General features: G+C 45.8%; 1 protein-coding gene across 1 annotated transcript; it reads left to right on the top strand.

Moving 5' to 3' along the window:
* Positions 1 to 37,837: 37,837 nt before the first annotated feature.
* On the top strand, positions 37,838 to 119,899 carry PFN2 (profilin 2). Its single transcript, XM_069727535.1, has 3 exons — positions 37,838 to 38,595; positions 109,378 to 109,570; positions 116,953 to 119,899. Exons 1-3 carry the CDS (start codon positions 38,464 to 38,466, stop codon positions 117,048 to 117,050), a joined length of 423 nt encoding a protein of 140 aa, XP_069583636.1. The 5' UTR covers positions 37,838 to 38,463; the 3' UTR covers positions 117,051 to 119,899.
* Positions 119,900 to 144,179: the final 24,280 nt, after the last annotated feature.

The following is a 144,179-nucleotide window of genomic DNA, read 5'->3' as shown; positions in this document are numbered from 1 at the left end:
GTAATATGCTGGACACACTGGGGCAGACTGCTGGACACACTGGGGAAAGGCTGGACACTGGGGCAGATTGCTGGACACACTGAGGGCAGATTGCTGGACACACTGGGGGTAATATGCTGGACATACTGGGGCAGATTGCTGGACACACTGGGGGTAATATGCTGGACACACTGGGGCAGATTGCTGGACAACATGGGGGTAATATGCTGGACACACTGGGGCAGATTGCTGGACAACATGGGGGTAATATGCTGGACACACTGGGGGCAGGACTTGAGGCATGGGCAGAATGTAGATACGGGGCATGATTGGAGACACGGGGCAGGATTGGATCATGGGGCAGGACGGATACGATGGAGGCTGGTGGGGCAGGATGGGGAGATCATATGGGGTAGAATGGATACTCATGAGGGCAGGATACGACAACATATGGCTGGAGCCAGGAATGAGATAAACGGGGCCAGGGTGGGGAATATTATTACCATAGGGGATAATTAAGGGATATTGTTACTGCAGTGATGTATTTATTTTATTTTTTGAGTATACTGTTTTAAATGGGGGGGCGGTCCTGTTACTGTGCAGAGTGACACTATATCACCTTTTTTTCTTCATGTGGTGTAATGTAGAAGTTGTGAAAAATTAAGTAATGTGTTCTGCAAGCGGAGCTCGAGATAACTGTGTTATTTCCTGCAGAAACGAGTCCTGGCTGGAAGGAATGATGGCGGTCTGTGCTGGATGAAAGATGAAGGACTTCACCTAGAGACGTCACTGGTGAGTCAGTGTTACCTATACACTGACACTATACACTGTATACTATATAGAGGTCCTGTGTATAATGTCACCAGTGATCTCTGTATTACCTCTACACAGACACTGCATACTAAGTACAGATCTCCTGTGAATACTGGCACTTATGGTGATAGTATTGTGGTTTTTTTTTTTATTACTGATCAGTATTGTAGTATTCAGTCACTATGTGGTGGTAATATGTGGTCTGGAAATGGTGCGGTGGTATTTGTCCCTTGTATGTAGTATTATTCGGTCACTATGTGGCCTGGTCATGGTGTGGTGGTATTAAGTCACAGGTGTGGCATGTGGGGGTGACACCATTAGGCCCAGTTTAAGTTCTACAAAACAGGAAAACCATTTTTGGTAACCTTTGTGTGTATTGAGCTGGGGGGGGGGGATGGGGGGGGGGGGGTGGCGCCAAACTCGGGATCAGCCCCGGGCGGCAAAAGCTCTAGCTACGCCTCTGCTGCACTATATATTTCCCTGGATCTTCTGTATAGCAGACACTTGGTGTGCAGTGATGCCTGGTCCTATAGGGCTGCACTTTATATTTCCCTGGATCTCCTGTATAGTAGACACTTGGTGTGCAGTGATGCCTGGTCGATAGGGCTGCACTGTATAATTCCCTGGATCCCCTGTATAGCAGACACTTGGTATGCAGTGATGCCTGGTCGATAGGGCTGCACTGTATAATTCCCTGGATCCCCTGTATAGCAGACACTTGGTGTGCAGTGATGCCTGGTCGATAGGGCTGCACTGTATAATTCCCTGGATCCCCTGTATAGCAGACACTTGGTATGCAGTGATGCCTGGTCGATAAGGCTGCACTGTATAATTCCCTGGATCCCCTGTATAGCAGACACTTGGTGTGCAGTGATGCCTGGTCGATAGGGCTGCACTGTATAATTCCCTGGATCCCCTGTATAGCAGACACTTGGTGTGCAGTGATGCCTGGTCCAATAGGGCTGCACTGTATAATTCCCTGGATCCCCTGTATAGCAGACACTTGGTGTGCAGTGATGCCTGGTCCTATAGGGCTGCACTGTATAATTCCCTGGATCCCCTGTATAGCAGATACTTGGTGTGCAGTGATGCCTGGTCCTATAGGGCTGCACTGTATAATTCCCTGGATCCCCTGTATAGCAGACACTTGGTGTGCAGTGATGCCTGGTCCTATAGGGCTGCACTGTACAGTTCCCTGGATCTTCTTTATAGCAGACATTTGGTGTGCAGTGATGCCTGGTCCTATAGGGCTGCACTGTATAATTCCCTGGATCTCCTGTATAGCAGACACTTGGTGTGCAGTGATGCCTGGTCCTATAGGGCTGCACTGTATAATTCCCTGGATCCCCTGTATAGCAGACACTTGGTGTGCAGTGATGCCTGGTCCTATAGGGCTGCACTGTATATTTCCCTGGATCCCCTGTATAGCAGACACTTGGTGTGCAGTGATGCCTGGTCCTATAGGGCTGCACTGTATAATTCCCTGGATCTCCTGTATAGCAGACACTTGGTCCATGTGCAGTGATGCCTGGTCCTATAGGGCTGCACTGTATCATTCCCTGGATCCCCTGTATAGCAGACACTTGGTGTGCAGTGATGCCTGGTCCTATAGGGCTGCACTGTATAATTCCCTGGATCCCCTGTATAGCAGACACTTGGTGTGCAGTGATGCCTGGTCCTATAGGGCTGCACTGTATAGTTCCCTGGATCTTCTTTATAGCAGACATTTGGTGTGCAGTGATGCCTGGTCCTATAGGGCTGCACTGTATAATTCCCTGGATCTCCTGTATAGCAGACACTTGGTGTGCAGTGATGCCTGGTCCTATAGGGCTGCACTGTATAATTCCCTGGATCCCCTGTATAGCAGACACTTGGTGTGCAGTGATGCCTGGTCCTATAGGGCTGCACTGTATATTTCCCTGGATCCCCTGTATAGCAGACACTTGGTGTGCAGTGATGCCTGGTCCTATAGGGCTGCACTGTATAATTCCCTGGATCTCCTGTATAGCAGACACTTGGTCCATGTGCAGTGATGCCTGGTCCTATAGGGCTGCACTGTATAATTCCCTGGATCCCCTGTATAGCAGACACTTGGTGTGCAGTGATGCCTGGTCCTATAGGGCTGTACTGTATAATTCCCTGGATCCCCTGTATAGCAGACACTTGGTGTGCAGTGATGCCTGGTCCTATAGGGCTGCACTGTATAATTCCCTGGATCTCCTGTATAGCAGGCACTTGGTGTGCAGTGATGCCTGGTCCTAGAGGGCTGCACTGTATAATTCCCTGGATCTCCTGTATAGCAGACACCTGGTGTGCAGTGATGCCTGGTCCTAGAGGGTTGCACTGTATAATTCCCTGGATCTTCTGTATAGCAGACACTTGGTGTGCAGTGATGCCTGGTCCTAGAGGGCTGCACTGTATAATTCCCTGGATCTTCTGTATAGCAGACACTTGGTGTGCAGTGATGCCTGGTCCTAGAGGGCTGCACTGTATAATTCCCTGGATCTTCTGTATAGCAGACACTTGGTGTGCAGTGATGCCTGGTCCTATAGGGCTGCACTGTATAATTCCCTGGATCCCCTGTATAGCAGACAGTTGGTGTGCAGTGATGCCTGGTCCTAGAGGGCTGCACTGTATAATTCCCTGGATCCCCTGTATAGCAGACACTTGGTGTGCAGTGATGCCTGGTCCTATAGGGCTGCACTGTATAATTTCCTGGATCCCCTGTATAGCAGACACTTGGTGTGCAGTGATGCCTGGTCCTATAGGGCTGCACTGTATAATTCCCTGGATCCCCTGTATAGCAGACACTTGGTGTGCAGTGATGCCTGGTCCTATAGGGCTGCACTGTATAATTTTCTGGATCCCCTGTATAGCAGACACGTGGTGTGCAGTGATGCCTGGTCCTATAGGGCTGCACTGTATAATTCCCTGGATCCCCTGTATAGCAGACACTTGGTGTGCAGTGATGCCTGGTCCTATAGGGCTGCACTGTATAATTCCCTGGATCCCCTGTATAGCAGACAAATGGTGTGCAGTGATGCCTGGTCCTAAAGGGCTGCACCGTATAATTCCCTGGATCTCCTGTATAGCAGACACTTGGTGTGCAGTGATGCCTGGTCCTATAGGGCTGCACTGTATAATTCCCTGGATCCCCTGTATAGCAGACACTTGGTGTGCAGTGATGCCTGGTCCTATAGGGCTGCACTGTATAATTCCCGGGATCCCCTGTATAGCAGACACTTGGTGTGCAGTGATGCCTGGTCCTATAGGGCTGCACTGTATAACTCCCTGGATCCCCTGTATAGCAGACACTTGGTGTGCAGTGATGCCTGGTCCTATAGGACTGCACTGTATAATTTCCTGGATCCCCTGTATAGCAGACACTTGGTGTGCAGTGATGCCTGGTCCTATAGGGCTGCACTGTATAATTCCCAGGATCCCCTGTATAGCAGACACTTGGTGTGCAGTGATGCCTGGTCCTATAGGGCTGCACTGTATAATTCCCTGGATCTTCTGTATAGCAGACACTTGGTGTGCAGTGATGCCTGGTCCTATAGGGCTGCACTGTATAATTCCCTGGATCTCCTGTATAGCAGACACTTGGTGTGCAGTGATGTCTGGTCCTATAGGGCTGCACTGTATAACTCCCTGGATCCCCTGTATAGCAGACACTTGGTGTGCAGTGATACCTGGTCCTATAGGGCTGCACTGTATATTTCCCTGGATCTTCTGTATAGCAGACACTTGGTGTGCAGTGATGCCTGGTCCTATAGGGCTGCACTGTATATTTCCCTGGATCTTCTGTATAGCAGACACTTGGTGTGCAGTGATGCCTGGTCTTATAGGGCTGCACTGTATAATTCCCTGCATCTTCTGTATAGCAGACACTTGGTGTGCAGTGATGCCTGGTGCTATAGGGCTGCACTGTATAACTCCCTGGATCCCCTGTATACCAGACACTTGGTGTGCAGTGATGCCTGGTGCTATAGGGCTGCACTGTATAACTCCCTGGATCCCCTGTATAGCAGACACTTGGTGTGCAGTGATACCTGGTCCTATAGGGCTGCACTGTATATTTCCCTGGATCTTCTGTATAGCAGACACTTGGTGTGCAGTGATGTCTGGTCCTATAGGGCTGCACTTTATATTTCCCTGGATCTCCGGTATAGCACACACTTGGTGTGCAGTGATGCCTGGTCCTATAGGGCTGCACTGTATAATTCCCTGGATCTCCTGTATAGCAGACACTTGGTGTGCAGTGATGCCTGGTCCTATAGGGCTGCACTTTATATTTCCCTGGATCTCCGGTATAGCAGACACTTGGTGTGCAGTGATGCCTGGTCCTATAGGGCTGCACTGTATAATTCCCTGGATCCCCTGTATAGCAGACACTTGGTATGCAGTGATGCCTGGTCCTATAGGGCTGCACTTTATATTTCCCTGGATCTCCTGTATAGCAGACACTTGGTGTGCAGTGATGCCTGGTCCTATAGGGCTGCACTGTATAATTCCCTGGATCCCCTGTATAGCAGACACTTGGTGTGCAGTGATGCCTGGTCCTATAGGGCTGCACTGTATAATTCCCTGGATCTCCTGTATAGCAGACACTTGGTGTGCAGTGATGCCTGGTCCTATAGGGCTGCACTGTATAATTCCCTGGATCCCCTGTATAGCAGACACTTGGTGTGCAGTGATGCCTGGTCCTATAGGGCTGCACTGTATAATTCCCGGGATCCCCTGTATAGCAGACACTTGGTGTGCAGTGATGCCTGGTCCTATAGGGCTGCACTGTATAACTCCCTGGATCCCCTGTATAGCAGACACTTGGTGTGCAGTGATGCCTGGTCCTATAGGACTGCACTGTATAATTTCCTGGATCCCCTGTATAGCAGACACTTGGTGTGCAGTGATGCCTGGTCCTATAGGGCTGCACTGTATAATTCCCAGGATCCCCTGTATAGCAGACACTTGGTGTGCAGTGATGCCTGATCCTATAGGGCTGCACTGTATAATTCCCTGGATCTTCTGTATAGCAGACACTTGGTGTGCAGTGATGCCTGGTCCTATAGGGCTGCACTGTATAATTCCCTGGATCTCCTGTATAGCAGACACTTGGTGTGCAGTGATGCCAGGTCCTATAGGGCTGCACTGTATAACCCCCTGGATCCCCTGTATAGCAGACACTTGGTGTGCAGTGATGCCTGGTCCTATAGGGCTGCACTGTATAATTTCCTGGATCCCCTGTATAGCAGACACTTGGTGTGCAGTGATGCCTGGTCCTATAGGGCTGCACTGTATAGTTCCCGGGATCCCCTGTATAGCAGACACTTGGTGTGCAGTGATGCCTGGTCCTATAGGGCTGCACTGTATAATTCCCTGGATCTTCTGTATAGCAGACACTTGGTGTGCAGTGGTGCCTGGTCCTATAGGGCTGCACTGTATAATTCCCTGGATCCCCTGTATAGCAGACACTTGGTGTGCAGTGATGCCTGGTTCTATAGGGCTGCACTGTATAATTCCCTGGATCCCCTGTATAGCAGACACTTGGTGTGCAGTGATGCCTGGTCCTATAGGGCTGCACTGTATAATTCCCTGGATCTCCTGTATAGCAGACACTTGGTGTGCAGTGATGCCTGGTCCTATAGGGCTGCACTGTATAATTCCCTGGATCCCCTGTATAGCAGACACTTGGTGTGCAGTGATGCCTGGTCCTATAGGGCTGCACTGTATAACTCCCTGGATCCCCTGTATAGCAGACACTTGGTGTGCAGTGATGCCTGGTCCTATAGGACTGCACTGTATAATTTCCTGGATCCCCTGTATAGCAGACACTTGGTGTGCAGTGATGCCTGGTCCTATAGGGCTGCACTGTATAATTCCCAGGATCCCCTGTATAGCAGACACTTGGTGTGCAGTGATGCCTGGTCCTATAGGGCTGAACTGTATAATTCCCTGGATCTTCTGTATAGCAGACACTTGGTGTGCAGTGATGCCTGGTCCTATAGGGCTGCACTGTATAATTCCCTGGATCTCCTGTATAGCAGACACTTGGTGTGCAGTGATGTCTGGTCCTATAGGGCTGCACTGTATAACTCCCTGGATCCCCTGTATAGCAGACACTTGGTGTGCAGTGATACCTGGTCCTATAGGGCTGCACTGTATATTTCCCTGGATCTTCTGTATAGCAGACACTTGGTGTGCAGTGATGCCTGGTCCTATAGGGCTGCACTGTATATTTCCCTGGATCTTCTGTATAGCAGACACTTGGTGTGCAGTGATGCCTGGTCTTATAGGGCTGCACTGTATAATTCCCTGCATCTTCTGTATAGCAGACACTTGGTGTGCAGTGATGCCTGGTGCAATAGGGCTGCACTGTATAACTCCCTGGATCCCCTGTATACCAGACACTTGGTGTGCAGTGATGCCTGGTGCTATAGGGCTGCACTGTATAACTCCCTGGATCCCCTGTATAGCAGACACTTGGTGTGCAGTGATACCTGGTCCTATAGGGCTGCACTGTATATTTCCCTGGATCTTCTGTATAGCAGACACTTGGTGTGCAGTGATGTCTGGTCCTATAGGGCTGCACTTTATATTTCCCTGGATCCCCTGTATAGCAGACACTTGGTGTGCAGTGATGCCTGGTCCTATAGGGCTGCACTGTATATTTCCCTGGATCCCCTGTATAGCAGACACTTGGTGTGCAGTGATGCCTGGTCCTATAGGGCTGCACTGTATAATTCCCTGGATCTCCTGTATAGCAGACACTTGGTCCATGTGCAGTGATGCCTGGTCCTATAGGGCTGCACTGTATAATTCCCTGGATCCCCTGTATAGCAGACACTTGGTGTGCAGTGATGCCTGGTCCTATAGGGCTGCACTGTATAATTCCCTGGATCCCCTGTATAGCAGACACTTGGTGTGCAGTGATGCCTGGTCCTATAGGGCTGCACTGTATAATTCCCTGGATCTCCTGTATAGCAGGCACTTGGTGTGCAGTGATGCCTGGTCCTAGAGGGCTGCACTGTATAATTCCCTGGATCTCCTGTATAGCAGACACCTGGTGTGCAGTGATGCCTGGTCCTAGAGGGCTGCACTGTATAATTCCCTGGATCTTCTGTATAGCAGACACTTGGTGTGCAGTGATGCCTGGTCCTAGAGGGCTGCACTGTATAATTCCCTGGATCTTCTGTATAGCAGACACTTGGTGTGCAGTGATGCCTGGTCCTATAGGGCTGCACTGTATAATACCCTGGATCCCCTGTATAGCAGACAGTTGGTGTGCAGTGATGCCTGGTCCTAGAGGGCTGCACTGTATAATTCCCTGGATCCCCTGTATAGCAGACACTTGGTGTGCAGTGATGCCTGGTCCTATAGGGCTGCACTGTATAATTTCCTGGATCCCCTGTATAGCAGACACTTGGTTTGCAGTGATGCCTGGTCCTATAGGGCTGCACTGTATAATTCCCTGGATCCCCTGTATAGCAGACACTTGGTGTGCAGTGATGCCTGGTCCTATAGGGCTGCACTGTATAATTTTCTGGATCCCCTGTATAGCAGACACGTGGTGTGCAGTGATGCCTGGTCCTATAGGGCTGCACTGTATAATTCCCTGGATCCCCTGTATAGCAGACACTTGGTGTGCAGTGATGCCTGGTCCTATAGGGCTGCACTGTATAATTCCCTGGATCCCCTGTATAGCAGACAAATGGTGTGCAGTGATGCCTGGTCCTAAAGGGCTGCACCGTATAATTCCCTGGATCTCCTGTATAGCAGACACTTGGTGTGCAGTGATGCCTGGTCCTATAGGGCTGCACTGTATAATTCCCTGGATCCCCTGTATAGCAGACACTTGGTGTGCAGTGATGCCTGGTCCTATAGGGCTGCACTGTATAATTCCCGGGATCCCCTGTATAGCAGACACTTGGTGTGCAGTGATGCCTGGTCCTATAGGGCTGCACTGTATAACTCCCTGGATCCCCTGTATAGCAGACACTTGGTGTGCAGTGATGCCTGGTCCTATAGGACTGCACTGTATAATTTCCTGGATCCCCTGTATAGCAGACACTTGGTGTGCAGTGATGCCTGGTCCTATAGGGCTGCACTGTATAATTCCCAGGATCCCCTGTATAGCAGACACTTGGTGTGCAGTGATGCCTGGTCCTATAGGGCTGCACTGTATAATTCCCTGGATCTTCTGTATAGCAGACACTTGGTGTGCAGTGATGCCTGGTCCTATAGGGCTGCACTGTATAATTCCCTGGATCTCCTGTATAGCAGACACTTGGTGTGCAGTGATGTCTGGTCCTATAGGGCTGCACTGTATAACTCCCTGGATCCCCTGTATAGCAGACACTTGGTGTGCAGTGATACCTGGTCCTATAGGGCTGCACTGTATATTTCCCTGGATCTTCTGTATAGCAGACACTTGGTGTGCAGTGATGCCTGGTCCTATAGGGCTGCACTGTATATTTCCCTGGATCTTCTGTATAGCAGACACTTGGTGTGCAGTGATGCCTGGTCTTATAGGGCTGCACTGTATAATTCCCTGCATCTTCTGTATAGCAGACACTTGGTGTGCAGTGATGCCTGGTGCTATAGGGCTGCACTGTATAACTCCCTGGATCCCCTGTATACCAGACACTTGGTGTGCAGTGATGCCTGGTGCTATAGGGCTGCACTGTATAACTCCCTGGATCCCCTGTATAGCAGACACTTGGTGTGCAGTGATACCTGGTCCTATAGGGCTGCACTGTATATTTCCCTGGATCTTCTGTATAGCAGACACTTGGTGTGCAGTGATGTCTGGTCCTATAGGGCTGCACTTTATATTTCCCTGGATCTCCGGTATAGCACACACTTGGTGTGCAGTGATGCCTGGTCCTATAGGGCTGCACTGTATAATTCCCTGGATCTCCTGTATAGCAGACACTTGGTGTGCAGTGATGCCTGGTCCTATAGGGCTGCACTTTATATTTCCCTGGATCTCCGGTATAGCACACACTTGGTGTGCATTGATGCCTGGTCCTATAGGGCTGCACTGTATAATTCCCTGGATCCCCTGTATAGCAGACACTTGGTATGCAGTGATGCCTGGTCCTATAGGGCTGCACTTTATATTTCCCTGGATCTCCTGTATAGCAGACACTTGGTGTGCAGTGATGCCTGGTCCTATAGGGCTGCACTGTATAATTCCCTGGATCCCCTGTATAGCAGACACTTGGTGTGCAGTGATGCCTGGTCCTATAGGGCTGCACTGTATAATTCCCTGGATCTCCTGTATAGCAGACACTTGGTGTGCAGTGATGCCTGGTCCTATAGGGCTGCACTGTATAATTCCCTGGATCCCCTGTATAGCAGACACTTGGTGTGCAGTGATGCCTGGTCCTATAGGGCTGCACTGTATAATTCCCGGGATCCCCTGTATAGCAGACACTTGGTGTGCAGTGATGCCTGGTCCTATAGGGCTGCACTGTATAACTCCCTGGATCCCCTGTATAGCAGACACTTGGTGCGCAGTGATGCCTGGTCCTATGGGACTGCACTGTATAATTTCCTGGATCCCCTGTATAGCAGACACTTGGTGTGCAGTGATGCCTGATCCTATAGGGCTGCACTGTATAATTCCCAGGATCTTCTGTATAGCAGACACTTGGTGTGCAGTGATGCCTGGTCCTATAGGGCTGCACTGTATAATTCCCTGGATCTCCTGTATAGCAGACACTTGGTGTGCAGTGATGCCAGGTCCTATAGGGCTGCACTGTATAACCCCCTGGATCCCCTGTATAGCAGACACTTGGTGTGCAGTGATGCCTGGTCCTATAGGGCTGCACTGTATAATTTCCTGGATCCCCTGTATAGCAGACACTTGGTGTGCAGTGATGCCTGGTCCTATAGGGCTGCACTGTATAGTTCCCGGGATCCCCTGTATAGCAGACACTTGGTGTGCAGTGATGCCTGGTCCTATAGGGCTGCACTGTATAATTCCCTGGATCTTCTGTATAGCAGACACTTGGTGTGCAGTGGTGCCTGGTCCTATAGGGCTGCACTGTATAATTCCCTGGATCCCCTGTATAGCAGACACTTGGTGTGCAGTGATGCCTGGTTCTATAGGGCTGCACTGTATAATTCCCTGGATCCCCTGTATAGCAGACACTTGGTGTGCAGTGATGCCTGGTCCTATAGGGCTGCACTGTGTAATTCCCTGGATCTCCTGTATAGCAGACACTTGGTGTGCAGTGATGCCTGGTCCTATAGGGCTGCACTGTATAATTCCCTGGATCTCCTGTATAGCAGACACTTGGTGTGCAGTGATGCCTGGTCCTATAGGGCTGCACAGTATAATTCCCTGGATCCCCTGTATAGCAGACACTTGGTGTGCAGTGATGCCTGGTCCTATAGGGCTGCACTGTATAACTCCCTGGATCTCCTGTGTAGCAGACACTTGGTGTGCAGTGATGCCTGATCCTATAGGGCTGCACTGTATAATTATCTGTATAGCAGACACTTGGTGTGCAGTGATGCCTGGTCCTATAGGGCTGCACTGTATAACTCCCTGGATCCCCTGTATAGCAGACACTTGGTGTGCAGTGATACCTGGTCCTATAGGGCTGCACTGTATAATTCCCTGTATAGCAGACACTTGGTGTGCAGTGATGCCTGGTCCCATAGGGCTGCACTGTATAAGTCCCTGGATCTCCTGTATAGCAGACACTTGGTGTGCAGTGATGCCTGGTCCTATAGGGCTGCACTGTATAACTCCCTGGATCCCCTGTATAGCAGATACTTGGTGTGCAGTGATACCTGGTACTATAAGGCTGCACTGTATAATTCCCTGTATAGCAGACACTTGGTGTGCAGTGATGCCTGGTCCTATAGGGCTGCACTGTATAAGTCCCTGGATCTCCTGTATAGCAGACACTTGGTGTGCAGTGATGTCTGATCCTATAGGGCTGCACTGTATAAGTTCCTGGATCTCCTGTATAGCAGACACTTGGTGTGCAGTGATGTCTGGTCCTATAGGGCTGCACTGTATAAGTCCCTGGATCCCTTGTATAGCAGACACTTGGTGTGTAGTGATGCCTGGTCCTATAGGGCTGCACTGTATAAGTCCCTGGATCCCCTGTATAGCAGACACTTGGTGTGCAGTGATGCCTGGTCCTATAGGGCTGCACTGTATAATTCCCTGGATCCCCTGTATAGCAGACACTTGGTGTGCAGTGATGCCTGGTTCTATAGGGCTGCACGGTATAATTCCCTGGATCCCCTGTATAGCAGACACTTGGTGTGCAGTGATGCCTGGTCCTATAGGGCAGCACTGCATAACTCCCTGGATCTCCTGTATAGCAGGCACTTGGTGTGCAGTGATGCCTGGTCCTATAGGGCTGCACTGTATAACTCCCTGGATCTCCTGTATAGCAGACACTTGGTGTGCAGTGATGCCTGGTCCTATAGGGCTGCACTGTATAATTCCCTGGATCCCCTGTATAGCAGACACTTGTTGTGCAGTGATGCCTGGTCCTGTAGGGCTGCACTGTATATTTCCTTGGATCTTCAGTATAGCAGACACTTGGTGTGCAGTGATGCCTGGTCCTATAGGGCTGCACTGTATAACTCCCTGGATCTCCTGTATAGCAGACACTTGGTGTGCAGTGATGTCTGATCCTATAGGGCTGCACTGTATAAGTCCCTGGATCCCTTGTATAGCAGACACTTGGTGTGTAGTGATGCCTGGTCCTATAGGGCTGCACTGTATAAGTCCCTGGATCCCCTGTATAGCAGACACTTGGTGTGCAGTGATGCCTGGTCCTATAGGGCTGCACTGTATAATTCCCTGGATCCCCTGTATAGCAGACACTTGGTGTGTAGTGATGCCTGGTCCTATAGGGCTGCACTGTATAAGTCCCTGGATCCCCTGTATAGCAGACACTTGGTGTGCAGTGATGCCTGGTCCTATAGGGCTGCACTGTATAATTCCCTGGATCCCCTGTATAGCAGACACTTGGTGTGTAGTGATGCCTGGTCCTATAGGGCTGCACTGTATAATTCCCTGGATCCCCTGTATAGCAGACACTTGGTGTGCAGTGATGCCTGGTCCTATAGGGCAGCACTGCATAACTCCCTGGATCTCCTGTATAGCAGACACTTGGTGTGCAGTGATGCCTGGTCCTATAGGGCTGCACTGTATAATTCCCTGGATCCCCTGTATAGCAGACACTTGGTGTGCAGTGATGCCTGGTTCTATAGGGCTGCACTGTATAATTCTCTGGATCCCCTGTATAGCAGACACTTTGTGTGTAGTGATGCCTGGTCCTATAGGGCTGCACTGTATAAGTCCCTGGATCCCCTGTATAGCAGACACTTGGTGTGCAGTGATGCCTGGTTCTATAGGGCTGCACGGTATAATTCCCTGGATCCCCTGTATAGCAGACACTTGGTGTGCAGTGATGCCTGGTCCTATAGGGCAGCACTGCATAACTCCCTGGATCTCCTGTATAGCAGACACTTGGTGTGCAGTGATGCCTGGTCCTATAGGGCTGCACTGTATAACTCCCTGGATCTCCTGTATAGCAGACACTTGGTGTGCAGTGATGCCTGGTCCTATAGGGCTGCACTGTATAATTCCCTGGATCCCCTGTATAGCAGACACTTGGTGTGCAGTGATGCCTGGTCCTGTAGGGCTGCACTGTATATTTCCCTGGATCTTCTGTATAGCAGACACTTGGTGTGCAGTGATGCCTGGTCCTATAGGGCTGCACTGTATAACTCCCTGGATCTCCTGTATAGCAGACACTTGGTGTGCAGTGATGTCTGATCCTATAGGGCTGCACTGTATAAGTTCCTGGATCTCCTGTATAGCAGACACTTGGTGTGCAGTGATGCCTGGTCCTATAGGGCTGCACTGTATAAGTCCCTGGATCCCTTGTATAGCAGACACTTGGTGTGTAGTGATGCCTGGTCCTATAGGGCTGCACTGTATAAGTCCCTGGATCCCCTGTATAGCAGACACTTGGTGTGCAGTGATGCCTGGTCCTATAGGGCTGCACTGTATAATTCCCTGGATCCCCTGTATAGCAGACACTTGGTGTGCAGTGATGCCTGGTTCTATAGGGCTGCACGGTATAATTCCCTGGATCCCCTGTATAGCAGACACTTGGTGTGCAGTGATGCCTGGTCCTATAGGGCAGCAGTGCATAACTCCCTGGATCTCCTGTATAGCAGACACTTGGTGTGCAGTGATGCCTGGTCCTATAGGGCTGCACTGTATAATTCCCTGGATCCCCTGTATAGCAGACACTTGGTGTGCAGTGATGCCTGGTTCTATAGGGCTGCACTGTATAATTCTCTGGATCCCCTGTATAGCAGACACTTGGTGTGCAGTGATGCCTGGTCCTATAGGTTAGCACTGTATAACTTCCTTGATCTCCTGTATAGCAGACACTTGGTGTGCAGTGATGCCTGGTCCTATAGGGCTGCACTGTATAACTCCCTGGATCCCCTGTATAGCAGACACTTGGTGCGCAGTGATGCCTGGTCCTATAGGGCTGCACTGTATAACTCCCTGTATCCCCTGTATAGCAGACACTTGGTGTGCAGTGATGCCTGGTCCTATAGGGCTGCACTGTATAATTCCCTGGATCTCCTGTATAGCAGACACTTGGTGTGCAGTGATGCCTGATCCTATAGGGCTGCACTGTATAATTCCCTGTATAGCAGACACTTGGTGTGCAGTGATGCCTGGTCCTATAGGGCTGCACTGTATAACTCCCTGGATCTCCTGTATAGCAGACACTTGGTGTGCAGTGATGCCTGGTCCTATAGGGCTGCACTGTATAATTCCCTGGATCCCCTGTATAGGAGACACTTGGTGTGCAGTGATGCCTGGTCCTGTAGGGCTGCACTGTATATTTCCCTGGATCTCCTGTATAGCAGACACTTGGTGTGCAGTGATGCCTGGTCCTATAGGGCTGCACTGTATAATTCCCTGGATCTCCTGTATAGCAGACACTTGGTGTGCAGTGATGCCTGATCCTATAGGGCTGCACTGTATAATTACCTGTATAGCAGACACTTGGTGTGCATTGATGCCTGGTCCTATAGGGCTGCACTGTATAACTCCCTGGATCTCCTGTATAGCAGACACTTGGTGTGCAGTGATGCCTGGTCCTATAGGGCTGCACTGTATAACTCCCTGGATATCCTGTATAGCAGACACTTGGTGTGCAGTGATGCCTGGTCCTATAGGGCTGCACTGTATAATTCCCTGGATCCCCTGTATAGCAGACACTTGGTGTGCAGTGATGCCTGGTCCTATAGGGCTGCACTGTATATTTCCCTGGATCTCCTGTATAGCAGACACTTGGTGTGCAGTGATGCCTGGTATTATAGGGCTGCACTGTATAATTCCCTGGATCTTCTGTATAGCAGACACTTGGTGTGCAGTGATGCCTGGTCCTATAGTGCTGCACTGTATAACTCCCTGGATCCCCTGTATAGCAGACAATTGGTGTGCAGTGATACCTGGTCCTATAGGGCTGCACTGTATATTTCCCTGGATCTTCTGTATAGCAGACACTTGGCGTGCAGTGATGCCTGGTCCTATATGGCTGCACTGTATATTTCCCTGGATCTTCTGTATAGCAGACACTTGGTGTGCAGTGATGCCTGGTCCTATAGGGCTGCACTGTATAATTCCCTGGATCCCCTGTATAGCAGACACTTGGTGTGCAGTGATGCCTGGTCCTATAGGGCTGCACTGTATAATTTTCTGGATCCCCTGTATAGCAGACACGTGGTGTGCAGTGATGCCTGGTCCTATAGGGCTGCACTGTATAATTCCCTGGATCCCCTGTATAGCAGACACTTGGTGTGCAGTGATGCCTGGTCCTAAAGGGCTGCACCGTATAATTCCCTGGATCTCCTGTATAGCAGACACTTGGTGTGCAGTGATGCCTGGTCCTATAGGGCTGCACTGTATAATTCCCTGGATCCCCTGTATAGCAGACACTTGTTGTGCAGTGATGCCTGGTCCTATAGGGCTGCACTGTATAATTCCCGGGATCCCCTGTATAGCAGACACTTGGTGTGCAGTGATGCCTGGTCCTATAGGACTGCACTGTATAATTTCCTGGATCCCCTGTATAGCAGACACTTGGTGTGCAGTGATGCCTGGTCCTATAGGGCTGCACTGTATAATTCCCAGGATCCCCTGTATAGCAGACACTTGGTGTGCAGTGATGCCTGGTCCTATAGGCTGCACTGTATAATTCCCTGGATCTTCTGTATAGCAGACACTTGGTGTGCAGTGATGCCTGGTCCTATAGGGCTGCACTGTATAATTCCCTGGATCTCCTGTATAGCAGACACTTGGTGTGCAGTGATGTCTGGTCCTATAGGGCTGCACTGTATAACTCCCTGGATCCCCTGTATAGCAGACACTTGGTGTGCAGTGATACCTGGTCCTATAGGGCTGCACTGTATATTTCCCTGGATCTTCTGTATAGCAGACACTTGGTGTGCAGTGATGCCTGGTCCTATAGGGCTGCACTGTATATTTCCCTGGATCTTCTGTATAGCAGACACTTGGTGTGCAGTGATGCCTGGTCTTATAGGGCTGCACTGTATAATTCCCTGCATCTTCTGTATAGCAGACACTTGGTGTGCAGTGATGCCTGGTGCTATAGGGCTGCACTGTATAACTCCCTGGATCCCCTGTATACCAGACACTTGGTGTGCAGTGATGCCTGGTGCTATAGGGCTGCACTGTATAACTCCCTGGATCCCCTGTATAGCAGACACTTGGTGTGCAGTGATACCTGGTCCTATAGGGCTGCACTGTATATTTCCCTGGATCTTCTGTATAGCAGACACTTGGTGTGCAGTGATGTCTGGTCCTATAGGGCTGCACTTTATATTTCCCTGGATCTCCGGTATAGCACACACTTGGTGTGCAGTGATGCCTGGTCCTATAGGGCTGCACTGTATAATTCCCTGGATCTCCTGTATAGCAGACACTTGGTGTGCAGTGATGCCTGGTCCTATAGGGCTGCACTTTATATTTCCCTGGATCTCCGGTATAGCACACACTTGGTGTGCAGTGATGCCTGGTCCTATAGGGCTGCACTGTATAATTCCCTGGATCCCCAGTATAGCAGACACTTGGTATGCAGTGATGCCTGGTCCTATAGGGCTGCACTTTATATTTCCCTGGATCTCCTGTATAGCAGACACTTGGTGTGCAGTGATGCCTGGTCCTATAGGGCTGCACTGTATAATTCCCTGGATCCCCTGTATAGCAGACACTTGGTGTGCAGTGATGCCTGGTCCTATAGGGCTGCACTGTATAATTCCCTGGATCTCCTGTATAGCAGACACTTGGTGTGCAGTGATGCCTGGTCCTATAGGGCTGCACTGTATAATTCCCTGGATCCCCTGTATAGCAGACACTTGGTGTGCAGTGATGCCTGGTCCTATAGGGCTGCACTGTATAATTCCCGGGATACCCTGTATAGCAGACACTTAGTGTGCAGTGATGCCTGGTCCTATAGGGCTGCACTGTATAACTCCCTGGATCCCCTGTATAGCAGACACTTGGTGTGCAGTGATGCCTGGTCCTATAGGACTGCACTGTATAATTTCCTGGATCCCCTGTATAGCAGACACTTGGTGTGCAGTGATGCCTGGTCCTATAGGGCTGCACTGTATAATTCCCAGGATCCCCTGTATAGCAGACACTTGGTGTGCAGTGATGCCTGATCCTATAGGGCTGCACTGTATAATTCCCTGGATCTTCTGTATAGCAGACACTTGGTGTGCAGTGATGCCTGGTCCTATAGGGCTGCACTGTATAATTCCCTGGATCTCCTGTATAGCAGACACTTGGTGTGCAGTGATGCCAGGTCCTATAGGGCTGCACTGTATAACCCCCTGGATCCCCTGTATAGCAGACACTTGGTGTGCAGTGATGCCTGGTCCTATAGGGCTGCACTGTATAATTTCCTGGATCCCCTGTATAGCAGACACTTGGTGTGCAGTGATGCCTGGTCCTATAGGGCTGCACTGTATAGTTCCCGGGATCCCCTGTATAGCAGACACTTGGTGTGCAGTGATGCCTGGTCCTATAGGGCTGCACTGTATAATTCCCTGGATCTTCTGTATAGCAGACACTTGGTGTGCAGTGGTGTCTGGTCCTATAGGGCTGCACTGTATAATTCCCTGGATCCCCTGTATAGCAGACACTTGGTGTGCAGTGATGCCTGGTTCTATAGGGCTGCACTGTATAATTCCCTGGATCCCCTGTATAGCAGACACTTGGTGTGCAGTGATGCCTGGTCCTATAGGGCTGCACTGTATAATTCCCTGGATCTCCTGTATAGCAGACACTTGGTGTGCAGTGATGCCTGGTCCTATAGGGCTGCACTGTATAATTCCCTGGATCCCCTGTATAGCAGACACTTGGTGTGCAGTGATGCCTGGTCCTATAGGGCTGCACTGTATAACTCGCTGGATCCCCTGTATAGCAGACACTTGGTGTGCAGTGATGCCTGGTCCTATAGGACTGCACTGTATAATTTCCTGGATCCCCTGTATAGCAGACACTTGGTGTGCAGTGATGCCTGGTCCTATAGGGCTGCACTGTATAATTCCCAGGATCCCCTGTATAGCAGACACTTGGTGTGCAGTGATGCCTGGTCCTATAGGGCTGCACTGTATAATTCCCTGGATCTTCTGTATAGCAGACACTTGGTGTGCAGTGATGCCTGGTCCTATAGGGCTGCACTGTATAATTCCCTGGATCTCCTGTATAGCAGACACTTGGTGTGCAGTGATGTCTGGTCCTATAGGGCTGCACTGTATAACTCCCTGGATCCCCTGTATAGCAGACACTTGGTGTGCAGTGATACCTGGTCCTATAGGGCTGCACTGTATATTTCCCTGGATCTTCTGTATAGCAGACACTTGGTGTGCAGTGATGCCTGGTCCTATAGGGCTGCACTGTATATTTCCCTGGATCTTCTGTATAGCAGACACTTGGTGTGCAGTGATGCCTGGTCTTATAGGGCTGCACTGTATAATTCCCTGCATCTTCTGTATAGCAGACACTTGGTGTGCAGTGATGCCTGGTCCTATAGGGCTGCACTGTATAACTCCCTGGATCCCCTGTATAGCAGACACTTGGTGTGCAGTGATACCTGGTCCTATAGGGCTGCACTGTATATTTCCCTGGATCTGCTGTATAGCAGACACTTGGTGTGCAGTGATGTCTGGTCCTATAGGGCTGCACTTTATATTTCCCTGGATCTCCGGTATAGCACACACTTGGTGTGCAGTGATGCCTGGTCCTATAGGGCTGCACTGTATAATTCCCTGGATCTCCTGTATAGCAGACACTTGGTGTGCAGTGATGCCTGGTCCTATAGGGCTGCACTTTATATTTCCCTGGATCTCCGGTATAGCACACACTTGGTGTGCAGTGATGCCTGGTCCTATAGGGCTGCACTGTATAATTCCCTGGATCCCCTGTATAGCAGACACTTGGTATGCAGTGATGCCTGGTCCTATAGGGCTGCACTTTATATTTCCCTGGATCTCCTGTATAGCAGACACTTGGTGTGCAGTGATGCCTGGTCCTATAGGGCTGCACTGTATAATTCCCTGGATCCCCTGTATAGCAGACACTTGGTGTGCAGTGATGCCTGGTCCTATAGGGCTGCACTGTATAATTCCCTGGATCTCCTGTATAGCAGACACTTGGTGTGCAGTGATGCCTGGTCCTATAGGGCTGCACTGTATAATTCCCTGGATCCCCTGTATAGCAGACACTTGGTGTGCAGTGATGCCTGGTCCTATAGGGCTGCACTGTATAATTCCCGGGATCCCCTGTATAGCAGACACTTGGTGTGCAGTGATGCCTGGTCCTATAGGGCTGCACTGTATAACTCCCTGGATCCCCTGTATAGCAGACACTTGGTGTGCAGTGATACCTGGTCCTATAGGGCTGCACTGTATATTTCCCTGGATCTTCTGTATAGCAGACACTTGGTGTGCAGTGATGCCTGGTCCTATAGGGCTGCACTGTATATTTCCCTGGATCTTCTGTATAGCAGACACTTGGTGTGCAGTGATGCCTGGTCTTATAGGGCTGCACTGTATAATTCCCTGCATCTTCTGTATAGCAGACACTTGGTGTGCAGTGATGCCTGGTCCTATAGGGCTGCACTGTATAACTCCCTGGATCCCCTGTATAGCAGACACTTGGTGTGCAGTGATACCTGGTCCTATAGGGCTGCACTGTATATTTCCCTGGATCTGCTGTATAGCAGACACTTGGTGTGCAGTGATGTCTGGTCCTATAGGGCTGCACTTTATATTTCCCTGGATCTCCGGTATAGCACACACTTGGTGTGCAGTGATGCCTGGTCCTATAGGGCTGCACTGTATAATTCCCTGGATCTCCTGTATAGCAGACACTTGGTGTGCAGTGATGCCTGGTCCTATAGGGCTGCACTTTATATTTCCCTGGATCTCCGGTATAGCACACACTTGGTGTGCAGTGATGCCTGGTCCTATAGGGCTGCACTGTATAATTCCCTGGATCCCCTGTATAGCAGACACTTGGTATGCAGTGATGCCTGGTCCTATAGGGCTGCACTTTATATTTCCCTGGATCTCCTGTATAGCAGACACTTGGTGTGCAGTGATGCCTGGTCCTATAGGGCTGCACTGTATAATTCCCTGGATCCCCTGTATAGCAGACACTTGGTGTGCAGTGATGCCTGGTCCTATAGGGCTGCACTGTATAATTCCCTGGATCTCCTGTATAGCAGACACTTGGTGTGCAGTGATGCCTGGTCCTATAGGGCTGCACTGTATAATTCCCTGGATCCCCTGTATAGCAGACACTTGGTGTGCAGTGATGCCTGGTCCTATAGGGCTGCACTGTATAATTCCCGGGATCCCCTGTATAGCAGACACTTGGTGTGCAGTGATGCCTGGTCCTATAGGGCTGCACTGTATAACTCCCTGGATCCCCTGTATAGCAGACACTTGGTGTGCAGTGATGCCTGGTCCTATAGGACTGCACTGTATAATTTCCTGGATCCCCTGTATAGCAGACACTTGGTGTGCAGTGATGCCTGGTCCTATAGGGCTGCACTGTATAATTCCCAGGATCCCCTGTATAGCAGACACTTGGTGTGCAGTGATGCCTGATCCTATAGGGCTGCACTGTATAATTCCCTGGATCTTCTGTATAGCAGACACTTGGTGTGCAGTGATGCCTGGTCCTATAGGGCTGCACTGTATAATTCCCTGGATCTCCTGTATAGCAGACACTTGGTGTGCAGTGATGCCAGGTCCTATAGGGCTGCATTGTATAACCCCCTGGATCCCCTGTATAGCAGACACTTGGTGTGCAGTGATGCCTGGTCCTATAGGGCTGCACTGTATAATTTCCTGGATCCCCTGTATAGCAGACACTTGGTGTGCAGTGATGCCTGGTCCTATAGGGCTGCACTGTATAGTTCCCGGGATCCCCTGTATAGCAGACACTTGGTGTGCAGTGATGCCTGGTCCTATAGGGCTGCACTGTATAATTCCCTGGATCTTCTGTATAGCAGAGACTTGGTGTGCAGTGGTGCCTGGTCCTATAGGGCTGCACTGTATAATTCCCTGGATCCCCTGTATAGCAGACACTTGGTGTGCAGTGATGCCTGGTTCTATAGGGCTGCACTGTATAATTCCCTGGATCCCCTGTATAGCAGACACTTGGTGTGCAGTGATGCCTGGTCCTATAGGGCTGCACTGTATAATTCCCTGGATCTCCTGTATAGCAGACACTTGGTGTGCAGTGATGCCTGGTCCTATAGGGCTGCACTGTATAATTCCCTGGATCCCCTGTATAGCAGACACTTGGTGTGCAGTGATGCCTGGTCCTATAGGGCTGCACTGTATAACTCCCTGGATCCCCTGTATAGCAGACACTTGGTGTGCAGTGATGCCTGGTCCTATAGGACTGCACTGTATAATTTCCTGGATCCCCTGTATAGCAGACACTTGGTGTGCAGTGATGCCTGGTCCTATAGGGCTGCACTGTATAATTCCCGGGGTCCCCTGTATAGCGGACACTTGGTGTGCAGTGATGCCTGGTCCTATAGGGCTGCACTGTATAATTCCCAGGATCCCCTGTATAGCAGACACTTGGTGTGCAGTGATGCCTGATCCTATAGGGCTGCACTGTATAATTCCCTGGATCTTCTGTATAGCAGACACTTGGTGTGCAGTGATGCCTGGTCCTATAGGGCTGCACTGTATAATTCCCTGGATCTCCTGTATAGCAGACACTTGGTGTGCAGTGATGCCAGGTCCTATAGGGCTGCATTGTATAACCCCCTGGATCCCCTGTATAGCAGACACTTGGTGTGCAGTGATGCCTGGTCCTATAGGGCTGCACTGTATAATTTCCTGGATCCCCTGTATAGCAGACACTTGGTGTGCAGTGATGCCTGGTCCTATAGGGCTGCACTGTATAGTTCCCGGGATCCCCTGTATAGCAGACACTTGGTGTGCAGTGATGCCTGGTCCTATAGGGCTGCACTGTATAATTCCCTGGATCTTCTGTATAGCAGAGACTTGGTGTGCAGTGGTGCCTGGTCCTATAGGGCTGCACTGTATAATTCCCTGGATCCCCTGTATAGCAGACACTTGGTGTGCAGTGATGCCTGGTCCTATAGGGCTGCACTGTATAATTTCCTGGATCCCCTGTATAGCAGACACTTGGTGTGCAGTGATGCCTGGTCCTATAGGGCTGCACTGTATAATTCCCGGGATCCCCTGTATAGCAGACACTTGGTGTGCAGTGATGCCTGGTCCTATAGGGCTGCACTGTATAATTCCCTGGATCCCCTGTATAGCAGACACTTGGTGTGCAGTGATGCCTGGTCCTATAGGGCTGCACTGTATAATTCCCGGGATCCCCTGTATAGCAGACACTTGGTGTGCAGTGATGCCTGGTCCTATAGGGCTGCACTGTATAATTCCCTGGATCTTCTGTATAGCAGACACTTGGTATGGAGTGATGCCTGGTCCTAGAGGGCTGCACTGTATAATTCCCTGGATCTTCTGTATAGCAGACACTTGGTGTGCAGTGATGCCTGGTCCTAGAGGGCTGCACTGTATAATTCCCTGGATCTTCTGTATAGCAGGCACTTGGTGTGCAGTGATGCCTGGTCCTATAGGGCTGCACTGTATAATTCCCTGGATCCCCTGTATAGCAGACATTTGGTGTGCAGTGATGCCTGGTCCTAGAGGGCTGCACTGTATAATTCCCTGGATCCCCTGTATAGCAGACACTTGGTGTGCAGTGATGCCTGGTCCTATAGGGCTGCACTGTATAATTCCCTGGATCCCCTGTATAGCAGACACTTGGTGTGCAGTGATGCCTGGTCCTATAGGGCTGCACTGTATAATTTCCTGGATCCCCTGTATAGCAGACACTTGGTGTGCAGTGATGCCTGGTCCTATAGGGCTGCACTGTATAATTCCCTGGATCCCCTGTATAGCAGACACTTGGTGTGCAGTGATGCCTGTTTCTATAGGGCTGCACTGTATAATTCCCTGGATCCCCTGTATAGCAGACAGTTGGTGTGCAGTGATGCCTGGTCCTATAGGGCTGCACTGTATAGTTCCCTGGATCTCCTGTATAGCAGACACTTGGTGTGCAGTGATGCCTGGTCCTATAGGGCTGCACTGTATAATTCCCTGGATCCCCTGTATAGCAGACACTTGGTGTGCAGTGATGCCTGGTCCTATAGGGCTGCACTGTATAATTCCCGGGATCCCCTGTATAGCAGACACTTGGTGTGCAGTGATGCCTGGTCCTATAGGGCTGCACTGTATAACTCCCTGGATCCCCTGTATAGCAGACACTTGGTGTGCAGTGATGTCTGGTCCTATAGGACTGCAGTGTATAATTTCCTGGATCCCCTGTATAGCAGACACTTGGTGTGCAGTGATGCCTGGTCCTAAAGGGCTGCACTGTATAATTCCCGGGATCCCCTGTATAGCGGACACTTGGTGTGCAGTGATGCCTGGTCCTTTAGGGCTGCACTGTATAATTCCCTGGATCTTCTGTATAGCAGACACTTGGTGTGCAGTGATGCCTGGTCCTATAGGGCTGCACTGTATAATTCCCTGGATCTCCTGTATAGCAGACACTTGGTGTGCAGTGATGCCTGGTCCTATAGGGCTGCACTGTATAACTCCCTGGATCCCCTGTATAGCAGACACTTGGTGTGCAGTGATGCCTGGTCCTTTAGGGCTGCACTGTATAATTTCCTGGATCCCCTGTATAGCAGACACTTGGTGTGCAGTGATGCCTGGTCCTATAGGGCTGCACTGTATAATTCCCGGGATCCCCTGTATAGCAGACACTTGGTGTGCAGTGATGCCTGGTCCTATAGGGCTGCACTGTATAATTCCCTGGATCTTCTGTATAGCAGACACTTGGTGTGCAGTGGTGCCTGGTCCTATAGGGCTGCACTGTATAACTCCCTGGATTCCCTGTATAGCAGACACTTGGTGTGCAGTGATGCCTGGTCCTATAGGGCTGCACTGTATAACTCCCTGGATCTCCTGTATAGCAGACACTTGGTGTGCAGTGATGCCTGGTCCTACAGGGCTGCACTGTATAATTCCCTGGATCCCCTGTATAGCAGACACTTGGTGTGCAGTGATGTCTGGTCCTATAGGGCTGCACTGTATAACTCCCTGGATCCCCTGTATAGCAGACACTTGGTGTGCAGTGATGTCTGGTCCTATAGGGCTGCACTGTATAACTCCCTGGATCCCCTGTATAGCAGACACTTGGTGTGCAGTGATGTCTGGTCCTATAGGGCTGCACTGTATAACTCCCTGGATCCCCTGTATAGCAGACACTTGGTGTGCAGTGATGCCTGGTCCTATAGGGCTGCACTGTATAACTCCCTGGATCCCCTGTATAGCAGACACTTGGTGTGCAGTGATGCCTGGTCCTATAGGGCTGCACTGTATAACTCCCTGGATCTCCTGTATAGCAGACACTTGGTGTGCAGTGATGCCTGGTCCTATAGGGCTGCACTGTATAATTCCCTGGATCCCCTGTATAGCAGACACTTGGTGTGCAGTGATGTCTGGTCCTATAGGGCTGCACTGTATAACTCCCTGGATCCCCTGTATAGCAGACACTTGGTGTGCAGTGATGCCTGGTCCTATAGGGCTGCACTGTATAATTCCCTGGATCTCCTGTATAGCAGACACTTGGTGTGCAGTGATGCCTGGTCCTATAGGGCTGCACTGTATCATTCCCTGGATCTCCTGTATAGCAGACACTTGGTGTGCAGTGATGCCTGGTCCTATAGGGCTGCACTGTATAACTCCCTGGATCCCCTGTATAGCAGACACTTGGTGTGCAGTGATGTCTGGTCCTATAGGGCTGCACTGTATAATTCCCTGGATCTCCTGTATAGCAGACACTTGGTGTGCAGTGATGCCTGGTCCTATAGGGCTGCACTGTATCATTCCCTGGATCTCCTGTATAGCAGACACTTGGTGTGCAGTGATGCCTGGTCCTATAGGGCTGCACTGTATAACTCCCTGGATCCCCTGTATAGCAGACACTTGGTATGCAGTGATGTCTGGTCCTATAGGGCTGAACTGTATAATTCCCTGGATCTCCTGTATAGCAGACACTTGGTGTGCAGTGATGCCTGGTCCTATAGGGCTGCACTGTATAATTCCCTGGATCTCTTGTATAGCAGACACTTGGTGTGCAGTGATGCCTGGTGCTATAGGGCTGCACTGTATAATTCCCTGGATCTCTTGTATAGCAGACACTTGGCGTGCAGTGATGCCTGGTCCTATAGGGCTGCACTGTATAACTCCCTGGATCCCCTGTATAGCAGACACTTGGTGTGCAGTGATGCTTGGTCCTATAGGGCTGCACTGTATAATTCCCTTGACCTCCTGTATAGCAGACACTTGGTGTGCAGTGATGCCTGGTCCTATACGGCTGCACTGTATAATTCCCTTGACCTCCTGTATAGCAGACACTTGGTGTGCAGTGATGCCTGGTCCTATAGGGCTGCACTATATCATTCTCTGGATCTCCTGTATAGCAGACACTTGGTGTGCAGTGATGCCTGGTCCTATAGGGCTGCACTGTATCATTCTCTGGATCTCCTGTATAGCAGACACTTGGTGTGCAGTGATGCCTGGTCCTATAGGGCTGCATTGTATAACCCCCTGGATCCCCTGTATAGCAGACACTTGGTGTGCAGTGATGCCTGGTCCTATAGGGCTGCACTGTATAATTTCCTGGATCCCCTGTATAGCAGACACTTGGTGTGCAGTGATGCCTGGTCCTATAGGGCTGCACTGTATAGTTCCCGGGATCCCCTGTATAGCAGACACTTGGTGTGCAGTGATGCCTGGTCCTATAGGGCTGCACTGTATAATTCCCTGGATCTTCTGTATAGCAGAGACTTGGTGTGCAGTGGTGCCTGGTCCTATAGGGCTGCACTGTATAATTCCCTGGATCCCCTGTATAGCAGACACTTGGTGTGCAGTGATGCCTGGTTCTATAGGGCTGCACTGTATAATTCCCTGGATCCCCTGTATAGCAGACACTTGGTGTGCAGTGATGCCTGGTCCTATAGGGCTGCACTGTATAATTCCCTGGATCTCCTGTATAGCAGACACTTGGTGTGCAGTGATGCCTGGTCCTATAGGGCTGCACTGTATAATTCCCTGGATCCCCTGTATAGCAGACACTTGGTGTGCAGTGATGCCTGGTCCTATAGGGCTGCACTGTATAGTTCCCGGGATCCCCTGTTTAGCAGACACTTGGTGTGCAGTGATGCCTGGTCCTATAGGGCTGCACTGTATAACTCCCTGGATCCCCTGTATAGCAGACACTTGGTGTGCAGTGATGCCTGGTCCTATAGGACTGCACTGTATAATTTCCTGGATCCCCTGTATAGCAGACACTTGGTGTGCAGTGATGCCTGGTCCTATAGGGCTGCACTGTATAATTCCCGGGGTCCCCTGTATAGCGGACACTTGGTGTGCAGTGATGCCTGGTCCTATAGGGCTGCACTGTATAATTCCCAGGATCCCCTGTATAGCAGACACTTGGTGTGCAGTGATGCCTGATCCTATAGGGCTGCACTGTATAATTCCCTGGATCTTCTGTATAGCAGACACTTGGTGTGCAGTGATGCCTGGTCCTATAGGGCTGCACTGTATAATTCCCTGGATCTCCTGTATAGCAGACACTTGGTGTGCAGTGATGCCAGGTCCTATAGGGCTGCATTGTATAACCCCCTGGATCCCCTGTATAGCAGACACTTGGTGTGCAGTGATGCCTGGTCCTATAGGGCTGCACTGTATAATTTCCTGGATCCCCTGTATAGCAGACACTTGGTGTGCAGTGATGCCTGGTCCTATAGGGCTGCACTGTATAGTTCCCGGGATCCCCTGTATAGCAGACACTTGGTGTGCAGTGATGCCTGGTCCTATAGGGCTGCACTGTATAATTCCCTGGATCTTCTGTATAGCAGAGACTTGGTGTGCAGTGGTGCCTGGTCCTATAGGGCTGCACTGTATAATTCCCTGGATCCCCTGTATAGCAGACACTTGGTGTGCAGTGATGCCTGGTCCTATAGGGCTGCACTGTATAATTTCCTGGATCCCCTGTATAGCAGACACTTGGTGTGCAGTGATGCCTGGTCCTATAGGGCTGCACTGTATAATTCCCGGGATCCCCTGTATAGCAGACACTTGGTGTGCAGTGATGCCTGGTCCTATAGGGCTGCACTGTATAATTCCCTGGATCCCCTGTATAGCAGACACTTGGTGTGCAGTGATGCCTGGTCCTATAGGGCTGCACTGTATAATTCCCGGGATCCCCTGTATAGCAGACACTTGGTGTGCAGTGATGCCTGGTCCTATAGGGCTGCACTGTATAATTCCCTGGATCTTCTGTATAGCAGACACTTGGTATGGAGTGATGCCTGGTCCTAGAGGGCTGCACTGTATAATTCCCTGGATCTTCTGTATAGCAGACACTTGGTGTGCAGTGATGCCTGGTCCTAGAGGGCTGCACTGTATAATTCCCTGGATCTTCTGTATAGCAGGCACTTGGTGTGCAGTGATGCCTGGTCCTATAGGGCTGCACTGTATAATTCCCTGGATCCCCTGTATAGCAGACATTTGGTGTGCAGTGATGCCTGGTCCTAGAGGGCTGCACTGTATAATTCCCTGGATCCCCTGTATAGCAGACACTTGGTGTGCAGTGATGCCTGGTCCTATAGGGCTGCACTGTATAATTCCCTGGATCCCCTGTATAGCAGACACTTGGTGTGCAGTGATGCCTGGTCCTATAGGGCTGCACTGTATAATTTCCTGGATCCCCTGTATAGCAGACACTTGGTGTGCAGTGATGCCTGGTCCTATAGGGCTGCACTGTATAATTCCCTGGATCCCCTGTATAGCAGACACTTGGTGTGCAGTGATGCCTGTTTCTATAGGGCTGCACTGTATAATTCCCTGGATCCCCTGTATAGCAGACAGTTGGTGTGCAGTGATGCCTGGTCCTATAGGGCTGCACTGTATAGTTCCCTGGATCTCCTGTATAGCAGACACTTGGTGTGCAGTGATGCCTGGTCCTATAGGGCTGCACTGTATAATTCCCTGGATCCCCTGTATAGCAGACACTTGGTGTGCAGTGATGCCTGGTCCTATAGGGCTGCACTGTATAATTCCCGGGATCCCCTGTATAGCAGACACTTGGTGTGCAGTGATGCCTGGTCCTATAGGGCTGCACTGTATAACTCCCTGGATCCCCTGTATAGCAGACACTTGGTGTGCAGTGATGTCTGGTCCTATAGGACTGCAGTGTATAATTTCCTGGATCCCCTGTATAGCAGACACTTGGTGTGCAGTGATGCCTGGTCCTAAAGGGCTGCACTGTATAATTCCCGGGATCCCCTGTATAGCGGACACTTGGTGTGCAGTGATGCCTGGTCCTTTAGGGCTGCACTGTATAATTCCCTGGATCTTCTGTATAGCAGACACTTGGTGTGCAGTGATGCCTGGTCCTATAGGGCTGCACTGTATAATTCCCTGGATCTCCTGTATAGCAGACACTTGGTGTGCAGTGATGCCTGGTCCTATAGGGCTGCACTGTATAACTCCCTGGATCCCCTGTATAGCAGACACTTGGTGTGCAGTGATGCCTGGTCCTTTAGGGCTGCACTGTATAATTTCCTGGATCCCCTGTATAGCAGACACTTGGTGTGCAGTGATGCCTGGTCCTATAGGGCTGCACTGTATAATTCCCGGGATCCCCTGTATAGCAGACACTTGGTGTGCAGTGATGCCTGGTCCTATAGGGCTGCACTGTATAATTCCCTGGATCTTCTGTATAGCAGACACTTGGTGTGCAGTGGTGCCTGGTCCTATAGGGCTGCACTGTATAACTCCCTGGATTCCCTGTATAGCAGACACTTGGTGTGCAGTGATGCCTGGTCCTATAGGGCTGCACTGTATAACTCCCTGGATCTCCTGTATAGCAGACACTTGGTGTGCAGTGATGCCTGGTCCTACAGGGCTGCACTGTATAATTCCCTGGATCCCCTGTATAGCAGACACTTGGTGTGCAGTGATGTCTGGTCCTATAGGGCTGCACTGTATAACTCCCTGGATCCCCTGTATAGCAGACACTTGGTGTGCAGTGATGTCTGGTCCTATAGGGCTGCACTGTATAACTCCCTGGATCCCCTGTATAGCAGACACTTGGTGTGCAGTGATGTCTGGTCCTATAGGGCTGCACTGTATAACTCCCTGGATCCCCTGTATAGCAGACACTTGGTGTGCAGTGATGCCTGGTCCTATAGGGCTGCACTGTATAACTCCCTGGATCCCCTGTATAGCAGACACTTGGTGTGCAGTGATGCCTGGTCCTATAGGGCTGCACTGTATAACTCCCTGGATCTCCTGTATAGCAGACACTTGGTGTGCAGTGATGCCTGGTCCTATAGGGCTGCACTGTATAATTCCCTGGATCCCCTGTATAGCAGACACTTGGTGTGCAGTGATGTCTGGTCCTATAGGGCTGCACTGTATAACTCCCTGGATCCCCTGTATAGCAGACACTTGGTGTGCAGTGATGCCTGGTCCTATAGGGCTGCACTGTATAATTCCCTGGATCTCCTGTATAGCAGACACTTGGTGTGCAGTGATGCCTGGTCCTATAGGGCTGCACTGTATCATTCCCTGGATCTCCTGTATAGCAGACACTTGGTGTGCAGTGATGCCTGGTCCTATAGGGCTGCACTGTATAACTCCCTGGATCCCCTGTATAGCAGACACTTGGTGTGCAGTGATGTCTGGTCCTATAGGGCTGCACTGTATAATTCCCTGGATCTCCTGTATAGCAGACACTTGGTGTGCAGTGATGCCTGGTCCTATAGGGCTGCACTGTATCATTCCCTGGATCTCCTGTATAGCAGACACTTGGTGTGCAGTGATGCCTGGTCCTATAGGGCTGCACTGTATAACTCCCTGGATCCCCTGTATAGCAGACACTTGGTATGCAGTGATGTCTGGTCCTATAGGGCTGAACTGTATAATTCCCTGGATCTCCTGTATAGCAGACACTTGGTGTGCAGTGATGCCTGGTCCTATAGGGCTGCACTGTATAATTCCCTGGATCTCTTGTATAGCAGACACTTGGTGTGCAGTGATGCCTGGTGCTATAGGGCTGCACTGTATAATTCCCTGGATCTCTTGTATAGCAGACACTTGGCGTGCAGTGATGCCTGGTCCTATAGGGCTGCACTGTATAACTCCCTGGATCCCCTGTATAGCAGACACTTGGTGTGCAGTGATGCTTGGTCCTATAGGGCTGCACTGTATAATTCCCTTGACCTCCTGTATAGCAGACACTTGGTGTGCAGTGATGCCTGGTCCTATACGGCTGCACTGTATAATTCCCTTGACCTCCTGTATAGCAGACACTTGGTGTGCAGTGATGCCTGGTCCTATAGGGCTGCACTATATCATTCTCTGGATCTCCTGTATAGCAGACACTTGGTGTGCAGTGATGCCTGGTCCTATAGGGCTGCACTGTATCATTCTCTGGATCTCCTGTATAGCAGACACTTGGTGTGCAGTGATGCCTGGTCCTATAGGGCTGCACTGTATAATTCCCTGGATCTCCTGTATAGCAGACACTTGGTGTGCAGTGATGCCTGGTCCTAGAGGGCTGCACTGTATCATTCCCTGGATCTCCTGTATAGCAGACACTTGGTGTGCAGTGATGCCTGGTCCTATAGGGCTGCACTGTATCATTCTCTGGATCTCCTGTATAGCAGACACTTGGTGTGCAGTGATGCCTGGTCCTATAGGGCTGCACTGTATAATTCCCTGGATCTCCTGTATAGCAGACACTTGGTGTGCAGTGATGCCTGGTCCTATAGGGCTGCACTGTATAATTCCCTGGATCCCCTGTATAGCAGACACTTGGTGTGCAGTGATGCCTGGTCCTATAGGGCTGCACTGTATAATTCCCTGGATCTCCTGTATAGCAGACACTTGGTGTGCAGTGATGCCTGGTCCTATAGGGCTGCACTGTATAATTCCCTGGATCTCCTGTATAGCAGACACTTGGTGTGCAGTGATGCCTGGTCCTATAGGGCTGCACTGTATAATTCCCTGGATCTCCTGTATAGCAGACACTTGGTGTGCAGTGATGCCTGGTCCTAGAGGGCTGCACTGTATCATTCCCTGGATCTCCTGTATAGCAGACACTTGGTGTGCAGTGATGCCTGGTCCTATAGGGCTGCACTGTATCATTCTCTGGATCTCCTGTATAGCAGACACTTGGTGTGCAGTGATGCCTGGTCCTATAGGGCTGCACTGTATAATTCCCTGGATCTCCTGTATAGCAGACACTTGGTGTGCAGTGATGCCTGGTCCTATAGGGCTGCACTGTATAATTCCCTGGATCCCCTGTATAGCAGACACTTGGTGTGCAGTGATGCCTGGTCCTATAGGGCTGCACTGTATAATTCCCTGGATCTCCTGTATAGCAGACACTTGGTGTGCAGTGATGCCTGGTCCTATAGGGCTGCACTGTATAATTCCCTGGATCCCCTGTATAGCAGACACTTGGTGTGCAGTGATGCCTGGTCCTATAGGGCTGCACTGTATAATTCCCTGGATCTCCTGTATAGCAGACACTTGGTGTGCAGTGATGCCTGGTCCTATACGGCTGCACTGTATAATTCCCTGGATCCCCTGTATAGCAGACACTTGGTGTGCAGTGATGCCTGGTCCTATAGGGCTGCACTGTATAATTCCCTGGATCTCCTGTATAGCAGACACTTGGTGTGCAGTGATGCCTGGTCCTATAGGGCTGCACTGTATAATTCCCTGGATCCCCTGTATAGCAGACACTTGGTGTGCAGTGATGCCTGGTCCTATAGGGCTGCACTGTATAACTCCCTGTATAGCAGACACTTGGTGTGCAGTGAAGCCTGATCCTATAGGGCTGCACTGTATAATTCCCTGGATCCCCTGTATAGCAGACACTTGGTGTGCAGTGATGTCTGGTCCTATAGGGCTGCACTGTATAATTCCCTGGATCCCCTGTATAGCAGACACTTGGTGTGCAGTGATGCCTGGTCCTATAGGGCTGCACTGTATAATTCCCTGGATCTCCTGTATAGCAGACACTTGGTGTGCAGTGATGCCTGATCCTATAGGGCTGCACTGTATAATTCCCTGGATCTCCTGTATAGCAGACACTTGGTGTGCAGTGATGCCTGGTCCTATAGGGCTGCACTGTATAATTCCCTGGATCTCCTGTATAGCAGACACTTGGTGTGCAGTGATGCCTGGTCCTAGAGGGCTGCACTGTATAATTCCCTGGATCTCCTGTATAGCAGACACTTGGTGTGCAGTGATGCCTGATCCTATAGGGCTGCACTGTATAATTCCCTGGATCTCCTGTATAGCAGACACTTGGTGTGCAGTGATGCCTGATCCTATAGGGCTGCACTGTATAATTCCCTGGATCTCCTGTATAGCAGACACTTGGTGTGCAGTGATGCCTGGTCCTATAGGGCTGCACTGTATAATTCCCTGGATCTCCTGTATAGCAGACACTTGGTGTGCAGTGATGCCTGGTCCTAGAGGGCTGCACTGTATCATTCCCTGGATCTCCTGTATAGCAGACACTTGGTGTGCAGTGATGCCTGGTCCTAGAGGGCTGCACTGTATCATTCCCTGGATCTCCTGTATAGCAGACACTTGGTGTGCAGTGATGCCTGGTCCTATAGGGCTGCACTGTATCATTCTCTGGATCTCCTGTATAGCAGACACTTGGTGTGCAGTGATGCCTGGTCCTATAGGGCTGCACTGTATAATTCCCTGGATCTCCTGTATAGCAGACACTTGGTGTGCAGTGATGCCTGGTCCTATAGGGCTGCACTGTGTAATTCCCTGGATCCCCTGTATAGCAGACACTTGGTGTGCAGTGATGCCTGGTCCTATAGGGCTGCACTGTATAATTCCCTGGATCTCCTGTATAGCAGACACTTGGTGTGCAGTGATGCCTGGTCCTATAGGGCTGCACTGTATAATTCCCTGGATCCCCTGTATAGCAGACACTTGGTGTGCAGTGATGCCTGGTCCTATAGGGCTGCACTGTATAATTCCCTGGATCTCCTGTATAGCAGACACTTGGTGTGCAGTGATGCCTGGTCCTATACGGCTGCACTGTATAATTCCCTGGATCCCCTGTATAGCAGACACTTGGTGTGCAGTGATGCCTGGTCCTATAGGGCTGCACTGTATAATTCCCTGGATCCCCTGTATAGCAGACACTTGGTGTGCAGTGATGCCTGGTCCTATAGGGCTGCACTGTATAATTCCCTGGATCTCCTGTATAGCAGACACTTGGTGTGCAGTGATGCCTGGTCCTATAGGGCTGCACTGTATAATTCCCTGGATCCCCTGTATAGCAGACACTTGGTGTGCAGTGATGCCTGGTCCTATAGGGCTGCACTGTATAATTCCCTGGATCTCCTGTATAGCAGACACTTGGTGTGCAGTGATGCCTGATCCTATAGGGCTGCACTGTATAATTCCCTGGATCCCCTGTATAGCAGACACTTGGTGTGCAGTGATGTCTGGTCCTATAGGGCTGCACTGTATAATTCCCTGGATCCCCTGTATAGCAGACACTTGGTGTGCAGTGATGCCTGGTCCTATAGGGCTGCACTGTATAATTCCCTGGATCTCCTGTATAGCAGACACTTGGTGTGCAGTGATGCCTGATCCTATAGGGCTGCACTGTATAATTCCCTGGATCTCCTGTATAGCAGACACTTGGTGTGCAGTGATGCCTGATCCTATAGGGCTGCACTGTATAATTCCCTGGATCCCCTGTATAGCAGACACTTGGTGTGCAGTGATGCCTGGTCCTATAGGGCTGCACTGTATAATTCCCTGGATCTCCTGTATAGCAGACACTTGGTGTGCAGTGATGCCTGGTCCTATAGGGCTGCACTGTATAACTCCCTGGATCTCCTGTATAGCAGACACTTGGTGTGCAGTGATGCCTGGTCCTATAGGGCTGCACTGTATAACTCCCTGGGTCCCCTGTATAGCAGACGCTTGGTGTGCAGTGATGTCTGGTCCTATAGGGCTGCACTGTATAATTCCCTGGATCCCCTGTATAGCAGACGCTTGGTGTGCAGTGATGCCTGGTCCTATAGGGCTGCACTGTATAATTCCCTGGATCTCCTGTATAGCAGACACTTGGTGTGCAGTGATGCCTGGTCCTATAGGGCTGCACTGTATAACTCCCTGGATCTCCTGTATAGCAGACACTTGGTGTGCAGTGATGCCTGGTCCTATAGGGCTGCACTGTATAATTCCCTGGATCCCCTGTATAGCAGACACTTGGTGTGCAGTGATGCCTGGTCCTATAGGGCTGCACTGTATAATTCCCTGGATCTCCTGTATAGCAGACACTTGGTGTACAGTGATGCCTGGTCCTATAGGGCTGCACTGTATCATTCCCTGGATCCCCTGTATAGCAGACACTTGGTGCGCAGTGATGCCTGGTCCTATAGGGCTGCACTGTATCATTCCCTGGATCTCCTGTATAGCAGACACTTGGTGTGCAGTGGTGCCTGGTCCTATAGGGCTGCACTGTATAATTCCCTGGATCCCCTGTATAGCAGATACTTGGTGTGCAGTGATGCCTGGTCCTATAGGGCTGCACTGTATAATTCCCTGGATCCCCTGTATAGCAGACACTTGGTGTGCAGTGATGCCTGGTGCTATAGGGCTGCACTGTATAATTCCCTGGATCTCCTGTATAGCAGACACTTGGTGTGTAGTGATGCCTGGTCCTATAGGGCTGCACTGTATAACTCCCTGTATAGCAGACACTTGGTGTGCAGTGGTGCCTGGTCCTATAGGGCTGCACTGTATAACTCCCTGTATAGCAGACACTTGGTGTGCAGTGATGCCTGGTCCTATAGGGCTGCACTGTATAATTCCCTGGATCTCCTGTATAGCAGACACTTGGTGTGTAGTGATGCCTGGTCCTATAGGGCTGCACTGTATCATTCCCTGGATCTCCTGTATAGCAGACACTTGGTGTGCAGTGATGCCTGGTCCTAGAGGGCTGCACTGTATAACTCCCTGGATCTCCTGTATAGCAGACACTTGGTGTGCAGTGATGCCTGGTCCTATAGGGCTGCACTGTATAATTCCCTGGATCTCCTGTATAGCAGACACTTGGTGTGCAGTGATGCCTGGTCCTATAGGGCTGCACTGTATAATTCCCTGGATCTCCTGTATAGCAGACACTTGGTGTGCAGTGGTGCCTGGTCCTATAGGGCTGCACTGTATCATTCCCTGGATCTCCTGTATAGCAGACACTTGGTGTGCAGTGATGCCTGGTCCTAGAGGGCTGGACTGTATAACTCCCTGGATCTCCTGTATAGCAGACACTTGGTGTGCAGTGATGCCTGGTCCTATAGGGCTGCACTGTATAATTCCCTGGATCTCCTGTATAGCAGACACTTGGTGTGCAGTGGTGCCTGGTCCTATAGGGCTGCACTGTATAATTCCCTGGATCTCCTGTATAGCAGACACTTGGTGTGCAGTGATGCCTGGTCCTATAGGGCTGCACTGTATAATTCCCTGGATCTCCTGTATAGCAGACACTTGGTGTGCAGTGGTGCCTGGTCCTATAGGGCTGCACTGTATCATTCCCTGGATCTCCTGTATAGCAGACACTTGGTGTGCAGTGATGCCTGGTCCTAGAGGGCTGGACTGTATAACTCCCTGGATCTCCTGTATAGCAGACACCTGGTGTGCAGTGGTGCCTGGTCCTATAGGGCTGCACTGTATAATTCCCTGGATCTCCTGTATAGCAGACACTTGGTGTGCAGTGATGCCTGGTCCTATAGGGCTGCACTGTATAATTCCCTGGATCTCCTGTATAGCAGACACTTGGTGTGCAGTGGTGCCTGGTCCTATAGGGCTGCACTGTATCATTCCCTGGATCTCCTGTATAGCAGACACTTGGTGTGCAGTGATGCCTGGTCCTAGAGGGCTGGACTGTATAACTCCCTGGATCTCCTGTATAGCAGACACTTGGTGTGCAGTGATGCCTGGTCCTAGAGGGCTGCACTGTATAACTCCCTGGATCTCCTGTATAGCAGACACTTGGTGTGCAGTGGTGCCTGGTCCTATAGGGCTGCACTGTATAATTCCCTGGATCTCCTGTATAGCAGACACTTGGTGTGCAGTGATGCCTGGTCCTATAGGGCTGCACTGTATAATTCCCTGGATCCCCTGTATAGCAGACACTTGGTGTGCAGTGGTGCCTGGTCCTATAGGGCTGCACTGTATAATTCCCTGGATCCCCTGTATAGCAGACACTTGGTGTGCAGTGATGCCTGGTCCTATAGGGCTGCACTGTATAATTCCCTGGATCTTCTGTATAGCAGACACTTGGTGTGTAGTGATGCCTGGTCCTATAGGGCTGCACTGTATATTTCCCTGGATCTCCTGTATAGCAGACACTTGGTGTGCAGTGATGCCTGGTCCTATAGGGCTGCACTGTATCATTCCCTGGATCTCCTGTATAGCAGACACTTGGTGTGCAGTGATGCCTGGTCCTATAGGGCTGCACTGTATAATTCCCTGGATCCCCTGTATAGCAGACACTTGGTCCATGTGCAGTGATGCCTGGTCCTATAGGGCTGCACTGTATAATTCCCTGGATCTCCTGTATAGCAGACACTTGGTGTGCAGTGATGCCTGGTCCTATAGGGCTGCACTGTATAATTCCCTGGATCTCCTGTATAGCAGACACTTGGTGTGCAGTGATGCCTGGTCCTATAGGGCTGTACTGTATAATTCCCTGGATCCCCTGTATAGCAGACACTTGGTGTGCAGTGATGCCTGGTCCTATAGGGCTGCACTGTATAATTCCCTGGATCTCCTGTATAGCAGACACTTGGTGTGCAGTGATGCCTAGTCCTATAGGGCTGCACTGTATCATTCCCTGGATCTCCTGTATAGCAGACACTTGGTGTGCAGTGATGCCTGGTCCTATAGGGCTGCACTGTATAATTCCCTGGATCCCCTGTATAGCAGACACTTGGTGTGCAGTGATGCCTGGTCTTATAGGGCTGCACTGTATAATTCCCTGGATTCCCTGTATAGCAGACACTTGGTGTGCAGTGATGCCTGGTCCTATAGGGCTGCACTGTATAATTCCCTGGATTCCCTGTATAGCAGACACTTGGTGTGCAGTGATGCCTGGTCTTATAGGGCTGCACTGTATAATTCCCTGGATTCCCTGTATAGCAGACACTTGGTGTGCAGTGATGCCTGGTCCTATAGGGCTGCACTGTATAATTCCCTGGATTCCCTGTATAGCAGACACTTGGTGTGCAGTGGTGCCTGGTCCTATAGGGCTGCACTGTATAACTCCCTGTATAGCAGACACTTGGTGTGCAGTGGTGCCTGGTCCTAGAAAGCTGCACTGGGTGATGCCATCATTCCCTCATATTTCCTCAGGCAGTTGGCCCATGTGCAGTGACTCCTGACTTTCTGAGCAGTCAGTGCACTGTAGGATGAATCTGATGCACTGGGACTATTTTATAACGGGGACTAGGTACATGTGCAGTGACCCCTGACTCTATGTGCGTAGTGATGTACATACAGCAGAGGGGCTGTGTGATAAGGGTCCCGGGCCCCCAGCAGGACGGGGAGGGCTGTTTCTGGGCCCAGTCCCCGTGCAGTGACTCCAGCACAGCTCACTGTGTGGTAAACTGGTCTCCTGCCGTGGAGGTGTGCCAATGTCCTTCCGCCGCTGCTGGCGGAGGGATCTGTAGCGGCATTAGGGGGAGGGGGGCTACACCCGGGCGCTGTCCTATTTCCTCGGCTTCTCCCGGCTGTCGGAGCTCAGATTATCTCCGGCCGTGACGGAGCCGCTTCTTCCCCGTTACCGGCTACCCTCATCCCCGCCCCGGGCTCCCCGCTCTCACTAACACCGGTACCTTTCGGTCGCCCCTGTCGGTGTCCCCCCCACTGAAGATGTCCGGCTGGCAGGATTACGTGGACATGTTGATGGCCGATGGCAGCTGCCAGGAGGCCGCCATTGTCGGGTACGTGGACGCCAAATACGTCTGGGCAACAACCCCCGGAGGCTTCTTCCAGACACTAACGGTAAGAGCGCCGTGCTATGCGGGCGGGCGGGAGGGCGAGAGACCCGGTGCACCTGCTGCGGGGCGCCACATAACGGACCGTCCTCCTCCGTGAGGCGGCGGTGACCGTGTGCGCTGCCGGCTCCTCTACTCGTGGCCGGGCGCAGATTTTGCTCACTGGGGTCTTTTGCGTAGTCCTAAGTCACTGTCATCATCAGATTTACGTATTTGACGTAATCGGCTTTCGAGAATCCCGCCCCCGCCGCTGCTGGCACCATGTTCTTCTGCAAGATGGCGTGCAACCATTGATTATTTCCTGTACAGGGGCCCGTGTCGTGCTCGGTGCTGTTACTGCACGGGGGCTCTGGTACAGAGGGAAGCCTGAGGGAGGGCGGCCTGGGGGATGGCGCTGTGACGGAGGGCGGCCTGGGGGATGGCGCTGTGACGGAGGGCGGCCAGAGGGATGGCGCTGTGACGGAGGGCGGCCAGAGGGATGGCGCTGTGACGGAGGGCGGCCAGAGGGATGGCGCTGTGACGGAGGGCGGCCAGAGGGATGGCGCTGTGACGGAGGGCGGCCAGAGGGATGGCGCTGTGACGGAGGGCGGCCAGAGGGATGGCGCTGTGACGGAGGGCGGCCAGAGGGATGGCGCTGTGACGGAGGGCGGCCAGAGGGATGGCGCTGTGACGGAGGGCGGCCAGAGGGATGGCGCTGTGACGGAGGGCGGCCAGAGGGATGGCGCTGTGCGAATGTTGCTGTGCAGGGGGTGGCGTGACGGATGGTGCTGTGCAGGGGGCGGCCTGACCTCATACATGGACATGATATATAATAGTGGCCATGTTGGGAGTAACTCGCACATCTACATTTCTGAATAGGATATAAACAAAACCAATAACTTGTCCGCGCACTTGTTGAGTCTGTTACTTTCAAAATGACTTTTCTTTGTTCTTCAGGTGTGTAAGGCCCTGATCCCACCATATTCCTGCCTGGGTCTCCATACCTAGATTTATACAGATCCCTGGTGGGGCCATAGACTGCAGTGACACAAATAAAGTTCATTGTTTATTTTTCTGAAGGTGTCCGTATGTAAGAAATAAATCTACCGTAGTCTGCTTATATTTTTGTGCCCCTCTGGGTAGATGGATGCTCGGAAAATGCCCCAAACTAATGACTAACATAGGTCATTTCAACTTCATTCGTGTCACCGTGCATGGCCCATCGAGGGTCCTCCGGAATCCTGTGATTAGGGGGATCCAGGCAGAAGCGCTGTGTGAACAGGGCCTGAGTCTTTATTCACAAGTCCGTTTGTCACGTGCGAGTTCTCTTCTTGTTTTTCACGGCTAGGATACGTCCCAATTGATGTCATAGGCTTGTTCACATGTCTGTTCAAAGATGGATATTATATAAACAAACATTTATGCAATTTGACTGCTTTTTAAGATTTGCAGCCGTTCTTGAGATGTTTATATTAACATTTTTTTTTTCCTATAGTTTACAGCTCGTTGCCTAGGAGACCGACCACCACCGCTACTGTCAAGAAGTGCTCTTAGGCTATGTGCACTCGTCAGGATTTTCTGCAGAATTTTCCTGAACAAAACCGGATTTTTTTCTGCAGGAAATCCGCATGCGTTTTTTTCCGGAGCTTTCCCAATGCACACTAATTCTGCGGATTTTTCACGTTTTTACCGCTATTTATTAACATGCTGCGTTTTTTTTCGCGATGCACAAAAATTGCGGAATGCATTATAAATGATGGGATGCATATGTTTGCTTTTTTATAGCGACAACCGTGAAAAATCCTGTACATGTGCACACAGCCTTAAACCTGGCCAGGATTGGGAAGCAACGGTGCGCTCCATCGATACTGGCCAGCTTCAAAACCGTGCTTACAAGCTTAATAAAAAAGGGCTGGTAAGTGCTGCACTTGTGCTGCTTTCTAGAAAAGGTGGTCGGCACCATAGGCAACAAGCGATGAAAAAAAGTGTCAATATTTCAAGAACGGATGAAAAGATTAGTACGGTAAGCAGTATGTGACATTATTGCCCATCTATGAAGGTGGGACTATCCCTCTAAGAAGTTTTGTAGTTTTTCTTCCCATAAAAAGAAAAAAAAAGTAAACAGCGGAGTGCTGTATAGTCAGTAGAGTACTGTTTGCGTCCGTCACTGGATGATTTTGTTTCTGTAACAAGATCCATATTTTTGTTATAGTGAAATAGAAAACAGAACTGTGAAGTCAGCTAATTGGAATAGATGGCCCCTCAATTGCACTCTAACCCCCCCATAAAACACAAATTTCTGTCTACAATCCTTCCCTTAATACCTGTGTATATTCTTCCCCGTTCCTTTCATGCTTGTGTAGATCCCATCCACATCTGCACAATACCTGTGATGTCAGTGTGACCTGCCGGCATGGACAATGTGCCGACCCCGTGCACACACGCAGGCTGACAGCTTTCCATGACTGATCTCCATTTCTGCAGCATTGACTTCATAAAGAGAATCCACCATGAAAACGGACCTCTCAAATTTGATGGAAAGATTTGCACTGTACGAATGCTGTGTCTCTTGTCGAAATGACAAACCACAAGAGTGCTTGGTGGACCCCAGAAAGTCTGTAGGGCGCCAGTTTTATCTGTCGCTTTCTGATGAGTTTTCAGTGTTTTGGCTTCTGTCTGGAGCACAAACAACAACTGGAGTGTGAACAAAGCCTTAAAGCATGCACATTTCATTTGTGTCTCTCTCTCTCTCTCTCTCTCTCTCTCGCTCTCTCGCTCGCGCTCTCTCGCTCGCGCTCTCTCGCTCGCGCTCTCTCGCTCGCGCTCTCTCGCTCGCGCTCTCTCGCTCGCGCTCTCTCGCTCGCGCTCTCTCGCTCGCGCTCTCTCTCTCTCGCTCTCTCTCTCTCGCGCTCTCTCTCTCTCGCGCTCTCTCTCTCTCGCGCTCTCTCTCTCTCGCGCTCTCTCTCTCTCGCGCTCTCTCTCTCTCGCGCTCTCTCGCTCTCGCGCTCTCGCGCTCTCTCGCTCTCGCGCTCTCGCGCTCTCTCGCTCTCGCGCTCTCTCGCTCTCTCGCAGAGTTTGTTGAAACGACCGTTGCCATTTAAACTGAGCATATACTTTTGGTTCTTGTTGGTTGAACGCTCATGCAGCTGTTTATATTGCAAGACCCCCTCCGTACACGAGTGCAAAAATTGGGAAGAGGTGGGGAAAGCTGCTATGATGCACCTCAGTTGGTACTTATCTCCCTTTGGAACAAAGGATCAGGCATGCCGACATGCAGTATGCCCAATCATTATTATTTCCTGATATAAGCTGAATTGATGTTGCCCCAAACATTTTGCACAAAATCGGGTTGGTCTGTCTCGCTGAAATCATCAAATTCAACCTCACGGAGTCTTGTGTGTTTAGATAAAGTGACTAATTGAATTAATGCATGTTGCTCCTGTCCATACACACCATGTAAAAGAACTAATTCTACCAAGCAAACAGGCCAGGGATTTTTCTTCAAGACTCCGGTTTGTATTGTGTATAGAATTGCGGGGGCCGGATGCTTCATTATTGTCTGTAAGGTCCAGGGCGGATCATGTCAAGTAAACAATGAAGGACAGCATCCAATCCAGGTAAAAGTGTTAAAAAATGGATTCCTTTATTTGCCAAAGTGCAACGTTTCAACCCACATGGGTCTTTGTCATGCTTGACAAAGACCCATGTGGGTTGAAACGTTGCACTTTGGCAAATAAAGGAATCCATTTTTTAACACTTTTACCTGGATTGGATGCTGTCCTTCATTGTTTACTTGGTATGTACACTTTCCATGGGGGTCCAGTGGAACTAGGACGTGCATCCACTTATCCCATGTGCTGTCGGCCATTTTGCTATTCTGCAGGGCGGATCATGTGTCCCGGGAAAGCTTCCAACGTATTGGCCAACGTTTTATAGGGCCTTGTGGTCAAAGCATGAAAGATTTCTACCGACATCTCTGCCAGTATATGGCGGTATAATGCAACCAATGTATGACATGGATTAGAAGATTACAATCTTTCATACTTTTGAGTCCTGGAGAAAAACCTTTACCTTGTATGTCCATAATGGATGCCTAACGGTGGCATCCCTCAACCACAGATGAAAATGGCATTCGTTTTACAAATCCGTCATGTGTGATCTCCCATATGGTAGGTATCCATCTCAACCTCTGTTTAAAGGGGTCACGTACCTCTGATTATACACTGTGTGCAGAATTATTAGGCAAGTTGTTTTGATCACATGATACTTTTTATACATGTTGTCCTACTCCAAGCTGTTCAGCCTTGAGAGCCAACTCCCAATTAAGTAAATTAGGTGATGTGTATCTCTGTAATGAGGAGGGGTGTTTTCTAACGACTTCAAAACCCTATATAAGGTGTGCTTAATTATTAGGCAACTTTCTTTCCTTTGGCAAAATGGGTCAGAAGAGAGATTTGACGGGCTCTGAAAAGTCCAATATATTAAAATACTCGCCCGGCTCCCTCGCTGGCGCTGCTTCCTGTCCTGGCCACACCTTCTACTGTATGAGCGGTCACATGGGGCCGCCGATTAGTCATGAATATGCGGCTCCACCTCCCATAGGGGTGGAGCCACATATTCATTACTGTAAATGAGCGGCCCCACGTGACCACTCATACAGTAGAAGGTGCGGCCAGGACAGGAAGCAGCGCCAGCGAGGGAGCCCGGGTGAGTATTTTAATAACAGCGGGCGGGCGCACAGTGGGTGGGAGAGGGGTGGGGACATGGATCTTTATGTTAAACACGAGAAACAAAAAAAAAAAAATATTCATATCTTCTCTACAGCAAATGCTGCTGCAGAGAAGATATGAATGGCAGCTTCAGCACCACGTGGGGGGGACAGCGCTTACTGTAGCGCTGTCTCCTGCACGGCACACGGACTGCACATGGACAACGTCCATGTGCGGTACGTGTTTTACACGGACCCATTGACTTTAATGGGTCTGTGTAATCCGTGAGCTCACACGGACATGTCTGGCTGGAGTCACACTCAGCGTAAGACAATACGGTCCGTATATTACGGCCGTAATACGCTGAAAAGTCCCCAAAAAAGTGGTCCGTAGCTCCTCCGTAGGCAGGGTGTGTCAGCATATTTTGCGCATGGCATCCTCCGTATGTAATCCGTATGGCATCCGTACTGCGTGTTTTTTTCTCGCAGGCTTGCAAAACCAACATACAGCTATACAAGGGATCCATATGATTTAAAAAAAAAAAAACCAAAACAAACATATATACTGTTTATATCTCTCTATCGACACATATATGTATATATATTATTACTTCATACAGCGCTAGATAGCTTTAAAGCCGGTAATTTAATTGCCGGCTTTTGCTATCTCCTTCCTAAAACCCGACATATGAGACCTGGTTTACATACAGTAAACCATCTCATATCACTTTTTTTTTTTTTTTTTTGCATATTCCACACTACTAATGTTAGTAGTGTGTATATGCAAAATTTGGCCGTTCTAGCTATTAAAGGGTTAAATGGCGGAAAAAATTGGTGTGGGCTCCCGCGCAATTTTCTCTGCCAGAGTAGTAAAGCCAGTGACTGAGGGCAGATATTAATAGCCTGGAGAGGGTCCATGGTTATTGCCCCCCCCCCCCCCCCCCCCCCCTGGCTAAAAACTCCTGCCCCCAGCCACCCCAGAAAAGGCACATCTGGAAGATGCGCCTATTCTGGCACTTGGCCACTCTCTTCCCATTCCCGTGTAGCGGTGGGATATGGGGTAATGAAGGGTTAATGCCACCTTGCTATTGTAAGGTGGCATTAAGCCAAATTAATAATGGAGAGGCGTCAATTACCGGCTTTAAAGCTATCTAGCGCTGTATGAAGTAATAAAAAATATATATATGTATGTATGTGTGTATATATATGTATATGTATGTGTATATATATATATATATATATATATATTCTCATTTATTCTACCTATTCTACTGTAACCTGTCAGTGTGATTTTACTGTACACCGCACTGAATTGCCGGCTTTTCTCTCTAACACCGCTGCGTATTTCTCGCAAGTCACACTGCTGGTCTGTGTGTAATCCATATTTTTCTGGCTTCCATAGACTTTCATTGGCGTTTTTTTTGCGCAATACGGTGACAAACGCAGCATGCTGCAATTTTCTACGGCCGTAGAAAGCCGTATAATACTGATCAGTAAAATACGGCAGATAGGAGCAGGGGCATAGAGAATAATTGGGACGTTTGTTAGGCGTGTTTTACGGACGTATTTTCTGCACTCATACGTCCGTAAAACTCGCTAGTGTGACTCCAGCCTCTCCGTGTTTGGAACACTGAGACACGGCCCGCAAAAAATCAATGACATCTGCACAGATGCATTGATTTCAATGTGTCTACGTGTCAGTGGCTCCGGTACGTGAGGAAACTGCCACCTCACGTACCGGAGCCACTGACGTATGAAACCGGCCTGACAGAGGGATGCAGCAGTCTTGGAATTGCCAAACTTTTGAAGCGTGATCACCGAACAATCAAGCGTTTCATGGCTAATAGCCAACAGGGTTGCAAGAAGCGTGTTGGGCAAAAAAGGTGCAAAATAACTGCCCATGAATTAAGGAAAATCAAGCGTGAAGCTGCCAAGATGCCATTTGCCACCAGTTTTGCCATATTTCAGAGCCGCACTGTTACTGGAGTAACAAAAAGCACAAGGTGTGCGATACCCAGGGACATGGCCAAGGTAAGGAAGGCTGAAAAACGATCACCTTTGAACAAGAAACGTAAGATAAAACGTCAAAACTGGGCCAAGAGATATCTTAAGACTGACTTTTCAAAGGTTTTTTGGACTGATGAAATGAGAGTGATTCTTGATGGGCCAGAGGCTGGATCAGTAAAGGGCAGAGAGCTCCACTCCGACTCAGATGCCAACAAGGTGGAGGTGGGGTACTGGTATGGACTGGTATCATCAAAGATGAACTTGTGGGACTTTTTCGGGTTGAGGATGGAGTGAAGCTCAACTCCCAGACCTACTGCCAGTTTCTGGAAGACAACTTCAAGCAGTGGTACAGGAAGAAGACGGTATCATTCAAGAAAAATATGATTTTCATGCAGGACAATGCTCCATCACATGCCTCCAACTACTCCACAGTGTGGCTGGCCAGTAAAGGTCTCAAAGAAGAAAAATAATGACATGGCCCCCTTGTTCACCTGATCTGAGCCCCATAGAGAACCTGTGGTCCCTCATAAAATGTGACATCTACAGGGAGGGAAAACAGTACACCTCTTGGAACAGGATCTGGAAGGCTGTGGTGGCTGCTGCACGCAATGTTGATCATAAACAGATCAAGCAACTGACAGAATCTATGGATGGAGGGTGCCGAGTGTCATCATAAAGAAAGGTGGCTATATTGGGCACTAATTTTGGGGGGTTTTGTCTTTGCATGTCAGAAATGTTTATTTCTAAATTTTGTGCAGTTATATTGGTTTACCTGGTGAAAATAAACAAGTGAGATGGGAATATATTTGGTTTTTATTAAGTTGCCTAATAATTCTGCACAGTAATAGTTACCTGCACAAACAGATATCCTAGATAGCCAAATCTTAAAAAAAAAAAAACCAAAAAAAAAAACCTCCAACTTCCAAAAATATTAGGCTTTGATATTTGAGTCTTTTGGGTTGATGGAGAACATAGTTGTTGATCAATAATAAAAATAATCCTCTAAAATACAACTTGCCTAATAATTCTGCACACGGTGCCGGGGGTTGGACACTACACTACCACTGATCATCAGCAGGGCGTACAGTGTCTAGGGGTCGTTCTCGGCTACAGCTGCTCCGCTCCCAGTCACTTCAGTAGGGTGTTACCTGCAGTACCTGAGATCCACCTCTGTACAGTGTACGCTCCACAGTATTAGGGCTCTGTACATCCGACCACCACAACACCTGGCACCAAATCTGATATTGGATAATTATAGGAGGAAACTGTCTCAAGGTGACTTGAAACAAGTAAAAAGGTATTGGTGTGGGGTCCTGGAGCCGGGACCACCACTAATTGTTTGAATGTAGCAATAATCATCATTCTTTCTTGCTTCGTGCTGTCTCTGCTTCTAATACTGGCATATTGGGGGATGGTGGCTCAGTGGTTAGCACAGCGGCCTTGCAGCGCTGGGGTCCTGGGTTTAAATCCCACCAAGCACAGCATCTGCAAGGAGTTTGTATGTTCTCCCCGTGTTTGTGTGGGTTTCCTCTGGGTACTCCAGTTTCCTCCCACATTCCAGAGACATACTGATAGGGAATTTAGATTGTGAGCCCCATCGGGGACAGTGATGATAATGTGTGCAATCTGTAAAACGCTGCAGATTGTTAGTGCTATATAAATATAAAGATTAATAAAATGTGCATGCGATCCTGAGGATGCCCGTCATGGTGGTATCAGTAGTACCCTGTAAAGTAAGGAGCTCTAGTGCATATGTGTGCATTAGTGGTCTGCTTTATTGGAGTCAGCCATATTGTGATTGCTTCTCTATGATGAGTCGGGCCACTTATTACCCATATTTGATGAGGCGCTGTATAGTGGAGGGCCTATGTAAATCCTGGACATTGCATCCTTGAAGTCTTTCTCCCTTGTTATCTTTAGCTTTTCTTTCATAAACCGTGATTTGAGGGTCCGAATAATGTCTCTATTCACATCTGCACTATGGGATTAATGCAAGACCTTCTATGTAATGAATCTGTGTGTGGTGACCTTCTTAGATCTGCGGTCAGGGATGTTCATCCTCCACCCAGGGGTAGATGTGGCGATCCTTGTTTATGATGAGCAGATGCCTTGGTCGCTGATTTTTCTTTCATTGAATAATGACCACTTTCAGCTTAAAAAGGAGAATTGATTCTGGCTTGGCGTGCGTCACAATGAGTCAGTGCAGCGCTCCTCCCTCACAGATGAGACCCACGCATGCAGACACGTTTCCTGGGGCTGGAGTGACTCTGCAGATATTCGGGAAGCCCACGCTTTCTCCCCAAGACTCAGGCAGTGCTGTGCATCGCTGTGCGGGGTCTTCTCTGATGCCTCATCTGATGTGGTCCACAGTACGCTGCATTCTCCATCATTGGTGTTATCTGAAGTAGAGCTGGAATCCTACATGTTTAATGGTCAACCGGCATACTCTGCAATTTGTCTAATTTGAAGGAAACCATGTCCTGTATAGGCAGTGCGATCTGCAGCACGGTGTGAAGGAGAATCTGAGCAGAATGAGACTAGATGGAGACCTATTTAATTTTTGTTGAAAAATGACTGGTGTTCGTATGTTCAATTTTGAGCGTTTCTAATTTGCTGCGATATGACCTGTCATAAGCCATCAGTATGAATAGCTAATCGGAGCACAGCTGAAAACTACAAATAAAGGGCATCATAATGTAGAGAAAAAGACCCTCGTTTCATTGATGTGTCACTATGGCTGCTTTCACACATCAGGTTTTTGCAGTCAGGCACAATCTGGCAAATTTTGGAAAGGACAGGTCCGCTGAAATTTGTGAAAAACTGATGCGACGGATCCGATTTTTTTTTTTTTTTTTTTTTTTTTTTTTTTGATACACAGAGAGAGACTCAGACCCCAGAAAGGAAAATGCATGGTTAAAAAAAAAAAAAAAAGGAATCTGTCACCAGATTCCGTCAATTCACCTCATGTCTCATCCATTGCTGTCAGTTTTTCCAATGGACAGAAAAAACGTTCCTATGTCAGTTTTCTCCGGCCGCCGGAAAACGAATTTGATGGATCCAGCAAAAAGGGGATTTAATGTGAGGCCATCTGGCACTAATAAGTCTGAGAAAAAAACTGATCCGGCAACAACTTTTGCTGGATCCGTTTTTTTGTTTTGTTTTTTTTTTTTAACCCCTTCATGACTCAGCCTATTTTGACCTTAAAGACCTTGCCGTTTTTTGCAATTCTGACCAGTGTCCCTTTATGAGGTAATAACTCAGGAACGCTTCAACGGATCCTAGCGGTTCTGAGATTGTTTTTTCGTGACATATTGGGCTTCATGTTAGTGGTAAATTTAGGTCAATAAATTCTGCGTTTATTTGTGATAAAAACGGAAATTTGGCGAAAATTTTGAAAATTTCGCAATTTTCACATTTTGAATTTTTATTCTGTTAAACCAGAGAGATATGTGACACAAAATAGTTAATAAATAACATTTCCCACATGTTTACTTTACATCAGCACAATTTTGGAAACAAAAATTTTTTTTGTTAGGAAGTTATAAGGGTTAAAATTTGACCAGCGATTTGTCATTTTTACAACGAAATTTACAAAACCATTTTTTTTAGGGACCACCTCACATTTGAAGTCAGTTTGAGGGGTCTATATGGCTGAAAATACCCAAAAGTGACACCATTCTAAAAACTGCACCCCTCAAGGTACTCAAAACCACATTCAAGAAGTTTATTAACCCTTCAGGTGCTTCACAGCAGCAGAAGCAACAAGGAAGGAAAAAATGAACATTTAACTTTTTAGTCACAAAAATTATCTTTTAGCAACAATTTTTGTATTTTCCCAATGGTAAAAGGAGAAACTGAACCACGAAAGTTGTTGTCCAATTTGTCCTGAGTACGCTGATACCTCATATGTGGGGGTAAACCACTGTTTGGGCGCACGGCAGGGCTTGGAAGGGAAGGAGCGCCATTTGACTTTTTGAATCAAAAATTGGCTCCACTCTTTAGCGGACACCATGTCACGTTTGGAAAGCCCCCGTGTGCCTAAAAATTGGAGCTCCCCCACAAGTGACCCCATTTTGGAAACTAGACATCCCAAGGAACTTATCTAGATGCATAGTGAGCACTTTGAACCCCCAGGTGCTTCACAAATTGATCCGTAAAAATGAAAAAGTACTTTTTTTCACAAAAATTCTTTTAGCCTCAATTTTTTCATTTTCACATGGGCAACAGGATAAAATGGATCCTAAAATGTGTTGGGCAATTTCTCCTGAGTACACCAATACCTCACATGTGGGGGTAAACCACTGTTTGGGCACTCGGCAGGGCTCGGAAGGGGAGGCGCGCCATTTGACTTTTTGAATGGAAAATTAGCTCCAATTGTTAGCGGACACCATGTCGCGTTTGGAGAGCCCCTGTGTGCCTAAACATTGGAGCTCCCCCACAAGTGACCCCATTTTGGAAACTAGACCCCCCAAGGAACTAATCTAGATGTGTGGTGAGGACTTTGAACCCCCAAGTGCTTCACAGAAGTTTATAACGCAGAGCCATGAAAATAAAAAATAATTTTTCTTTCCTCCAAAAATGATTTTTTAGCCTGGAATTTCCTATTTTGCCAAGGATAATAGGAGAAATTGGACCCCAAATATTGTTGTCCAGTTTGTCCTGAGTATGCTGATACCCCATATGTGGGGGTAAACCACTGTTTGGGCGCACGGCAGGGCTCGGAAGGGATGGCACGCCATTTGGCTTTTTAAATGGAAAATTAGCTCCAATCATTAGCGGACACCATGTCACGTTTGGAGATCCCCCAGAAATGACACCATTTTGGAAACTAGACCCCCCAAGGAACTAATCTAGATGTGTGGTGAGGACTTTGAACCCCCAAGTGCTTCACAGAAGTTTATAACGCAGAGCCATGAAAATAAAAAAAAAAAATTATTTTCTCAAAAATGATCTTTTAGCCTGCAATTTTTTATTTTCCCAAGGGTAACAGGAGAAATTTGACCCCAAAAGTTGTTGTCCAGTTTCTCCTGAGTACGCTGATACCCCATATGTGGGGGTAAATCACTGTTTGGGCACATGCCGGGGCTCAGAAGTGAAGTAGTGACGTTTTGAAATGCAGACTTTGATGGAATGCTCTGTGGGCGTCACGTTGCGTTTGCAGAGCCCCTGATGTGGCTTAACAGTAGAAACCCCCCACAAGTGACCCCATTTTGGAAACTAGACCCCCAAAGGAACTTATCTAGATGTGTGGTGAGCACTTTGAACCCCCAAGTGCTTCATAGAAGTTTATATTGCAGAGCCGTGAAAAATAATAAATACGTTTTCTTTCCTCAAAAATAATTATTTAGCCCAGAATTTTTTATTTTCCCAAGGGTTACAGGAGAAATTGGACCCCAAAAGTTGTTGTCCAGTTTCTCCTGAATACGCTGATACCCCATGAGTGGGGGTAAACCACTGTTTGGGCACACGTCGGGGCTCAGAAGGGAAGTAGTGACTTTTGAAATGCAGACTTTGATGGAATGGTCTACGGGTGTCACGTTGCGTTTGCAGAGCCCCTGGTGTGCCTAAACCGTAGAAACCCCTAGAAATGACACCATTTTAGAAACTAGACCCCCCAAGGAACTTATCTAGATATGTGGTGAGCACTTTGAACCCCCAAGTGCTTCACAGACGTTTACAACGCAGAGCCGTGAAAATAAAAAATCATTTTTCTTTCCTCAAAAATTATGTTTTAGCAAGCATTTTTTTAGATTCACAAGGGTAACAGGAGAAATTGGACCCCAGTAATTGTTGCGCAGTTTGTCCTGAGTATGCTGGTACCCCATATGTGGGGGTAAACCACTGTTTGGGCACACGTCGGGGCTCAGAAGTGAGGGAGCACCATTTGACTTTTTGAATACGAGATTGGCTGGAATCAATGGTGGCGCCATGTTGCGTTTGGAGACCCCTGATGTGCCTAAACAGTGGTAACCCCTCAATTCTACCTCCAACACACCCCTAACTCTAATCCCAACTGTAGCCATAACCCTAATCACAACCCTAACCGCAACACACCCCTAACCACAACCCTAACCCCAACACACCCCTAACCCTAACCACAACCCTAACCCTAAGGCTATGTGCCCACGTTGCGGATTCGTGTGAGATATTTCCGCACCATTTTTGAAAAATCCGCGGGTAAAAGGCACTGCGTTTTACCTGCGGATTTTCCGCGGATTTCCAGTGTTTTTTGTGCGGATTTCACCTGCGGATTCCTATTGAGGAACAGGTGTAAAACGCTGCGGAATCCGCACAAAGAATTGACATGCTGCGGAAAATACAACGCAGCGTTTCCGCGCGGTATTTTCCGCACCATGGGCACAGCGGATTTGGTTTTTCATATGTTTACATGGTACTGTAAACCTGATGGAACACTGCTGCGAATCCGCAGCCAAATCCGCACCGTGTGCACATAGCCTAATTCTAAAGGTATGTGCACACGCTGCGGAAAACGCTGCGGATCCGCAGCAGTTTCCCATGAGTTTACAGTTCAATGTAAACCTACGGGAAACAAAAATCGCTGTACACATGCTGCGGAGAAGCTGCACGGAAACGCAGCGGTTTACATTCCGCAGCATGTCACTTCTTTTGTGCGGATTCCGCAGCGGTTTTACAACTGCTCCAATAGAAAATCGCAGTTGTAAAACCGCAGTGAAATGCGCAGAAAAAAACGCGGTAAATCCTCAGCGGTTTAGCACTGCGGATTTATCAAATCCGCAGCGGAAAAATCCGCAGAGGACCAGAATACGTGTGCACATGCCCTAGCCCTACCCCTACCCCTACCCCTAACCCTAACCCTATTCTAACATTAGTGGAAAAAAAAAATTTCTTTATTTTTTTTATTGTCCCTACCTATGGGGGTGACAAAGGGGGGGGGTCATTTATTATTTTTTTTATTTTGATCACTGAGATTATATCTCAGTGATCAAAATGCACTTTGGAACGAATCTGCCGGCCGGCAGATTCGGCGGGCGCACTGCACATGCGCCCGCCATTTTGGAAGATGGCGGCGCCCAGGGAGAAGACGGACGGGACCCCGGCTGGATCGGTAAGTATGATGGGGTGGGGGGGGCCACGGGGGGGGGGGAATCGGAGCACGGGGGGGGGGGGGGGAAATCGGAGCACGGGGGGGGGGGGGGGAATCGGAGCGCGGGAGGGGTGGAATGGAGCGCGGGAGGGTTGGAATGGAGCACGGGGGGGGTGTGGATCGGAGCACGGGGGGGTGATTGGAGCACGGGGGGGTGATTGGAGCACGGGGGGGTGATTGGAGCACGGGGGGAGCGGACAAGAGCACGGGGGGGAGCGGAGCACTGGACGGAGGGGAGCCGGAGCAGTGTACCGGCCAGATCGGGGGGCTGCGGGGGCGATCGGTGGGGTGGGGGCACATTAGTATTTCCAGCCATGGCCGATGATATTTCAGCATCGGCCATGGCTGGATTGTAATATTTCACCCATTATAATAGGTGAAATATTACAAATCGCTCTGATTGGCTGTTGAAAGTGAAACTGCCAATCAGAGCGATCGTAGCCACGAGGGGGTGAAGCCACCCCCCCTGGGCTAAACTACCACTCCCCCTGTCCCTGCAGATCGGGTGAAATGGGAGTTAACCCTTTCACCCGGCCTGCAGGGACGCGATCTTTCCATGACGCCGCATAGGCGTCATGGGTCGGATTGGCACCGACTTTCATGACGCCTACGTGGCGTCATGGGTCGGGAAGGGGTTAAATTCGCTGGATTGTGCCTGACAGCAAAAACCTGATGTGTGAAAACAGCCTTGGGCCTCTTTCACAATTCTGTTTTTTTACAATCAGTCACAATCCGTCAAAATGTTGAAAAGACGGATCCTGTGCAGATTGTAAAAAAAAAATAAATAAATAAATAAAAGTATGCACTGGGCCCGTTTTATTTATTTATATTTTTTAGGGATCCGTCGAGGCTATGTGCACACGTTGTGTATGCGTCTTCGCTGCATTTTTCCGCTGCGAAAACTCATACACAACCCAGGTTAAAAATAATAAAAAAAAAAATTGTGATATTCTTGCCTTCCGGCGTCCCCCGCAGCCTTCCCGATGCTCGTGATGCTGCCAGCAGCTCCAGTTCCCAGTAATGCCTTACGAGACAATGACCTGTGATGACGTAGCAGTCTTGCGAGACCACTACGTCATCGGTTCATTGTCTCGGAAGGCATTACTGGGAACTGGAGCTGCCGGCAGCATCGGGAAGGCTGCGGGGGATGCCGGAAGGTAAGAGTATCACGATTTTTTTTTCCTTTTTTTGAGAGATTCCGCGCATGATCCGTTTCAAGTCAGTGACGGATCCTGCGTCCATAGGCTTCCATTATAGCCAATGACGGCTTTTTTTTTTTTTTTTTTCCTCCCCCCCCCGTCTTACAGAAACGTTCCTCTGTGCGTTGTCTCCATCCGACGGACAGCAGTTTTACGACGGATCCAGCACACGACGGATGAAACGGATGGCCATCCGTCACTAATACAAGTCTGAGGAAAAAAACGGATCCAGCAGAAACCTTTGCTGGATCCGTGTTTTTTTTTTTTTTTCACAAAACGACGCATTGTGATGGAAAAAGATGAAAGTGTGAAAGAGGCCTTGCTGGGCTGCTTGTTGGAAATTTGATACACTCCTGCTAAGTGATTTTTATCGCTTGTTGCCAGGTAGTCTTGCATATTCATGAGCTTTAAATAACCCCGCCCCACTACTGATTGGTAGTTTTCTGACTATGCACAGTGTACACAGAAAGCTGCCAATCAATGGTGGGGGTGGAGAATTAGTATATCTACAGCAAAGAAGTGTTCAAAATTTCTTTTTTTTAATAGGAAAAAAAAAGCAGCCCAGTAAGCGACTCCTCGATACTACGTGGTCGGTCCCTAATTTATGCTGTTTTCAGTTGGTGGAGCAAAAACCTGGTAACAGATTGCCTTTTAATGGATTAAAAACAAGTATCATTTTCCTGGAGCGCTTTTTGCTAACCTTTTGCAAACGCTTCAGGACAATTAAAAAACGCTTAGGAAACGCTACATAGAAGGCGCATCCCCTGAAGTGTGTCCTTCTAAACACAAACTCATATGTTCTGATATTTCCAGTACTGGACAAACCAGTACCATTGTTATCCGTATCTGTGCATGGATTATACCCACGATCCTTGTGAAACATGCTGGAAAAGAATGTAGACTAGACATGAGATGTTTAGGGATAGATGTGCAAAGATAGAAAATAGTTGTCAGTGAGATATATAATCAGTGCATTGCGTGTATATTTGGCGCACAAAATAAAAAAAAATAAAAAAAATAATAAAAAAAAAAAAGTGGGGCCCACCAGCTAAGGGAAAGCAGACAGCTGTGATCTGGTCTCATTAGTCTGGGAAGGGGCCAATATCCATGGACCTTCCCAGCCTATTTATATCTGCTCACAGCTGTCTGCTTAGCTTTTACTGATTATTAAAAAAAAAAAAAAACCTGGACCCAGCTGTAGTGACTTCATTGTGGGTTACAGCCGGCGGTTTCGTGGTAACTTCTATGATCCGCCAGCTGTGAATTGCAGCAAACTTACAGACGTCGCCGCTCACTGCGTGAGAACTTATGATGTGAGTAGTGATGTCAGTAAGGTTACTGCAGTTCATCAGCTGTGACCTACGTAACCTTCCTGGTGTCACTGCAGCCAGGTTCATGCTCTACTCAGCCATGGTGAGCGGTCACGTTACTGATGTCACCGCCTCCAGATGTAGAAAAGTCTGGGATCACCATGGGACTTCTATATTATGGATTTACACCAGATTCTGTGGATTACTTTTTATTTTTGTCAATGGGTAATATAGGGTAATTGATGGGGAGTGCTTTTTACAATTAAGATGTGTGTATTTCTTTTGACTGTGTGGTTAGTAATGGGGGTATCTGACACCTCTCAATTACTAACCCCAGGGCTTGATGACAAATCACAGCTGTCATCAAACCCATACATTACCCTGATTGCCACTGCTCCAGGGCATTTGGGATGAGCCAGGTAAAGCGTCGGCATTGGTGCATCTAATGTGATGTGCCAATTCTAAGGTGGCTGCAGATATATCTATATCTCTATGTCGCTAACATATTTTGCAGCACATATAAACCAGCACAGATGGGCAGCACGGTGGCTCAGTGGTTAGCACTGCAGCCTTGCAACGCTGGGGTCCTGGGTTCAGATCCCACCAAGGACAACATCTGCATGGATTCTGTATGTTCTCCCCGTGTTTGCGTGGGTTTCCTCCGAGTTCTCTGGTGTCCTCCCACATTCCAAAGACCTACTGATAGGGAATCTAGATTGTGAGCCCCATGATGATGTGTGCAAATAGGTGAACACCGACACCACACGTACTGGAGACAATGACTTGTGAAGGGGGGCCTTGTATTAGTTGGAATCCATGGTGTTTGAATGTATAAAGGTCCAGAGGGCGGTCCCACTCTGACAACATGCATGCACCGTTATTCTGGGAAAACTGTCGATCACTAGAAGAGCATGCGCGCACATGAGTATTTGATTGTAGAAACTTCTGCATCTCTTGGCAGGAAAACACAGCCCATTGTGTTTGTTTTTTTTACCTGCAAAAACAGAGAATTGACATTTTCTGCACCAAATCTGCAAGTCAAAGATGCTCACCATTTGCATGACACATCAGGTTTCTCATTCATTTTTCTGGCATCAGGTTTTGCTTTTATGTTTTGTCACAAATCCACACAGAAAAAAAAAAGCAATAAACTCAGCAAATCTGTAATGTGTACACACAGCTGAAGACCTCCCACTGGACTCCTATTCATACAAACGCCAAGAATTTCAATGCATAAGATGCAAGTTTTACTGAAACTTTTCACTCTAAAAATGGCTATCAATTTGATCAACCCCTCCTGCTCTAGAATATCCTGCCTGCCTATCCGGTGCTATTTGCAGTATAACGAGTCCCCTTTAGGCCAGGGGTGTCAAACTGCATTCCTTGAGGGCCGCAAACCATGCGGGTTTTCAAGATTTCCTTAGCATTGCACAAGGTGCTGTAATCATGATGCGTGTCAGTGATAATTTAATCACCTGTGCAGTGCAAGGAAATCCTGAAAACATGACCTGTTTGCAGCCCTTGAGGAATGCAGTTTGACACCCCTGCTTTAGGTGATGTGCACACGTTCAGGATTTTTTATTTTTGTTTTGTTTTCAGACGTTTTCTGCCGAAAAAACGCTTACATAAGCACCCCATTATTTTTTAATGCATTCCGCATTTTTGGTGCACATTCTGAGTTTTTTTTTTTTTTTTCCCGTGGCCGAATCGCACACCGGAAAAACACAGCATGTTCATTCTTGGTGCGGAATCGCGGGGATTCCGCACACTTAGGAATGCATTGATCCGCTTACTTCCTGCATGTGGCTATGCCCACCATGCGGGAAGTAAGCGGATCATGTGCGGTTGGCACTCGGGTGTGGAGGAGAGAAGACTCTCCTCCAGGCCCTGGGAACCATATAACTGTTAAAAAATAAAAAATCGTGATGTTCTCACCTTCCGGCATCCCCCGCAGCCTTTCACACTCCTCGCGATGCTCCCGTTCCCAGGGATGCTTTGCAGCAATGACCTGTGATGTAGCGGTCTCGCGAGATGCTACGTCATCTGGGGTCATTGCCTTATTGCATTATTTTAACATTCTATCAATAGTGAAAAGTTGGTCACACTTGTCAAGCACTGTTTGACAAGTGTGACCAACCTGTCAATCAGTTTTCCAAGTGATGCTACAAATCGCTTGGGAAACGCTAGCATTCTGCAAGCTAATTACGCTAGCAAAACGCTAGTGTTTAGCGGGAATATGCATGCGTATTTCCTGCGGCAGGGAGTTGCAGAATCGCCGCAGCCTCAAAGAAACTAGCTGAGCACAGTCGTGCTTTTCACTCGTGGAGCACTGCCTATATGTACATTGGCTCTCCTAGTGAAAGAGACCATCTTTAAAGTACTACCTAGAAGATAATATCTGACCCAGCGTGACCAGGGTTAAATACCATGACAGAAAATCATCTATGGATGGCCTGTTTTGGGGTCTTTGCTCCTCATCAGTGTAGAGTGCAGCATCTGTTATTCCTGGTCCTATTGCAAGGCTCATTTAAAGGGGTTGCCTAGTCTCGAATTTATTATTGAAAAGATACAACCCCTTTAAAGAGTCAGACACTGACTGAAGGTGCAGTCAGGCGGTCGTATAACTAGGATGACCATCGCATAGCAATGCTTGGACTGGCCAGCAGCTCTCCTAACTGGAGCATGGCCGCATGTATTTCTATGCAGCTGTCACACCTGGGTCAGGAGAGCCTCCGGCCAGTCGGAGCACTGTAACGTGATGGCACCATTGAAGCTCTAAAAAACTATAGGGAGAAAAATACTTTATCTAAAAAAACTAATTAAAGCTGCCAAAAAGGAAACAGAGAAGCACATTGCTAAGGAGAGTAAAACTAATCCCAAACTGTTCTTCAACTATATCAATAGTAAAAGAATAAAAACTGAAAATGTAGGCCCCTTAAAAAATAGTGAGGAAAGAATGGTTGTAGATGACGAGGAAAAAGCTAACATATTAAACACCTTCTTCTCCACGGTATTCACGGTGGAAAATGAAATACTAGGTGAAATCCCAAGAAACAATGAAAACCCTATATTAACCCCTTACCGGCATCGGACGTACTATACCGTCCGATGCCGGCTCCCCTGCTTTGATGCAGGGCTCCGCGGTGAGCCCGCACCAAAGCCGGGACATGTCAGCTGTTGTCAACAGCTGACATGTGCCCGTAATAGGCGCGGGCAGAATCGCGATCTGCCCGCACCTATTAACTAGTTAAATGCCGCTGTCAAACGCAGACAGCGGCATTTAACTACCGCTTCCGGCCGGGCGGCCGGAAATGACGTCATCGCCGACCCCCGTCACATGATCGGGGGTCGGCGATGCTTGTGAATGGTAACCATAGAGGTCCTTGAGACCTCTATGGTTACTGATTGCCCGTCGCTGTGAGCGCCACCCTGTGGTCGGCGCTCACAGCACACGTGCAATTCTGCTACATAGCAGTGATCAGCAGATCGCTGCTATGTAGCAGAGCCGATCGTGCTATGCCTGCTTCTAGCCTCTCATGGAGGCTATTGAAGCATGGCAAAAGTAAAAAAAAAAAAGTTTAAAAAAATGTGAAAAAAATAAAAAAAACATAAGTTTAAATCACCCCCCTTTCGCCCCAATCAAAATAAATCAATAAAAAAATATCAAATCTACGCATATTTGGTATCGCCGCGCTCAGAATCGCCCGATCTATCAATTAAAAAAAAGTATTAACTGATCGCTAAACAGCGTAGCGGGAAAAAAATTCGAAACGCCAGAATTACGTTTTTTTGGTCGCCGCGACATTGCATTAAAATGCAATAACGGGCGATCAAAAGAACATATCTGCACCGAAATGCTATCATTAAAAACGTCATCTCGGCACGCAAAAAATAAGCCCTCAACCGACCCCAGATGATGCTACGAGTATCGGAAAATGGCGCAATTTTTTTTTTTTTTTAGCAAAGTTTGGAATTTTTTTTCACCACTTAGATAAAAAATAACCTAGTCATGTTTGGTGTCTATGAACTCGTAATGACCTGGAGAATCATAATGGCAGGTCAGTTTTAGCATTTAGTGAACCTAGCAAAAAAGCCAAACAAAAAACCAATGTGGGATTGCACTTTTTTTGCAATTTCACCGCACTTGGAATTTTTTTCCCGTTTTCTGGTACACGACATGCTAAAACCAATGATGTCGTTCAAAAGTACAACTCGTCCCGCAAAAAAATAAGCCCTCACATGGCCAAATTGACAGAAAAATAAAAAAGTTATGGCTCTGGGAAGGAGGGGAGCGAAAAACGAACACGGAAAAACCAAAAATCCCCCGGTCATGAAGGGGTTAAGGGTCACCAATCTAACCCAAGAAGAGGTGCGAAACCGGCTAAATAAGATTAAAATAGATAAATCTCCGGGTCCGGATGGCATACACCCACGAGTACTAAGAGAACTAAGTACTGTAATAGATAAACCATTATGTCTTATTTTTAGGGACTCTATAGCGACGGGGTCTGTTCCACAGGACTGGCGCATAGCAAATGTGGTGCCAATATTCAAAAAGGGCTCTAAAAGTGAACCTGGAAATTATAGGCCAGTAAGTCTAACCTCTATTGTTGGTAAAATATTTGAAGGGTTTCTGAGGGATGTTATTCTGGATTATCTCAATGAGAATAACTGTTTAACTCCATATCGGCATGGGTTTATGAGAAATCGCTCCTGTCAAACCAATCTAATCAGCTTTTATTATTATTATTATTATTATTTATTTATATAGCACCATTGATTCCATGGTGCTGTACATGAGCAGGGGTTACATACAAGTTACAAATATCACATACAGTAAACAAACTAACAATGACGGACTGATACAGAGGGGAGAGGACCCTGCCCTTGCGGGCTTACATTCTACAGGATTTTATGAAGAGGTAAGCTATAGGCTGGACCACGGTGAGTCATTAGACGTGGTATATCTCGATTTTTCCAAAGCGTTTGATACCGTGCCGCACAAGAGGTTGGTACACAAAATGAGAATGCTTGGTCTGGGGGAAATTGTGTGTAAATGGGTTAGTAACTGGCTTAGTGATAGAAAGCAGAGGGTGGTTATAAATGGTATAGTCTCTAACTGGGTCGCTGTGACCAGTGGGGTACCGCAGGGGTCAGTATTGGGACCTGTTCTCTTCAACATATTCATTAATGATCTGGTAGAAGGTTTACACAGTAAAATATCGATATTTGCAGATGATACAAAACTATGTAAAGCAGTTAATACAAGAGAAGATGGTATTCTGCTACAGATGGATCTGGATAAGTTGGAAACTTGGGCTGAAAGGTGGCAGATGAGGTTTAACAATGATAAATGTAAGGTTATACACATGGGAAGAGGGAATCAATATCACCATTACGCACTGAACGGGAAACCACTGGGTAAATCTGACAGGGAGAAGGACTTGGGGATCCTAGTTAATGATAAACTTACCTGGAGCAGCCAGTGCCAGGCAGCAGCTGCCAAGGCAAACAGGATCATGGGGTGCATTAAAAGAGGTCTGGATACACATGATGAGAGCATTATACTGCCTCTGTACAAATCATTAGTTAGACCGCACATGGAGAACTGTGTCCAGTTTTGGGCACCAGTGCTCAGGAAGGATATAATGGAACTAGAGAGAGTACAAAGGAGGGCAACAAAATTAATAAAGGGGATGGGAGAACTACAATACCCAGATAGATTAGCGAAATTAGGATTATTTAGTCTAGGAAAAAGACGACTGAGGGGCGATCTAATAACCATGTATAAGTATATAAGGGGACAATACAAATATCTCGCTGAGGATCTGTTTATACCAAGGAAGGTGACGGGCACAAGGGGGCATTCTTTGCGTCTGGAGGAGAGAAGGTTTTTCCACCAACATAGAAGAGGATTCTTTACTGTTAGGGCAGTGAGAATCTGGAATTGCTTGCCTGAGGAGGTGGTGATGGCGAACTCAGTCGAGGGGTTCAAAAGAGGCCTGGATGTCTTCCTGGAGCAGAACAATAATGTATCATACAATTATTAGGTTCTGTAGAAGGACGTAGATCTGGGGATTTATTATGATGGAATATAGGCTGAACTGGATGGACAAATGTCTTTTTTCGGCCTTACTATGTCATTACAGCCGCCAGACTCTGCCCTTATAGGGTAGCTTCCTCTCATTGCTGCTGCTTGGAAGATGCTTTTCTTTCACTCTAGAGGGCTAACTTGCAAAAAAAAAAAAAAAAAATGGTCAGCAAACATTCGTATGCAGCCTTATATAGTGTGGAAGAAGCCCTGTCAGTAATACTAGCATCTGCAGATGAATTAGGTTACACATTTCCTGTTAAAATATATTGATTTTTTTCCCCATTTTATCTTTTGGCATAGAGGGAACCTGTTTCCTCGTACATGCAGTTAAATCTGAGCACAATCATAGGTTTGTTGGATAAGATTCGGTACGAGGGCTCCTCCACATTTGATTTTTATCACATGCAAAAAATAGGTCCAAGTTCTATCAGTTTTTCTTGGATAAAAAATAATCAGGTGGTTTCTCAAGGTTGTGTCATAGTATGGCTATTTTTATTTTTATGGATTCCTAGATTTGCACTGTCCAGTTTGATCCTTCACTCGGATCAATATCAGAAAGGTCTCTGTGCTTTTGTGCAGACCACTCGGGTCAAGGAAAAAATCAAACAAGTTAACTACTCGATAGACAATTATAGGTACAAGTACTATCCTTGACAAGCACAACACTCGTACAAAATTCCCCCCCCCCCCCCCCCCCCCCCCCTTGAGCCCTAGCTTCTCTATAGAAATCCCTGGTGTTTTTGTGTAGGAGTCCAGTGGGCGGTCCTGCTATTGATTGACAGCCATTTTTGCATACAGTCATTCAAGGTAGACTGTCAATCCTTGAATAGGATATCAATGAATGAATAGGGATATCAATGAATGAAATGCAGATTTGCTGAGATGTGCCCCAAGAAAATGTGTGTAGATCTGGTCCGCTCCTCCTCTATAACATGCCGCCTACCCAGGTCAGATACCATTTTCTACATGACGGCTTCTCTTTAGGAAAGTCGGGGGGGAAAAAAAAATCCAGCTTCAGGATGTACAGTAATTTGAAAACACATTCTTGCAAAATATTAGTCACAGCTAGCAATCCTGCAGTGAAGAAAGCCAACGTGTTTCAGGCAGTCGTTAGCCATTACGTGAAGATAATTGGATCGATGTCTTAAAGGGAACCTGTCACCCCGTTTTTTGAGATTGAGCTATAAATACTGAGTTTGCTCGGCTTTGGGAAAATGGCCACCGCGATCTCTAATGTGCACGCGCGGCATCCCGCGGCCATTTTCCTGAAGCCCCGTGCAGCAGAGCACTCCATCTGCGCACGCGCGGCCCCAGGAAGATGGCCGCCCCCACCGATGCAAGGGATTACAGCGCAGATCGCGCGCTGTGTCTTCACGTGGGCGCAGGGAAGTCGGAACTCTGGACATGCGCACACCACTACGCCACCAACGGAAAGCTGGGGAAGAAAAGAGCGCTGTGAACACGCCCACCTGACCAGACCAGCCTGATTGACAGGCGAAAACGGCGACTTTGGTAATGTATTTCTCAGCATACATGGGGAATCAGGGTACACTACATACACTATAGTAACGCACAGCGCAGGCCCTATTTAACAGTATTTATAGCTCAATCTCAAAAAACGGGGTGACAGGTTCCCTTTAAGTCACCTCTGGTCAAGGCACATAGTGCAAGGAGACCAAGCAGGACAGGCGAGTAACGGAGACTAGAAAATACAGAACACTAACCAGTCATTCATAATGATTCCTGCTAATGGTGCTTTAGCTTGTAATAAGTAGATCTACCAGGACTTGCTATTTACAAATTTTCTTCTGAGGTCCTTGCCACTTCATCCATTTAATACCCGTTAGTTTGCTTGTGTTACCCCCACGTTTTTCCAAAAAGTGCCTGCCAAAGATAAGCCACACCAATGATGATAGGTTCCATTAGGGGTGAGTTACGGTAATGTTTATATAGCAGGATAAATATCAAGTTGATGATTTTCTACGGCCCTCAGATAATGGTATTAATATCCAAATGGCCCTGGTATAAGAGGCTCCCCGCCCCTAATCTAATGCCGTAATCTCTAAACTATTTTATAATATACTTTAATGAAAAATTCCCTTTCTAAATTTTTTTTTTTTTTTAATGTTTCTATTGTACTTTCTTTTTGATGACTCTTCGTTTGAGTCCCCTTGCATGCTGGAATACTGAAATGAAGCAACATCAGGGGGCACAGGCTGCGGTCACTTCTGTAGCCTCTGCCCCCTCCATGAAATGAAGCGTCATCAGTGATGCTCATTTCAGAGGCCGGGCTAGTCCCTGCTCTCACTGTGTTGTGTGCCCAAAGACAGTGCACTTCTACCAGCAACAGAGCGCACTGTCTATGTGCATTGTGCAGCATGGTGGCTCAGTGGTTAGCACTGCAGCCTTGCAGCGCTGGAGTCCTGGGTTCTAATCCCACCTTGGACAACATCTGCAAAGAGTTTATGTTCTCCCTGTGTTTGTGTGGGTTTCCTCCAGATTCTCCGGTTTCCTCCCACATTCCAAAGACATACTGATAGGGAATTTAGATTGAGCCCCATCGGGGACAGTGATAATGTGTGCAAAACTGTAAAGCACTGCGGAATATGATATAGATAGATATTTGTAAGGATGGTGCAAGGAGACCAAGCAGGACCGGAGAGTGGCCAGCGCACCACACACACACACACACACACACACACACACACACACACACACACACACACACACACACACACACACACCTAGGATTCTCAAATGAAGGGTCATAAAAAGAAAGAAAGTGGTGGGGAGTAAAGGCTTAATAAAATTATATCAATAATTTAGTTTGACATTAAATAGATGAGGATTTAAGCTGAAAATTAATTTGTATTTTGGACTATCCCTTTAAATGAAACCTGTCAGCAGGATTGTGCACAGTAACCTACAGACAGTGACCGGTTGGTGCCGTTATACTAATTAAAATGGTTTCATCAACCCAGGTATCAATCTTGTGGTTGTTTAATGTTTATTTTCAGTTTTGAGTTAGTATGCTTGTGCCCCGGGGCAGTCTGTGGGAGGGTCTTGATGTGGTACACTGCTTAGGTGTTCATCAGTATGGCTTCTGATAGGTCACTGATCCCTCAATAACCTGCCCTCTAGTTTATATAATGACTAGTGTGTGTATTTATACATACTGGAAAAAAAAAAGCAAAAAAAAAAAAAAACACCCATCTGTCTTGATTTTTCTTGGCTCTGTCATTGGTCACCTTGCACCATGTGCCTTGGCAGGATATGACTTGGGTTATGTGCACACATTGAGGATTTTGTTGCGGATCCGCAGCGTTTTTGGATGCGCAGAATTGCATCAAATCCGCAATGTAATGCACAACCAATGTTAATCAATGGGAATTACAGAATTGGTGTGCACATGCTGTTGAAAAATCTACGCAAATTTGCAGCATTTTATTTTCTGCAGCATGTCAATTCTTTTTGCGGATCTGCATAGTTTCTGCACCCATTGACTTGACATCGGAACAGGGAGTATTTGTGTTGGTTTATTTTATTTTTATTACAGGAGATCAAGGGCGTCGCATGGATTAGCTGTATAATAAATATGGGGAAACTCATTAAGACTTTATTCTGGCTGTGTCTTTATTTAACCTATAACCACTATAGGATTAGTAATGGATAAGTGTCTTATTGACACCTCTCCATTATTAAGCCATGGGCTTGATGTCACCTTACAATACAAAGATGACATCAACCCCACAACTAATTACCCCACTTGCCACCACTACAGGGCAAATGGGAAGAGAGGCTAAGTGCCGGAATTGGCGCATATTAGAGATGTGCCATTTCTGGTGTGGTTGAGAGCTGGTGTTTATAGCCGGGGGCAATATCCATGGCCCCTTCCTAGGCTATTAATATCCGCCCGCAGCTGTCTGCATAGCTTTTTCTGGTTGTTATAGAGGGGCTCCCCTATTTTAATAGCCAGTAAAGGCTAAATATACAGCTGTGGGCTTATATTAATAGCCTGGGAAGATCCATGGGTATTATTCCCTTCCCAGGCTATAAAGATCTGCCCCCAGTCACAGGCTTTCCCTCTCTGGTTTGGAATTATTATTTTTTTTTTTTAAGCAGATATTGCGTTTAAGGCTAGGGTCACACTTGTGAGAAACTCACACCTCGGTACTCAGCACTGTCGCCGTCACTTGGGACCGGAGTGTGCGGCTGCATGTATTTCTATGCAGCTGAAAGCTCTGGTCCCAAGTGCCGGTGGCAGTGCCAGGTACTGAGGTGCGAGACTCATGCGAGTTTCTCGCAAGTGTGACCCCGGCCTAAAGCAGGTTTTGTGTGCGTGTCTTTATTTGATTCTTTATGTACCATTTTCATTATGTTTATTACTAAACATCGGGCTTGGTAGTTATCTGTGTGTAAACATTATTCTTCAATGGAGTATGGAAAAGAAGTTGGACAAGGAAATGACATAATTTTTGTTTTATGGATCTTTTAGTTTACAAAAACGCATACAAATCCCCATCAAAAATGCATTAAAAAAAGCACTGATTTTTCTCCTGCGTTTTCTGCCAAGAGGAAGAATCTGCTCAGAAAATTCTGCAGCCAAATCGGCAACGTGTGCACATATCCTTAAAACGCCGATCTGATTCGCTAATCTTTATGCAATGACTCTTGTCTGAAACACGTTTGCTTTTTTCACTGCGATGTTGTTAGCTTCATCTTTTTTTAATGTTTTGCAATAAATTTTTTTTCTTCTTTTTTAAAGATCTTCCCACTTCTATTCCTCCTTGTTGAACGAAGTGCCTCGGGCACCAAAAGTGTGCTGAATTTGTGCTGCGGTCTTCTGACCACTGCTTGTGTTTTTCAATACCCAGCACTGCTGCCGGCACTCGGACTGGAGTGTGCGGCTGCATGTATTTCTATATAGCCGCACGCTTCGGCGGCAGTGCCAGGTATTGAGGTGAGACTCGTTCTCGCGTTGCACTTGCAAGTGTGACCCCGGCCTTAGTCCTATTCGCATGGATAGAACAAATCCGCAGCCCCCACATAATGTACAGCACTTTAGTCAGCTAGTCAGTGTGGATTTTGGGAGTCCGACTACAGCAAAATGAGAAGCATGCGGCGCACCAGGACTAATGCAGGTTAATGTGCAACCTTTGCACCAATGGTCTGCACGTAAAAATCACAAAGTGCTATATGGATTTGTAAAAAAAGATCACGTTCAGATTACCATCAGTATGTCATGCATCCATTACCAATAAAGGGGTCTTCTGCTAAGCCTGCAGTCATTCTGTGACTTACTACTGGATCCTTCCACCCCACACTGCAAAGCCACGCACACACGATGAGTATTTGTTAGAGAAAGTATAATGGAAACATGTCACCACTTCTGCACTTATCACCCATGTGCATGTGGCCTAAGGATTCTTCGGTGTTGCCGGCTACAGCGGGCGGTTTCATGACCGCAAGTATGTTATTTGTATATCTCCGGCCACATTCCGACTAGACGGGCAAATCGCATACTCGCAGTCACCTGAGAGCCCGCTCTCACCGGTGATACCTGAGAGTCGTGACAGCATGTGGGGAGTGACTCCAGAAGACCAGACAACCCCGGTAAGATATAAAACTGTTACTGGCCTCAATTATTTATTAAATTCTTCATATTAAAATAGTGTGTGTGCAAAAAGGATGCAATACAGGTAAGCAGAACGGACATATGGAGCACAATACAAACGTGGGAAAAATGCTGGCTGGAACCTGGCCTACCACTGATCTATGCCCGATGCCGATCCTCAGGGTAAGCCTTCAATATTAAAGTCCCTGGAAACCTCAGAGAAATCAGTGGGCATCTGCCTCCAGTGTTGCCTATTTTGCTTTTTTGCATGACAATTCTACCTAAATATCAGCCCGATAGTCTCATGATGGTCACTGGCCGGCATTGATGTATTCTGACCTTTGCTGCTGATCCCGCACTGATGTGATGGCCCGGAGTGGCAGGTGGGTGGGCATCAGGGCATATTTCCCATGCGTTAACGATGAAGTCATGTTGGTGCTGCACAGGGGCTTACTGGCATGTTGGAAAATCTGTGCGCTTCTGCCAGGCCGTGCTTTCTTACCAATAAGGGAAGGAAGGTGTTAACAGCTTGCGTGCCAGTGCGCAGCGTATCTTGGGGTCATGGTAGGTTTGTGGCTGAGCAGATGTCCCATTTGTCAATATTATGTGATGTTTGGCTATTGTTGACTTCCCATTTATCCTTTTAGGTGATACATTATATGCTTGCTGCATGTGAGTGGGTTCGTGCAGCATGGTGTATGGTGTTTTTTTTTTTTTTTTTTTAATATATAAAATCTGTGGCCTATGCTTGTGCCTGACACTTGTTATAAGCTTCCCTTTCATGTCACTTGGAAGTTACGCCTGTAGTGACATGTTTAATATCTCTACACTTATCGTGCCATCCAGGGTATTTTTTATTTTAGCCCTGAAGTGGTATCACTATTGTGTTTTCCCTGTGTAGTAAAATACTTGCTGGTCGCCATCCTCTGCTGATCCCAGTGCCTCTCCCCCAGTCCTCTTCTGCACCATTCACTGATCGCTCCAGTGTTTTCTGGGCAGACGGGAAGTCGCTTGTCCATGTATGAGATTCTTAGACTATCTTGCAGTGTAAACAGGTTGCTGATCACGCTCCCCAAAAGATAATTTCATTCGATGGATGACCGTTTTGTTCGTTCATCAGGTGAAATTGATCTTTAGTACAGCGTAAAAGATCATTGTCCTCAGTGGCAGGGCTGTGGAGTCTGTATGAAATGGGCCGACTCCTAAAATATATGGGTACAGCAGTACATTGCAGGATGTGCTATACATTTTTTCATAAGAATTTGGAAAAGTTATGAAATGTTCTGTTCCTGATCTAGGAATCTGGGCTTTTAGTGGAGATGAATCTGTGCTGCACTTTATTCACATGCTCAGTAGTGACAAGTGCTGTGGGGTCCGGAAAATTGAGGAGGCTTAAAAACGTTACAATCAACGTTTTTTTCCAGACGACGTGTCGCCTAATTTCGACGCATTCGTCGCGCGATGCACACGCGTGTCAATCCGTCGTGATGCGTCGCCAATACAAGTCTATGGGGGAAAAAACACATCCTGCGGGATGCTAGCGGACTCCGTTACATGGCGCAATTGTCGCAATTAGCGCTGTGTAACGGATCCGTTAGCGCACCCATTGACTGCAATCTGCTAACGGATCTCTAGTGCATGCCATTTTTGGCATGCGCTAGCGATGTCCTGTTAGTTTCGGATGGAGGTCCGTTCCTCGGTAGCGCAGATCGGGATTGCCAAACGTGATCCCTTTTGGAACATTGCGTTAGCGCAATCCGCTAGCGTATGCGCTAAACGGATTGCCTTAACGCAATGTGAACCTAGCCTTAGGGATCACTTGGGGCCTGTCCTTGTTAGGACAGGAGCTTGAACAAGACTTGAAAAACTCAATGGTTATGAATGTCTCAAACTGTGGGGACACCACATAAGGCTTGTTCAGCGCCATGGTTTTTGCTGCAGTTTTTACTTTTTTACGCAGCGTTTTTCCTGCCATTACTGTTTTTTGCTGCAGAAAATTCTGCTGCAAGTAAAAATGTTGTACCCATAACGAACACATTCCCTCAAACAGATGTGCAGACTGAATTTTTATGGAGCTTTTGGAGCAGAAACTGGCTGTGAGCAGTGGTTTTCTGAGTTTTCCGAGCATAAGCTGAGCAGAAACGCTCCAAATACTTCTCAAAACTCCTCATATACTTGGAGGTGCGGCTCAGTTTCTGATCCGAAACTTCAGCAAAGAGACTTTATTGGCTTAGTGAGCGGAAACTGTCCAAATCTCAAAACTTTTCAAGAACCTTGGAGTTTCTGCACCAATAACTTGGGAAAAGACTGTGCACAGAATTATAAAGTGTTCTCATTGTAAAGTTAAGACTTCTGTAAAGTTTTTGCAACAGATTTGTAATCGAGGTGTGTGGATGGGCAATAATTCCCATGAGGAAATTCTAGAATTTATAAAGTCTGATTGCCCATTTTGGGTTCAAGCGCTGCATCAACATTGCACACATGAAAGCAAACATGCGAGGGGCCCACGGTGAAAACTGGACCTTGGGGCCACAACATATGGCAGACAGCCGTGTTCCACGGCACTGTCAGCCCCCTTCCCATTGTCACTTGAGTAAGCAATGGGAGACCTGCAGCTGCTGGCGCTGCTCATCTTTGGAAGAAACAAAACATTGGCACCGATCAGTGTCGACTTCTCCAGACAAATTTTAATTTCTCCTTTTTAAAAATGGTGAAATCTATATTTGCTATCGGCTGTAGATAAACTTTCTCGGGATCTCGTCATTCCGGACCGGACACATTGTGGGCCACACTCCTCTTCACACATCTCTTGCTGGCAATGAGCTGTGCCAATTAATAGTGACATGCGCCAGTTCTCAAATATTTTTGCAGTCTGTGCCAAATTCCCCCCCCCCCTTTTTTTTTTTTTTTTAATAAAATCTGCCCAACTTTGGCGAGACCATATTGGCACAGGACCCTGAAATTGGCCACATGGTTTGTAAGTGACCATACAGAAACTGGCTATAATGCTGGGTGGTGTTCTGGATGCATGTGACAGCAAGATTTTTTTTTTTTTTCTCTCTACGCTAAGGCTCTGTTCACATGGCTTAAAGGGGTTAGTGTGAAACAATTGATCACTTTTCATAGGTCGGTGAGGGTTTGAGCAATAGGACCTCCACAAGTCGGCAGGGCAATGCATGATCGACCGTCACTTCATTCAATCCCTGCTGGACTCTCGGCTTTTTCCTGGCAGCCCAATAGAGAATAAATGGAGCGTCGGTCCGACTCTGCTCTCCATAGCTCTAGTGCACAAGGTCCCTATTCTGTTAATCGGTGGGGGCCATCTACCCTAGGATAGGTGAGAAGTCGTTTTCATCAGAGAAACCCCTTTAATGGCTTCCACTCGCTTTATATCCTGGAAGAAGCTCCCAACTGCCCCTAAGGGAATGGTCGCAGGACCATATGAAAATAGTTTAGAGTTCCATCTAGAAAAGAGGGAATTTTTGGTCTCTGGATACAAGGGGGTCGGAATGGAAAGCCATCCGGGACTTAAAGGGAAGGTGCCACCAGTTTTCTTGTATTTTGTTTTTTTTTGTGAAATTAAGCTTAAAATAGTACCGTAATTAAAATGTATTAATGCAATGTTTGCACTGTTTGCAAACATTTCTATATGAAAAATATTATATATTTTTCTACAAATATACATATTTACCACTAGAGGGAGCATTTTCCGTTTTAACCTCAAGCAGCTATAGTAAGACTTACAAGCTTTACTGTTAGCAGCAAAATTGGGGCAGTAACTGCTGACATCACCATTTCCCTCCCCTTTTGGGTGGTCTAATATCCCTGGGGCAGAATGAAGAGCAGCATCACAGGGCAGCGCCATTTTGTGTGTGTGTGACTGCCCTGTAACCTGCTATCACCAGCAGTTACTGCATCAGAGGCACAGCTGTTTACAGAGGAGCAGAACACAGTGGGCTCAGCAGCATTTTTTGTGAATAACATTCTTGCCACCCCCCCTTCCCCCACCTTAATCCCTGTCCTGTCAGCTGCCCTGCTCTCTCTCTCCAGGTGTCACCTTCCTCTCTGCAGGCTGTGAGTGCAGCTTACCAGAGATCACAGGGACTGTGTGTGAGGGGGATGCGGAGCCACAGCAGGAGAAGCACACAGGGCAGCATGTGAGGAGCAGAGGATGTGTGCCTGCCTGGAGTACAGAGGAGCAGGGAGGGCTTCTTCTGTCCTGCAATAGAGAGTAAGTGGAGCTGGGCAGATAGCACAGGGCTATAATAAAACGGCAGCTAGTCACACCTACAGCAGTGAGTTGTGCAGCCCACAGAGGCGTGCCCAGCTCACTGCTAATGCTGCTGCAATGTTAGGACATAATAGACCAGCACTGACCCTATGTCTATGTCCATGGGGTGCCGTAATCTGACACTGATAGTGCCCTGCTACTGCTGCAAAACCAAGATGTCAGCCCCCAGTGCCTTCTTTAAACTCATATAGCACATGAAATCTGTTTCACATGCATTTCAAACTTGCTTATAGCAGCATGTTATGCTACATTACAGTGATTTATTAATGACCTACAAACACGGTACCTTACCTTTAAGAATTTGGCAGCAGAGGGCAACATCATGCTGTGTTTTGGTTTACGCCGAACTTGTAAATTTTAGTGCATAAAATACATTTCCTTGTTGTGGATTTTGACTTCTTAATTAAAGTGTGGAAGTTCTGAATGTGGATGACACCTAAGATCTCCTCTTTGCTGTTGCTGTAAGGCTGTGTGCACACGTTTAGGATTTTTCGCTATAAAAACACGATAAAACCGTGAGAAAAAGGCATACATTAAGCATCCTATTATCAGAATGCAATCCACAATTTTTGTGCACATGTTGCGTTTTTTTCCGCGGCGGAATCGCATTCCGGGAAAAAAAGCATGTTCATTCTTTGTGTGGAATCGCGGGGATTCCGCATACATAGGAATGCATTGATCCACTTACTTTCCGCATGTGGCTATGCCCACCATGCGGGAAGTAAGCAGATGATGTGCGGTTGGTACCCAGGGTGGAGGAGACTCTCCTCCAGGCCCTGGGAACCATATCCCTGTAAGGAAAAGAAAAAAAAAATTTAAAATAAAAAATTGTGATATTCTCACCTTCCATTGTCCCCGGCAGTCATCTTGATGCTCCCAGTAATGCATTGTGAGAATGACCTGTGATGACGTAGCGGTCTCTCACATCACAGGTTATTCTCGCAATGCATTACTGGGAGCGGGAGAATCGGGAACACCGGAAGGTGAGAATATCATTATTTATTTATTTTTTACATTTATTTTTAACATTATATCTTTTAATTTTTATATCAATAGTAAAAAGTTGGTCACCCTGTTAAACACTGTTTGACAAGTGTGGCCAACCTGTCAATCGGTTTTCCAAGCGATGCTACAGATCGCTTGTAAAACGCTAGTGTTTAGTGGGAAAACCCATGCCAATTCTGCAAGCAATATACCCGCAGCAGGGAGTTGTGGAAATTTCTGTGGCAATTCTGCAACATGTGCACTTAGCCTAAAACATGTGCCTTTTTGTTTCCTCCAAAAAATCTGTACAGGAAGGGAAATCTAGAATCTCTGTACATGTGAACACCGCCTGTGTGGTTGATCCTTCCATGTTCTACACTGAAGCCATAGTGCAGATGTGAAGTTTTTGGTTAACTATCCCTTGTTTTCCTGCCCTCCCATGGTCCGCCCCGTGTGATCTGTATGACCGATGTCCCAGCACAGTAGTCATATAGGACGTGACTTGTCTGTGGCTTCCCTCATACTTTGTACTGGGGAATCTGCAGCTGCCTCTGAGGTCACGAGGCGGTGCTCTATGGTAGACATAATATTACAGCGGCGGTGGATGGTGTGACTTGTCTTTATTAGGGTATGTGAAGGAGCAGCTCATTCCTCCTCTAGAGACACTAGAAGTGCTCCCCGGACGGAGTCCTCACTCGTGGCCAAGGTGCCTCGCTCCCGTCTCATATATTGGATGAGCCGAAGGAAATTCTAGATGGTGGCATAGGGCAGATCCAAGGTTTATATGTGGGGGGGATGCACGAGGCTTTGTCCAGAAACTTCTACATCATTTCATCTCTTCTCAAAATCGAAAAGGCAGCAATGTTTTTTTTTTTTTTTTTTTTCCCACAAAACGTTTAGAGTGATTGTTCACTACTCTTAATATTCAGGACCTACCTATGTTTGGGTCAATATCAGACCGATGATGATGATGATCCGACATCTGGCACCGACACTCTCATTGGTCAGCGCAGTAGAAGGGTGGAAAATGTGCCTGGAGCTGGATGGCACCTCTCCATTGTTGAGGGCTGTAGCCAAAAGTATAGATCCGCTCCCCTCCTACACATTGTCTCCATAGGTGATAATGACCGATGGGGAGAGGTGTAAGGGTATGTGCACACGCAACAGTTTCCCATGCGGTTACAGTATAATTTAAACCTATGGGAAACAAAATCCGCAGCGCACATGCTGCAGAAAAAACGCGCGGAAACGCAGCGATTTACATTCCGCAGCATGTCAATTCTTTGTGCGGATTCCGCTGCGGTTTTACACCTGCTCCAATAGAAAACTGCAGGTGTAAACCCGCAGTGGAATACGCAATAGAAACCACGATAAATCCGCAGGAAAAATCCACAATAGAAACCACGAAAAATCCGCAGCGGAATCTGTATAAGAAACCACGATAAAACCGTAGCGGTTTTGCACTGCAGATTTACCAAATCCGCTGCGGGAAAAATCCGCAGCCCTCACAGATACGTGTGCACATACCCTTAGAGATGCACTTATCTGATATTAATGACGTATCCTAGGGAGAACTCTGAAATATCAAAGTAGTGGACAACCCCTTTAAAGCTTCTTATGCGGACTGATATTTAGCAAACAAGTGTTCATTAAAAACCTCTCTTCCTGTATATACACAACCGATCATCCCACAAAATAAAAAAAACCTTAATTCAAAGGCTGAGCAGCACCCCCGTCCCCATGTACACAATGGAGGTGCTTCCAACACGATGGGTTCTGTAATGAGGACTGATCAATCTAGGTTCCCATTGCGTTAATGGGACCGCGCTAACGGACAGCGTTGCGTGGCGACATTAACGCCGTGCAACGCGTCCGTTAGCGCGCCCATTAACAGCAAAGGGGACGCGCATCACTAGCGCGTGCCATTTTCGGCACGCGCTAGCGATGTGCCGGTGTCTTGTGGAGATCTGCGAGAGCGGGGACGTTTAACGCGACCCCTTTACAACACATTGCGTTAGCGCAATCAGCTAGCGCTAGGCGCTAAACGGATTGCAGTAACGCAATCTGAACCTTACAATTTTTCTGTTCCCATCAGTTTGTAGTAGCCCAATAAATCAGTGACTTGTATATAGCCAATCGCACATGTTCAGGGACTGAAATCAGCCCCTGTTAATCGTCCTTAAAGGGCTTGTCCACCATTCTGACAACCTGTTTGTAATCCGAATATTTCCTCACTGGTGCTGTTCCAGCCATGTGTGCACTGTTGCCCAGCAATCGTGTATTAGTGTGCCATCACATGAACCCTGCAGCCAGTCAGTGGACTTATCACATGCGGAGGAAGAGCAGCAGCGCTCACTGCCTCTGAATGTAAATGATTGATTTCAAAGGCGGGTGTAGTGAAGCGGCTGCTGATTGGCTGCAGGGTTCATGTGACCTGACTGTTACGCCATTACCGGTACAGCCATTGCCAAAACTGCTGGAAAGGCGTCAGAGGTGAGTATACGTGTGGTTATACATACTGATTAAGAAAGTGATGTTTAATTAGTGGACACCCTTTTACATGTAACTTTTAAGGAGTTATTGCACCACCTGTTTCTTTTTCAAACTTTATACTCATTGGCTAAAAGGTCTAGGTAACTACAGACTTGCTTATAATCCCTCCGCTGTGTCTTCAGAAACTGCTTGGTAGAGATGAGCAAATTAATTCTCAGGACCCCGGTGCAGTGATCACACCACAATTGTGCGGCTGCATGAATGAGGTTCTCCGAACTGGCGCCACTTTTTGATTAGTAGTCCTTTATGCGTCCGTGTAATGAAGACCTTGTACCGAGCCTATAAATGGGAAGCCGTGCTGGGGGTCCAGTAGGTAGGAGGCAGTGTACAGGGCCCCTGTCCAGCGGCTGCAGAGTACTGACGTGGTGGTTGGACCGGGATCATGATCCGCTCATTATTTCCTCTGTGACTTTCTCTGCTTAGTGAGAAGTTGGTGGTTTTTCAGCACCGCACATGTGACAGCTGTTTTGCTCATGGTAAGCCACATTCCCCACAAGCGGCATGCTTCTCCAGAGCTTGCTGCGCTTTCCTGCGTTGTGCCTGTACCACGTCTCCAAACTGAACCTTGATCTGTATGTGGCAGCAGGAGCCCTGCCAGCACTGGTCTGTGCCTACCACCCGGCGGAAGAGGGAATATATAGTCTATAGTGTGCCCTTTATATGCTGCCTGTCACACAGTGGTGCTGAGGAGAGGAGCTGTATATAGTCTACTAGATGGTAGCCCGATTCTAACGCATCGGGTATTCTAGAATATGTACAGTTTGTAGTTTATGAAGATTTTAGAATAATACATTGAATACACAGGATTCGACTGCACCGATCGCTGATTGTTCGTGGTCGGCCACGTAGTATATAGCACAGCCACGTAGTATATAACAGCCCACGTAGTAACTAGCACAGTCCACGGAGTGTATAGCGCAGCCCATGGAGTATATTGCAATGTGGGCACCATATCCCTGTTAAAGAATTAAAATAAAAATAGTTATATACTCACCTTCTGTCGGCCCCTCCGATCCAGGCGAAGCGTTTACCGATGCTCCTCGCGCGCTCCGGTCCCAAGAGTGCATTGCGGTCTCAAAACATGATGACTTGGCGGTCTCGCGAGACCGCTACATCATCATCTCGCAAGATCGCAATGCATGGAGCGTTCACCGGCGTGTCACGAGGAGCGGTAAAGGCCTGTTCTGGATCCGAGGGGCTGACGGACGGTGAGTATATAACGATTTTTTTTTTGTAATTATTTTTAACATTGGATCTTTTTACTATTGATGCTGCATAGGCAGCATCAATAGTAAAATGTTGGTCACACAGGGTTAATAGCACCGTTAACGGAGTGCATTACACCGCGGCATAACGCGGTCCGTTAACGCTGTCATTAACCCTGTGTGAGCACTGACTGGAGGGAAGTAAGGAGCGGCCATTTTGCCGCCAGACTGTGCCCGTCGCTGATTGGTTGTATTGCTGCGGCAAATCAGCGACTTGGGATTTCCGTTACAGACAGACAGAAAGACGGAAGTGACCCTTAGACAATTATATAGTAGTGTGACCTCCTATATGCTGCCGATCACACAGTGGTGCTGAGGAGAGGAGCTGTAATATAGTCTATAGTGTGACCTCTATATGCTGCCGATCAGTGGTGGAGAGGAGCTGCTGCTTCCTAACAGCTGGTGCAACCTATATTTTGCCATTCTACGCTGTCCTGCTGCACAGTACATGGTGGTACCACATGCCAATGAATAGCAGATAATGGGTACTTGTGGGATGGGAGGGGGTGCCTTCTTCATGCACGCTTGCTAAGTGATGGCAATTGATAACTTTATTTTACGATTGTAGGACCCTGGAGAAAGAATCATCTTGTGGGAATCGCCCTGAGCGCTACTTGCAGTCTGCTTGGCTGTGGAAATGAGAATAAAGTTGCCGATTTCTATAAATGTTAAAATGGGGAGAATTTCAGTATTAGGCCGGGATCACACATACGTGAGATACGGCCGAGTCTCGCAGGTGAAAACCCAGCTCTGGTGCCGGCACTCCGGAGCGGAGCATGCAGCCGCACAGCAACACATGGAGCTGCACGCTCCGCTCCCAAGTGCCGCCGCCAAAGCTGGGTTTTCACCTGCGAGACTCGGCCGTATCTCGCGTATGTGTGATCCCGGCCTAACAAACGTGTTCTGGATGATGAAACTTTAATGATCACTCTAGCTGACTGATGACTACCTCTTCTGGAAAGAAGTCGGCCATGTTTGACTTTTTATCTGATTTGTCAGCCGCGATTGAACATTTCTTGAAAGTGCATGCCTAGACTAATTTGTTCTTCATCAATACCATTAAAAGTTGGTGGCCCGCTTGGACTAAAGGCCAATATGAACTGAAATGTGTATAGATATGTGGCCGAAACAGTTAGGTCATGTAAGACTAGGGTCCACACTAGTATAAATCCTCTGATCAGAGAGAATCAAGCCAATTATGCAAATTACACGCTGATCAAGCTTTTGATCAGAATTTGGTCAAAATGCGACCCGGTAAGGATGAGATGGGGGGGGGGGGGGGGGCTCTCCATCTTTTCTATTCTATTAGTCTATAGAAATCAGAGTGCAGTCCAATTTCCACGCAGTTATTGAATTGCATGGCCGAGTGCAATCCAAAGATCAGTTGAAACTCTGTATCCTGTGATTTCTTTTTGTTTTCAGCAGACCAGCTCTGTCAGGGGAAGAATTTGGCATATGTATGGCTCTCCATTAGATAACCTTGCTCTGAGTGCAATTCGATGTTTTGTCGGCTAGCACTTTGATCGATAATTCTTCTGCACCTGTCTGATATGACTTGGAGCACCTTCACATTGAGGTGTGATCTGATAACATCATGTCGTATCCGTTCCCCAAACACCTTAGACTGAAACCGCTGATGGCGACCTGTTCATCTGACCGTTTCGTGTGTATGGGATCCCCAGACAAGTGATTGTAGGTGGCGTTTTGGAAACTTGATCCTTTTGGTCTCCTAGAGCCTAGTGGCCACCACTTGTGTGGCGGTGGCTCTCAAGGAGAACACAGGAGGGCTTGGCAGAGCAAGTGTATCACCGTATGGAATGATTGACCGCACCATAGATCGGGTGACCACCATCTAATGCTCTAATGTGAATTCTCAATTCATCGGGTGAAATGATCTTTTGTGTAGCGCAAACGTTCATCACTCCATGGTGCATCTTGCTGTGTAACCAGGACACACTGCTGAGAACTATGGCCGCCTATGTGTGCTAAGCGATCTATTACTATGTGTGCATCTTTTACTTTAATAGTCTGTCTTATACAGACCAAACTACCGCCAACCTGTAAAAGTAGCTTAGTGACCCCAGTTTGGCTGAGTAAGCAGACCCTTATACAGGGGAGGATATCCCTCTCTGTTATCACCAACCAACCTTGACTTCTGGGCCCATCATGAGCAGCGATTTCAATGACTAAAATACAGGTTTATATAAAGCTTTTCAAAAATCTGCATAGTGTTTCAATTCGGCACTTACGCAGAGTTACTGCAGCCTTTTCTTGTGAGATTGATAAACTCCTTTATGCCACGTTCATACTTGCTACATTTTTCACCTACTTCTAGTTTTGGCTTACAAATACTGAAGTGGTGACGTGTTTCTGTTATACTTTTTCCTCCGGTTGTCTCACTCCTGGTTTTCGCTTACAAATACCGAGGTAAAATGCTGACCAAATATTTAACATGTGAGCATGGCCATTAAGAGAAACTTTAACCAAATTTTTCAGGTTGAACTGGACACTCAAGACTTTTTTTTTTTTTTCTTCCTTAGGGGAGATCAGGGCAGTCTGTTACTATACGTCTCGCATACTGACAACCCTGCTGTAAGTTATGGTGGGGAGTGTCCTTATCTCTGTGTCGCTGCCTGGTTATGATAGGTTAGCATCCTACAGGGAGAAAAGAACACGCCCCCAACTCTAGGCTGTCAATGTTTGATTACTAATTTCTCTGCAAAGGAGAGGCGAAATAAGTGTTCTGCTCTGCATCTACTAGCATTTGTCCAGTTCAACATGAATAATCTGCTGAACAGACCTCTTTAAGGATGTCGCTATATGAGGTCTTGTCGTATTTTTCAATGCTGCTAATTAATAAGTTCCCATGTAGTGTAAATACTGCAGATTGTCTAGAAAGAATTCCAGAAAGAAGAGAAAATGAATGGCACTGAGATTAAATGTAATGAGTTACTTACTGGTATGGAGAGGTACACTCTGAATCATTGGCACCTTGTGCGAGTGGAGTCACTTGGTGGAGGGTGCTTGCCAGAAGTAAAACATGTAGATAAATCCAAAGGAAGAAGAAAGCAGCAACACTTCCGTTATGTGACGAAAAAAACCTTAGTCCTTTATTTCCAAAATAAATTCATGGACAAGGTAATAAGAGCAGGGACAGTGCAAGTAAAAGGACGGCTGTTTCGCGTTATACATGCTTCTACGGGTCCAGGAAGCGTGTATAACGCGAAACGGCCATCGTCATTTTACTTGCACTGTCCCTGCTCTTACTACCTTGTCCATGAGTTTATATTGGAAATAAAGCACTAAGGTTTTTTTCGTCACGTAACGGAAGTGTTGCTGCTTTCTTCTTCCTTAGGATTTTTCTAGAAAGAATACTTGCTGTGTATTACGGTGCCAGAGTGGTGTGGGAGAAATCTCATGCACATGCAGCGTAGAATTGACCAGCGCTGCAGTGTGAGATCTGCACCATGAGCCTCCACTGTTTTCTCAGTGATGTCCTATGCTGCTTTCACAGTTGCATTTCCGCTGCAGGGGGTCAACAGCACAATTGCCCAGGGGGATTTACAGCAAACGTTAAAATGGGCAGAATCCGTTTCCACTGATCCGGCTATTACAGTTTGTTGGCTTAGAGGTCGTAAGTGGGTTGTGGGGTGCCTGTGGGTTGAAAGGGTAATCGGAAGCCTAGCAATGGCCTCCTGGACCCCGTGGACTTGTGCTTAGGGCATCTATGTCTGTGTGCACACAGTGCTTTTTGAAGTGTTGTGCACATGCTCACTATTTTTCCTTTCCAGATATGGTGTGCATTGAAATCCGCAGCATGTCAATTTTGTGTTTTTTTTTTTTTTGTTTTTTTTTGTTTTTTTTGTTTTTTTTTTTGTGTGTTTTTTTGACCCATTGAATGCACAGGAAAAAAACGCATGCAAAAATGCACCAAAAGCACTGCGGATTTTTGCTGCCAAGGGATGCAGAAACCTTGCAGAAATTTCTGCAAGCAAATGCCCAATGAGTGTGCACAGCCTTAGGCCGGCATCACACTGGCGTATCGCATCCGATGCGAGAACATCGGATGCGATATGCTAATGACACTCGGCTCCTGCTCGCAGCAGAGCGGGAGCCAAGTGTCATGCGTCTGTGCTCCGATTCTCTCGCACAGGGAGGATCGGAGCACAGCTGCGGAGGAGGCGGAGAAATGAATTTCTCCATCTCCTCCATTGCTGGGGTCCGCTTATAACGCACATCATGATGATATCTGAGTGGTGTGCGCTGTCTCACTCGCACCCATAGGCTTTTATGGGTGCGAGTGAGCCAAGAGTTTTCCTCAGTCCGAGACAATCACAGCATGCTGCGATTCTCGGACCGAGGAAAACGGCCGACGAAGTCGGCTGCTGGGAGCTGCCCCATATGGTAACATTGGTCCTAACATAGTAACATAGTAACATAGTTAGTAAGGCCGAAAAAAGACATTTGTCCATCCAGTTCAGCCTATATTCCATCATAATAAATACCCAGATCTACGTCCTTCTACAGAACCTAATAATTGTATGATACAATATTGTTCTGCTCCAGGAAGACATCCAGGCCTCTCTTGAACCCCTCGACTGAGTTCGCCATCACCACCTCCTCAGGCAAGCAATTCCAGATTCTCACTGCCCTAACAGTAAAGAATCCTCTTCTATGTTGGTGGAAAAACCTTCTCTCCTCCAGACGCAAAGAATGCCCCCTTGTGCCCGTCACCTTCCTTGGTATAAACAGATCCTCAGCGAGATATTTGTATTGTCCCCTTATATACTTATACATGGTTATTAGATCGCCCCTCAGTCGTCTTTTTTCTAGACTAAATAATCCTAATTTCGCTAATCTATCTGGGTATTGTAGTTCTCCCATCCCCTAGTGCACTGAGATTTTTTTTTTTTTTATCGCATTGCACTCGGCCGTTTATAATGCCAGTGTGACGCCGGCCTTAGTCTCATTGTCAGTCACCGACCTGATGCAATCAATGCCGACACTTCAGTGTATTCTCTAAGGCTTATTATAAGCGATCAGAAGATTGCAGGTTTAACCTTCCTAGTAAAAGAACAAGACATTAAACATTTCCAGGATTTTTTCTAAGTTGTGCCATGTAACGATGGAAATGGCCCGGCAATTTTATTTATTTTTTTTTACTTTGCGATTTCATTAACCCCTTTCTGACATGAGACGTACTATCCCGTCGAGGTGGGGTGGGCCCCCATGACCACGGACGGGATAGTACGTCCAGCGCGATCGGCGGCGCTCACGGGGGGAGCGCCGCCGATCGCGGCCGGGTGTCAGCTGTTTATCGCAGCTGACATCCGGCACTATGTGCCAGGAGCGGTCACGGACCGCCCCCGGCACATTAACCCCTGGCACACCGCGATCAAAGATGATCGCGATGTGCCGGCGGTATAGGGAAGCTTCCCGCAGGGAGGGGGCTCCCTGCGGGCTTCCCTGAGCCCCCCGCAGCAATGCGATGTGATCGCGTTGCTGCGAGGGTCTCACCTCCCTCCCTGCTTCCTCCAGCCCCGGATCCAAGATGGCCGCGGATCCGGGTCCTGCAGGGAGGGAGGTGGCTTCACAGAGCCTGCTCAGAGCAGGCACTGTGAAGGCTGCAGCGCTGCAAGTCAGATCAGTGATCTGACAGAGTGCTGTTCACACTGTCAGATCACTGATCTGTGATGTCCCCCCCTGGGACAATGTAAAAAAGTAAAAAAAATTTCAAAATGTGTAAAAAATAATAAAAATAAATAAATAAATATATATATATATATATATATATATATATATATATATATATATATATATATATATATATAATTTATTATTCCCTTTAAATACATTTCTTTATCTAAATAAAAAAAAAAAAACAATAAAAGTACATATTTAGTATCGCCGCGTCCGTAATGGCCCGACCTATAAAACTGGCCCACTAGTTAACCCCTTCAGTAAACACCGTAAGGAAAAAAAAAAAAAAAAACGAGGCAAAAAACAACGCTTTATTATCATACCGCCGAACAAAAAGTGGAATAACACGCGATCAAAAAGACAGATATAAATAACCATGATACCGCTGAAAGCGTCATCTTGTCCCGCAAAAAACGAGCTGCCATACAGCATCATCAGCAAAAAAAAAAAAAAGTTATAGTCCTGAGAATAAAGCGATGCAAAAATAATAATTTTTTCTATAAAATAGTTTTTATCGTATAAAAGCGCCAAAACATAAAAAAATGATATAAATGAGGTGTCGCTGTAATCGTACTGACCCGAAGAATAAAACTGCTTTATCAATTTTACCAAACGCGGTACGGTATAAACGCCTCCCCCAAAAGAAATTCATGAATAGCTGGTTTTTGGTCATTCTGCCTCGCAAAAATCGGAATAAAAAGCGATCAAAAAATGTAACGTGCCCGAAAATGTTACCAATAAAAACATCAACTCGTCCCGCAAAAAACAAGACCTCACATGACTCTGTGAACCAAAATATGGAAAAATTATAGCTCTCAAAATGTGGTAACGCAAAAAATATTTTTTGCAATAAAAAGCGTCTTTCAGTGTGTGACGGCTGCCAATCATAAAAATCCGCTAAAAAAACCCGCTATAAAAGTAAATCCAACCCCCCTTCATCACCCCCTTAGTTAGGGAAAAATTAAAAAAATGTATTTATTTCCATTAGGGTTAGGGTTAGGGCTAGGGTTAGGGCTACAGTTAGGGTTGGGGCTAAAGTTACGGTTAGGGTTTAGATTACATTTACAGTTGGGAATAAGGTTGGGATTAGGGTTAGGTGTGCGTCAGGGTTAGAGGTGTGGTTAGGGTTACTGTTGGGATTAGGGTTAGGGGTGTGTTTGGATTAGGGTTTCAGTTATAATTGGGGGGTTTCCACTGTTTACGCACATCAGGGGCTCTCCAAACGCGACATGGCGTCCGATCTCAATTCCAGCCAATTCTGCGTTGAAAAAGTAAAACAGTGCTCCTTCCCTTCCGAGCTCTCCCGTGTGCCCAAACAGGGGTTTACCCCAACATATGGGGTATCAGCGTACTCAGGACAAATAGGACAACAACTTTTGGGGTCCAATTTCTCCTGTTACCCTTGGGAAAATACAAAACTGGGGGCTAAAAAATAATTTTTGTGGGGGAAAAAAAAAAGATTTTTTATTTTCACGGCTCTGCGTTAAAAACTGTAGTGAAACACTTGGGGGTTCAAAGTTCTCACAACACATCTAGATAAGTTCCATGGGGGTCTAGTTTCCAATATGGGGTCACTTGTGGGGGATTTCTACTGTTTAGGTACATTAGGGGTTCTGCAAACGCAATGTGACGCCTGCAGACCATTCCATCTAAGTCTGCATTCCAAATGGCACTCCTTCCCTTCCGAGCCCTCCCATGCGCCCAAACGGTGGTTCCCCCCCACATATGGGGTATCAGCGTACTCAGGACAAATTGGACAACAACTTTTGGGGTCAAATTTCTCCTCTTACTCTCGGGAAAATACAAAACTGGGGGCTAAAAAATAATTTTTGGGGGAAAGATTTTTTTTCGATTTTCACGGCTCTGCGTTACAAACTGTAGTGAAACACTTGGGGGTTCAAAGCTCTCACAACACAGCTAGAGGAGTTCCTTAGGGGGTCTAGTTTCCAAAATGGTGTCACTTGTGGGGGGTTTCTACTGTTTCGGTACATTAGGGGCTCTGCAAATGCAATGTGACACCTGCAGACCATTCCATCTAAGCCTGCATTCCAAATGGAGCTCCTTCCCTTCCGAGCTCTGCCATGCGCCCAAACAGTGGTTTACCCCCACATGTGGGGTATTGTCGTGCTCAGGACAAATTGTACAACAATGTTTGGGGTCTATTTTCTCCTGTTACCCTTGGTAAAATTAAACAAATTGGAGCTGAATTAAATTTTTTGTGAAAAAAAGTTAAATGTTCATTTTTATTTAAACATTCAAAAAATTCCTGTGAAGCACCAGAAGGGTTAATAAACTTCTTGAATATGGTTTTGAGCACCTTGAGGGGTGTAGTTTTTAGAATGGTGTCACACTTGGGTATTTTCTATCATATAGACCCCTCAAAATGACTTCAAATGAGATGTGGTCCCTAAAATAAAATGGTGTTGTAGAAATGAGAAATTGCTGGTCAACTTTTAACCCTTATAACTCCCTAACAAAAAAAAAAATATTGGTTCCAAAATTGTGCTGATGTAAAGTAGACATGTGGGAAATGTTACTTATTAAGTATTTTGTGTGACATATCTCTGTGATTTAATTGCATAAAAATTCAAAGTTGGAAAATTGCGAAATTTTCATAATTTTCGCCAAATTTCCGTTTTTTTCACAAATAAACGCAGGTACTATCAAAGAATTTTTACCATTGTCATGAAGTACAATATGTCACGAGAAAACAATGTCAGAATCACTGGGATCCGTTGAAGCGTTCCAGAGTTATAACCTCACAAAGGGACAGTGGTCAGAATTGTAAAAATTGGCCCGGTCATTAACGTGCAAACCACCCTTGGGGGTAAAGGGGTTAAAGTTGAGAGGCTGGAACCCATTAGGAGATAGTTTGAGGTGTATGGGGGAGGTAGTAGAAGACTTCTAATTGGCCCCCGGTTATGGGGCGCTATTGGATCTGTCGAGTTTTGTTCCCTTCTACATATTCCTCCCCGTCACATTCCCCCACAGACATGATATGAGCCGGTCTTGTGACAGCTGGTGTATTTCATGGTGCGGAGTATCCATAGGTAGCCATGTCCTGCTCGGTGTTATTATTATAGATTGCTCCGGCTTTCTGCATGCCATTGCCGGGTGATCACCTTTTCTAATACCACTTCTAACTACAAAGTCCATTTGTGTTCATCATGTACAACTCGCCTTTTTAAAAAGCATGCAGGATCTGCAAAGTGAAGGTATACATTCTCTTCTATTGTATCATTGCCCACATACGGTATTCGTCTTCTCCGCCATAGAGAACCATGGTTAACATTTCAGAACCTTTAGGTTATATTGTCCCAACTTACCCCGTTTAAACTTGAAATAAAAGAAATGTACTTGTATGGCCGTCTCTGTGAAAGGTCTATGAAAGCTTAAACTGAGGAAAAACATCTAAACGCCAGAAATGCATTTTTTTCAGTCCTTGTACATCCCTAAAAAAAAATAAAAAAAAAAAAAATACAACTAATAGAAATCAAAACCTCACAAGCCCCAAATGGTATCGATAAATGAAACTTCAGCTTGCCATGCAAAAATGAGCCCTCCCAAAGCACAATGGAGGGGAAATATAAAAATGCTACAGTGATACAATTTTTTTTTATATATGTATGCAAGTTCGTTATAGCCGCAGTCATACTGAACTGGAGAATCGTGGTGACCGGTCACTTTTACCATTAAACGAGCACTGTAAAATCAACTCAAATACAATGGTGGAATAGAAAAATCCATTGTTTCTTTCCACCCATATAAAACAGACACTGCATCAGGGTCCAAATGTCCTCACCTGTTGTAAAATTGGGGCGACCTCACCCTTTTCTGGGATGTTCTTCGAAGGAGGTTCCCCGACACGCCGCCAAAAGTGTATTTTGTCCTCAGTGTGGTGTTTGTGGGATATGGGTGGAAAGAAGCATTTCACACCCCGTTTATATGGACCATCCTCACCCTGGTGACAGGCGTAATGGATTCTTCTATTGTAGATTTGTATGGATGTGTGAATGGAAATTTGTACTAACCCCTTAACGTCCGCTGATACGCCTCTTAATGGTGGCAGCTATGGGGCCTTATTCCTCCGATTTTAAACAGATTTGATCAACCAGGGTAATCATTGTAATGAGTATAACGGCGCTGACCTATCACTGTGTGTAGGTTACTGAGCACAATCCTGCTGACAGGTTCCCTTTAAATTGTTCACGGACATTCTCATTAAACTATCTGGGAATTGTAGTCCTTTCTGAGGGATAATTATGTAGTAGTATTAGTAGTTCCCTCTTTCTGTGGATTGACTTCATGCTTTTAAGAGTGCCTGTCACCAAATTTTTCATGTTGAACTGGACACACTGTAATGGGCTCTACAGAGTGAAATAAAACTTTCATTTTGCTGTATGTCGTGGATATATTAGCAATGTATTTGGCACGTAAACTGTTTGTGGTTTTTTTATTAATGAAGGTCTTTCAGCTCTCCTCCTGCGCGCTCTTTCAGCTCTCCTCCTGCGCGCTCTTTCAGCTCTCCTCCTGCGCTCTTTCAGATCTCCTCCTGCGCTCTCTTTCAGCTCTCCTCCTGCGCGCTCTTTCAGATCTCATTACAAACACTTAGGCTGTGTGCACACGTTGCGGATTTGCCTGCAGATCTGCAGCGGATTGGTCGCAGTTTTCCATCAGGTTTACAGTACCATATAAACATGGACCTGTACCACTGCACTAGTACCATATAAACTGCAACCTCCTACTCTCTGGACTCCCCTCTAGCACTCTGGCACCACTCCAATCCATCCTACACTCTGCTGCCCGACTAATCCACCTGTCCCCCCGCTATTCCCCAGCCTCTCCCCTGTGTCAAGCCCTTCACTGGCTTCCTATCGCCCAGAGACTCCAGTTCAAAACCCTCACACTGACATACAAAGCCATCCACAACCTGTCTCCTCCATACATCTGTGACATGGTCTCCCGGTACCTACCTACACGCGACCTCCGATCCTCCCAAGATCTCCTTCTCTACTCCCCTCTCATCTCTTCTTCCCATAACCGCATCCAAGACTTCTCCCGTGCTTCCCCCATACTCTGGAACTCTCTACCCCAACACATCAGACTTGCGCCTACCATAGAAACCTTCAAAAAGAACCTGAAGACTCATCTCTTCCGACAAGCCTACAGCCTGCAGTGATCCTCAACCTACTGAACAGCCGTACAGCCAGCTCTTCCCTCTCCTAGTGTATCCTCACCCACCCCCTGCAGACTGTGAGCCCTCGCGGGCAGGGTCCTCCCTCCTTATGTACTCGTGTGCCTTGTTATCTGCTCATGTTTAATGTATTTGTCTATATTTGCCCCGTATTCACATGTAAAGCGCCATGGAATAAATGGCGCTATAAAAATGTATAATAATAATAATAATAATAATAATAATAATAATAATAATAAACATATGGAAAACCAAATCCGCTGTGCCCATGGTGTGGAAAATACTTAGTGGAAACGCTGCATTCTATTTTCCGCAGCATGTCAATTATTTGTACGGATTCTGCAGCGTTTTACACCTGCTCCTCAATAGGAATCCACAGGTGAAAAACTGCAGGTGGAATCCGCACAAAAACCGCAGGAAATCTGCAGGTAAAGCACAGAGCGTTTTACGTGCGGATTTTTCAAAAACGGTGCAGAAAATTCTGCACACGAATCTGCAACGTGGGCACATAGCCTGAATATAGGTTCACATTGTGTTAGCGCAGTCCGTAGCGCTATGCGCTAAACGGACTGCCCTAACACAATGTCCCAAAAGGGATCGCTTTTGCCGATCCCGCTAGCGCAGATGCCTAATCTGCGCTAGCAAGGAACGGACCGCGAACACTGCAAGCAGCGTTCGCGGTCCGTCACTCAAATGACGGCACACTGCTAGTGCACGCCCAATGTGGGCGTGCGCTAGCGATGCGTTCACCATTACAAGCAATGGCGGCGTTAACGGACTACGTTACACCGCCTTATGCCGGTATGTAACCTAGCCTTATAGTAGTTCTCTCCTGCAGCTTGCCAATCACAAGCAGGCATCCAGATAAGAGGGGGGGAGGAAAGAACATGCCCCCACTATGGCTTAGAACAAGCTCTGTTGAGACATGACAGTCTGCTCTTCTCCCTGCATAGTGATTTCATGTGCCTGAGCACAGCATACCTGAGTGTGCTCAACAGGTTTCCACCTTGATTTACCACAATCTGTGTGGAGGAGAGGCAGTAAAGAGGAGTTTCCAGCAAATAAAGGTCTTGCCAATGAAGCTTATTTGAATTTGAGAGAACTACTAGGAGTGCTTGTAATTAGACAACTTCTGCAGTACCGACCCTTCTGCCACAGATGAGATGGAAAACTGTCAGTTAAACACACTCTGCTCTGCTGTACTCCAGCACATGCCCTCTCTGAGGAGAGTAGACTATTTGTCACTGCGATTGTGGGGGGGTTCCAATGTGTTGCTGCCGGATTATGATCGTTCTGCGTTGAAAAGAAGTCATGTAGTGCCCACTGTGAGACACAGCATTTAATCTTAATTATCCAGACATCTTTTTCAGTAAGCCAGAAGGCATATAGACTGTTATCTTTGAATTTTCTTGTAAGTGGAATTTATATTTGTAAATTGATGATTAATGGTTATTTAACTCTTGTATCTGCTTCTGCAACGTATTATCTTTGCAGTACAGGGATGCACAGTCACTAAACAATGATTGCTAATATGTTGATTACACATTCTACCATGCCATGCAGTTTGTTGATTTGCAAACCTTGAAGGATAAACTATAAATAATCAAACTATGCGGGTTAATGTCATCACCCCTTTCCCTGAAGCTGTGAATAATGGCTTGAAGGACAACATTTGTGAAATATAAAGAGGGGATATGCCTCTGAAAGAAAACCTCCAAGAGATCCTGAGACTCTTTACAAAGCCACAGCCAGGAACACCCTACAGGATAGCTGTTAGCTTAAGGCTCCATCACAAGGGACACAGATTTGATATTCTACAGGATGCCACGGACCCAGCTGAAATACAGATTCCATTGGCCATCACTGAACCCAGGAATATGTTTTGGAAAGCCGGGATTGGGACCCACCGGTCACCTGGCTCCATGGAGATATTTGGAGAAGCCAGGTTGTGACCTTCCCGTCACCTGGCCTTATACCTCAATGGACTGTCCGTTTCCTAAACTTATCGTTGCCTCCTCTCTATGTGCCGCAGGTGGGGGTAGTCAGCCTTGAGAGCTCTGAAATCGCAGCTATTGTTAATCCTGGCAAGTCACTGGAAGGGTGAGATGTTGTAATTTTGGGTTATTTGCCGGCTTTCAATAAAGTATTGCCACACTGTTTTACGCTCACCCGGTGTTGTCTGAGTAGTATAATGCTCATGGTAAAAGCAGAGCTGGCATTCGGTGAGAAGCCCTTGTCCATGCGGCTTCAGGCTAGCAGACTAGAGCACCCTCTGTCTCCACACCCACTTTGACTTTATAAAAAAACAACTGTTGCGGACATATTAGTGATCAAGATATTTGACACCTCAACAGTTTTTTTTATTTTTTATATATAATTAAAACTGAGGTTCTAGGTTCTAAATATCTTGATTGCTAATATGTCAAGCAACAAAGAGGTGCAGTTAAAAAATAAAAAAAAGTAATAAATGTAAAATTTTAAATTATATTCCACTCTGCAGCGCCTATTACATTTTGTGTCCGGTTCAACGTGAAAAATTTGGTGAAAGGTCCAATTTAATCTGTTTGGACTAGCATTGCAATAAATATTTATGTACATTTTCCTCCTTGGCCTTTTTTTCTCTCGCATTCTTTATATTGGGGGTAAGCAGTGAGTAAGGCAAGTTGGTTTAACCCCTTCCCGACCTGTGACACAGCGTATGCGTCATGAAAGGCGGTGCCAATCCGACCTGTGACGCATATGCTGTGTCACAGAAAGATCGCGTCCCTGCAGATCGGGTGAAAGGGTTAACTCCCATTTCACCCGATCTGCAGGGACAGGGGGAGTGGTAGTTTAGCCCAGGGGGGGTGGCTTCACCCCCTCGTGGCTACGATCGCTCTGATTGGCAGTTTCACTTTCAACAGCCAATCAGAGCGATTTGTAATATTTCACCCATTATAACGGGTGAAATATTACAATCCAGCCATGGCCGATGCTGCAATATCATCGGCCATGGCTGGAAATACTAGTGTGCCCCCACCCCACCCCACCGATCGCCCCCCCAGCCCCCCGATCTGGCCGGTACACTGCTCCGGCTCCCCTCCATCCAGTGCTCCGCTCCTCCCCGTGCTCTTGTCCGCTCCCCCCGTGCTCCAATCACCCCCCCCGTGCTCCAATCACCCCCCCCTGCATTCAGATCCACCCCCCCGTGCTCCGTTCCACCCCCCCATGCTCCGTTCCACGCCTGCCGCGCTCCGATTCCCCCCCCGTGCTCCGATTTTCCCCCCCCCCCCCGTGCTCCGATTCCTCCCCCCCCTCCCGTGGTCCCCCCCCCACCCCATCATACTTACCGATCCAGCCGGGGTCCCGTCCGTCTTCTCCCTGGGCGCCGCCATCTTCCAAAATGGCGGGCGCATGCGCAGTGCGCCCGCCGAATCTGCCGGCCGGCAGATTCGTTCCAAAGTGCATTTTGATCACTGAGATAGATTATATCTCAGTGATCAAAATAAAAAAAATAATACATGACCCCCCCCCCTTTGTCACCCCCATAGGTAGGGACAATAAAAAAAATAAAGAAAATTTTTTTTTTTCCACTAATGTTAGAATAGGGTTAGGGGTAGGGTTAGGGCTAGGGTTAGGGTTTCGGTATGTGCACACGTATTCTGGTCCTCTGCGGATTTTTCCGCTGCGGATTTGATAAATCCGCAGTGCTAAACCGCTGCGGATTTACCGCGTTTTTTTCTGCGCATTTCACTGCGGTTTTACAATTGCGATTTTCTATTTGAGCAGTTGTAAAACCGCTGCGGAATCCGCACAAAGAAGTGACATGCTGCGGAATGTAAACCGCTGCGTTTCCGTGCAGTTTTTCCGCAGCATGTGTACAGCGATTTTTGTTTCCCGTAGGTTTACATTGAACTGTAAACTCATGGGAAACTGCTGCGGATCTGCAGCGTTTTCTGCAGCGTGTGCACATACCTTTAGAATTAGGCTATGTTCACACGGTGCGGATTTGGCTGCGGATTGGCCGCTGCGGATTCGCAGCAGTATTCCATCAGGTTTACAGTACCATGTATAAAGGCACGGATGATTGACCTCGTGGAGACCAAAACATCCAACACCGCGGAGACACCATCACGTGTTTCTCAACGCAGTGATCCAGAACACTGCCCCCAAATATGCAAATGCAAGTAGAGGAGCTGCGGAGACACCATCACGTGTTTCTCAATGCAGGCAGTGAATAGCCAGGCCTTTCACCGGGAAGGAACAACCAAGGGAAGGGCAGCATCCAATAAAGGAAAACATCCAATAAAGGAAAACCACCTATGCCAAGCATGGTATCCATCCACAGACAGCTGTTTCGGGGTTTTTGCCCCTCATCAGTGTGGAGTAGGAAACTGGCTATCAGGAGCAGTGCCTAGTAGAAAGTCTATAAAGGCACGGATGATTGACCTCGTGGAGACCAAAACATCCAACACCGCGGAGACACCATCACGTGTTTCTCAACGCAGTGATCCAGAACACTGCCCCCAAATATGCAAATGCAAGTAGAGGAGCTGCGGAGACACCATCACGTGTTTCTCAACGCAGGCAGTGAATAGCCAGGCCTTTCACCGGGAAGGAACAACCAAGGGAAGGGCAGCATCCAATAAAGGAAAACATCCAATAGATGTTTCTATTATAGACTTTCTACTAGGCACTGCTCCTGATAGCCAGTTTCCTACTCCACACTGATGAGGGGCAAAAACCCCGAAACAGCTGTCTGTGGATGGATACCATGCTTGGCATAGGTGGTTTTCCTTTATTGGATGTTTTCCTTTATTGGATGCTGCCCTTCCCTTGGTTGTTCCTTCCCGGTGAAAGGCCTGGCTATTCACTGCCTGCGTTGAGAAACACGTGATGGTGTCTCCGCAGCTCCTCTACTTACAGTACCATGTAAACATATGAAAAACCAAATCCGCTGTGCCCATGGTGCAGAAAATACCGCGCGGAAACGCTGCGTTGTATTTTCCGCAGCATGTCAATTCTTTGTGCGGATTCCGCGGCTTTTTACACCTGTTCCTCAATAGGAATCCGCAGGTGAAATCCGCACAAAAAACACTGGAAATCCGCGGAAAATCCGCAGGTAAAACGCAGTGCCTTTTACCCGCGGATTTTTCAAAAATGGTGCGGAAATATCTCACACGAATCCGCAACGTGGGCACATAGCCTTAGGGTTAGGGTTGGAATTAGGGTTGTGGTTAAGGTTGTGATTAGGGTTATGGCTACAGTTGGGATTAGAGTTAGGGGTGTGGGGGGGTTAGTGTTGGAGGTAGAATTGAGGGGTTTCCACTGTTTAGGCACATCAGGGGTCTCCAAACGCAACATGGCGCCACCATTGATTCCAGCCAATCTCGTATTCAAAAAGTCAAATGGTGCTCCCTCACTTCCGAGCCCTGAAGTGTGCCCAAACAGTGGTTTACCCCCACATATGGGGTATCAGTGTACTCAGGATAAACTGCGCAACAATTATTGGGGTCCAATTTCTCCTGTTACCCTTGTGAATCTAAAAAAATGCTTGCTAAAACATCATTTTTGAAGAAAGAAAAATGATTTTTTATTTTCACGGCTCTGCGTTGTAAACGTCTGTGAAGCACTTGGGGGTTCAAAGTGCTCACCACATATCTAGATAAGTTCCTTTGGGGGTCTAGTTTCCAAAATGGGGTCACTTGTGGGGGGTTTCTACTGTTAAGCCACATCAGGGGCTCTGCAAACGCAACGTGACGCCCACAGAGCATTCCATCAAAGTCTGCATTTCAAAATGTCACTACTTCACTTCCGAGCCTCGGCATGTGCCCAAACAGTGATTTACCCCCACATATGGGGTATCCGCGTACTCAGGAGAAACTGGACAACAACTTTTGGGGTCAAATTTCTCCTGTTACCCTTGGGAAAATAAAAAATTGCAGGCTAAAAGATCATTTTTGAGAAAATAATTTTTTTTTTTTTTTTATTTTCATGGCTCTGCGTTATAAACTTCTGTGAAGCACTTGGGGGTTCAAAGTCCTCACCACACATCTAGATTAGTTCCTTTGGGGGTCTAGTTTCCAAAATTGGGTCATTTCTGGGGGATCTCCAATGTTTAGGCACACAGGGGCTCTCCAAACGTGACATGGTGTCCGCTAAAGAGTGGAGCCAATTTTTGATTCAAAAAGTCAAATGGCGCTCCTTCCCTTCCAAGCCCTGCCGTGCGCCCAAACAGTGGTTTACCCCCACATATGAGGTATCAGCGTACTCAGGACAAATTGGACAACAACTTCCGTGGTTCAGTTTCTCCTTTTACCATTGGGAAAATAAAAAAATTGTTGCTAAAAGATAATTTTTGTGACTAAAAAGTTAAATGTTCATTTTTTCCTTCCTTGTTGCTTCTGCTGCTGTGAAGCACCTGAAGGGTTAATAAACTTCTTGAATGTGGTTTTGAGTACCTTGAGGGGTGCAGTTTTTAGAATGGTGTCACTTTTGGGTATTTTCAGCCATATAGACCCCTCAAACTGACTTCAAATGTGAGGTGGTCCCTAAAAAAAAAATGGTTTTGTAAATTTCGTTGTAAAAATGACAAATCGCTGGTCAAATTTTAACCCTTATAACTTCCTAACAAAAAAAAATTTTGTTTCCAAAATTGTGCTGATGTAAAGTAAACATGTGGGAAATGTTATTTATTAACTATTTTGTGTCACATATCTCTCTGGTTTAACAGAATAACAATTCAAAATGTGAAAATTGCGAAATTTTCGCCAAATTTCCGTTTTTATCACAAATAAACGCAGAATTTATTGACCTAAATTTACCACTAACATGAAGCCCAATATGTCACGAAAAAACAATCTCAGAACCGCTAGGATCCGTTGAAGCGTTCCTGAGTTATTACCTCATAAAGGGACACTGGTCAGAATTGCAAAAAACGGCAAGGTCTTTAAGGTCAAAATAGGCTGGGTCATGAAGGGGTTAATACCTTATGGCAGTGATGGTGAGCCTTTTAGAGACAGAGTGCATAAACGGCAAAAAAGAGAGCAGCCACAAACTGGAGCAGAGGTACCAGACTGCCGATATAAAGGAACAAGTACCTCATATTCTTGTATATAGCCCCATCATGCCAACACATAGAAATAAAAAAATACAAATACTGCTACTCACCTTCTGCCATCTTCTGAAGCTGGCAGCTGACGTCCAAGTGACCGCCAGGCTCCTCGCCCTCACAGGCCCAGTTTACTGGTGCGGTGCTGAGGCTATGGTGTGAGTGACCCCAGAGAGGGCTCTGCGTGCCATATATTCGTCATCGCTGCCGTAGTGTATTGCTTTTTTCTTTTAAATTCAGACCAGTAAGTTGGAACACCTTTCTAAGAGGTTTACCTTCCTTATGCTTCATGTGCATCCACACCTGAGCTTTGTCCAGTCATTCTGACTATGTAACCGCTGACACATGCGACGTACATTTAGATATTTTGGGCCCAGTTTATCAGGGCCAGCATTGTTCATGTTGATCTTGATGAAGAGGTGTGCTGCGCTCTGGATTTATGTAGAGGTGTACACGTCCTTTTGAGTCTGGAGCGTTGGACGAGTTGCATACACCGGTGTGCTCCTCACCACAAATCTTACTCCAGTCCTTGCCGGAATAAGACTTGTGGCTTGGCAAACGCTACCACTTGTCGTTGATTTGATGAGTGATGATCACCACGCCTCAGTTCTTCCCACTTTTTCTGAGCTGAGCAGAAATGGCATAATAATGCCAAAAGTAGCAAAATTTTAGCCAGGCTTCGAGCTGTCAAACCCCCCAACCCCCCCCCCCCCCCCCCCCCCCACCCCAAAAAAAACAAAACAAAACAAAAAAAAAAAACGAAAATTGTATTTGTAAAAGCTTTGATGAATCTGGCCCACTCTGTTTACAATTCTGGAATTTTCCTGTTCTGCCTGTGAAGCCTGATTAAGGAAGCCCTCCCATGAAGGTGGGGTTTTGTTTCCAGAAAAGGTCAGTGTAGATCTTCATCTCGTGTAAGGGCTCACTCAGACAGCCCTCCATTCTCTCTTGCAATAAAATCTGTCAGAGCAATCTAGGACGGTTTGAGCCTAGTGTCATTTGCATAATCTGAGTGTCGGTGCTCTGACAGGGCTGTGGAGTCGGTAACCAAACCTCCGACTACCTCAATTTCCCTGACCCCGATCCCCACAGCACTGGTCACTACTGAGCATGTGCATAAAGTGCAGCACAGATTCATCACGGCCAAAAGTCCAGATTCCTAGATCAGGAACAGAACAGAGCTTTATAGGACATTTCATAACTCTCCCAAATTATTGTGTAAACATTTACAGCATTTCCTGCATTGTACTACTGAACCCAATTTATTATAGATTTTTGGAATCTGTCCATTTTATACCGACTCCACCCAACTGGACTCAGACTCCACATCCCTGGTACTACACTTTTTTTTTTTTTTTTTTTAATATATTAAACGTTGGTTGGAGTAAAGGGTGTGAACTTTTAGGCTATGTTCACACCTTGCGGCGTCCCTCTGCGGGTTTTCCCGCAGCGGATTTGATAAATCTGCAGGGCAAAACAACTGCGGTTCTCCCTGCAGATTTATCGCGGTTTGTTCCGCGTTTTCCGCTGCGGGTTTCCGCCTATACTATTGATGCTGCATATGCAGCAATATGCAGCATCAATAGTAGTGTTAAAAATAATAAAAATTGGTTATACTCACCCTCTGATGTCCCGATCCCTCGGCGCTGCACCCGGCGGTCCGGATCCAGAGATGCTGTGCGAGAAGGACCCTTCGTGACGTCAGTCATGTGACCGCGACGTCACCGCAGGTCCTGGTCGCACAGCAACTCTGACCGGACAGCCGCGTGCAGCGCCCAGGAGCTCCGGACATCAGAGGGTGAGTATAACCAGATTTTATTATTTTTTTAACCCCAAATATGGTTCCCAGGGCCTGGAGGAGAGTCTCCTCTCCTCCACCCCGGGTACCACCCGCACATTATCCGCTTACTTCCCGCAACGTGGGCACAGCCCCATGCGGGAAGTAAGCGGTTCAATGTATTCCTATGGGTGCAGAATCGCAGCGATTCTGCACAAAGAAGTGACATGCTGCGGGTTGTAAACCGCTGCGTTCCCGCGCGGTTTTTCCCGCAGCATGTGCACTGCGGTTTGCGGTTTCCATAGGGTTTACATGTTACTGTAAACGCTATGGAAACTGCTGCGGACCCGCAGCATCAAAATAGCGGCGGTTCCGCGGTAAAAACCGCTAAGTGTGAATATAGCCTTATGGTGTTTGTTTTAATTTTATTTTCTATTCGCTGTTATTAGTCCCCTTAGGGGGACTTGAAGCTGCAATTGATGCCACAGCACTGCTGTATACAGCAAAAATCAGTCTTTTGAAGCCTGGTCACAGGCTTGGTTTCAGAGTATCTCAGTAATGACAGGCACTGAGGTCTCTCCTGGCTATCTTGCCAACCCATTGGCAAGCCGTGATCACTTCACTTCCGCCATTTTTTTTTTTTTTTTGGCGGATCCGCTATTTTCCCATAGACATACATTAGTGACGGATTGTGGCGGATGGTCGTCCGTTCCATCCGTCATGTGACGGATCCGTCAAGATTTGGCTGACGTCATTTAGACATTGACTGACATTATAACGTTTTTTGTCTACGCCGAAATGGCGGTTCACGACGGATCCGTCACGTCCACCATTCCATAGAATGGCCGCCTATGGGAGACGGATCCGTTGCCCCAATCCGCTTTTTTCAATTGCGCATGCTCCAAAAAGTAGATACTTTTTCCCTGACAACCCCCAATTAATGGATCCGTAAAAAAAAAACGGATCCGTTAGAACCGTTTTCTCAACAATTGTGACGGATCCGTCGATCCGTCACTATGTCGGAACAGACTGACGCCAAACAACTGAAGTGTGAAAGAATCCTCACACACAGCAATCACCTGCAGGGTATGGGGGGCTCATCCTGTGATCCTGCACCTCACACCCGCTTCCGACTTGTGGCATACATGTACAGTGCATGTGGTGAAGGGTGTAATAAGAAATTCTGTCTGACATACCGTATGTAAAAACTGCTATTCAGCGGATCTAGTACAACCATTGTAAGTTGACTATGGAGTGTTGGGTTCCAAAGATCAAATGTTACCCCAACATTACAAAGACCTAGCCAGAGGATGGCTTTTTTTGTGTAAATGTGTGTATGTATATATATTATATTATTGTCATTTCTCTTATGGATTAATTGTTCAGGCATGAGGGGAAGCAGGGGCAATCTTGTGATTGACAGCATCATATAAATAGTTAAAAAGCTATGATCAAAACTAGCTCCAGTTGCTGCTGTTCTAGGCAGACGCTGACCATGTAACAGCTTCATCTGCATCTTGGCTCCTGAGCTCACTCTAGATGGGGATGGATGGATGAATAGATAGAGATCTGCTGCTCCGTAAAGATCCATGCGGGTTGTGGGGGAATTCCTCGATCACAGTACAGGTTTGGGATGCAGTGCAGCTCAGACGGGGAGGGATGTACATAAGATTATTATTAAACTAGTGCGCAAAGGATCATTAAATGTTACTCTTTAAAACAAAATAAGGGTAGGAGTAATAGATGTGCAAATCATCATGACAATCTAATGGAAGGTGTAAATTGTGTTCTGTGTAGAGGGCAGGATTTTCTTGTATCAGAAAAACTAAATGGAGCCCCCTTAGCTGGTGTCCAAAGGAGCAGCTCCTCCGGATACTGGTGGGCACCTATACTGGGTATGTTGTTCTGTACAGAGGTGTTACTAGTCAGCCGATCATTGCATTTATTTCAGGAGTACAGCGCTCGATTTCCTTCATTTTGGTGAATAGTTTCACAATGAAATGCACATCCTAATTAAAAGTGAATCTATCATCACATTTAACCATCTTAACTCTTAATATCGGCATACAGGTTATATTCTGCTGAAAAGCCGTCCTCCCTGAGTGTCTCATATCAGATGTCTTGTTGCTGAGAAATCCTCTTGTATCCCTTTATATAAGTGAGCTCTACCGGGCTCTGGGTCGGTTGGTGCCTGGAGATAACTCTGCCTCCAGAGCTTATGTTACATGAAGGGGGAGTTACCAGTGTAATGGCTGCACTTTGATCTCGCTGCAGAGCTGTGTGTGATTATACCTGACACACCTGCAGGTCCCAATAGGGCTGCAGTATTGTTACATTACAGCAGAGCTCAAGAGCTGAAAAAAATGTTTGCAAGAAAATAGTAAATGTTTCCTGTTCTGTGTTAGTTACTTGTCTCATTGGTAATTTCTGTTCATGTAAAATAATCTCTGGGGGCAGAGTCCTCCCCAGAGCCTGGAAGAGGCGGTCACTTATGCCACAGAAACCCAGGTTTTTCTTTTATATAAGACCTCGGATTGCAGATATTATTTTATTCAGCTTCCTATGTCCTGCATGTCTATATAGATGGCGTAGGAGGGACCGTCCTGCTGACAGATTCCTTAAGTGCAGCAATGTAAAGTGAATGTTGAGGTTATGATCAGTCAGGAAAACCATTTTCTAATTAGACGGACAGACCGCATTGGACTTGTGGAACAAGTGAGTAGTGTTTTGCACCGTTGTAATCAGTCGGCAGGGTGCAGAGAATGTATTGGGGTCGTCCTGAAGTAAACCTAATGGGCAAAACCAAAGGTTGCTGTCCCCAGATGTCTATGTAAGTTGGATGATGAAACCTGAAATCTGCAGTGTTTCACCATTACTCACGGATGGTTACGTTCCCTCATACTTGGGAGTCCTGTCTGTCCTTGTCATGGTGATACTTTGCAGATGCTTGGCTTATGATTTATGGACGTTCTTTACCTCCTCTAGAATATCTTGTGCATGTTTATGTAGTGAGATTGGATAACAAAGCTCCAGCGTCCTCTTCTGTCCTCTTACCCTGGCGTCATTGTGAGGGGCCTGGTGGTGATGGCAGTGTTCTCTACCGCACTGCTCATTTTACTGCCCTTTCTGTGATGGGCCGAATTCTTCCCTTACATATAGTAGTCGCCACCTTTCATGTGGTTTCAGACATGTCACCTGCACATTAAACTTTGTGTGTAGTTGTTCCCAGTTTCTCGTAGCTTGTAAGTTCTTGTGAGCAGATCCTTCAACCTTTGTCACTCGGTACCTAGTGTATATGTGCTGGAGCTGAAGCAGTCCTTTGTATTATATCACTGTTTAGGAGTCTGGTATATGCAAATTACCCACATCACATTCCTGCCCATCCTTTTTAGTAAAAAAAAAGTTACGTGATGAAGGTTGAGGTCATCTGCCAATTTTTAAAGGAGTTGCCCCAACTTGTTTCCTTCAGGACTGTTCCTCTTGGCCACCAGCTTCCTGCTGTTCTGAAGATTGGCGGTTCCGACCAGTCGCTGCTAATTGGGGCAGCTTTACCTCGGCATCATGGGAATACCACAGTTGGTCTCATTCAGTGATCTGGTCAGCTTCACATCGGATCGAGCTGTTTGGAAATCGGAGCTTGTTAGAGATGCGTGCTCCTTACCTGGGTGACACGCAGGGTGGTCGGTAACCTAGGCAATGAGCTGTACACTATATAGATTTAATAATGCCTCCGTTCTTGAACAGCGGATAGACGTACATTGCAGTTGCTTTTTTTTAGAAGCACTTTGCGATTTTAACCACACAAGAGCTTGAGACAATCGCTTTTAATATTGAGGCAGGCCAGTAGGAAAGAATTATGAATATTCAACGAGCAGGCAGAGAAGAGCCACAATGTGGTCTGGAATTTGTGATCTGTGTTTTCACCTATCCGGATGCTAGTAAATATTTTGGGGTACGGCATTCTGATATGTTAATTAGCTCCCAGGCAGCCGTCCATCTCCTGTTCTGGCTGCAACAAATGATGACACTTGGTCTCATGGTCGCCTTCTACTCTTCACAAGTGCTGATAGTTTATGTATTTACATGTCAGACTAGTTTCACAGTGCATTCAAGGAAACTGTTGCAATTTGTTACTTTGTATCGGGGGAAAAAGTGATACGTGTTGTGCAATTTCCCCCCCCATATCCTCCCCCAAGAGAATGACACCCTTTAATGGAAACCCAACAAACCCCGTGTTGTGTAACGGTAACCTTTCATCTGTTCTGGCTCCAATAAACCGCCACCATGTGTGAGCATGGCTTTCTGCCTCACTGGGCATGTGCAGTGCGCTGATGAAGCCCAGGAGTCTACGTCTGGCTTTATTTCTCATCACCAGAAAAGCAGCACTTTATGTGGATCCGCAAGATTTGCAAAGGGCCGACAGTGACGTTGCTCTTGTAAATCAAATCAATCACACATCGGAGGTGTGCGTACAAGATGGGAGGGAGAAGTAACCTGGGGTAATCAATGCACCGCCAGGCTTGTCCTCACAGATTTGCAAGACACTCTAGTGCAGATTAGATTTTGGTGTTGGTTTATAGAGCAATCGCTAATAAACAGGAGCTTGTTAGTATGTAGACATGGGGGAGCAAAAAGTCATGGTGGCGGATTAGGGAGAGCCAGGGTAGATGATGGGGTTCATCTGGTAGTGCTTGTGGTGGTCATGGAACCAGGGCTGTAGAGTCGGTAAACCAAACCTCCGACTCCACAGCCCTGCATGGAATGGGTCTGTTTTTTCTTTGAGTACTGTTCTTCTGTCCCTATGATTGAACAGAAAAAAAAAAAAGGATTTCTAGGTTATACTAGTGTGAACAGAACCTAAGCAGCTCAGGATTTTGGTCAGACGTTTGTCTCTTGGATGAACATGAACTGCCACATATAATTGATGATCGGATATTTTTCCAGACCAGTATGTGTTGCATATATTTCATCCATGAAAACCGTGAATGGAACGTGTATGAAGAACAGAATGTCTCAATGATATCTTGATCTTTAATGGATAAAATGGAAATGTACCTATGAAAACCAACAGCTTTGCATTTTATTGTTAAAAATCCTTCCGTTCTCAAGAATGGAGAAATTTTTAACTATATTGTTCACTGCTAATTGCCTAGGTTACTGCCCACCACCAGAGTCTAGCGGCGGTGGCCAAACATACATTGTGCATACAAGCTTTCCATTACAGCTTGTAATCGCTGCTCTAAACCTGTCTGGAGTACGTTGTTGGCTCCTGACCCTGGTCGGCTTCAGTGCCTCTGGGAATCCAAAGACAAAGCTATTCCCATGTAACAACATCAGAGCGTGTACAGTGTGGGCCATGAGCAATGATGCTGCTGGTTTAAGTGGTCAAGCAAGCAGGAGCGCACTGGCCCTTTGTAAGCAGGAGGCAGAGGAACAGTGAGCTGCTGTTCAGGAAGGTGAGACTCCCTCTTTAGAGTTTGTGTGTACTCTGTATGCATCCTTGTCAAGTTTTATTAAGGTCTCTCACCCCTCCAGCTCCATGACATTAATAGATCATACTCATCTGGTGGGTACTGCCTTAGGACCTTCACTATCGGTGGCAGAAGGCCGGCTGCTATACATACCTGGGTTCCTGCTGAAACTGCAGGGATTTGAGTGCATTGATACTCTGCATGTAGGTTAGACAATACTGACAATAGTGCCCATGATATCTACTAAGTTAGACAAGGGGATGTGATATATTTATCATAGCAGCTGGGCACTTAGGCTATGTGCACACGTTGCGGTTTTTACCGCAGAACCACAGCGATTTTGATGCTGCGGGTCCGCAGCAGTTTCCATTGCGTTTACAGTAAACATGTAAACCAATGGGAAACCGCAAACCGCTGTGCACATGCTGTGGGAAAAACCGCGCAGAAACGCAGCGGTTTTCAACCCCCAGCATGTCACTTCTTTGTACAGAATCACAGCGATTCTGCACACATAGAAATGCATTGATCCGCTTACTTCCCGCATGGGGCTGTGCCCACCATGCGGGAAGTAAGCAGATAATGTGCGGTTGCTACCCGGGGTGGAGGAGAGGAGACTCTCCTCCAGGCCCTGGGAACCATATTTGTGGTAAAAAAAAAAAAAAAAAAAAAAATTAAAATAAAAAATGATATACTCACCTCTCAGCACTGCACGCGGCCGTCCGGTCTCAGGTTTGCTATGCGAGCAGGACCTGCGGTGACGTCGCGGTCACATGACCGTGACGTCACGAAGGTCCTTCTCGCACAGCATCTTTGGAACCGGACCGCCGCCTGCAGCACCAAGGAGATCGTGACGTCAGAGGGTGAGTATAACAATTTTTTATTTTTTACATTACTGTTGATGCTGCAACCAGTGCAGGAGTTAAACCCGCAGCGGAAACCGCAAGACAAAACGTGATAAATCTGCAGGGATAACCGCAGCGGTTTTGCCCTGCAGATTTATCAAATCCGCTGCGGGAAAACCCGCAGGGACCCGAACCTACTTGTGCACATAGCCTTAAGTGACCTGGCATTATGATTGTTTTACACGTCCATATTGCATGTATGTGTTGTATCCATTTTGTTTCACAGCTACAACACATACCAATTTATAATCTATGGTGGTGTTCACGTGTCCAATTTTTTTTCTTCCGGTATTGCAGATGAGAATAGCCAATACTAATCTATAGGTCCATAAAAAACACGTAGGGCACATAGATGGCATCCATGTACAGTCCGTGTTCTGTACGTAGCCAACATGGCAAAGGATAGGAGAAGCTTTGTAATTTATCCATCTGTGAAAAACATTGACGCACTCATGGTGAAACGGACACACGGACCATACACCGATACAAGAAAATAGCACTGGTGTCGTCATTTTCTATGTTTAAACATGAACGTTTGAGTTAGGCGTAATACAGATGTCTTGCAGTGTATTATGTAAGCCTTTTCGCTTATAAAGGTTTAATACACCCAGAAAGACTAAAAAAAACAAAAAACAAAAAAAACAAATGTTGACATGTAATATTAGAGGGTTAACCACTACTGGATAACCGCTCCACTGTCCACCATAAAATTCATACGTTACCCCGTGGACAAGTACAGCTCCTCCTATCGCAGCGCTGGTCTCTGGCAGTGACGTAACCAGGGCTGTGGAGTCGGAAAGCCAAACCTCGGACTCCCCAATTTCCCTGACCCCCAACCCCACAGCACGGGTCACAACTGAGCATGTATATAAAGTGCAGCACAGATTCAACTAAAAGCCTGGATCCTTTGATCAGGAACAGAACAGACCTTTATAGGACATTTCATAACTTCCCAAATTAAGAACATTTACAGCACTTCCTGCACTGTACCCAATTTATTATATATTTTAGGAGGCTGTCTATTTTATACCAACTCCGCCACATTGGATGTAACAATGTCTCTTTACAGCTGCAGTATTCAGGATTCTGTTATGATGGAATGGTAAAGGCTGCAGCTGATCACCAGCTGCCGATCAGCTGTAGTGGTGACATGACCTCAAAGAGGGTGGCACTGGTCCAAAGGGAGTGTATGCAGATTTTGTATTTTATAATTGATAGTTGATCAATCTATCAACGTTTTACATCAAGACAACTTTTAACTGAAGTGTGTTCGTGCGTCTGTATATGTGTGTGTGTGTGTGTATATATATATATATATATATATATATATATATATATATATATATATATATATATATATATATATATATATATATATATATATATATATATATATATATATATATATATATATATACACACCTCGCCATATATCAACATTGGGCATAAAATGCAATTTGATATTTATTAACTCCTTTACCCCCAAGGGTGGTTTGCATGTTAATAACCGGGCCAATTTTTACAATTCTGACCACTGTCCCTTTGAGGTTATAACTCTAAAACGCTTCAACGGATCCCAGTGATTCTGACATTGTTTTCTCGTGACATATTGTACTTCATGATAATGGTAAAAATTCTTTGATAGTACCTGCGTTTATTTGTGAAAAAAACGGAAATTTGGCAAAAATTATGAAAATTTTGCAATTTTCCAACTTTGAATTTTTATGCAATTAAATTACAGAGATAAGTTACACAAAATACTTAAGTAACATTTCCCACATGTCTACTTTACATCAGCACAATTTTGGAACCAAAATTTTTTTTTTGTTAGGGAGTTATAAGGGTTAAAAGTTGACCAGCAATTTCTCATTTTTACAACACCATTTTTTTTTTTTAGGGACCACATCTCATTTGAAGTCATTTTGAGGGGTCTATATGATAGAAAATACCCAAGTGTGACACCATTCTAAAAACTTCACCCCCTCAAGGTGCTCAAAACCATATTCAAGAAGTTTATTAACCCTTCTGGTGCTTCACAGGAATTTTTTGGAATGTTTAAATAAAAATGAACATTTAACTTTTTTCACAAACAATGTACTTTAGCTCCAATTTGTTTTATTTTACTAAGGGTAACAGGAGAAAATGGACCCCAAAAGTTGTTGTACAATTTGTCCTGAGTACACCGATACCCCCATATGTGGGGGTAAACCACTGTTTGGGCGCATGGGAGAGCTCGGAAGGGAAGGAGCGCCGTTTGACTTTTCAATGCAAAATTGACAGGAATTGAGATGGGACGCCATGTTGCGTTTGGAGAGCCCCTGATGTGCCTAAACATTGAAACCCCCCACAAGTGACACCATTTTGGAAAGTAGACCCCCTAAGGAACTTATCTAGATGTGTTTTGAGCGCTTTGACCCACCAAGGGCTTCACAGAAGTTTATAATGCAGAGCCGTAAAAATAAAACAAATTTGTTCCCACAAAAATTATTTTTTAGCCCCCAGTTTTGTATTTTCCCAAGGATAACAGGACAAAAACTTTTGGGGTCCAATTTCTCCTATTTGTCCTGAGTACACGGGAGAGCTCGGAAGGGACCGTACAATAGCAAGGTGGCATTAACCCTTCATTACCCCATATCCCACCGCTACACGGGAATGGGAAGAGAGTGCCAGAATAGGCGCATCTTCCAGATGTGTCTTTTCTGGGGTGGCTGGGGGCAGATATTTTTAGCCAGGGGGGGGCCAATAACCATGGACCCTCTCCAGGCTATTAATATCTGCCCTCAGTCACTGGCTTTACTACTCTGGCGGAGAAAATTGTGCGGGAGCCCACGCCAATTTTTTCCCGCCATTTAACCCTTTAATTTACTAGCTAGAATTTGCCATATTTTGCATAGACACACTACTAACATTAGTAGTGTGGAATATGCAAAAAAAAAATGGGGATATGAGATGGTTTACTGTATGTAAACCAGGTTTGATATCATGTCGGGTTTAGGAAGGAGAAAGCAAAAGCCGGTAATTGAATTTCTGCGCTCTTACGTCCGTAAAACTCGCAAGTGTGACGCCGGCCTTATGGGGCCATAATCCGTATTTGTGCAGCATTATATGGGGCAAATATCTCTATTGAGCATCTTATGGGGCCATTATTAACCTTTATGCAGCATTATATGAGGCTTATTTTGTATGGAGCATCTTATGGGGCACATGATGAACTGTATGGAGCATTATATGGGGCTCCTGATTCAATATGGATATTCAGAAACACTTAACCTACTGATGTCTCAATTAATTTTACCTTTATTGGTATCTATTTTTATTTTTTTAAATTTACCGGTAGCTGCTGCATTTTCCACCCTAGGCTTATCCTCGAGTTAAGTTTTCCCAGTTTTTTTTTTTTTTTTGTGTGTGGCAAAATTAGGGGACTCTGCTTATACTCGGGTTGGCTTATACTCGAGTATATACTGTACTCAGTCGCCGCTGGGCTGCGATTCGCTGATGAGTGAGGATAGGAGCTCTGACACTCTGCTGCGATCAGGAGCCAAGTGTCATTAGCATATCACATCCGATGATACACACTACTGTGATTCCATCCTAAAAAGCAGACTCCTCCTCATGGGTCAGCTAATCATGTGTTTATTGGCATCATGAAAGAGGAATGAGCCGCTTCTCCAGAGAAGTTGAGAAGATCCAATTTTTTTAAGCAGCCATGCTCAATGCTTAGCTGCATGCTCCCCCCTCCCTCCACCATAGCGCACATCTGGGTACATTAGGCCTTTCCCAATACACAAGATCATTGGTGAGATCCATTAAGCGTTCTATAAAGCCGGTGACCAGGACCAAATGCGGTAGAAGCCAGGTAAACCACGGCATGTGGTGTCAATATGGATTCCTTACTGGCCACCAGCAACGGCACAAGTAGGTGTCCAGCGAGGCCGGGCCAAATGACCCTGTGCACCTTAGATATCTTGTAAGTTACCATGAACCCCTTTTTTCTTTTCTTTATGAGCTATGTAAAAAAAAAAAAAAAAAAAAAAAAAAGCAATAGCCTAACACAACATATGATTAAGTATCTTATTTGGGGGTCCGCTCCACTGGTGTAATAGTACAGTTGTCTGCCTTAGGCTAGGTTCACATTGCGTTAATGGGTTAACGCTAGCGGACTCCGTTACATGGCGAAATTGTCGCAATTAACGCCATACAACGGATCTGTTAGCGCACCCATTGACGGCAATGTGTAACGGATCTCTAGCGCATGCTATTTTCGGCACGCGCTAGCGATGTCCCGTTAGTTCCGGATGGACTGCGGACGCTGCTTGCAGCGTCCGAGGTCTATTCCTCGCTAGCGCAGATTGGGTGTCTGCGCTAGCGGGATCGCCAAACGCGATCCCTGTTGGGACATTGCGTTATCGCAGTCCATAGCGCTATGTGCTAAACGGACTGCCCTAACGCAATGTGAACCTAGCCTTACTCCACATTTAGCTTGATGCTTATGCTGGTAATTCACTGTAAACACTTTTTTTTTCATTTTTCCTTTCCTGTCCAATTAGTCATAAATTAATTGTGGTTTTTTTTTTTAATCTTAAAGGGACTCTGTCACCTGAATTTGGCGGGACTGGTTTTGGGTCATATGGGTGGAGTTTTCGGGTGTTTGATTCACCCTTTCCTTACCCGCTGGCTGCAATATTGGATTGAAGTTCATTCTCTGTCCTCCATAGTACATGCCTGCACAAAGCAATCTTGCCCTGTGCAGGCGTGTACATGAACTTCAATCCGATATTGCAGCCAGCATGCAGCCAGTGGGTAAGGAAAGGGTGAATCAAACACCCGAAAACTCCGCCCATATGACCCAAAACCAGTCCCGCCAAATTCAGGTGACAGGTTCCCTTTAAGTGACCCGATGTCACGTCATCTTATGGGTCAGCACTACAGTCCTAGATTAGGCAGAAATCTCTACCTGCATGTGGCCATGGGCTTTCACCAGACCGACCTTCATGGGCTGTGAATGCTGATGACTTATTGTAGACGAATGGTTTCTATTGTGGCCCAATTATTCCAGTCGCCCCATGATTAGTTCTGTGACATTTAGCTGTCAGCGGAGCTCGTGCCCAGCGCTGTGAATGTTGGCGTGCCAGGACCGTCTTGTTACCACCTTCCTGCTATAAGAAATGGCTCCGATCCTCAGGCTTGTATGCTATTAGAGAGTACATAGACATGGACCCCCCCCCCCCCCATCCCCAGCACAAAAATGCCCTAAGGACGTGCTGTGCCCAAACATTGTGACCAGAACCCCAGTGTGTGCTTATCTGAGGTTTGTTTTCCCAGTATGGGTTTCTGAATGTTTTCTTCCCCAAATTCCAGGTAAAAAGTGCACACAATCCCTCGCCCGTTGTTTTAAATGGGAGATCCATGTTGTTCATACGATGGGCCATTTTTCTGTCTACAGTAATTTTTTGCTAACCACTTTAGGTGATGTGTCCTTTATTGATTTGGTTTCCTTTTCTAACTCTGTACGACCTGTCTGTGGGATAACTTTATTCTCTAGGTCCGGTATAAACGGCCCCCAGGACCTCCGTGTGCCCTAACTGGACATATGGACAGAGGTTCTCCCCTGGTGAGCACCCCTGGCAACAGCTCATTTAGCCCGTGTCCCGCCGGCCCTTTCCCTGTAGCACTTGAATGTGTTAGTGCCTTGTGAAAGTATTCGGCCCCCTGGAACTTTTCAACCTTTTCCCACATATCATATTTCAAACATAAAGATACCAAATGTAAATTTTTGGTGAAGAATCAACAACAAGCAAAACACAATTGTGAAGTTGAATGAAATTTATTGGTTATTTACAATTTTTGTGGAAAATCAAAAACTGAAAAGTGGGGCGTGCAATATTATTCAGCCCCTGTATCTGCATACCTTGTTGCACGACCTTTTGCTGCGATTACAGCTGCAAGTCGCTTGGGGTATGTCTCTATCAGTTTTGTACATCGAGAGACTGAATTTCTTGCCCATTCTTCCTTGGCAAACAGCTCGAGCTCAGTGAGGTTTGATGGAGGTCGTTTGTGAACAGCAGTTTTCAGCTCTTTTCACAGATTCTCGATTGGATTGAGGTCTGGACTTTGACTTGGCCATTCTAATACCTGGATGCGTTTATTTGTGAACCATTCCATTGTAGATTTTGCTTTATGTTTGGGATCATTGTCTTGTTGGAAGACAAATCTCCGTCCCAGTCTCAGGTCTTTTGCAGACTCCAACAGGTTTTCTTCAAGAATGGTCCTGTATTTGGCTCCATCCATCTTCCCATGAATTTTAACCATCTTTCCTGTCCCTGCTGAAGAAAAGCAGACCCAAACCATGATGCTGCCACCACTATGTTTGACAGTGGGGATGGTGTGTTCAGGGTGATGAGCTGTGTTGCCTTTACGTCAAACATATCGTTTGGCATTGTTGCCAAAAAGATCGATTTTGGTTTCATCTGACCAGAACACCTTCTTCCATATGTTTGGTGTGTCTCCAAGTGGCTTGTTGCAAACTTTAAACAACACTTTTTATGGATATCTTTGAGAAATGGCTTTCTTCTTGCCACTCTTCCATAAAGGCCAGATTTGTGCAGTGTATGACTGATTGTTGTCCTATGGACAGACTGTCCCACCTCAGCTGTAGATCTATGCAGTTCATCCAGAGTGATCATGGGCCTCTTGGCTGTATCTCTGATCAGTCTTCTCCTTGTTTGAGATGAAATTTTAGAGGGATGGCCGGGTCTTTTGGCCGGGATTTGCAGTGGTATGATACTCCTTCCATTTCAATATGATCGCTTGCACAGTGCTCGTTGGGATATTTAAAGTTTTGGAAATCCTTTTGTATCCAAATCCAGCTTTAAACATCTCCACAACAGTATCACGGACCTGCCTGCAGTGTTCCTTGGTCTTCATGATGCTCTCTGTGCTTCAAACAGAACCCTGAGACTATCACAGAGCAGGTGGATTTATACGGAGACTTGATTACACACAGGTGGATTATATTTATCATCAATAGGCATTTAGGACAACAATGGATCATTCAGAGATTCACAATCAACTTCTGGAGTGAGTTTGCTGCACTGAAAGTAAAGGCCGAATAATATTGCACGTCCCACTTTTCAGTTTTTGAATTTCCCAAAAATTTAAAAATAACCAATAAATTTCGTTCAACTTCACAATTGTGTTCCTCTTGATTGATTCTTCACCAAAGATTTACATTTGTTATCTTTGTTTGAAGCATGATGTGTGGGAAAAGGTTGAAAAGTTCCAGGGGGGCGAATACTTTTGCAAGGCACTGTACCTGTATGGCAGCAGCTCTCCATAACTAGAAACGTGACTATGTGCGGTCCCTGATGCCGACAGCTCTCCGCCCCAGGTCACCATAATGTGTACCATTCTTGGGTGGCAGACTGTTTTAATCTCTTTTAGCTTTGCTCTGTTCTTTTACAAAACCTTGAATCGCTCATGCCAGAAATTAATAATTGTTTTTGTGTTTTCCCTCCTTAAACTCCAGCCTGCTGAAATAGATGTGCTGATAGGAAAAGACAGAGAAGGATTCTTCACTAATGGCCTAACTGTTGGAGGAAAGAAGTGCTCGGTGATCAGAGACAGCCTGTATATTGAAAATGATTACACAATGGACATCAGGACAAAAAGTCAAGGTGGAGAACCAACATACAACATTGCTGTAGGCAGAGCTGTCAGAGGTGAGACTGGTGGGCTTGGTGGGGACTTCTTGTGTCATGTGGTCCTTGAAATGCCTTTTTATCCATAGCCCTTATACGTAAAGAGGAAAGCATGAGTTCCCAAAAATAGATGCGTGACACACTAATAAAAAGCCGGCAAATGATACAAAACTATGTAAAGCAGTTAATACAAGAGAAGATAGTATTCTGCTACAGATGGATCTGGATAAGTTGGAAACTTGGGCTGAAAGGTGGCAGATGAGGTTTAACAATGATAAATGTAAGGTTATACACATGGGAAGAAGGAATCAATATCACCATTACACACTGAATGGGAAACCACTGGGTAAATCTGACAGGGAGAAGGACTTGGGGATCCTAGTTAATGATAAACTTACCTGGAGCAGCCAGTGCCAGGCAGCAGCTGCCAAGGCAAACAGGATCATGGGGTGCATTAAAAGAGGTCTGGATACACATGATGAGAGCATTATACTGCCTCTGTACAAATCCCTAGTTAGACCGCACATGGAGTACTGTGTCCAGTTTTGGGCACCGGTGCTCAGGAAGGATATAATGGAACTAGAGAGAGTACAAAGGAGGGCAACAAAATTAATAAAGGGGATGGGAGAACTACAATACCCAGATAGATTAGCGAAATTAGGATTATTTAGTCTAGAAAAAAGACGACTGAGGGGCGATCTAATAACCATGTATAAGTATATAAGGGGACAATACAAATATCTCGCTGAGGATCTGTTTATACCAAGGAAGGTGACGGGCACAAGGGGGCATTCTTTGCGTCTGGAGGAGAGAAGGTTTTTCCACCAACATAGAAGAGGATTCTTTACTGTTAGGGCAGTGAGAATCTGGAATTGCTTGCCTGAGGAGGTGGTGATGGCGAACTCAGTCGAGGGGTTCAAGAGAGGCCTGGATGTCTTCCTGGAGCAGAACAATATTGTATCATACAATTATTAGGTTCTGTAGAAGGACGTAGATCTGGGGATTTATTATGATGGAATATAGGCTGAACTGGATGGACAAATGTCTTTTTTTGGCCTTACTAACTATGTTACTATGTAAAATCCCCACGTGTCAGGGAAGCCTAAACCTGGTAGTCACTAGATTTGGAGGACCTGTCGGAAAGTGGAAAGTGGCCAGTTTGTTCTAGTTTATTTCCCCTGACTGTTTCATTTGTGGGTTTTTATATCTCTCAAACCCACTATACAGTTCCAGAGAGAAAGCCCTTTTTTGTTTAGTGTCTCTAATAAGGAAGTGTCGTTTGGCTGCTCTGCATTATTAGGATTCGCTCAGACTGCTGTATAACACAGCCAAGTGCTATGTGATGTTTTATCGTATAGCCCTCGGAACAAAGTGATTCTATGGGGCATTGTAGATTAGCAATTTTCTCATGCATGCTGTGTGTGGCTCTAGTATTTGGATCACACTCACTCATACAAGTCTATAGATGTGTATGAAACATTTGACTGCACTCAGATGTCATCAGAGTGCAGTTTAATGTACATGGACAGAGGCAATGGAGAAATGAAGTTCTCCTCCGCACCTGTGCTGCGATTCTTATGTGAGAATGGGATCATGTGAAAGTCTAACTCTGACAGAGTACGTGTCATTCGCGTAATTGGCCCTAGTCTCCTTCATGAGCAAATGAACGCTGTGTGAGCATACCCTTTACTAATGACCATACATATTAGCACTTAATGAAAGCCTGTATCTCTAGAACTATACCGTGGTTTCCAAAAAAACTTTGAAATCTCCAAGGAGTAGCAAATAGAATGAGAGCAAAGACTGTCATCATTATTCATGTGCTCTGTATATCCCTGCCCACATTACAGATTGGCATATTTCTGCCTATGCAGTGTACACAGAGCTGCCAATCGGAGGCGTTAGTGTGGTTACACAGAGCTCAGCATTCAGAGACGTAGTACATCTGCAGCAGATTTTTTTTTTTTTTTATCAAAACTGCAGCAAGCAGCTACATCACTGGAATCTGATCTTTGCCCTTACATGATTATGATGTTTTCAAAATATAACAATTTTATTAGATACAACGATAAAGCATTGGAAATAGTGGGCATGTGATTGTATAGCAGAAAGACCAATAGGGGGCACCACAGCTAGGTGAAAAATGAATTGAATGGCATACAGTATATGGAGCAGACGAATGGCATCATATCGTGTGTAATGTCAATAATGCTGAATTCATTCCTATGTAGTAAACCTGAGGTAAAGTGATCTAGTGCAATAGATGGCATCATTGAATGGCTAAATATGATAGAATGTAATGCCAACAGTATGAAATCCACCAAGTGCATGCTGAAAGAAATAGGAGGAAGAATATACCTTGGCTACGCAGCGGCGCTGCGTCCGTGACGCGCGTTTAGCTTGAGTGTCATCATACTAAAGCTGCAACCCTTAAGTTGGTTTAGCAAAACTATCATATCGCGTGTAGCTGTTTTCCAAAAAGAAAGGTTGCTGTTGTTTGGCGCATGAAGCGCTGACGTTTACCGGAGGTCAGCATCACTGAGGGTGTTATCGGAAGGGGGGGTGGCCACAATGACAAGTGGTGCCACGGTCACACGACCTACTCGCCGCCAAGTGAGACGCGTCAGTGATGCTGCACCTCAGCGTGCATGCGCACCAGCAAGCCCTGTATTGTGCAGCCCCTGAAAGAAAGGAAAAAGCGGGTACAACCCAATGGATCTAACAGAGGATCATGTATCGTGCATATCGAAGGAGGAAACGCTACATCCATTATAAGAATGATGATGATAATTTTAACATAAGGACTCTTGTCAGTTACACAGATGAGTGCGACTGGTGCATGTAAAGTTAAATAATATGATTGAGGCTGTGAGCATAGCTTATAGTAAAGTGCAATGAGTGCATGTTTGTAGCAATAAATGTAAGTCTGAAGAGCTAAAAAGCCCAAGTGCGAAATAGATATACAGAAAATAAATTGACGTTGGGAATGAACATGTGCTGAAAATTAATATAATATGTAATATAGGCTGTGGTATATTGACAGATCAATGCATATATAAAATAAAAGAATGGTACAAGAAAAATATATGCATGTAGTGTATACCGTATTTTTGGACTATAAGAAGCACTTTTTTTTTTTTTTTTTTTTAATTTCCTCCAAAAATGTGGAGGAAAATAGGAGGGTGCATCTTAAGGTACCGTCACACATAACGATATCGTTAACGATATAGTTGCTTTTTGTGACGTAGCAACGATATCGTTAACAAAATCGTTATGCGTGACAGCGACCTACGATCAGGCCCCTGCTGGGAGATCGTTGGTCGCTGGGGAAAGTCCAGAACTTTTTCGTCGCTGGATCTCCCGCAGACATCGCTGAATCGGCGTGTGTGACGCCGATTCAGCGATGTCTTCACTGGTAACCAGGGTAAACATCGGGTTACTAAGCGCAGGGCCGCGCTTAGTAACCCGATGTTTACCCTGGTTACCATTGTAAATGTAAAAAACAAACAAACAGTACATACTCACATTCCTGTGTCTGTCCCCCGGCCTCAGCTTCCCGCACTGACTGTGAGCGCCAGCCGGCCGTAAAGCACATCGGTGACGTCACCGCTCTGCTTTACGGCCGTCCGGCGCTGACACAGTGCAGGGAAGCTGACGGCGCGGGACAGACACCGGAATGTAAATATGTACTGTTGGTTTGTTTTTTTTTTTTCACGTTTACAGTGTTAACCAGGGTAAAAATCGGGTTACTAAGCGCGGCCCTGCGCTTAGTAACCTGATGTTTACCCTGGTTACCAGGGGACTTCGGCATCGTTGGTCGCTGGAGAGCTGTCTGTGTGACAGCTCTCCAGCGACCACACAGCGACGCTGCAGCGATCGGCATCGTTGCCTACATCGCTGCAGTGTCGCTTAATGTGACGGTACCTTTATAGTCCGGACTCATCTGCTCTGGCTGTGGTTAGGAGGTGGCGGAGCTGAGAGTCACAGGAGGTAGGAGCCGGCTACTGCGGCTAACTCCTGTGCCTTCTGCTAAAGAGAAATGAATATACACTGCTTTCCACGCTCATGGGTGTGGAGGGCAGTGAATATTTATTTCTCTTTAATAGCATCCTGGTATGCATGGACCCATCCTTATTCTGGTATAATTTTGGCTCCCATCCTGGTATGATTGGCCCCCATCCCCATCCTGGTATGCATGGCCCCAACAGAAAAACATTAAAAAGAAAACTAAATCGGTACACTTGCCTTCCTCCTCTAACTCCCAGCGTCTTGTTCCGGTGCCAGCATTTGCTTTATGCTTGTAAGCAGTGCATGGCAGGGACTTCATGCGCTGCTTGCAAACTGAAGAAACGCTGCCAGATTACTCCGTGCTCCCCACAACGGGACTATGCGCTTGGAGGGCAGTGAGAATTCATTGCTCTTTAGTAGTGAGCACAGTAGTAGTTTAGTAGTCAACCGCCGAGCATTCATGTGTCGCCCGCTACTAAATGAATATTCGCTGCTCTCCACTCCAATGGGAAATGGATATTCATTCTCTTCAGTGGCTGGGACACCTGGTGGTTGCGGCTGACACTGCTCACTACTAAAGAGCAATGACTACTCGCTGCCCTCCACGCACATAGACCCGGCGTGCAGAGCAGTGAGTATTCTGGCAGCTGTCCTCTGCTTGTAAGCAGTGCATGACGTCGCCATGCACTGCTTGCAAGCATAAAACAGCTGCTGGCATCGGAACAAGAAGCTGTGAGGGAGCGCAGGAAGGTATATATCTATCAATCTATCTATCTATCTATCTGTCTATCTATCTTATTATATTATATTATATTATATTATTATTAATAAATATATATTATTATTATTAATAATATATATATATTATTATTAATAATATATATATTATTATTATTAATAATATATATATTATTATTAATAAAATATATATATATATATATATATATATGTATATTAGGAAAAAAAGGGAACAGCACAACTTAAGTACTTATCTTCGGGTGCAAGGCCCCAGGCAACCAGTCCAACGATTGCACCAAATTCACAAAGAAAAAAAGAGGCAGCACTCCATAATAAAGTGAAAAAAAGTGGAAGGTTTTTAATCGACCCACATAGCCGGGCGACGTTTCAGCTCCATCTGAGCCTTTCTCAAGCAGTGAGTAACCATACCTAACATCCATTTATACGTGTCTCAACACATTATTAATTAATCCAATTATAATTTACATTCAATTTGTGCTCTTATATATAAAAATATATTTCATCCTTTGCTTATATTATCATCATGTGCTCATGTTCCTAAAAGTGACTTGTGCTTCAGTGTAAATAAAAACTCATTCCTCTTCCATAAACCTCAGATTCACATCATATTCTACCCATGATTATCGGAATAATAGTAGGTACCCCAATATCCGTTTTCTATATTTATTATACATACAACACTGTCCACTTACCCCTGTTGCACATGTGGACTGATGGAGGACGATTTGTTTGTAAGTCGGCGTTCCTTGCCGCTTACTGCGCATGTCTCTGACGCATCACTAAGCAGGTTCGCTGTTCTGACCAATTAGACGCTCTGTGTGGCATTCTTTTCTCGGCGCATGCGCAGTAGCGCTATAAATCGCCATATTGGTTGAGGAACATTACGCTCCAGCGTCCTATATTACTGACACCTGCGCAATAGCGCTGAAGTGAATAACATAGTTCTTTTTGGAGCGCTGTAAACCTGCGCTCCAAAGCCCCCTACCTAGTGGTATTGACTTTATAGTATACTTGCCATATCTGGGCAGATGGGTGTATGCAGATCTGCAGACTAATATAGTGAATATCAATAATGCAGTACTAGTTGTATGTAGTCCTATTATGTATGCAGCACCGTGGTAAGGGATCTAGTAGGATCTTCAACGCTATTGCCCAAATGGTGATAACACAGTGTGCAATAATCAGGGCAGATTTACAGCGCTCCAAAAAGAACTATGTTATTCACTTCAGCGCTATTGCGCATGTGTCAGTAATATAGGACGCTGGAGCGTAATGTTCCTCAACCAATATGGCGATTTATAGCGCTACTGCGCATGCGCCGAGAAAAGAATGCCACACAGAGCGTCTAATTGGTCAGAACAGCGAACCTGCTTAGTGATGCGTCAGAGACATGCGCAGTAAGCGGCAAGGAACGCCGACTTACAAACAAATCGTCCTCCATCAGTCCACATGTGCAACAGGGGTAAGTGGACAGTGTTGTATGTATAATAAATATAGAAAACGGATATTGGGGTACCTACTATTATTCCGATAATCATGGGTAGAATATGATGTGAATCTGAGGTTTATGGAAGAGGAATGAGTTTTTATTTACACTGAAGCACAAGTCACTTTTAGGAACATGAGCACATGATGATAATATAAGCAAAGGATGAAATATATTTTTATATATAAGAGCACAAATTGAATGTAAATTATAATTGGATTAATTAGTAATGTGTTGAGACACGTATAAATGGATGTTAGGTATGGTTACTCACTGCTTGAGAAAGGCTCAGATGGAGCTGAAACGTCGCCCGGCTATGTGGGTCGATTAAAACCTTCCACTTTTTTTCAGTTTATTATGGAGTGCTGCCTCTTTTTTTTTTTTTTTTTTTTTCTCTCTCTCTCTCTGTATGTATGTATGTATGTATATATATATATATATATATATATATATATATATATATATATATATATATATATATACTTTTTTTTTTTCTGATGGGGCCCCGCGTTAGGGTCCAATCATGCCAGGATAAGGATAGGAGCCCTGCGCAGCAGAATAAGGATGGGGCCATGCATTACAGCACGGAGATAAGGGACCCATTCCTACCAGGATATAGGGTTTAGGAAGGGGCATGCATGCCAGGATTGGGGATATTAAGTACAGAATTGACCACACTTTTTACTTCAATTTTTTTTTCTAATTTCCTCTTCTAAAACCTAGGTACATCTTATTGTCCGGTGTGTCTTATAGTCCGAAAGATATGGTATATACTAGGTGAAGTGGGAACAAGAAGAAAAAGAACAAATGGAATGAGATGAATAGGGATGCACCAGACATATATTATGAGTCCAAAGGTGCAGTGGATGGTAAAATGCTGATTGGCAGCTTTCTGCCTATGCACAGTGTAAACAGAAAGCTGCCAATCCGAGGTGTGGGCGGGGCTATACAGGGCTCGACATTCAGAACCTGCTTGATCTGCAGAAAAGTGATTTTTATGAAAACTGCAGCAAGCAGCTCAGTAAGTGCCACATCGCTGGTATCAGGTCTTTGCCCCTACATCATTATGCTCGGGTATTAAAAACGTGTTGACAGATTCCCTTTAAGACTTATTTTTGTAACCCACTTTCTCTTTTTTTTTATTTTTCAGTCTTGGTCTTCGCAATGGGGAAAGAAGGAGTCCACGGAGGCGGCTTGAATAAAAAGGCGTTTGCAATGGCAAAATATTTGAGAGATATGGGATTCTAGCTGTTAGGCCAACTTATATTCTAGGGGGGAAAAAAAAAAAAATTGCTACTAAACTTTCCTGTCTGAACAAAGCATCCTTTCATCTGGAAACTTTATTAGCAATAACTGGGGTGATGGGGGATGAACCTGTGTCTCCTTTGTATCCCTATTTAAGTGGGGAAAGTGTTATTTTCTTTTCTTTTTCTTTTGATTTTTGTCTTTTCAAGCAATTCAGTTAATATGGCAGATTATGTCCTCGATGGGACAACCCAAGCAGATGTTCTGTTAACTGCTTTCACCCTTCCTAAAGGCTTTGCCACTGAGCAGCATCTCCTGCCAGCCATCGCTGTGTCTCCCCATCATCCAGCCTGTGGGGGGTGGTTACAATTCGTCTTACGTTTATCCATTAATGTCCGCCCTAATTGTAGTCCCATAATGTGAAATGTGGCTTTAAATGTATTAAAGAACTCGTCATCCAGTTCCCTTCGTACCATAGTGTCCGTCACATTGTATTTGGGATTTCTGTAGTAAACTGTGGACGTGGTCCCAGCTCAAGACCACAAGTACCGAATGTAAACTTGCCACAAATTGGACCTCAGCTAAGGAAGTTTCAGGCCTCTCTCTTCTAAAATACCAGTGCAATCTGTTTGCTAAAGAGATTGGTGACATATTTAATAGCCAGTTTTTCCAGGAGATTTTTCCCATTTTGTGCTGCTTTGCTACAAGCAAGAGGTATCTAGCACAAGCTTATGTTGTCTTAGGGGAGGTCTAGGCTTGGGAAAGTAAAGGCCTAGCATCTTAAGTCTGCAGGACTGAACATGGGCTATAAAATATGTATATATGTATGTGATATATATATATTATATACATACATACTGGGGTGAATGGCAGTGCACAGAGAAAACGGCTGTAAAATAAAGCATGTTGATAAACCACTGGGTCGTTTGCCTTGAGTGGTTTGAGCATATACATAGCTCAGCTTTAGTCTTCCTTTGCTCAAACACAGGTGGAAATACCTACAACACACACTAAATTCTAGGTCCACGTTCTCACGACTTCTTGGATCTTTTACTCTTTTTGTTTCTGATTGATCCCTCCTATGATAAGGGCAGATCACGGTGCCGCCCTTACCGGTTTGGCATTGACCGCCGTGCTGGGAGGGAAGTGTTTTCAGTGCAATAACTCAGTTACTCCCTTTTTATTCCACACTAGTATATGCCAAATCATATTTTTTTAAATAAGTTTTAAAGCCATTTGCTAAAATGTATTCCTTCATCGTGGTTGAGATGGGGGTAAATCTTTCTTTTTTATTTTTAACTATAAGCTCCAGTTTAACAAAAAAAAAAATCTTACACCCAGCACTGCAAAGGTTTTCATTGGATGTGGAAGCGAACATGTGACTATAGAAGCGCCAATATAAGAAGGTCTTTAATTGGGTCCCGTAAGAAGGAAGAGATTTGGGGATATCTTGATAACTAACTTATGTCTCTTTCTGGACCTGCATAATAAGCATTTGCCGCCTCGGGCAAGGGCCCGTATCGCAATGTTGACTAATCTATGTTCTGGCCTCCCTTTCCCTCCTGGAAATATCTATCTTCTTGTTTAGTTCTGTTGTGATCTTGTGACATTAGCGTAAATGACAGTGTCGCCTTTCCTGTCTGCCACATAGGATTTTTTTTTTTTTTTTTAGTGGACGTTGGCTGATCGAAGATCCTGCTGGATACTGCAAGAACTTTATTACATTCTTCAAGTAAAACCAAGAAGGCTATTTAACACTAAAATTCTAAAATCCTTCATTTTTGAAGGGGCCGTTGACACGGGCTCTTGGTCAGCTAGCTAAGTTTTTAGTTTTAAGGTTTTTTTTTTTAAGTTCGGGAATATTGTGATTAAACCCTTTTTAATAATGTACAATGTTGTGGTATAACTTTTTGTTTTTTTTTTGTTCATTGGACCAATTGCAGCTACATATTTCCCAAGCGCTTAAAGGCTTAGTTTATCTTAAAGCAAACCAGTCACTAACTCTAAGGAGCTTTGTTGTGGGTTGCATCAGTATTAAGTTGCATATTTGACCAGGAGACGGGTGCATTGAGGTCAACATTACGAAGCGTCTCTGATGCAATTATCTTTCCAGTTGAGCTCATCCAAACATTGGTCCAGGCCACAATATGGCCGCTTTCTCGTCACGACTGGCCCATTTTAAAGAAGGAGCTGCCAGCTGTAGTGAAGTACTCCAGCTTAAATTTTTTTTTTTTTTTTGGGCTGGCTCTCCTAAGAACAATGACATTGCTGCTTTATTCTCTTTGTAGTTTTTAAAGGGTTGGTAGTCTGCAATAGTGCTGCTGATAAACCGCGAATTAACAATTGGGGAAAGTTTGCTGCAGAATCAGTTCAGTACATTTTTTTTCCTCGTATTATTTGACACATGCATAACCCGGTGGTCAGTTAAATTCACTACTCACTGTCTATTTTAATAAATGGGGGAAAAATATGCATTCTTTGTACTAAAGAATAGTAGATGGCATTCTTTAGAATGAACCCGGCTGTATTTGTGATAGCTTCATATGTATTCTGTGCCATATGACAAAACCAAGCCGTGAGATGGGTTTTAACTGACACAAGGTCTTACTTCCTCTGGAATGGCACTTCTGTAAAGATATTTTAGTATTTTGCTTCTGTTTTGTCTTGTGTATCATGTGAAAGAAAAAAAACTCTACACATTCATGTTAATTTGTCCATATCTTTCCCTGCACTTTTGTTACATCTGGGATACAGTCTAACTCATCTGATTTAATATGCATTTAAAAAAATGCCATAAACTATTAAAACACCTTGTTTACAGACAGATGAAATTAAAATTTATTCCAACCAAATTGTTGTCATATTGATTTTTTTTTAAATATATTGTTGAATTGTTAATTGCTGTATTGAAGACCTTCCTCCTGTACTTCTAGATCTGCAGTCCTGTATATCATAGTAAATATTAATGGAGCCAAAGGAGTTACTCTTAAGTTTTGGAAGTTGTCCCCTAGATATAGCATGGGGAGGATAGACTTATTCCCGTGATCAAGAAGTTATCTCCTGCAGACCAAGAAAATGAATTGAGCGGCGGCGCTCATGATTGGCCATCTCTTCATTCAGATGGGTGCTCTTAGCACAGTTCTCAAGACTGTTGGAGTCAACAGCACTTGGATCCCCAGCTATCCAAAAGTTATCCCTGATCATATAAATAGAGGATAATTTTATTGTACTACTTAATGGGATTATTCAGGCTTGGGGCTGCAGCGTAACATGCAGTAGTTTAAAAAAAAAAAAAAAAGTCAATCACTTAATCATCACTTAATCTCTCTCTACAGACAGCTGATGGATTGCATATGAAAAAAATATTCTAGTAGCAAGGAGAAACCCTTCAAATATAGAGCTTATTTTCTGTACATTCAAAATCCAGAGCCCATATGGACGGCTTTAAAGGGAACCTGTCACCCCTAAAATGGAAGTTGAGCTAAGCCCACCGCCATCAGGGGCTTATCTACAGTATTCTGTAATGCTGTAGATAAGCCCCCGATGTATCCTGAAAGATGAGGAAAAAGCGGTTAGCTTATACTCACGCGAGCGGTCCGATCCGATGGGCGTCACAGTCCGGGGCCTCCCATCTTCTTACGATGATGTCCTCTTCTTGTCTTCAGGCTGCGGCCTGTTGAGGGCAGAGCACAGTACTGCATTGCGCAGCCGGGCCTCTCTGACCATTCCCTGCGCACTGCAGTACTTTGCTCTGCCCTCAACAGGGCAGACAAAGTAGGCCTGAGCCGCAGCGTGAAGAGGATGTCATCCTATGAAGATGGGAGGCCCCTGACCGCAACGGGACCGCCCCTGGGTGAGTATAATCTAACCTCCTTTTCTCATCTTCCAGGATACATCGGGGGCTTATCTACAGCAGGGGTGTCAAACTGCATTCCTCGAGGGCCTCAAACCATGCGTGTTTTCAAGATTTCCTTAGCATTGCACAAGGTGCTGGAATCATTCTCTGCAGGTGATTAAATTATCACCTGTGCAATGCAAGGAAATCCTGAAAACATGACCTGTTTGCAGCCCTCGAGGAATGCAGTTTGACACGCCTGATCTACAGCATTACAGAATGCTGTAGATAAGCCCCTGATGCCAGTGGGCTTAGCTCAACTTCCATTTTGGGGATGACAGGTTCCCTTTAAAAAAAAAAAAAAAAAACTACTTGGACAACTTGTCATACCACTTGCTTGGTCCCAATAAAATAAAACCTGTACACTCCTCCTCCCGTCCTTCCCTGGGGTTTGTGTGCGGTGTTGTGATGCTGGTGCCCAGTCAGCGCTAGCTTCACTGTCTCCGCCTTCCCAGACTTCCTCTTCATTATCCATTTGCCTGATGACTTCCACTTCATGTTCCATTTGTCTAGAGTTTGTGGCTCCAGCACTGATTGGGCACCGGCGTCACATGTCAGAACACCGCACGTCAACTCTGGGGAGAACTGCTGACACTGCGGCAATGGCGCCAGTACAGGATGGGAGGAGAGACTTTTTTTTTTATTTTTTATCACAAAGGGTTTGTCCCAGTAGTAGACTACCCCCTTTAAGCATTTTGGATCAGGCCTTAGACAAGGCATTGACTGTCTGTAACGTGTGCGGTGGCGATAAAGCCTGTGGAATTTTAATGGATGTAAAATAAGCTGGGTGTTTTAGAAGGATTTCTCCTTGCTGCTGGAATTTGTTTTTTTCATAATGTGCATTAGTTGGTGAGTGAAGCCGGTGAGGACCTGTCTACATATAGCAGCTGCGTTGCATGCGTGATAGCTGCCATGTCCTGTCCACAAGCGATCTGTAGGTCCACAGCTTTAGGTAGTAGTATATGTTTTATAATTGTGTTTTAAAAACTGGATTCATCAAAAAATGTCTGAAATGATACATACTTGGTGTTCCCCAATTATGACACGTATCCTAAGGTTCGGTGCAAAGACCTTAGTTATTCAATGTTTTCATTACAGTAGCATTATATTACTGTGAATATTTTAACTTTGTCCCTTCGGTATACAAAGTGCTGGTGTCGTTTTATTTTTACAGATCAACGCATTCTCCAGTTATTGGTGCTTTTCTAGTACTCGTCTGCAACATGTGACCTCACTGACAAGCATGATCACACAGCTTTGTCTTCTATAGTCTGGGATCCAATAAGTATCGTTTCTCCTTGCGGAGCGTGACATGTTAAGCATGTCGAGATGAGGAGACTTAAAAGCCGCAATGCTCCTCTGGGAAATATGCAAATTGTCTCTTCAGAGAGGAAGAGGCCTAGAACTCTAGTGCCACCTATTGAAAGTAGCAATCCTAACAGTCAATGTCAACCCATTAATGAGCCTTGTCAGATGACTTGGGATAATAGCCAAACCAGATCTCGATTTGCAGACACTGTGTTCTGGGGTACTGCCCCTCATCAGTTCAAAGTGGATACTTCTTGAATCTCGGTCAGACGCCTTTCCATCAGCCAAACCAGATCTCCACTTTGAAATACAGTGTCTGCAAATTGAGATCTGGTTTGGCTTTTACTAGAGTTCTAGTCCTCTCTGAAGAGACATTCTTCTATAGTCTGACACTCTCCTTTCAATGCATTTGAGAGCCTCTGAGGACAGACAGGATCTTCTGCCACCAAGACCGTGAATCCTGAACAATGTGTTGTCTGCCGGGTGCTCGGGTTCGTCATACTGCAGATCAAATAGACAGTTTGCTACAAGGGGCTGGGAAAAACCCAGTGGTCATGGTACACATCGGTGCCAATGACCAAGTTAGAGGGAAGTGAAAGGTACTTAAAAAACTATTGCAGGGAACTAGGAGAGAAGCTGAAGGCCAGGACTTCTAAGGTGGTGTTTCAGAAATCCTGCCGATGCCATGAGTGTCACTAGATACACAGTGGGAGCTTAGGGAGATAAATAAGTGGCTTAGAAATTGGTGCAGGATGGAAGGGTTTGGGTTAATGGCGAACTGGATGGACTTCTCTGTCAGCTACAGGCTCGATGGTAGGGACGGGTTGCACCACAATGGGGAGGGTGCAGCTGTGCTCAGGGATGGTCAGATGGATGGGGGAGCTTTTAAATTAGAGGGAGGGTAGATGTGCTAAAAAGGGGATTGATGGAGAGACAGCCGGGGTCATTGAGGATTTAGTGGGGCTTGGACAAGCAAGGAACATATGAAGGTGAGCATGAGAAATACATGTGCGAATAGTATTAAATGTCTTCTAGCAAATGCAAGAAGTCAAAATGAATCAACAGGAGACTCTTTTATGTCAGCCACATAATATGATGTGTTGGGCATTAGAGACCTTGCTGGACGAAGGCCATGACTAGGTGACTGAGGTTACACTACATTTAAAAATGACAGAAAAAGGTAGAGGAGTGTGTATTTTTTTACTAAATCTAACTTGACATTGGGGGGGGGGGAGCTGCAACAATGTAGTGTCAGTAAGGGATATATGGGGACAGCTATAATGGAAAGCTGATAATTTGAGTTTGCTACAAGCCTCCTAATATAGCTGAACAGGTAGAGGAGGAAATACTGCAGCAAGTGAAAAAGGCAGAAAATAATAGGGTCCTTATTATGGGGGAAGTAACTATCCAGACATTCAATGGGGCATAGAATCTTCTAGTTGTACTAGAATCTACACTTTCTTTTCCACAATTCAGGACAAATACCTCTCAGCTGGTAGATGAACTGACCAGGGGAGGTCATCTGCTGCATCTGGTTCTGTCAAATAGACCAGATACGATTTCAGATCTCCCAGGTCCGGGAGCATTTGGGAAGCAATGACCATAATATGGTAAGTTTCAATCAAACATTCAAAATGGAAAATGCAAAAAAAATTTGAATTTTAGAAAAGCTGATTTCAACAAATTAAGGGATGAGCTTAATCATGTAGACTGGGGCCATCTCATGGGGATGTCGACCATAAATGGAGCATGTTTAAGGATATATTACTAGAATCCTGTAGAAAACTTGTACCCTCTGGTAATAAAATGTCCAGGAATAAAAAGAAATCATCGATAAACAAGGCAGTAAAAAGCTTAATCAGACTACAACAAAGGGAATTCAAAATCTGAAGTCTGAGAATACAGAAATAGCATTTAAGGAGTATAAAGATCTAAGTGCGAAAAAGAATTCAAACTGGCAAAGTTATACAAAGAGAAACAAATTGCCAGTGACATTAAAATAAATCCCCCAAACTGTAGAAATACATCAATGCCAAACAGAAAAAAAGAGGGTATAGCCCCCTTTTTAAAAGGCTATAATAAGATAATGGAGGATAACGAAAAGGCTGACATATTAAACAGGCACTTTCCATCCGTGTTCACCATGAATGAGCTTCCAGGGATTGTACGATGGCTGATGTACCGATAGGTAAGAAGGTGGGTCCGGGCAACTACTGTCTGCTAAGCCTGACATCAGTAATGTGTAACATTTTTGAAGGCATTATAAGAGATGACCCGCAGAAATATATTGCAGAGAATAATATAATAACTGACAACCAGCATGGATTCATGAAGAATAAGTTGTGTCTAACATGTTGGGTTTCTATGAGGAGGAGAGTGCAAATCTGGATGTCGGTAATGCAGCTGATGTGATTTATCTGGACTGTACAAATTTATTTGATACAGTTCCACATAACAGCCTTATACTGAAGCTACAGAAGCAAGGACTGGGGCAAACTATATGCAGATGGGTAAGGAATTGGCTAAATGACTGGAAACAAAGAGTCATAAATGGTACATTCTCTAAATGGGATATGGTCAGCAGTGTTGTACCGCAGAGATCTGTGCTAGGACCAATTCTTTTTAACGTCCTAATGACCTTGTGGATAGGACTGAGAGTAAAGTGGCAGTCTTTGCTGACAACACCAAACTATGTAGGGTATTAAAATCTGACCTTGATGTTACAACTTTGCAAAACGATCTGGATAAAATGTCTGAATGGGCAAACGCTTGGCAAATGAGATTTAATGTAGAGTAATGCGCCTGGGACGGAGTAATCCTATAGCTGCATATACATTAATACATGGGAGTATACTCGGGGCTACAGAACAAGAGACGGACTTGGGTATTCTGGATACAAGTAAGCTGAGCAGCAGTACTCAATGTCAAGCAGCAGCCGCAAAAGCAGAAAAACGGATAAAATCATGCAATCCGAATGTATTGTTGCCCTTTTATAAATCGCTTGTGAGGCCACATCTAGAATATGGGATCCAGTTCTGGGCTCCACGTTTAAAAGACAGAATCAGTTGAAATACAGGCAACTAGATTATTACATTGGATGGAGGCCTCATATTGTTAGTGGTTGGAAAAGTTGGGCTTGTTTAGCTTGGAAAAAAGACGCCTCAGAGGGGATTTCATTTATATGTATAAATATATGTGCAGTTATTATAAAGGACTGGCTCATGATTTATTACTTCCAAGGACTAGGGGGCACTCATTACGGGTGGAAGAAAGGCGATCCTGGCAGCTAAATTAGAAAGGGTTCTTTACAGTTAGAGCAGTCAGACTGGAATGCCGACCACAGGAGGTAGTAATGGCCGACACTATAACAGCTTTTAAAAAAGGGCTGGATGATTTCCTCACTACAAATAACATTGCGGGTTATAGTTAATTCAGTGGCAAAAAAAAAAACGGAGAAAGGTTGAACTTGATGGACCTGTGTCTTTTTTTTTTTTCCAACCTATGTAACTTTTTCCCATTAGAAGACTCTCCATACTTGCATTACAATGCTGTTTCAGTGTTTTGCTAGCGGGTTAAAAAAACAAACCAGAAACATTCGAAAAAATGTTACAAAAATAAACCGCAGGCAGTCAAAAACTCAGGAAACTACCTTAAAAAAATGCTTCCAAGTTCAAAACCTTGTCTAGTGTTCACCTGAAAGACTCGTTTTTCATATCCCCAATGAATGCACATAAAAGTGACTTCCAAAATTGCTGACAATGGGAAAACTTTATATACCATATTAGCTACACAGGAGCTCATAATTATTTTCATGGGTGTGCTACTTGTATGATTATGGCATTATTTTGTTTTGTTCGTAAAGAGGACACCATGCTCTATAATATGCAAGAAGTTCTCTAAGGCCGGCGTCACACTAGCGTATGCTAATGACACTCGGCTCCTGCTCGCAGCAGAGCAGCAGCCGAGTGTCATGCGTCTATGCTCCGATTCTCTTGCACAGGGAGGATCGGAGCACAGCTGCGGAGGAGGCGGAGAAATGAATTTCCCCATCTCCTCCATTGCTGGGGTCCGCTTATAGCGCACATCACTCGGATGTTATCCGAGTGGTGTGCGCTGTCTCACTCGCACCCATAGGCTTATATGGGTGCGAGTGAGCCGAGATTTTTCCTCGGTCCGAGACAATCGCAGCATGCTGCGATTGTCTCGGACCGAGGAAAACGGCTGACAAAAAGTCGGCTTCTGGGAGCGGCCCCATATGCTAACATTGGTCCGAGTGCAATGCAATTTTTTTTATCGCATTGCACTCGGCCGTTTTAAGCGCCAGTGTGACGCCGGCCTAACAAGGATTTACAACCGGCGACCTGCATGCTATTCTGTGTGGCCCCTAACTAGTTGGACAAGCTCGTGTCTGCTAACGTGTATTTTTCATGGAAGAGGGGTGGTTCGTTGCAAGGGAGCTGGTATTGGTAAGTACTGATGGTTCACTGTGCTGGCATTAATATTGTCGGACACTTGCAGCCTAGTAAAGAGTAGAGGACTCGGAGATGTTATGCATGTGTGTGGCGGGCTATCTTTGTCATTTGTAGGAGTAGTGAACCACTTGGCTGTATCAGCAGCTCACTACAATGGAGAAAGCTTCACCCATGGTTTCTTTCTTTCTGGAGTCTGAACAAGGGGATCCTTATTGTTGGAAATGGTGGGAGTCCTGGAAGTGGAACCAGCACCTGAAATGGAAGATAAACTGCAGTACATGGAAGTGACCACTAGAGAATGTATTTGGCTACTGTGCTCCTACAAGGACTCGTCCGGGTAAGGCGTTTCCACTAATCCTCTGGTCCGGTTGAGTACATGGACACCAGAAGTTGATGCAGCTTCCAGAGGACACGTGGAATCAAGGGGACTAGGACTATTTGGAAACTCAGGAGCTAACACATGGAGTGGACCCAGCAGTGATTGATGCGGTTTGAATCACAGTAATACTTATAATGGAGCATACCAAAAACATGAGTCTCAATCCCAAGACACAGGTGTGTTTGTGTGTCTGTCAGTGGGCCTTAAATGGGTCTAGGGAGATTGACATCGATCCATGCAGGGCAATCTACAAAACCTGATGTGGAGCACAACAGATGGCAGCAGACCTAGAAGAAGGGAGCAGATACTGGGTGTGTAATAGCTCCACTCTGCACATTGCCTACATCAGGAGCAGATATAAGTTGGTAAATTGGGGTACTGGGTGTCAGACTCACTAATCTCATATTAATAACCTTTCCTATGGGTAGGTCATGAATATATTTGTCCAACCCCCATCTTTGTTGATAAGTATTAGGCTTTATGATTCGCTGATATCCCCGTTATTGACAATGACTTTAAAAATATAGATTTTATTTTTTCAGAAACAGGGATTTGCCTGCCTTACATGTTTGGTTCCGATATGAACAGACCTGGAATGTTATATTCAAGGTCATCATTCCAAAACAACAAATCCTTTCGTTCCCCCTCTGCCTTTACCTCACTGCTGCCTTGGTACTCGTGAAGCCACAGACTGAGCTTCATAGGTGACTGATTTGTACTAAATACTGAAATGCAGCGATATAAAAAGTCGACACATTCCTGTTAAACTGCTAAGTTTTTATATAAAAGTGATACCAAGAAGACTAATTTCTGAATTTTTTTGTCACCTTTTTAATGTCACCCATAATCTCTAGAAATCCATTGGGAAACTTAATGAAATAATTTTGATGGGTGGGGGTGACAGGGAAAAAAAAACCTAAAAATGTGGTTGCACAAGTGTTAACAATTTCTGATAATTGAGAATGTGGTTGTGTTCAGAATCGGCCATTCACTTGTAAACTAATGTTATACAGTTGTCCGTGCACAGCTGCCATCATTTACTGTGATTCTGAATAACCCCATATAAAGTTTTTGTTAAGTAGGATTTTCCTGACATCATCTTAGTTGCATTTTACAGCAAAAGTCATGGTTCGTATACGCCTTACAACTCACCAAAAGGATGTCATTGTTGAAAGGTCTGTCAGGAGAAGGGTGCAACTAAGTTTCCAAAGCATTAAATATACTAAAACACTTTGAAAATAGTTTCATTTAGCATGACAGTGACATTACCTAGAATTGGACGTCCCTCCAAAATTTTTGAAAAGACCAGAAGAAAATCGGTCTGGGTGTCTGCCAAGAAGGGTGTTGCAACATTAAGGGTATGTGCACACATTGCAGATTTTGATGCGTTTCCGCAGTTCATTGTGCACATCAATGGGAAATACAAAAACGCTATGCACATGCTGCGGAAAAAAAAGTGCAGAATCGCAGCGTTTTATTTTCCGCAGCATGTCAATTCTTTTTGCATATCTGCAGCGTTTGTGCACCCATTGACTTCCATTGAGTCAGTCAAATCTGATCTGCGGTTTTGCTGTGGAGTTGCCTGCGGATCGGGAGGGGGAAGAGTGTGTGGGCGGGGAAGATGTGCATGTTTGTGTGCGTGTATTTGTATGTATGTGTCTGTGCGGGGGCTGTGAGGAGCTGTGCGGGGGTCTGCGGGGCTGGGTGGGTGTGCGTTGGTGTGTGCGGGTCTGTATGTAGGCAGACTTCTAGTCCCATCCGGCTATGCCTGCTACAGTGACCGCTACCCGGATACTGGGACAGTATAGTCCCATCATCCGGCTACTGTGTTCAAGTGTAAAAAAAACAAACAGACAGTACATACAACATAGAGTACATACTCCCCAATCACCTAGTCCCCGAAGCTCTCGATCACCTGTAAGAAATATAAAAATAATAAACCAACAATATACTCCCTGATCCACAGTAATCCATGTAACGAGTGTCCCACGACGATCTCCCATGGAGAGCTGTCATATCAGCAGATGCGACCGCTCTCCAGGGGCTCCGGCGATACAGTGACAGAAGGTATCCTTCCACACTGTATCCCTCCACCACTGTGAGTACAGTATAGTTCATACTATCACTTGCGGCCGAGCTGCGTGGGAAAATTCTCATGCAGCAGTGCCTTAAAGTGAGCAATGAACTCATTGAACCCTCAGTGATAACACTGCAGGAGCCATTGTCTCCTGTCAGTGTGTCACTGGAGGCCTATAGAGCTGTCACCATTCCTGATGTGACCGCTCAATAGGGGAGATCGTCGTGGGACACTTGTTATTAATTGGACTACGTCGAACAGGGAGTATATGGTTGGCTTATTTTTTTTTTTTTTTTTTTACAGGCGATCGAAGGCTTCGGGGAATTAGGCGTGGTTGTAAGTATAGTGAAATTAAGAATGTTAAAATGCTTTTTTCTGGCTGTCTTTTTTTTTTTTTTTTAAACTCTCACTATTATACTATTAGTAATGGATAAGATGTCTTATTGACGCCTCTCCATTACTAACAGGGGGGGGGCAATATCCATGTGAATATCAGCCCACAGCTGTCTGCATAGCCTTTCTGGCTATAAATTATGGGGGGACCCCATGTCATTTTTTTTTTTGGGGGGGTCCCCCTATTTTAATAGCCGGTAAGGGCTAAATATACAGCTGCGGGCTGGTATTCATAGCCTGGGAAGCTCCATGGGTATTAACCCCTACCCAGGCTACAAACATCGGCCCCCAGTCGCTGGCTTTCCAACTCTGGACTTGAAAATTGCGCAGGAGCCCACAAACTCGCACAACTCTCGCACCTCAATACCCGTCACTGCCGCCGGCACTTGAGACCAGAGTGTGCGGCTGCATGTATTTCTATGCAGCTGAACGCTCTGGTCCCAGTGTCGGGTATTTAGGTGCGAGACTCGTGCGAGTTTCTCACAAGTGTGACCCCGGCCTAACGCAGATTTTGTGTGCATGTATTTATTTAACTCTTTATGTACCATTTTATTATGTTTATTACTAAACATCGGGCTTGGTATTCTCTATCTATCTAGCTGTGTGTGTAAACATTATTCTTCAATGGAGTATGAAAATGAAGAGGTTGGACAAGAAATTACATCATAATTCTTTTTTTTGGTCAATAATAGATCTTTATTTAGCTTTCAAAATACGCATCAAATCCGCACAAAAAAATGCATCAAAAATGCACAGATTTTTAGCTGCGTTTTCTGGCAAGAGATGCAGATTCTGTGTGAAAAAAATCCACAGGCAAATCCGCAATGTGTGCACATAGCCTAAAGACACTGCAGGAATTTTTGGCAAGCAATGGTTGTGTACATGTGACCACAATCTCCCTTATTACTCATATGTCTGTCCTGTGGGGTAATGGTACCTTCACACTAAGCAACTTTAGAACGATAACGATAGCGATCCGTGACGTTGCAGCGTCCTGGATAGAGATATCGTTGTGTTTGACACGCAGCAGCGATCAGGATCCTGCTGTGACATCGCTGGTCAGAGCTAGAAGGCCAGAACTTTATTTCGTTGCTGGATCATCCGCTGACATCGCTGAATCGGTGTGTGTGACGCCGATCCAGCGATGTCTTCACTTGTAACCAGGGTAAACATCGGGTTACTAAGCGCAGGGTAGCGCTTAGTAACCTGATATTTACCCTGGTTACCATTGTAAATGTAAAAAAAAAAAAACACTACATACTTACATTCCGGTGTCTGACGCGTCCCTCGCCGTCAGCTTCCCTGCACTGTGTCAGCGCTGGCCGGTCGTAAAGCAGAGCACAGCGGTGACGTCTGTTGTGAATTCCACTCTTGGGCTCCCTCCGGTGGTTGTAAGTGGCACTTTTGTGAGTTCTGCTCTTGGGCTCCCTCTTGTGGTTTCAAGTGGTATGGCTGCTCCTTGGAGTTAGCTGTCATCAGCTGCCTCCACTTATCGTCTCTTCTGCTCTGCTATTTAGGCCTGGCTCTTTCCTCTAGCCAGTGCCACTTGTAAATGGTTCCTGGTTGGATTCACATCTCTTTGGATTTCCCTGTTATCCTGACCAGTTCTGCAAAGCTAAGTTTTTGCTTGCTCTTTTCTGTCCATAGATTGTGGACTTACCCGTTCTGTGCTTTCTATGTTCGTCCAGCTTATCAGTATGAATTAATTCTGTCTTGCTGGAAGCTCTGGGAAGCAGATTTACCCTCCACACCTTTAGTCAGGTGTGGAGATTTTTGTAAACTCTGCGTGGATTTTTTGTAGTGTTTTATACTGACCGCACAGTATTCCATCCTGTCCTATCTATTTAGCTAGATTGGCCTCCTGTGCTCATCCTGGTTTCATTCTGTGTATGTCTTTTCCCTCTCCACTCAGTTATTATTTGTGGGGGGCTAATCTATCCTTTGGGGATTTTCTCTGAGGCAAGATAGCTTTCCTGCTTCTATCTTTAGGGGTAGTTAGCTCTTAGGCTGTGACGAGATGCCTAGGGAGAGTTAGGAGCATTCCACGGCTACTTCTAGTGTTGTGTTGAGCTTAGGGACTGCAGTCAGTACAGATACCATGTCCTTCAGAGCTTGTTCCATGTTGCTCCTAAACCACCAGATCATAACAGATGTCACCGCTCTGCTTTACGGCCGGCGCTTACACAGTGCAGGGAAGCTGAAGCCGGGGGACGTGATAGACACCGGAATGTAAGTATGTAGTGTTTGTTTTTTTTACATTTACAATGGTAACCAGGGTAAACATCGGGTTACTAAGCGCGGCCCTGCGCTTAGTAACCCGATGTTTACCCTCATTACCCGGGGACTTCGGCATCGTTGGTCGCTGGAGAGCTGTCTGTGTGACAGCTATCGAGCGACCACACAACGACTAAACAGCGACGCTGCAGCGATCGGCATCGTTGTCTATATCACTGCAGCGTCGCTTAATGTGACGGTACCTTAAGGTGGAAAGACTGAAGGTTTTACTTCTAAGAAAACCATCCAACCCATGCTATATTTTGTCAAAATCTACATCAAATCTGCAAAAAGCACGTGGGAAATTGTGTTATGATCTGATGAGATCAAAGTTTAACTTTTAATCCATAATTCTGAAAGGCATGATTGGCACAAAGCCATCACTGTGCATCATCAAAAGAACACTATAACCACAGTGAAACATGATGGAGGCAGTATTATGCTTTTCGGTCTGTTTTGCAGAAGCTGAAACTTTCCGCACAGAATCTGCATTGTCTTGCCAGAAAACGCAGCTAAAAATCTGCATTTTTTGGTGCATTTTTTATGCGTTTTTTTGCCAAAATCAGATAAGTGTTTTGAAATGATCTCTCCACAGCTCAGACCTGAATCCAACAGAAAATCTGTGGGTTGACCTGAAGAGAGCTGTACATCAGAGATGCTTTCACAATCTGACAGACTTGGAGTGCTACTGCAAGGAAGAGTGGGCAACGATTGCCAATTCTAGATGTGCATGCTGACAGACTCCTACCTAATAGAATTAATTCAAAGGGTACTTTTAAGAAGGTATTCGTATAAGGCTGGGGTCACACTTGCGAGTGTAATGCGAGAAACTCGCATCAATACCTGGCACTGTCGCCAGAGTGTGCGGTTGCATAGAAATACATGCAGCCCGCACGCTCCTGTCCCAAGTGCCGGTGGCAGTGTCGGGTATTGATGCGAGAGACTCGCGCATCACACAAGTGTGACCACAACCTAAGAGTGCATATTTATGCAAACACATTATTTTATTTATTTATTTTTTTCATATGAAAAGATTTCAGTTTATTTTGGGTGATATTAAAGGTGGAAAAAGTTCTGGAATGATTCTTGAAATGTATTAAAAAAAATTGCATGACAATAACTAGACATTTTAATGGGTGTGTAGACTTTTTATATCCACTGTGTATGAAACAAGCAAGCAATTTGTAAGTTAAGGTACCTTATGGGGACTAACAAAAGAAGTGCAATGTAAGAAAAGGTTAAAAAAAAAAAAATAAATCGCAAAGCTTTTCCATAATTAATCCAAACCAGGGAAGGTGTCCGCAGGTGTGTCGGGGCCTCAGAAGCTGAGCTCCATCCACATGCAGCAGCTATATAGCAGATATATTTCATTTCTGGCATCTGTCTTGCACACTCGCAGCCAGAGCTGCGTTTTGACATCAGCAATTTAGTTTTTAAATGCTGTGAATCTGTGGTGTTTAACCTCTTCCCGACATTTCCAGTATATACACGTCATGATCAGGAAGGACTTCCTGACCAATGCAGTCTATATATAGGTCATGGCAATTGCTGACGGGTGTCACCTAATTCTGACACCCGACTCTCACTATCAGGAGCCGTGCCCGCACTGCTTCCGGCACTTTAACCCCCAAATCCTGTGATCACAGCATTTAGCGAGCAGGCAGAGGGAAGAAAGCCCCTCCGCTCTTGGATTGGAGACCTTTCCTAGCAAGTTAGATAGCTCATGCGCAGTGCAAGATCTAACTGACTTGTGTCTGCAAGGCTGACAGGCTTTAAGGTATAGAAATGCTCCTGCATTGCTATAACTTATTACTGTGACCAGACTGCAGAAAGGCAAAGTGCCATAGTGCAGGGGTGTCAAACTGAATTCCTCGAGGGCCTCAAACCATGCGTGTTTTCAAGATTTCCTTAGCATTGCACAAAGTGCTGGAATCATTCTCTGCAGGTGATTAAATTATCACCTGTGCAATGCAAGGAAATCGAGGAATGCAGTTTGACACCCCTGCCATAGTGGGAATAAGTAAAGATGTAAACATTATTTATTTATTTTTTTTAATCCTAAAATAATAAAAATATATTGTACTCATAAATATTAATATGAAAAAAATTAAACTAAGGTACACATTTGGTATAGCCGCGTCTGTAACGACCCGACCTGTAAAACATTTTTTTTAAATATGTCTTTTAGTGTGTGCAGCAGCCAAACATAAAAAAAATTTATCTAGTATCGCTGTAATCACACCGACCCGAAAAATAAAGTCGCCTAATCACTTATACCGTGTGAAAAATAAATAAAAGCAAATCTTCACATGCTGTTGAATTTTTTTTTTTTCCATCCTGCCTCCCAAAGATCACAGCAAGGTCCGGCTCATATTTATTCTGTGCGCTACGCTGAGCGCTTGCACCAGGGTTTCCATGTAAAGCTCTGAAATGCATGATTCAGACAGAACCCTCGACGGAAGATTCCTTATGATGAGGCAGATGGATGCTGTCTGGCCTTTGATCCGGCGGTGTCTGTCTTTTTATGAGGCGTGCATAGAAGTGCCTTCGGCCACAGTTTTGTGCACCTCTGGGGGGAAAAAAACGATAGAACAGAGGCCAGTCTAGAGTAATTGCTGCCTCATTATAGTGAGTGCCTCCCTCGAAGTTGTCATCTGAATTACGTCACTCAAGATTTTAAGGGAAAACCCAATGTAAGTTCTCAGCGTACAGTGCCGTATGTGATCCCAAATGCTATGTAAAATGCTCCTAAAAAAGAAAAAAAAGCTTTAAATCAATTCACAAAAAGCAAGTCCCCAGTTATGTCAGTCATCTGTTAGTGGAAATATAGGGGCTTTCATGTTACTGGTAGCACAAAGGCTCTGGAAAAGCAAAATGGCTCCTCATCATCCAAAGAAAATTCTGCACTCCCAAATGTCCCCATCGCTCCTTTCTGAGCCCCTGTGTGCCTAAACCGCACTTGGTGCCCATATGTTTGGCATTTCTGTAGAGATGAGAGCCCACCTAATTTACAGGTGCATGAGCTTGGCACAACGTACTGGTCACTACAACGGCAGTATGCAATTTTCAACCCTGATCCTGCATACCTACAGCTCAGCAGGTTAACCCTCGGTTTTGCATCCCTGCATTGACCCTTGCTCCATCCCGCTACACCTGCAATTATGGTCCTGAGTCTCCTGCATGCGCAGACTCCTTGTTTCCCATTGCCTTACCTGCCTGCTGCACCGATGTTACATTTGAAAGCATAGGCTCAAATATGAAATGAAATATATAGAAATATGTAAACATCAATATATTTTGTAACGCTGTGACATTAATACATAATGGCTATCCAACTTATAGCACTAGACATCATAGGGCACAGTGCAGGTAAACCTGGACAGGCAAGTGTGAAGTCACACAGAGGGTCAATAGTCATATTATCACAAACCAAGTCCATCCACTATGGGCTAAGAAATGTAGTGCTAGTAATATTACCAAACACAACCAGGAAGAGAACAAGAAATGAAATCATTATTGTCAAATCAAGCCCATCCAGTGGAGGATAAGAAATGCACAGTCAATGTTATGAACTGGATTAGCTGCATAAAATCTAAAGTAGATATGGCTACTATTATAAGCAAATGTAGTACACTGTTTACTATGTTTTCATTGACTTGGGCTTCAAATATAAGAGATTCAGGTAGCGCTTGGATACAGTGGTATACCGTAGTTATATAGCATGAAAATAAATTTGTAAGTGACTTGCTTTTTTATCTGCTGTTATTTTCCTACTTTGAAAGCTTTTATCCTACATAGTGTACAGCTTTTTGCCAAGGAGATCAACCACAGGAGCCTGGTCCAGTATGCACAGTAGTTAGGCTGAAGAGTTAACTCCTAAGATCCCAGTTAGCTGGCTATAGCCCATTGATATCCTTTACATGTAAATATAGACCAATGCCAGGCCATTAATGTGTCACAATAAGGGCTTGTGCACATGACTATATTTTCGGTCCAAGGGTGATCTGACAAAACATTGGGTTACACTAGGACCAATTTTATTCTATGTGGCCATCACATGTGCATGTAGAAATACCCCATATGTGGCTGTACAGTACTATTTTGCCATATGGAGTGACTTGGGAGGGGCGGAGCGCTATGTGCCTCCTGGAGCGCAGATTTTCCTAGACTAGTTTGTGGATTCCCTAGAAAGAGCCCAAAAGACCTCAAGTGACCACATTTTGGAAATTATAACCCTTTTGGAATTTATCTACAGATGTAGTGACGATTTTGACTCCATGGGTGATTTCCAGAAAGCAGTGGATGTTGCTGAGTGAAAATCGCAAAACTGCCGTTGTAGCAACCTGTACACTGTAGTGACCAGTAGGTTGCAGTCACCAGTACGTTATGCCCAGCGCATGCTTCTGGAGCTTCTGGAGACACGCACCTGTAGATTAGGCTAGCACCGAGCGTGGCCGTTGCTGCGGGGTGTTGGCTTTTACATACAGTTCACACCCACACCCAATCTCCGCGGCGCACAGCTTGAGACCGCACAATCGGTATATCGTGGTAATATTGCTGTTTGTGGGAATGCAATTCCTGCAGAGCAGTAGTAGAATGGCGCATGTTGGGAAGGGGTTAATATCTATGAGTCCTATATATATATTTTTTTTAAATAATAAGTCATTTTTAAGAGGTCTAATGTCTTTTCTTGCTGTCATGGCCGTCATATTGCCAAATATACTTCAAGCATTCTATACATAGTACACATGAATGTGATATATCCATAATTCAGGGAGATATTGTGCTGATGTGGTTTGTCAGCTACCAAACCTATTGCAATTTTATCCACAGATGCGAAAATGCTTCCCGAACATGGATGTAGCCATGGATTCTGTAAAACTAGAATTCTAATTAAAAAAAGCCCTTAAAATATTTTTACTTGTTTTAACTATGCAGTACAAGCAAAGTTTAAGGGTCGCACAGGTCCTTACTCAATGCTCCATCCCCTAACACAAGTTAAACGGGTCCATGAGTGTGAACAGGTATTCTAGGTGTTCTTCGATTACCTCAATTTGGGCAAAAGTGGGTAGATGGTATGGGGACCTTGACAATATGAAGGGAATCTGGGAGACTAGAGTCGAATGTAATAAAGTTATAGATATTTTAACTGGATTTTTTAAAATAAACTAGAAACAATTGATAGCAGGCACAAGACTATTCCAATATCTCTTCTGTATCTTACAGAGGCTCTTTCTTTATGTATATAAGATATGGCATTTCGATGGTACTGGATTATACGCAGGTAACTGAGTACTTTCCAAGCTATCCAGCTCTGGCCCTCAGCTCCCTAATCCACTACTGCAGCAGTAACTTATATCCCTTCCTGGTTAGAATAGGGTTGCACTAATCTTCTAGGAATGGCTATCGTTCGTATAGACGACTCCTTACTAGCTGCCTTGGGTCCTCTCTCCCCACAGCTCTAATTGCTACCACCCGTGCAAACAGAAAAAGAAGCCACTGAAACATATTCGCACACCACCAATAATGCATATCAAAAGGAACAACTTTATTGGAAGCACAATTAAAAACAGTTAAAACCAATACAACCAACACCTGCACCCCCCCCCCCCCCCAATTGCTACCACCCGTGCTCACTGCAGTTGGCAGACACCTTCTTAGTACTCACTCAGCCTCCACACTCCGGCCATATGACACACAGTTGCTAACAGATAACTTTGGTCTCAAACTTGTTATCTTTGGTTCCTCTGGAATAATCACACTCTTCACTTGTGGGCGTTTCCTCAATAGCAATACTTCCTACTCCTTCAGTAACTTCTTTCCAACTCCTCTAACAAACAGGAAAATTTAATTTCTGGGTCCACTTCACTCCTCTCACCATGGGCTAGTCTAATAGTTAGCCCTGTTCACAGGCTAACTAACTGCTTCAGGCCCAAAATAGACAAAAACAACATATATAAAAGGTTAATGCAATACACTGATACCAAGGTTTTCAGAATAGGCATAACCTTGTTTTCACTCCTGTACAAGAGCAGCCGCTCAATAATGAAAACAGTAATGACCAACACATCTGCTGGCCAAAATGGTTCTCAATTATCCATAGTTACCTATTAATTACTCTGAAGACACCAAAAGAGCACAGCGAGGTCAAAAATACTCTGTTGTAAAGAAGTCACAGTAAATGAGCAAGTGCTGGTCAAAAAATGAAAAAAATACAGGGTATTTAGTTAATACGTTTTTTTGCAAAAAAATGTATATTAAGCTGCTCCACCAATCGCCAAGGTATACCCATAATAGAGCAGTCCTATCTAATGTACATAATCCCTATCTGATGTATTAAAAACCTGATCATCTGTATAGTATCTGTATAAGCAGGGTTCAGAGAGAAAACATACATGTGGACATCGAGGGTGGAACAGCTTCCATGCAAATGGCCCACATAGGAGTGATGGACTCCCCAGTCTTGTAGAAACAAGAAAACAATTATAGAACCAAAAACACATGGGCTACTTGCACAGTGAACAAGTCTGTAGAAACCTGTTCACACCACCAAGAAACCTGAAGACACCAAAAGAGCACAGCGAGGTCAAAAATACTCTGTTGTAAAGAAGTCACAGTAAATGAGCAAGTGCTGGTCAAAAAATGAAAAAAATACAGGGTATTTAGTTAATACGTTTTTTTGCAAAAAAATGTATATTAAGCTGCTCCACCAATCGCCAAGGTATACCCATAATAGAGCAGTCCTATCTAATGTACATAATCCCTATCTGATGTATTAAAAACCTGATCATCTGTATAGTATCTGTATAAGCAGGGTTCAGAGAGAAAATATACATGTGGACATCGAGGGTGGAACAGCTTCCATGCAAATGGCCCACAGAGGAGTGGTGGACTCCCCAGTCTTGTAGAAACAAGAAAACAATTATAGAACCAAAAACACATGGGCTACTTGCACAGTGAACAAGTCTGTAGAAACCTGTTCACACCACCAAGAAACCTGAAGACACCAAAAGAGCACAGCGAGGTCAAAAATACTCTGTTGTAAAGAAGTCACAGTAAATGAGCAAGTGCTGGTCAAAAAATGAAAAAAATACAGGGTATTTAGTTAATACGTTTTTTTGCAAAAAAATGTATATTAAGCTGCTCCACCAATCGCCAAGGTATACCCATAATAGAGCAGTCCTATCTAATGTACATAATCCCTATCTGATGTATTAAAAACCTGATCATCTGTATAGTATCTGTATAAGCAGGGTTCAGAGAGAAAATATACATGTGGACATCGAGGGTGGAACAGCTTCCATGCAAATGGCCCACAGAGGAGTGGTGGACTCCCCAGTCTTGTAGAAACAAGAAAACAATTATAGAACCAAAAACACATGGGCTACTTGCACAGTGAACAAGTCTGTAGAAACCTGTTCACACCACCAAGAAACCTGAAGACACCAAAAGAGCACAGCGAGGTCAAAAATACTCTGTTGTAAAGAAGTCACAGTAAATGAGCAAGTGCTGGTCAAAAAATGAAAAAAATACAGGGTATTTAGTTAATACGTTTTTTTGCAAAAAAATGTATATTAAGCTGCTCCACCAATCGCCAAGGTATACCCATAATAGAGCAGTCCTATCTAATGTACATAATCCCTATCTGATGTATTAAAAACCTGATCATCTGTATAGTATCTGTATAAGCAGGGTTCAGAGAGAAAATATACATGTGGACATCGAGGGTGGAACAGCTTCCATGCAAATGGCCCACAGAGGAGTGGTGGACTCCCCAGTCTTGTAGAAACAAGAAAACAATTATAGAACCAAAAACACATGGGCTACTTGCACAGTGAACAAGTCTGTAGAAACCTGTTCACACCACCAAGAAACCTGAAGACACCAAAAGAGCACAGCGAGGTCAAAAATACTCTGTTGTAAAGAAGTCACAGTAAATGAGCAAGTGCTGGTCAAAAAATGAAAAAAATACAGGGTATTTAGTTAATACGTTTTTTTGCAAAAAAATGTATATTAAGCTGCTCCACCAATCGCCAAGGTATACCCATAATAGAGCAGTCCTATCTAATGTACATAATCCCTATCTGATGTATTAAAAACCTGATCATCTGTATAGTATCTGTATAAGCAGGGTTCAGAGAGAAAATATACATGTGGACATCGAGGGTGGAACAGCTTCCATGCAAATGGCCCACAGAGGAGTGGTGGACTCCCCAGTCTTGTAGAAACAAGAAAACAATTATAGAACCAAAAACACATGGGCTACTTGCACAGTGAACAAGTCTGTAGAAACCTGTTCACACCACCAAGAAACCTGAAGACACCAAAAGAGCACAGCGAGGTCAAAAATACTCTGTTGTAAAGAAGTCACAGTAAATGAGCAAGTGCTGGTCAAAAAATGAAAAAAATACAGGGTATTTAGTTAATACGTTTTTTTGCAAAAAAATGTATATTAAGCTGCTCCACCAATCGCCAAGGTATACCCATAATAGAGCAGTCCTATCTAATGTACATAATCCCTATCTGATGTATTAAAAACCTGATCATCTGTATAGTATCTGTATAAGCAGGGTTCAGAGAGAAAATATACATGTGGACATCGAGGGTGGAACAGCTTCCATGCAAATGGCCCACAGAGGAGTGGTGGACTCCCCAGTCTTGTAGAAACAAGAAAACAATTATAGAACCAAAAACACATGGGCTACTTGCACAGTGAACAAGTCTGTAGAAACCTGTTCACACCACCAAGAAACCTGAAGACACCAAAAGAGCACAGCGAGGTCAAAAATACTCTGTTGTAAAGAAGTCACAGTAAATGAGCAAGTGCTGGTCAAAAAATGAAAAAAATACAGGGTATTTAGTTAATACGTTTTTTTGCAAAAAAATGTATATTAAGCTGCTCCACCAATCGCCAAGGTATACCCATAATAGAGCAGTCCTATCTAATGTACATAATCCCTATCTGATGTATTAAAAACCTGATCATCTGTATAGTATCTGTATAAGCAGGGTTCAGAGAGAAAATATACATGTGGACATCGAGGGTGGAACAGCTTCCATGCAAATGGCCCACAGAGGAGTGGTGGACTCCCCAGTCTTGTAGAAACAAGAAAACAATTATAGAACCAAAAACACATGGGCTACTTGCACAGTGAACAATTAATTACTCTGTATATGCACTGCATGTCTGCTCTTTATAAGATCACCTGCTTAAATTATCTGTTCATAGCGGGGAGGTGGAGCAGGTAGTGACCAATTGCCCCCAGCCTTTGATTTTTATTACTTCTAGCCCAACTTCTGACAATTGTGTTAACTGATTGTTGTTAGTTAGATTGTTTTTGTTTGTTTTTTTTCATATTTTTGGCTTTAAATTTCATGGCTCTAACCTATCTCTAGCCCCAGGTGTCGTCATTTGTTTCCTATTATGAGCTAATTACCAGTCTCATTGCTTCCTGCTGCCTGACAACCTGCACCAATGACCCTTTTCCCTCACGTCTCCTTCAGTCCCTCTCCCCGGTTGTCAATGCCCACCTAACTAAAATCTTTAACCTCTCTTTCTTCTGGTAACTTTCTGTCTTCATTGAAACCATGGCACTATAATGCCTTTACGAAAAAAAAAAAAAAACATCCCGTGAAAAGAACCGCTGCTAACTACAGACATATCTCTAATTTTCCCTTCATATCTAAATTCCTGGAATGCTCGGTCGACTCTCGTTCAATCTAACGCGCAGATCATTCTCTTCTTGACCCTTTACAATTTTCCTTTTCTGCTCTTCACACTCTACGACTATCTTACCGAGATGAATTAAATACTTGAAAGTATAAGCCCCCCTATTCCATGACATACTATTAAACAGTGCACTTAAAGGGGTTCTGCAATGAAAGCTTAGGTGATAACATTGATTGGTAAGGGTGTGATTGTTTAGACCTGCATCGATCAGCAGAATGGGGAACTTTTATCCTCTTGAGCCAGACTATAACTGGTATGCAAACAAAGTATAAGAGCACTTTCAAATTATGACCATTTCAAAGACAAAACCCCAGAAAAGAAACAAAAGAAAAAATAAGCATGTACCCTACAGTACGTAAATAATAACTGTACATGTAAATAACCTAGTTGTTATGATCCGGTGACCTTGAAGCAGCATGAAAACTTTCACTGGAGTAGGTGGTAACTATACTGACCGCAAATCCTGATCTTAACACCGCAACTAGAAGTAGCCGTGGGGTGTGCCTAACAAAACCTAGACACCTCGTCACAGCCGAAGGACTAAATACCCCTAAAGATGGAAATAGGAATACTACCTTGCCTCAGAGCAGAACCCCAAAGGATAGGCAGCCCCCCACAAATATTGGCTGTGAGTAGGAGAGGAAAGACATACACAGTCAGAAAACAGGATTTAGCACAAGAGGCCACTCTAGCTAAAATAGGAAAGGATAGGACAGAGTTCTGTGCGGTCAGTATAAAACCCTTCCAAAAATATCCACAGCAGATTATACAAAAAATTCCTCCATCTAACTAAAGACATGGAATGTATATCTGCAACTCCAGAGACTACTAAACTCAGAGCAGGAATACAATCAAAAAACAAGCACACAGCTTGTGTGCCATAGAAAAAGAAACAGACACTTATCTTTGCTGAATTGGCAGCTAAGCAGGAGAAGCCAGACAGAGATCCAACACTTCCCAAGAAACATTGACAACTGGAATGGACTAATGAGTCCTGCAAACCTAAATACCCCTGTCAGAATTGCAATCAGCAGATACACCTGTCCAGGACTGCAGCCCAGAGACAACTGCATTACCACCTACAACCACCGGAGGGAGTCCAAAAGCAGAATTCACAACAGTACCCCCCACCTTGAGGAGGGGTCACCGAACCCTCACCAGTGCCCCCAGGCCGATCAGGTTGAACCAGATGAAAGGCACGAACCAAATCAGCGGCATGGACATCAGAGGCAAAAACCCAAGAATTATCCTCCTGGCCATAACCCTTCCATTTGACAAGGTACTGAAGCTTCCGCCTCGAAAAATGGGAATCCAAAATCTCAACAACATATTCCAACTCCCCATCAACCAACACAGGGGCCGGAGGATCAACAGAGGGAACAACGGGCTCCACATATTTCCGCAATAAAGATCTATGGAAGACATTATGGATAGCAAAAGAGGCCAGAAGCGCCAGTCGAAAAGACACCGGATTAATAATTTCAGAAATCCTGTAAGGACCAATAAACCGAGGCTTAAACTTAGGGTAACAAACCTTCATAGGAACATTACGGGAAGACAACCAGACCAGATCCCCAACCCGAAGCCGGGAACCAACACACCGACGACGGTTAGCAAAACGTTGAGCCTCCTCCTGAGACAACACCAAATTGTCCACCACATGAGCCCAAATCTGCTGCAACCTGTCAACCACAGAATCCAGACCAGGACAGTCAGAAGGCTCAACCTGCCCAGAAGAAAAACGAGGATGAAAACCAAAATTACAAAAGAAAGGCGAAACCAAAGTAGCCGAACTAGCCCGATTATTAAGGACAAACTCGGCCAATGGCAAGAAAGCCACCCAATCATCCTGATCAGCAGACACAAAGCATCTCAAATAAGTCTCCAAAGTCTGATTAGTTCGCTCGGTCTGACCATTTGTCTGAGGATGAAACGCAGAAGAAAAAGACAAATCAATGCTCAGCCTAGCACAAAAGGCCCGCCAAAATCTAGAAACAAACTGGGAACCTCTGTCGGACACAATATTCTCCGGAATACTATGCAAACGGACCACATGCTGAAAAAACAATGGAACCAAATCCGAAGAGGAAGGCAATTTAGGCAAAGGCACCAAATGAACCATCTTAGAGAACCGGTCACAAACAACCCAGATAACCAACATCCTCTGGGAAACTGGAAGATCGGAAATAAAATCCATAGAAATATGCATCCAGGGCCTCTCAGGGACCGGCAATGGCAAAAGCAACCCACTAGCACGGGAACAACAAGGCTTGGCCCGCGCACAAGTCCCACAGGACTGCACAAAAGAACGCACATCACGCGACAAAGAAGGCCACCAAAAGGACCTACCAACCAAGTCTCTGGTACCAAAAATGCCAGGATGACCAGCCAACATGGAACAGTGAACCTCAGAAATCACTCTACTAGTCCATCTGTCAGGAACAAACAGTTTCCCCACAGGACAGCGGTCAGGTTTGTCAGCCTGAAATTCCTGAAGAACCCGTCGTAAATCAGGGGAAATGGCAGAAAGGACCACCCTTTCGTTCAGAATACCGACCCGTTCTAAGACCTCAGGAGAATCAGGCGAAAAACTCCTAGAGAGGG

Source organism: Ranitomeya imitator, chromosome 5, assembly GCF_032444005.1.
Source record: "Ranitomeya imitator isolate aRanImi1 chromosome 5, aRanImi1.pri, whole genome shotgun sequence".
NCBI classification, from domain to species: Eukaryota; Metazoa; Chordata; class Amphibia; order Anura; family Dendrobatidae; genus Ranitomeya; species Ranitomeya imitator.
The sequence above is the reverse complement of the archived record's forward strand: the minus strand, read 5'-3'. Positions and strand labels throughout refer to the sequence as shown.

Coding starts and splice junctions, on each gene's coding strand:
- PFN2 (XM_069727535.1), top strand. CDS start 38,464: ATGTCCGGCTGGCAGGATTACGTGGACATGTTGATGGCCGATGGCAGC. Junction 38,596..109,377: donor GCTTCTTCCAGACACTAACG/GTAAGAGCGCCG, acceptor CTTAAACTCCAG/CCTGCTGAAATAGATGTGCT. Junction 109,571..116,952: donor TGTAGGCAGAGCTGTCAGAG/GTGAGACTGGTG, acceptor TTTATTTTTCAG/TCTTGGTCTTCGCAATGGGG.